We start from the raw sequence: 144,179 nt of genomic DNA on the forward strand, positions 1-144,179 counted from the left end.
TTTTGTTTTGTTTTTTCACAACAAATAATTTGGTCATTCTACATAATAGGTAGATGCTAAAATCATTGAATTCTCCAATCGCAAGATGTGTTGAAAAGCATACTAAATGTACAAAAATTATTGGTATTGTTGATGACGACCAGTTGGAACATGAACTATTATTATGATGTGGACAACATGTCATGTTGACATGTAACTTGTTAGTGGAAATTGGCTTAGTTAATGGTGCACTTGAATATATTCAAAGATATTTTCTATATGCTTGGTTATAAGCCCCCTCAACTTCCATTTGTCACTACTATTTTTTTTGTAAGCACAAAGGTATTCTATTTGACATAGCATCTCCTAACATTGTTCCTATAACACTTGTTATCGAAGGAAATTGTAAATAACTACAATTGAAGATGGCATGGGTGTTTACTATCAGAAATAACACGCGTTGACTTTAGAACGAGCCATTGTTCATATTGTTAATAGAGAGAGGCAATACTTGACCTTTACAACTATATCAAGAGTGAAATCCATAGATGGTTTACAAATTTCATGACCTTTCTCTTTTTAGTGTTATGCTAAAACAAAAATAAAAAAAATAGGGAAAGAAAAAAGAGCAATGATTAAGCTCTCTCTCTCTCTATATATATATAAGTTTGAACTTTCTTGCTTAGTGTTTTTTTCGATGAAATTATTGTATTCTAATGTATGTATTTATCATTAGATTTTACATGAATACAATTATATGATATCACACTTATCTTACAAATATTATTGTTAATAGTGTATTGCATTAATGTATTATTTCTTTACAACACTTAATACATTAATATATTAGCATGCATTTATATTAGTACATCAATACATTGATTGTAATAAATAATCTCACATTATTTCAAGTATCATAACACCATTCTCATTTTCTCTTTTGGTTCACAATTTCTTTGATGTTTTATTTTTTTCTTTAGATATTTTTCATTACATTCAATGATATATTTCTTTATTAATTTTTTTATTCCCTCGTAGACATTATAGATTCTTCAAAATTTATTTATTTTTATGTGATTTCATTGTGCAAGAAGAGTATGTTATACATTTAAAATTTGGTCTATAGGAAGAATAATTCATTTGCTAATTATTCAGATCAACCTCTCCCACAGTTGAACAAGGACATTCTTGGAGAAATACTAATTCTTCTTTTTTCTTTTCTTTCCAAGATTAAACAAACGGATTCACAAATAGAAGTGTTAAGGCTACAACTAGTTCATAAATTGTTAAAGCTACCATAAAAACTAAACTTAGCAGTAAGGTACCTCATATTTTACCTTCTACTTCTAGTTGTCTCACAATACCTTCTACAACTTGGCTCACAGCAGTGCCCTGGCCAACGCCAGGTCCAGTGTAAGTAAGCCCTACAAATAATTCAACAACAGTAACGAAAGCAACAAAAATGAAGGATCCATGTTAATCTCTTCTTATTACTGTTGATTTGTGGTAGCATCGGATGTGCTCTAGCCATGAAAATTGGCGGAGAGGCTATGGCACATAAGATCTCCAAGACCCAGAAATGGTTTGGGGAAATTTCACTCAGATGGAGAGATATTAAAATAATTATTATTTTTAATGGGGTTCCTAAGTCTAAACTTAGGAAAATTAAAATATTAATGGGTATTAATATAAAACTGGGTGAGAATGTTCTTAATGACATGGATTAAGCCAAATCTAATCTTAGTCGTTGATTAGAGACTTAATCTCGGCCGTTGCAGACTCAACAGGAAAAGTGTAAGAGGAGGCTTAAGGGTCAGTTGGAGATACACCAAGTTGATCAAGAATTCGATTTTCTGGGGCAGGGTTTTATGAGAAATCAAGTTAGTGATATGTTGCAGCGAGGGGCAGTTTGGCAAAAGGTCGAGAATACATATCAGAGGCAGAGAAAGTGTCAGAGCTACAACGCAGAGCCTTGGAAAACTGGCGCAGAGGCTGAGGAGGCTAGCGCATGTGACGCAGAGAGCCAAGAGGTTGACGCAGAAGACCAAGAGGTCGACGCAGAGGCAATAGAGGTTGCACAGAGGTTAGCAGTGTTGACGCTGGGCTGAAGAGGCAGCGCTGAGGGATTTTCGTGGGGCAGACTAGGAGTTGAGAGGCAGACACAGAGCAGAAAAGGGTGACGCAGTCCCTGGAGGGTCACACAGTTTCAAAGAGAAGCTTGGATCAACTTTCATTGTCCAGCTAAGGCATTGTCGAAGTCACTGTGGGGTTCATCATCCTATCGCTGATCAATCAGAATATCTGTGTCCAAGGAGAGGTACTTCTGCCAAGGAAATTCTCTGAAGGGTGAGCCATTTCTAGCACCCTAGTTTTATTCAAAAACTGCATAATATTAAAACCCTCATATCAGTTGCACCAGTTTTCCCGCATTGGGTTTTTCCGGGGACGATTGTCCAAAAATAACGATGTCCCTTGTGTGTTTGTCTCAGTGTTTCAGTTTCTGATCTGTATATGAGTTAATGTTGCATTTGTGTTTATTTCAGTATTTATATTTATAACTAACTTGTTAATGGAATAAATAAGTAGGAGAAATTAAACAAAATAATGCAGTAGGGATTTCTAACGACTTATAAATTTCAAAAATTACCCCATTGTCTGGATCTCACTGAGCCCTTCCCAATTCAGATTCGATTATAGAAATAATTCTCTTGGAATGGAACAAATTGACCAATGTGTTTCCACCTAGGTTCTAAACTTCCTATTTTTGATAATAAAATTGGGACAAAGACATTTTATCTAAAATATTTGTGGTAGACTAGAGAAAGTATCTACATGGCCTAATCAATAGTTCAAGTCACACACTCCCACAATCCATCTTCTCTATCTAAGAATCTATTCCAATTATTTGTTTGTATTGGATGAAGTCAATGCTCATCCCACCTTTTTTATTAAACATTTCAAATGTTATCCATGAAGACACTTGTGTGACAATTGCATCATATTTTTGAAAGGGATGCTAAAATGCAACTTAGGAGAGTATCACTCCACAGACAGTTTGATCGTTCCATAACAATTGACCCAGGAGAGAATCACTTCATAGACAATTTGGTCATTCTATAACAACTGGCCTTAATTGGTGTTGCATTTGTCACCAGTCTTATTGCATTTTCGAATAGGATATTATATCTTTACCATATAAGAGATCTGCAACACTTACATTGTTTGAATATTGAATTTCATATATTCATCACTTAAACTATTTGACTATCTAACATTTTAATATCTATTACTTCTATCTTTTAGTTATTAAAATTAATGGATTTATCACATTTTTTATTTGAATATTGCATTTAATGGGTTTAAAAGTTTTAATATCCATTTGATGACAATGTAATGTTCAGTTCAATTCAATCATTTTTTCCCTTTGTAATTTGCTTAATATCACATTAAATTTACAATTACCCTCTTAACTTTATTGAATTCTATCCACCTTTAACATAACATTTTGTTAAGTTCAATTCAATCATTTTTTCTCTTTGTTATTTTCTTAATATCACATTAAATTTACAATTTACCCTCTTAACTTTATTGAATTCTATCCACCTTTAACATAACATTTTCTACTATTTGGAATGTTGCCATGTTTCATAACATTAATGTGAACCATATGTTTGATTTGATATCTCATTATGTGACATTATTAAAGTCATCATCCTTTTTTTCATCTTAAAAATAAATCAATGTTTTATAGCATTTCACTCGTGCAATTCATAAGTCAAAAATTCATTTATCATTTATCTCTTTTGAATATCACATTTGAGTTTAAAATTCAAAATTTGCATTTAGTGATAATTTCATATTTATTTCAATTTAGTCATTTTCTTCTCTATTAATTGTTTTTTTACATCAATGTTATGTAATAGTTCACTCAAATCACTATATGAATGATGTTACTTTGAAACTTGTTACATATCATGAACCATTTTCCTTTCATCTCTTTTATTGTAATTCATCTTTTACAATGAATGATACACATAATTCACTCAAAAACTTCATGAACACATGTTTCTTCATTCCTTTTTATATATCTTATACCATATTCCTTATATATCTTTTATTATAATGCATTTGTTGCAAAGCGATGAACACAAATCTACACCTATATGACACCAACAAATAATTTGTCACATTGTGCTAAACAAAAGTAATTGTTGTGATGTAACATTACAAAACTAACCTCAGAATATGAGTTCGCAAAAAAAGTTCCATGAAACTGCTATGAAAACATGCCTGCACAATGAAAAAAAAAAACTATCGCGACATTGCAACAAACCAAAAATGTCGCATTATGATGAATGCCAATAATAGACATCACATTTTGATGAAAAATCGTCATTTGAAAATCATGTTAGGAAACTAACATTGCAATGTTAGTGTCCAAATAAAATTACAAAAACATATTATGGGGAAAAAAGACAAACACATCACAATATGATGAAAGACATCTAGTATCACATTGTGACAAAAATGTTGTTGGCAATGGATATAACAAATACTGTTGAAACTAGAATAAGAAAATAACACAAATTTGCATGAAATGAACAAAAATATCAACTACAAAATAACACTGAAAGGGCTTAACAAATATGATTGGAAATACAATTAGAAAAGAACAAGAAATGTCATGACATTAACAAAAATATCAAAAATAATGACAAACACCAAGGTTTACCTCGATCAACCATGGTGAACCTTATCAACCATTTTTAACCACCTGAACCCTCTTCAACCATTAATGTAACCATTATTGTAACATTAGCATTCACATTAATGCAACATCAACCCTAGTCAACCATCGTCAAAATTAATGTAACGTGAATGTAAGTGTAACATCATCAACATTAATGTAACATGTTTGATTAATGTAACATAAATACATTATTATATTAATGGTTGTTAACCTTGGTCAAGACTAATGAACTCTCTTCAACCTCAATTAAACTTGTCAACCATGTTCAACCTCATCGATCACTTTCAACTATGGTCAACCATATCATCAACCATCAATCCCCCTTCGAAACCATGGTCAATCATTGTCAACCGTGGTGGCCATGAACAACCATTTTTAACCATAATCACCCAATGTGATCCATAGTCAACCATGGTATACACATCCACCCCATACGTGTTGAGCGTCAACTAGCACAACCACATTAATAAATGTTCTTAATATACGTCGATCGATAACATTTTCCACCTTACCTTTTATACACCATTGGTGTATGAAAATGACATATTAAAAAAAAAATGAAAATAAAAATCAATTTCATAACTACAAACTTGATATACATATTGTATAAAGTAAATCCCATAAAGAAGAAATTCACTACCAAAATAACCCGCAATCAAAACCTACAATTAGAGATTTATCCTTTTGAAGATGAAGTCGTTGTGCCCTCCTACCCCCATCGAAGATTGTGCCTCCTCATTTCCTTATGTGAGAGCAACTAACCACCATTTCCATCCTCAGCGAAGAAGAACCAGGGATAGATGCAACGTTTTTTTGAAGGTTATATCACTGCTTCTAGGTCGAATTACTTGGTGTCAGTTTCTTGGACTTCCTAGTGAAATTGGGAAATAATTTCCCTCTTGCAATCTCAAGATTAAACTCTAGGTAAACCTCTTGTCCCCTCATTGTTAGATAAATCCTCCCCATCCTGTGTCGGCTTTCATATCACCCTCTTGAAATATTGTCGTGTGGCACCCCTCTCTACCAACAGAGATGGATTGCCAATGATTTCAATGCAGGGTGCGGTGGGGAATGAAAGAACTTCACCAAAAAAGAAGGCGTGGAGAGAGAGGCAAATGTTGTTCATGTGTTGGCTATTCAAGCGATACATATGATCATAGATAACAAAGTCTTCCTTTTGCGCATGGTGCCAGAACGATGCGACCCGCCAACTAAGCTCCACTAGATTCAAGCCTGTATTGGGAACTTGAAGTTCAAGTCTCACTAAGGAGTATCAAAGAAAAAATGGGAGAACATGAAACTGTAATGAACGCACTGGAAGAATTTGTAGTGAGCTTGTCCATGTGCATCCACTTTCCGGTTGATTCCTTGATCCCTTGACCTTGCCAAACACCTTGGGTCCTGGACCCTGTTAGCCCCAGCTGGACATTCAGGGTCAACGATTCAAAATTCAGGAATCTGTAACTACTTCCTAGGATGGGTAGTGTATCTTGCTTGAAACGTAACAAGTTAGTCTTTGATATGATCATTTCGTAAAGAAAATGAATTCCTGAAGTCTCTAAACGACTCTAGAAGTTGCCCTGAAATATGAACTATTTGCACCATGGGATTTGCTACTGCTTTTTGACTGAATATAAATTTATCGTTTTGACTTAACCCAAAAAAAAATCTAAATTAATTGTTAATAAGATTATTCGTGGGGTAAGTAAAAGAAAGTAATTTGAATAATGGTTGTGAGGACGAGTGGGTCAAGGTTCCCAAGTGAAGCAGAGGTATAGGAGAAGGGGGGTCTTCCATGGAGGATCTCGATCACTCCTTTCTCTGCTGCGAACGAAACGGGTTCCCATCCCGTCTATGGCACCGATAGAGACCTCCTCCCCTGCTGCAAGATATGCTGGGCCTACTTCAATGTCCTCTGCGAGATGGATCATTGGACATGGCTCTGTGCCCTTTGCAGCACCCTCAATGGCCTTTCCGCTCAGATGGTTGCTCGCTTTTCTCTTCCTCCTTTGACGATTTGGAACTCCAAGATGACAGATACGGATATCTTTTTTCTTGCAACAATTTGAGATTTATCAAGTTTTTTGAACCCCATGGTGGTTGTGGTATCGACTGCTCACAAGGAATAAAACATGCAGAGATGATCAAGGACGAGATAGGGCAGGGGAAGTTGATCTCCCAGGCAGAAACGTTTTGCAGCAAATGGAAGGGTTCTTCGTCTGTTTGTTACTCTGGAGGTCTAGATCTAGCAGATCTATCTATTGGGAGAAGGGGTAGCCACAAATCTATTGTTTTTTATGAAGAAATGAGCAATAATGATGGGTTCTATATAGATCCATCAATAAGCTGCGAGAAAACTTATGTTTCTGTTAAAGATGCAGATTTCCAAATTTGTGCACAAACCCCAACAACAAGGTCGTTCATCTTGTGGACTCGAATGGATTCACTGGTGAGAGACCTGAAATTGGCGATTAAAAAACAATTGGTATCCCAACGGAACTGCAAAACTTGATCATTGCGAGCAGATCCATATAGGACCAAAGGCGCTTACAAGACTATGGCATAGAACAAAATTCCTCGATCATCGTTAATCTAAGGCTCGACAGCATCTAATATCCCCACGGGCTCGATTTTAGCCAAAGGACAAACCAATGGATCTACGTCATTCAAAGATTCCCTCAAAGGAAAGGTTGCAACATCAAGTAAACTTGAACAAACCCTCAATATTCCTGGGCCCTATATTGTAGAGCAGATGAATGATATTCCAAAAATAACAGTAGATCTAGCAAAGATCAATAATATATGTACAACATATCAATCCCAGGCAATCATTTGCAGGTTCAACGGTTTCTGGCCAAAACTTGTGGATCTTTTTCAATGGATCTTTACGACCTGGATAGTAAACTGTGAGATTCACTTATGCTCAAAGGGTTTCTTCATAGTAAAATTTGAATCATCAGAGATTAGAGATCAGGTTTTACATGATGGTCCTTGGTTCTGGGGAAACACAAGATTATTTATCACCCCATGGTTCCCAGATTTTGATGCTAATACAATGACGATTTCCAAAATACCGGTATGGGTAAGATTGCATAACTTACCCCTCCACTTCTGGCATCCAAAAGTACTAGAAGGAATCGACAACAGGTTGGGGAGATACATCAAGATGGATACACAAAGAACTGAAGAAGCAATTTATACTTTTGCCAGGATATGTGTTGAGGTAGACCTCAGTAAAGGATTACCTGATCGTATCCTTTTGACGCACAACAACCAGTGTTGGACCTAGTTCTTAGATTATGAGAACAATGCATTTAGATGTCGTTCTTGTCTTCAAACCAAACATCTACAAACTGTTGGAAAATGTAACTAGGTTCGGTCTTCATTTAATGTATTTGAGTCACCTTGAAATGTACTTTGTCAAAAGAATAACAAAAAGAATTATTATTATTATTGTGACTTATTAAAGCATGGGTTTCATGCTTGTGTCACCATGTTTTAGGTCAAAGTCCCCATTGAGGACTTACAGGATTTATTCTGAGTCAATAGAGTCATTGTACTTTTAAGGAGACCTTTCTTGGGCTTTTGAATCATGTAAAAAAGTTAAGTATTGAGTCAAATGTAATTTATGTATCCTCCACATCAAGTCGGCCTAAGGACATCAATTCGACCTCCCTTGAAGCCTATAAATAGAAGCAAGTCGAATTCATTTGGAGCACACTCTCTCACAAGCAAGTTCAATACCTCTAAGGAAGATGGGTAGTGCAAAGTATGAAGTCGGGAAGCCAAAGGAAGTGTGAGTTGGGTGGAGTCTAAGGAGAAGAAGAAAAACAAAATTTTGGTGCATGTCTCTCTCTGTTTCGTGCCCTAGATTGGGAGATCTAAGTCTTCCAAGTTTCATTGATGTTGGAAATTGCTTGATGCCGAAAGCTGCTACATAGTCGAAGTTGTTGGAAGAGAGGTCAAAGATCCGGGAAGCTGACTTACTGTGGAGGGAAGGTCTGGTTTTTGTCTAGGGTGAAGAGTCTCAAAGAATACTATTGAAAGGAAGAGAATTTTCACTGGGTTTTCCCCTCGAGGGGGAATTTTTCCCTAGCATAGTGCCTATATCTAGTGTCTATTGTTTTATGTGCTTTTGCTTTGGTAATTGCTTGAATAACTAAAGAAAGAAGATATAAAGAAAACTTAATAAGAAGTCAAGAACATCACAAATAATTATCAAATATAAAAAAAATTCTACCTTTCTGATTTTCTAATATGGTACCAGAGCTTTGGTGAAAAATGAAGAAAAACGCAATCTCAAGCACTTGACCAAGGAACCATTCAAAATGGCTATTTCAGGCAAGAAGTCCACTATATTCAAGGAAGATGTCTAATACAATCAAGGGAGAGAACAAACTTGAAGGAGACTCAAACTATATATCTTGGAAGAAGAGGATTTACATCATCCTTGAAAAGAACAAGGTACTAGACTTGGTCAAAGGAAAAGTAAAGAAGCCTACAGATGACTCCAGTGATGCTGACAAAGTAAAATTCAGAGAATTAGAATTGGTGGCCATGACTTTAATGGTAGAAGGAATAAAGGACAATCTTGTCTCATTTATAGCCAATGTCAATCATGCTGAGGAAATGTATGAAGCCTTGTCAAAGTTATTCACTATTAAGAACGTTGGTCAAGTGGCAAGCTTGAAGAATGAACTAAGGACCACAAAGATGACTAAAGAAGATACATTGGCCTCCTTCTTCGTGAAAATAACAAGAATCAAAGATGATCTTTTGGCCATTAATGAAATTGTTCTAGACAAAGAACTCATGATCACTACTCTATTAGGATTTCCATCTACTTGGTGTGTGTTTACTACAAGACCTAATAGTTGGAAGGAAGCTCCCACTTTTGAAGAACTATGGACTACCTACAGTCAAGAAGAATTGAGGATCTCTCTAGTTTCCAATCCTGAAGGAGTATCAAATGCCTACATTGCTCAACACAAAGGAAAGAAATCAAAAGCACCAAGGAAAAAGTAGACATGTCCAAGGTAAAATGCTATTAATGTCATAAGAAGGGTCACTACAGAAGTGATTGTCCTGACAATCCAAGAAACAAGAAGAGAGAAAGAGATCAGGCCAACATTGTTGAAGAAGGAGACCCGAGAAAGTAAAACCCGAAGAATTTGATATAAGTGATTTACACTATTAAGTCCTTTGCTTTTAGTCTTATATATTCTATTTTGCATTTTTGAATTTATAGGTTTTAACATTTTCTTTGGAAAATACATTTTCTTTTGTTTTAAAAGTTTATAGGTATCCCTCAAGCTTTGGAGGGAGCCCCCAACAACTCCCAAAGATAAGTATTTATTTCCTTTCAGTGTTTCGTTTCATGTACTTATATAAGTTTTGATCATATTAATACTAATCACCATTCTCCCTCTATTGTCTTGATTATCAAAACATTTGCTATATCCTTAAGGAGTATGGAAGAGAGCCACCCAAGATAAGGTTTGTCAAGATACAAAGATAGGCCTTAAACTACAAAATATTGAATTATTTATTGTAAATGTTTATTTATTTGACAATCTTGTACTAACATTGTTGTGTCTAGCTATGTTGAATCATATTGATTCTTATTTTGGGTCACTCATCACTTGATAAATATACCCCACTCCTACTCTTAATTGATTTTATAGAACCCTAGATAGATTCTTTGGAAAACCTTAGCCTAAGGATATGCTATGTGAATATTTGAAACCCTAAGGTACTTGGGGATATTATGAAATGTTATTTGAAGTTATTGTTGATAATGTCATGATTGGGATTTTTGTATGATCATGAAATCTTAACTTGTTGGGGTTGAATGATGTTTGTTTGAGATCTCGAACCTTTGAAAATTTTGGAATAGTACAGTTTCCTTTGCTATGTTATGAAACCCTATATTTTTAGGGTTTGGTTGGGCCTATAAGCAAAACCTTTGTTATGAAAGCAAGACCTTAGGAATGAAACCTTAAGTATATATATATATGTGTCCTTTTGGTTGAAACCCTAGCATGGTCTAGGTCAATATATGTCTAATGTATTAATGTTGTCTGACATATGATATGCTTATGCATGAAAAAGAATTCCTAGATATGTGTGTTGACCTAGTCATTGATGGTCATAAGTCTTTGGATTTAATACAAGTCCTTGTCTGAGATTATCGGATGATGATATTTGGAAATATGGGGTTTTGCAGCTAAACCCTAGTATTAGTTAAAATCTCTAGTATGTGAACAATCTGAGATCTATTGATTGTTGAGATTGTGAAAATGAAATTCTAGGGTTTTTGGAGTTAAACCTTTTTTGAAGTAAAAATCTCTGATGTATGATGATAATGTGATAATTTGAGATTTGTATAAGATCGTTGAAATCTGAGTTTAGTCGTGGTTGATGATTGAAAATCTAGGGATTGCAACTAACCCTTGTGGAAGTTGGTCATGTTGATGACTAAGTTGTGATTGGTTTTGATTGATTCTCTTGTATGAAATCTAGGAAACCCTAGTGGAAAATCTAACTTATGAATTATGCAAGTTGTTAAATGCCTTGTAGATCTATATTTGTTTGAATTGTTTCTTAGGTTTTCTGTGTTGTAGTAAGGTATGTCATACCTCTGGAAGAAACATTGAAACCCTAGATATAATGAAAGTTGTTATGAAGTAGTCTAGGGTTTATGACAAAATCCCTAGCAAGATGTTGAAGAATGTGTGTTTCTTGTTTAAGTTTGGGTATCTGATATATGTAAGGTTGAAATGCTTTCGTAACTCTGATATGGATAACTTCATGCTTCTATAGTTTTGGTTGCACTTTCTATCTAAGTTGTGTAGGTACACAATCTTCAATATGGTGAAGATGTTCGTTGATAAGCATGATGGGGATGATAATAACTCTGATGAAATGGTTGGAAGCCACGAAAGGTTCTCTGATGACGAAAATAGAAGAGATCTCCCTTAGATTAAGAGGGAGTCTGAATAAAGAGACACTCCCTGGTTGAGAGGGAGGGCATAACTTGGTTTTGATTGAAGAATGAATTTCAGAGGATATGTTGTTGCATGGGAAGTAGGAAAGCAAATGTATGATTGAGGAATCTTCTGTCAAAGATTCATAGTCCCGCTATGAAAAGTTGAGAAGCAACATCAAGTTCTCTGAAAAACCTTGGAGGTTTGTTTTTTAATTATTGTACAGGTGAATCTCTCGAAGGTTTTTCATAGCATGATTGGTTACCAATCAATTTGATTGGGATAGATTGGTTATCCTTGATCTGCTGGATCTAGGAGTGTTGAGGCTTTGTGAGTGAAGCATTCCATGGGAGGACACCTGGCCGACATTTTGTGTCGATGTCTAGGTCCCGAAGTTGGAAAAGGTGGTGTTGATTATAGAGCTTTGTTTTTGGATACACACCTGGATCTTTGGGTTGGTGATTAGCAAGTAATCCTGATGGTACCTTGGGAGGCTGAAAGCTTGAGTCCATCTTAGTCGCACCCGGATAGATTGCCCTGGTCAGGAATCTAGACCATGTCATTGTGGTGCCTAGAGTTCTTCATGGTTCACATAGTTGAGATCTTCCTTGTACTTGTATATGATGAATACCTCCCTAGTTAAGAGGGGGTGTTGGAAAATGTAACTAGATTTGGTCTTCATTTAATTTTGAGTCATCTTGTAATGAACTTGTCAAAAGAATAAAGAAAATAATTATTATTATTATTATTGTGACTTATTAAAGCATGGGTTTCATGCTTGGATCACCATGTTCTAGGTCAAAGTCCCCATTGAGAATTTCTAGAATTTATTCCGAGTCAATAAAGTCATTGTACTTTTAAAGAGACCCTTCTTGGGATTTTGAATCACGTAAAAAGGTTAAGTCTTGAGTCAAATATAATTTATGTATCCTCCACATCAAGTCGGCCCAAGGACATCAATTCGGCCTCCCTTGAAGCCTATAAATAGAAGCAAGTTGAATTCGTTTGGAGCACACTCTCTCACAAGCAAGTTCGGTATCTCTAAGGAAGCTGGGAAGTGCGAAGTATGAAGTTGGGAAGCCAAAGGAAGTGCAAGTTGGGTGGAATCTAAGAAGAAGAAGAAAAACGAAATTTTGGTGCCTGTATCTCTCTGTTTCGTGCCCTAGATTGGGAGATCGAAGTCTTCCAAGTTTTGTTGATGCCGGACGCTACCATATAGTCGAAGTTGCTGGAAGAGAGGTCGAAGATCTAGGACGCTGACTTGGTGTGAAGTGAAGGTCTAGTCTTTGTATAGGGTGAAGACTCTCAAAGAATACCATTGAAAGGAAGAGAATTTTGACTGGGTTTTCCCCTTGAGGGGGGTTTTGCCCTGGCATAGTGCCTATATCTGGTGTCCATTGTTTTATGTGCTTTCGCTTTGGTAATTGCTTGATGAACTAAAGAAAGAAGATATAAAGAATATTTAATAAGAAGTCAAGAACATCACAAGTAATTATTAAGTCTAAGAAAATATTTCTGCCTTTACGATTTTCTAGCACAAACCACGTCCTTTGGCAAAGAAAGATCCCAGGAGCAAAAAGAAACTTGTCAAAAGTCAAAGGGATGGCACTTCCCAACACCACAACCTGACGAAGAAGAGGAAAAAGAGGACTTGGGATCCCCAATCACTGAGGAGATCCCAAATCCACAGACATCTTTAGCAAACGAAGATTTGTGTGAGCACGGAATAGGGGATCAGCTTCGCAAAATCCAAGAGCAGAAGATCACTCAAGCCAAGAAATGCTGAAGGAGAAGGAGATAACAGGATTCAAACGTCCTTATACATCTGGGAGTTCAGACTCAGATAAGGAACATTTGAGGCAGACAGAAGAGAACCAACTAATTATTGTAACAACCACTCTTGATCAAGGAGGATGGCGAAAAGTAAAAAAGAAGAAAAGGAGAAAAGGGTGACTAAGTTTTTCTGCTTAGCCCCAATTTTATTTCTTATTTTTTAGTTTTTAGGTTTTTTTGGCTGTGATTTATGGGCACTAGCTTTTTTAGTGGTGCAGCTTGGGAATGCACTATTTGCATCTACTTTGTCACTTTTTATACTTAATAGAAAGTTAACGATTTTTCTACGGACAAATAAAAATAAAAATAAAAATATTCGTTGAAATGATCTTGGCAAAAAAGAGTTGGGTTGTTTCAATTTGATCCTGCAACCTCTTGCATCAATATCAGTTGCTATAATACATATTCCACATGACTTTGATAACGGATACTTGAAACCTTTCTCAAATTTATATTCAAATTGAACCTAAATAAGAAATAAAATGATATTATGGGAAAAAATCAATCTAGGATACAAAATAGAGAACCTGTATCAATTAAATAATTACGTCGACACCAAATGGATATTGTATCAATTACACCATTATGTCCTCCACATCAATTAGGTATTGATCAGCGCCATATGAGCAAAAATGATTCTTCCATCCATTTGTTTTCTTTTCTTTTTCAGATGACGAAAACAACTAGTTATATTAAAGGATTCCATCCATTTGTTTTCACCACTTGTATGTAAGGCAATGCACATGACATGGCCATATCGAAAACTAATAGAAAGAAATTAACAATTCTCAAAAGAAATTACATGAAAGAAAATAATAATTCTCAAAAGAAATAGTACTAATCCCGTTATATCCTGAAATTGGGGCATCTCGTCCCTTCTAGTGACCGAAGTAGAACATTTGTCCCAACTCAGGATGCATGCGAAAAGTTTCTGAATTAGGTCTCATCGTGCTTGATAATTAGTTTGATTCGTAATCGTAATGAAATTCTAATTTCGATAACACGTGACTAGATTGCATTTATTTCTCCATCAGAAAGGAGACTAGGTCAGCATGTGCTGAAAAAGACATTCATAATCCTAGATGGCAAATAATTTACCCAAAACAGCAAACCAGAAACGGCAGAAAACTAACTTTCCATGCATCCCCCTAACTCACAACAAAAAGATCATGTCAATCATCGTCGGAAATTACCAGTCAACCAGGATCGTATCCTGCTTCTTGAGCTTAATCTGATCAGCATAAAAAGATTTCAGAGGAAAGGCAGTTGATGTAAAATTAAAGCATTTTATGTTCACCCTGCAACATATCAAAGCAGAATATATCAATCTAATCATGTCTGTATATACTATCTATAGAGCACACCCTTTACTGAGAAGACCATAGAATATCTCAAAGACTGCAAACAATGAGTAGGCACCTGTAATGTGGGAAATGTCACTGCTTTATGCAGGTCCGTTTATTCTCTGCTCCTTCACATAATTTTGAAGGATCTCCGCAGATAACTCACTTGCATCCCTACCTTGGGCTTCTGCAAGCTTTCTCAGGGCTTCATATGTTTCCTTCCCAGCGATAACTGTTAGGGTGTGTTTGGATGCCCTCATACCTTTCCATTTGCTCACCTTTTCTTCTAGCTTGTCAAAACCCTATGCAGCAAGCCAAATTAATGAGGCTCTCAAAAAACTTAAAACATATCCCAAGTCTCACATGACTGCGGTTGGTCTGAATATCAAGAAAATGAAAAGTAGATACATGAACCTTGTTCTGATAGGGTCAGAATTTAGAAATTGTCCTGAAAAGAAGCAAACAGGAAAAAGATACGAACCAATCTTTCTGTGAAGCTGCCAAAAGATTCTCCACTCTGACGCAGTCTCTTCCAAGAATAAAATAGAGGCTCCAGAACTTTTTCCAATTCTTGCACTTTGACCTTGTCTATGAAGGGTTTTGCAAGTTGTGTTTGGTTAGGTGTCCCACCAAGCCAAATCTAAGTAGTACAACAAATGACAATTCATCATTAATAACTACAGTAGGACATAACCAAAGTATGCAATCATAATTTTGCAATAACCATCAAAGAGTTTCCATAAAAAACAAATAGTTAAAAATACAGGGCAGCCTAATTAAAGGAACTTGATCATCTAAATCATTGGTATAGTTTGTCTTCGCTACCTAAGAGAGTTATTTTAAACGACACCTTGTGCAAACAAAGTTGAATGGAACGCATCTTCCATTAAACCAGGCAAAAGTCAGATGATTTTATCTTTTTCCTGGAATGCATTTGCACAAGAATATCTACAGTTATGGCCTGTAGATCAACTACATAAAATATATGTTTTCTGGTCCACTAATTGTTTAATCATAATCCCCAAACTCTATATATTTTGATAAACAATGGCAGACTTCCGTTATTAGCCAAACCTGATGCTTTTTATTTTGCAGAATCAGCTCATGCAGTTGCCAATTAGTTCTGTCTGCCATTTGAAAATATTTCTTGAAAAAAAAGCACATGACTATATTCATTGGCATTCCAGTTACTATTCTGTTCGGCCAGCAGCATGGCAAGTTCTCAAATAAAATGTCTAAGAAGTGACAAATCCCGGAACAATTTTTCAAAAGACAAATTTAATGGGTGACAAAAACAGGAAAATCATTCAGAGTCCAGATCGATAATGATGTAATGAGTGTTTTCCAGGACATAATTGGTGTGCACATTACATATATTTTCAAAGTTCTTAGATGTGCGCCTTGCATCTAACTTCAACTTCCTTCGATGCCTCCATCCCCGGCTATAGATCACAACTCGAGTATGCACATGATCAGTTTATACAGCTTCCATAACATTTCAGATCCCATCGACGTTCTGAATATTAAGACCTTCATCATGCATTACCATATCAAGGGATTCATATATCAGCATAGAATAGTTATCTCTTCTAGGTATGACTCACCAACTCTTCCTCTAATGAATGTAAAGAGAACAGAGTGAAACAATTCCTGTTTCAGTGTGGCCTCCCACAGGACTTCCAAAGTACATTGTTTTCAACCTGACACGCTATTTCAGTTTTCCTATCTTCATTGGCAATCCAGTTACTATTCTGTTTGGCCAGCATTATGGAAGGTTCCCATTGAAAGTCGTCTAAAAAAGAGAATTTCAAGAACAATTTTCCAAATAACAAAGCTAATGGGTGAGGAAAACAGGAAAAACATACAACTTGATAATGGTGTAACAAGTGCTTTACAGGACATAATTTGTGTGTGCATTGCACATATTTTCAAAGTAACTAGATTTGTGTCTTGCATCTAACTTCAACTTCCTTCGATGCCTCCATTCCCAAGCATATAGATCACAACTCGAGTGAGACATGGTCAGTTTATACATCTTTCATAACTTCTCAGATCCCATCAACAATTCTGATTATTAGCTTCATCATACATTTCCATATCAATGGATTCATATATCAGCCTAGAATAGATATCTCTTCTATGCTATGACCCACCAATTCTCTCTCTAGTGAATGTAAATAGAACAGGGTGAAACGATTATGGTTTCTGTGTGACTTCTCAGAGGAATTCCAAAGTATGTTTTTTTAAACCTGACATGCTATTTCATTTTTCCTATTTTCACTCATTATGTATCTCGACAAGTATTCTTCAAACATGCGGATGCCATCGACATTTTCCTTAATTTTACATGTCCTTGATAGATAGACATGGAGAGACTTACAATGGACATGCAAATTTCCACTTGTCCACACCCCCTCTCTCATGCACAAGCACAGGCACAGGTGGAAAAAATTTAAAAATAGGGTAAGAGTAAATAGTAAATACCATGAGGTTCTCAGGCATATTTAAGTATATACCTGATAGCTGTTCGGTCCATCTCCCACAAAGCCTAGCTCAGCCATGTACGGTCTTGCACAACCATTAGGGCATCCAGTGAACCTTATCACAACTGAATCCGTGTACTTTAACCCAACCTGTCAACACCACATAATATAGTTATTAGTTAGACTTACTCGGACCTGATACTGATATGAATCAGTAAAGTTTTTAAATTCACTATATAAGATTCTTCAACCTACGATGAATGGCAAGCTTGTGCTGGCATAAAATTACCAATATGCTTATAAGCAAGACAAACAGTACAAATGGGCAAAACAGAAAACATAAATGAAATTTTCCAGCAATACATTTTGAATATTACTCTGATACTAAGTTGCAGGAAATGCTTAGATTGGTCGCATATTGTTCCCCGAAACACTCAGAATTGCAGAAACCAGGATGATACGCCATCAGCCGTACTGTATAACATTTCCCAATTTGGAAATGCTATACAGTATGGCTGGCATTTTCTGAATCATTTCAGCTAATTCAAGCCGCATTTCAGGCAATTTTTTATTTGTTTGCAGGCCCATTGAAGCCCCAAGAGGCATGGGAACCTTAGATAGCATGAAAACACTTACTTAATGACTTATGAAGATACCTAATCACTTTATAAACTTAATTAATTGATTTTTAGTTTTTACATTCATTTGGGAAAAGCAAAACAAGAATTCTCTAGAAACCTTAACAGCCTCTTTTTTTCTATAATAGAACACTTTATGCCCCTCATTCCTCACACTTTCTTCAGCAAAAAGAACTCCGTACAGCAGAAGCAAGCATTTTTACTTACGTTTTGAAGCATTGGGAGCAAGCTTTGGTGCTTTTCAAACAAAAGGGTGATTGTTGGCAGCAAGTAGAAGAGTGTGAGCAGCCCTATATTTGGTAAGCAAATTTATTTACTTTTTTTGCAGGCATTCATGGCTTCTCAAATTGTCATTCATAAAGCTCCTATAGCCCCTCAGCCAAGTAAGCAGCAAGAATACAATCCTCTTTGGAAGTATGTTACCAAGCTCAAGCAAAAGGGTGATGGGGGTTCATGTGAACGGAAATGTAATTTATGTGATAATGGAAAGACATACAAGGGCTCTTACACAAGAGTCAAGGCTTACATTTTGCATGAAAAGGTAAAGGGTGTTGATGTCTGTGCACATACCAGAAATCCAGAGGTGAGGGCAAAATTTGACGAAGAGCATAATGATGCTCAAAAGTTGAGAGAGCAAAGAAACAATATTGGTATCGGTAGCAATACTCACTTGGATGCTAGCCGTAAGCCAAAAATTGTCCATGAAGCAAGGAACAGGAGAGAGGTACAGCTTGAAGAAAAAATATCATGACCTCCAACTGCTGGTAAAGATAGCAGATTGCTGGAAATGTTCCATAGTCAAGGGAGAGAAGAAGCCAAGACAGCAGTGGCAAGGGTCATTTATGCTTGCAGCATCCCTTTTAATGTGGTTCGGCCCACCTATTAGCAGAATTTGTTGAGGGAACTTTACACAGCCCCTCAAGGTCCAATCTATGAGAACTTAGAACACTCTTGCTCAAAACGAGAAGCAACTTCTTAACTATGTTCTACGACCAATTCAAAGCTCATGGAGTAGCTTGGGGGTTTCCATTATTTCAGGTGGATGGACTGATACAAGCATAGGTCATCAATCAATGTCATTGAATCATCACCAAAAGGAGCAATGCTCTTGATAGTATAAGATTTTTCAAGTGAGGTAAAAAATGGTAAATACATTGCTGAAATTTTAATTGCTGCTATTGAGCAAGTAGGACCAGAAAATGTGGTGCAAGTTATCACAGATAATGCACCTGGTTGCAAAGCTGAAGGTTTGATTGTTGAGGGTAGATATAATCATATTTTTTGGATTCTTAGCATTATCCATAATTTAAATACGATTTTAGAAGAGACCAGCGCTAAAACGGCATGAATTAAGGAGCTGATAGGGCAGGTTAGGGAGATCATAATAGTCATCACCAACCACCACTGGTCTCCACTCTCCAGCAATATATTGAAAATACTCCAAATTGGAGTTGATCAAGGCCACTAAAATGACATATGCCTCACACTTCATCAAGTTCTGCCACTTTGTTAAGGTCAAATCTGCATTAATGAGTATGGTGGAGAGTGTGAATTGGGATGGGTGAAGACAGGCAGATTCAAAGAGAGACAGTATGTTGATTTTTGTGTAGCATCAGGAGGTATTCCCGCATGCCAAGAGCGATCCTAAGTCGGCCTAGAAAAATTATGGAAATTAAAATAAAATAAATTTTATTTTTGGGTTTCATGTAGGTTCAAAATAGACAAGTCAGCCCAGTTCATGAAAGGTGTGTCCCTTGGGGTAAATGCACCCATTCAACTTGCATATATACACATGATATGACACTTCATTTGAAATTGACTCACTCACTCATTATCTCTTAATAGAAGACACTCATGGGAGCATAAAAAGAATGAAATGGCTAAAGTTTGGCCTTGGTTTTTGGCACAAATTTCTAGACATTTTATCGTAAACCTTGCTGAAGAAGAATTTCTCCTAGAAGAAGAGTTGTTGAGTTTTCTCCCAAGTTTGGGTTTCCTAAGGAAAATTTTGTTGTCTCTATTGTGCATGGCTATCTCTTTATCATTTTTATCATATGTATTGTTTCTGTGTATAATTGCTTAATGATATTGGTGACATAAAAAAAATTAAGGATAATTAGAAGTAATTATCAGATAAGAGAATAAATTTTCTACCATGCATTATTGTAGAAAATTCAACATTGTATCAGAGCAAAGGTTCATAGAGTATCTAGAGAGATTTTCCCTAGAGAGCCGCAGTTGTCCAAGAAAAGGTCAGGTTTAAGGATCTGTTTGTTGAAAAATGTAACTTGTGTCGGTCTTCATAATGTAATAAAATGTAATTTTTATCATTGATATATTTATTATATACATTATTATTATTTATTTCTTGGTCAAAGCATGTTCTTCATGCTTATAGAGTCAAGAGTCAAAGAAGAATTTATCACGAGTCAAAAGAAATGTATTTGAGTCAAGTCCCATTTTCACTTTTGAAAGAAAAAGAAAAAGAAATTTATTTTTGAGTGAAATTGTCAACACAAGACCAAGTCAGCCTGAGAGGCAGCTATTTGACCCTCATGGACATGCATATATAGAGTCATAGAGTCAACTCGACCTCTTAGAGACGCATTCACTCATCAACAAAACACATCGATTTCTGTGCCAAAGACAAGAAGATGAAGCAACTGAAGTCAAAGGAGGGAGAGCGAAGTCAAAAGAGAGAAAAATCATGATTGCTTCCCTAATTCTGCTCACACGTGCAAAATTTCCGTGGTTTCCTGAGGCTATTACAAAGTCGAATTCGGCCTTCACTGTGTGTTCGAGATTTTCTGTGATTTGACCAGATTTCATAAGGGTTTGACCAATGTTGACTTCTGTTGACTTTGACTTGTTGGAGGAGACTTGGAGGACGGCTGATTTGGGTTCTTTGTGGCAGTCTTGGTCTTGGTCTTGGTCTTGGTCTTGGATATCTCATTTTGATCTGATTCTATAAGAGAAGATTTGGGTTTTCCCCCTTGTGAGGTTTTGCCCTGGCTTGGAGCCTAACTTGTATTCTTTGTCTCTTTGTGATCTTCATGTTTTGTACATTTGTATAATTACTTGATGAAGAAGATAATATAAGTAATAAGAAGCCAACAAACATTCACAAGTAATTATCAAGTTAAGAGAAATCAATAATTTTCTTCTAGCACTTGGTTTCTCAACATGGTATCAGAGCTAAGGTGAAGGGAAGGCAGCTTGAAGATCACTACTTGTTGGCATATTTGAAGACACTATTGCAGCAGTCATCTCTTCAAAGAAAGAAGGTTTGAAGATTTTATTATTGAAGACATCCTCATAGCAACTATCTCTCTCTCAAGGACATTATTGAAGGCTCTTATCATCAAAGTTCTCGATCACTCATTTGCATTCTTGAAGACACTCTTACAACAACTTCTCCTTCTTTGACAAGTAAGTACTCTACTATACTCTATGCCTAATCCTCCCAGCCAAATGACATCTATTTGCAAGGAAAGTACCAAGTTTGATGGAGTTTCTAACTATAAGGCTTGGAAGAAAAGAATTGATTTAGTTCTCAAAGAAAATGAAGTCATCCAATTTGTTGAAGGCATTGTTCCAGTACCAGAGAAGAATGATGTTCAAAAAATGGCCAAATACAACAAGGGAGAAACCAGAGCTCAAAGAATTCTCTGAGTCTCTTAAAGGCCATCTTACCTCTTTTGTTTCAGGTCTGTCCACATCCAAAGAAGTTTATGATAATTTGGTCAAACTATATTCCATCAATACAACAGGTCAGAAGATATCTCTAAGGAATCAACTCTACGGAACAAGAATGTCAAAAGACGAAGATGTGGCTTCATATTTTGTGAAAGTATCAAAAATAAAGGATCAACTTCAAGAACTTGGAGAAGTCATATCTGATTCTGAATTAATCACTTTCGTGCTCAATGCTCCTCCAACTTGGAATGGTTTCGCTAGTGGAATCTATGCAAGAAAAGATACTCTATCTTTTGAGGAAATTTGGGCTCTATGTGTTCTACAAGAAACAGGGTTTAAGGCAAAAGATGATACCGAACCCCATAATGAAAATTCTCAAGCATTTGCTGCCAAATCAAAGAGGAAGTTTGGGAAATTTGGAAGATTTGGATCTCATCACAAGTACAACAACAACAAGTCCCATGGAAACAGGGATATGTCCAAGGTTAAATGTTTTGGTTGTCATGAATTTGGACACATAAAAAGAGATTGTCCTAAGTGTTGAAAAAAGTGTAACTAGGTTCGGTCTTCATAATGGTACTTTTGATATTTGTATTTATTCAAGAAAAGAAATATTATTTTTATATTATTTGTCAATGAATTTCTTGCTCATTGAAGTAGGTCAAGCACATGCTTAAGTGCTTCTAGGAAGTCAAAAGGTCAATGTATTTATATAAGACCCTTAGAGGGCATGTTACACTATGTATAAGGTCAAAGGAATACCTCCAAGACAACTGCAAGTCCTCTCCATGCAGCAACGTCCTCCAAAAGAAGCAAAACGATGAAAATAATGAAGATATTGTCAAGTCGGTCTAAAGACAGAATGTCGGCCTAGAGGAGGGACAGTCCTCTATATATAGAGGCTGTCCACTCCCTCATAAAGTGAATAAGGCAATCTCTGAAATATGTGAAGCAAGGAGGCAAGAAAGGGGTAGATGAAGGACGAAAGAAGAGTCTCCAAGGGCAGCGAAGAAGGACAAGTCAACACCGAAGGGTTAAGGACTGTTTCCTAGGGTAAATACAGTAAGACGTGCGAGAAAAGGGAAGGGCAGTCTGAGGCTATATCAGCAGTAAGGTCACAGTCACATGTTCATCATTGGTTGGGCTAGAAAGATAGGCCTCCTACTCAAGTGAAGGTAAGGCTCTCTCAAGCAAGGTTACCTGCCACACATGCGAGAATCTAGGGCTGCTGTACAGTCACTTCAGTCTACATCTACATCTCAAGAAGGATCTCATTTGGTTGAAAGAAGTAAGGTATCTACATAAGAAGGATATCTCTAAGTATAGAAGAGAAGCATCTCATCTAGAGCTCACATAAACAAGGTCTATTTACAGCTGGAAGGAGGAGGATGAAGTGTCGGGGAACGAAGTGTCGGAAGAAGAAAGACTAAGTGTCGGGAAACAAAGTGCAGAAAGGAAGGACTTGACTTGTGCTTGGAGGATATTCTTGTCAAGGGTCTAGGGTTTGGCATTGATCAATAAGAAGCTTCAATAAGAGAAACTTACTAAAGGGTTTTCCTCTCAAGAGAAGAGAGGTTTTGGCCATGGCAAAGAGCCAACATCTTGTGTTCTTGTTCTTATGTTTTTGGTAGCAGTTTGATGAAGTACACGCACATGCATTAATAAAAAGAAGAACAAGGTTAAGCTAACAAGAAAAAGTAAAAAGACTCCACAAATTTTTATCAAGTCAAGAAGAATCACACTACACCTAATTGCCTTTGATTCTTCAACACTAAGAACTCGAACTCCAAGGATAATAGAGGCAACAAAAGGAACAAAAGAGAAGAAGCACATGCAACAGAAGATGAAGAAGCCGAAAAGAAACCCAAGACTAAAGACAATAAGGACCTCTACTATTAAAGAATTTGGCACGTACCAAGATTACAAGCAAGTTTGATTTCATTCTTATCAGAAGATGGCAATTAGAGTAGCAATTGCAGTTACATTTGAAGGATAAAAGTTTCTTTTGAAATTCGCAAGTTTGAAATCATGAAGGTCTAAGTTTAAGGAACATATAGTTTAGAAGAGATTGGGTCATCAAAAGTTGTCTACACACTATCCTAGAGTCACCACAGCAGTTAAGGATGTTGATTTCATCTTGAAGATTTAGATGCAATCGTCATGTCATTTAGCAAGCAAGGACTACAAGCTGACATTAGTAGCAGAACATAGCTGAGAGGAGTCAAGGTCAATGTCCAGCATTATAAGAATTTCTCCAGCTTGATATTTGGTTCAAATACCAATGAAGTTAAGAATAACACAAGCAATATGACCAAGATCAAGCAAAGCTAGATTTTGACAAAATAGATGGAAGAATCAAAGGGACACAGTAAAGCTTATTTTACAAGAAGAGCAGGCAATGTGATAGGATACATTGAAGACAATCATTTAAAAGCAACATGGAAGCTTCAAGTTTCTCTTATCTCAAACAGAGGAGACTACTCCTATTATGCTAAGGGAGTCCCATGATCATAGAAGATCTTGCAATCAGTAGTCAAACCAAATTCAAGATGGACTTATGGACATTATCTTCAGAGGAATTTGGAGACAATTTACATGTTGGTCAGATATTTTACTTCTAGATAGTTGGGTAGAGAGTCAAAAGCTAAGTTGCACGAAACGCTAAAATGTTTTGGAGTTTCCGAAATGGGTATGTTTAGAAACGTCACCTCCCAAAAATGGAAACGTCGGTCGAAATGTCATATATATATATATATATATAAGTGAATAACACATTATCTTGCAAGAAAAAAGGGAATAAGACCCATAGATTACAATTTAGAAGGAAAAACAAGTATATATTAACTCTCATAGATGATTACATGATGGTCGAGTTTCCACTGAGTTTCGGCCAAATTTTGACCAAGTTTCGGGTACGGGTACAACCCGAAATGTCGGGTTCCTAGAAGTTACGTGCAACATAGGTCGAAAGATACTTATTCTCCAAAGAAGGTTGGTTGACAATCTACAAATATATGGCAACATAACTAAAAGGTTTTGATCCAACAGTTGATTGGTTTGAATATTCGATCACACCATTGACAAGAACTAATATTGATATTGTTGATGGATGTTTCCACTTGGAATTTAATGGAATTTCTTGAAAGAATGTGAAGCTACATAATGCGAAGGACATTATATCGACTTCAGAGGAAGCTAGAAGCAAAAATTGATAGTAGGGATCTTACAACTTGAGATTTGAGGACACATCAATTGATTTAGCAGTGTTGATAATAAAGAAGACATAATATTGATGATTGAGATATGGTATGGGTTCCTAGAAGGATACATAGCAGACTCCTGAGCACTATAAAGGCAGAGGTTGTGGCGGTTGGTACAATCAATTATGAACCAAAATGTTTGATGAACTACTTGATGACATGTTAGATTCGATTTTGATATTGATTAGGGCTACATGAAGATTGGTAGAGAACCAAGAAGGTCGAAGTGCTTTATGATTCATGACATGATGCAAGAAGTTGTGAAGCAACAATATTTCTCCATTGAAGAAGCTGACAGTCGATGCATTGATGATGTTTCTTTCTATGAAGAAGGATGGTTATGTTTGAGGCAAGCTTAGGCTTGAGGTTATTTCTCTCTATTTGAGAGGGAGTGAGGATCTCCTCCCTGGTTGAGAGGGAGTGAGGGTGGAAACTGTATTCTCCATGTGTCATGTATTATGGCTAGGACTAACAATTGTAAGATTAGTAAAGGCATTATCTTGGAGAATGGTGGATTGGATAAGCATCAGGGACGTACATTCTTGATTCATGTATTGTGATTGCCTAGGATTAACATCCTCAGTTGGATACATGGACTTGGTAAAGAATGGTCTGGAGGACGTACTTTTCCTTGGATTAAGAAATGGCCCTGTGAGGTCATACCTTAGGAACACCCGGGTGGGATATGTACTTGACAGGCAATGGTTTCCAAATTTATGCCTCCCAGAATTGTGCTATAATCTAACGGAGAGATAAAGCTTGTTAGTCAAGGCCTTGCAACTTTTGACAACGCTAGTTATGATGATGTAAATCATCATTGATGCTTACCAATCTAAATCCTTTCCTATATGAATATTTCTAATTGAGAGTATCTTGTTGTGTCATTATGAAAATCTCCCTAGTTAAAGAGGGAGTGTTGAGAAATGTAACTAGTGTCGATCTCCATAATGTAATAAAATGTATTTTTTATCATTGATATATTTATTATATTCATTATTATTATTTTATTTCTTGGTCAAAGCATGTTCTTCATGCTTGTAGAGTCAAATGAGTCAAAGAAGAATTCATTATGAGTCAAAACTTCTGACCCCTCAGACTTATAAATTGATCGATGTTGTTGATGGTGTACAACAATCCAATGAGGGAATCATACATCTCCTTAGAAGATTTCAGATCAACAATATAAGGAATCAAATGGTCCCTAATAGATTCCACAATGACGCCCATGGCCAAGATGTCATCCTCATGAAACTTGTTCTTTCTTGCTTGACGAGTTGATTTAATAAGTTTCCCAAAACAATACCCAAGACTTTATTCCTTGCAAGCACTAGGTCAATCCTAGTCTTCCATGCCCTATAATTTGTAGATCCTTCAAGCTTGTTCTTTGTCTTCATGAAGAAATTCATGATGAAGATGACCAATAAAAAACAAAAGATGTAGAATCCCAATGCTCTTCAAAGTGCTCTCAATGCTCTTCAAGGTTATCTTAATGCTCTTTCCCTTCACCAAAGCTTTGATACCATGTTGATTTTCTAGTGCAATCAAGACTAGTAAAATTTTTCAGCCTGATAACTACTTCCAATGATGCAATTAGATTTCTTTAGAGCATTCAATCATTAAGTTGTTATACATGAAAAATTTCAACCATTAACTTCTTCATTAGAGCAATAGATATCACAGTAAACAATAAGACAAGAGACACCAAAATTTAGGTCAGCAACTAGGGCAAAACCCTACAATTTTTCCTTATGAGCGTTCAATTCATCAAAATGTACATCAGAATATTCCAAACAAGATTCCAATCTTTGACCTCAATATTTCCAAAGTCAAGCTAGTCAAAGGAGAGATAAAATAGTTAACGTTGGTCCAAGTCAAAGTTTGCAACAAAAGGGGTCGAATTTCGGCCTGAGGTAGCTGAGCATAAAGGGCCAAAATCCGGTCAAATTAAAGTCAACAAACTATAGTCAGATTTTGGTCGAAGTGAAGATGTTGACTTGCGATCAACCCTCAGTCAACGAGCCAGAATAGGAGCAAAATTCTAGTCAAACAAAGTCCACAAACCACAGAAGATTTTCACATCCAAAATCAATCAAAGTCTCGGTCGAACAGAAGCAAGAATACTCAAGTGAACGTTGGACAAAGTCATAAACAAGAGAGCTATTCATCACAAAAAATATTCTTCTCCTTCACATGCGTGGACAATTCTTCTTCTATTTCAAATCAAATTGATGAGTTGATGTGTGTTCCAAATGAGGTCAACAAACTTCTATTTATATGTGAGTTAGGAGGAGGGTTTTGACCATAAGGTCAAACCCATTCAATGAGTGGGGCCGACTTGACCAAGTGAGGCTGACTTCGTGAACATGAAAAATATATAATTTCTCCTTTGCTTTGCCAGTGAAAATACCGACTGAAGCTACCAATTTTCAATAGTCATTGCCATAAAGCTTTTCTTGACAAGCTGCCAATGTTGTTGCTCTTTCCTATACCAAGCATCTGGCAGTAGAAAATGGGCTAGGCCAATCTCTCCTCTCTTCATCATTTCCAACTGTAGCATTGGGCTGGGACCTCTGTTGAGAAGATGACAATTCACCACTTTTAGGATTGGATTGAAATATGCAAAATGTGAAGCCCATCTTCGAGCTATTGAAAGAAACCTCTCTTTTGATGTAATTCTATTTTGATTCCGAGGAGCACCATTCTCTTCAATTACGTTTTGTTCAATGCCATTAGCACCTAAATTTACATCTTGTTGAACATCATCTCCAACAGGATTATTTTTAATGCTAAATGAAACTTCATTATTCTCTATTAAGTCCATTTGGTGAGAAGATGCTCCTACATCTACAGGCTCAACAATTGTAGTAATTCCTTCTTCTGCATGATTTTATTCCATGTGTTGTACTTTGGCTTCATCATCCTCGAAAGACTGAACCTTCTTCATATTGGACCTCATAAACCTTTTTTTATTGGGCCATCCCATCATTTAATTTTCACTTCCCTTTTCCTCTACTTGTCGGACCTCTAGCTCCACAATTCCCATCATCAATAGAATCAACTTCCTTTCTTTTTAACCATTGTCCTGGTAAATTAGGTAAACAACCACTTCTTGTAGTAGCAGTTGTTGTAGGATGCAAAACTTCTTCCCTCATCTTTTTCTTCCTTCGCTTCCTCTGCTGCTGAAAAGAAAAGTGTGTGGCCAATGATTTGGAAGATGCACCATCATCACATAGACAGGTTCTTTGTTCCAAATTGGCAAGATCTATTGCTACTTCTAAATCATAAAATGCCAAAGGAACGAAGAGCACCCAGATAGACCATTCAGGGAAATTGTAAACCACTACGATGTAAAGATACTCAATGTCACCAGATAAACTTGTTTGAAGACAATGGGCATCCCACATGCAAAAGTTGAAAGGACACCCAACACAATGAAATTGAGAAGAAATACAAAGGCATGAATTATATTACTTTAAATTAATCCTCTCATCAATGCCAGACTCTAGTGCAACAACTGCAACAGTACACACGCTTTCATAAACCTAATGCAACGTTAATAGTAAAGGAATGCAACCAAAAATGAACCTGGCTAGGAGGACGACAAATAACACGGCATTCATTAGAGCCCCTTCAAATTTTTGTACAATGGAATCTGAAGTCTTCTACATGAAAAGTATCGTGATTTATCTCCGCAAAACCTTCTTGGGTTTGTGCCCTCGGCCAGGCTTGCAACCGCCCTCTCCTCAGACTTTGCTCTCTTGACAGTGTTGAGAAACCAAGTGCTAGAAGAAAATGATTAATTTCTCTTAACTTTATAATTACTTGTGAATGTTTGTTGGCTTCTTATTACTTATAGTATCTTCTTCATCAAGTAATTATACAAATGTACAATACATGAAGACCACAAAGAGAAAAAGAACACAAGAAGTTAGACTTCAAGACAAGGCAAAACCCCGCAAGGGGGAAAACCCAAACCTTCGCTTATAGAATCAGATCAAAATGAGATATCCAATACCCAAGACCAAGACCAAGATTGCCACAAAGAACCCAAATGTACCCTCCTCCAAGTCTCCTCCAATAAGTCAAAGTCAACGTTGGTCAAACCCTTTTGAAATCTGGTCAAATCACAAAAAAATTTGGACCTGTAGTGAAGGCAAAATTTCGGCCCTGTAGTAGCCTTATAAAACCGTAGAATTTTCGCACGTGTGAGCAAAACTAGGGCAGAAATCACGATTTTTCTCTCCTTTGACTTAGCTCTCTCTCCTTTGACTTCGGTTGTCTTATGTTCTTATCTTTGGCACAAAAATCAATGTGTTTTGTTGATGAGCAAATGTGTCTCTAAGGGGTTGAGTTGACTCTATATATACATGTCCATGAGGGTCGACTCGCTGCCTCTCAGGTCGACTTGGTCTTATGTTGACACTTTGATTCAATTTTTATTTTATTTTCTCTTTCAAAAGTCCAAATGGGACTTGACTCAAATGTATTTCTTTTGACCTAAGTCACAGGACATGTCCCTCAAGTCTCATGTCCCGTATTTCATGTGTCGGACACAAAAACTGCCCTAAAACATGTCAAAAATGTGCCCTAATGTTTTTGGTTCTTAGGACACGTGTCCTATGAAAAGTGACATTTAAAACCTGCAACATGGTTTACTTTTGGGTTTTTTTTGTCATTGTTCACCATCGAAGTTGAGTTTGCTCATCGCTAGAATCTAATTTGTTGTGCAATGTGAGGAATTCCATCAGATTCGAGCGCAATGCTCACAACTTCACATCGACCTGGACCTAGAGATGTCGGAGACGAGTGTCTACATGCTTTGCTGAGAGTTTGGAGCACTTAAATTTCTAGTAAGTTGTGTTATAGGCTACGAAACTTAATTATACACGAGTGACCACATATAGATCGTGTGTTGAAATAAAAATCTCAACTCCCCGTCATGTGCTCATTGCTCACTACACCTTCGAGGTCTAAAGGGAGGGAAGGCTCGATTAATGCTCTGGTCAACAATGAAGTTTGAACACATAAATTTATGTGAAGTTTGAACATGATCAAACTTGTTTGAAGTTAATAACAAAAATTATAACATGAACAATGAACATTGAATTGTGAACATCATTGACGTAGTAAATTAATAAACTAAATAGTAAATAGTGTATGCTAAATACTAAATGGATATCATCATTATTCATATCTATATGGATCAAGTACTATATTTCAGTATTTATATATATATATATATATATATATATAAAATGTGTCCCTCGTGTCCTGTTTCCGGAGTCACTACGTCTCGTGTCAAATACTCGTATTTACGTGTCCTCCATGTCTCGTGTCCTTGTGTCATGTGACTTAGGTGACCATTGTGATGTCAAGATGACAAAGAATGATATTGTGGCATCATACTTCGTAAGAATATTTCAAATAAGAAATCAACTCAAAGCTATTGAGGAACAAGTATTTAACAAAGAATTAGTAGTTGTGGCAATGAGTGGACTACCTAAATCTTGGGATCCTTTTGCAGCATGCATTAGTGGAAGAGAAATTGCTCATACTTTTGATAAGATATGGGTTGCTTGCACTCAAGAAGAACCCATGCTCCTATCCAGAGGCAAGATTTCAAATCCAGGTGAAGAATCTCAAGCTTTTGCAACCCACTCAAAGAATAGCAAAGGTAGAAGAAATTTTGTGAGATTTCAAATAAATACAGGTAGAAGACCTAATTCAATACCTGCTCCAAGAAGGGGACCTAATCCACAAAGAAGACATCCTCCTCCCCCTCAAGATATGAGAGACATGACAAATGTTCAATGCTTATGTTGCCAAGCATATGGCCATTATCAAAACAAGTGTCAAAGGAATGATGATCGAAAGAGCAAAGGGAAGCACCATGCTTCTACAGCTGATCTTAGTGAACCCTCACATAAGAGGAGGCCTAGGAAGAAAGATTTTGATTTTGAATACTCATTTTATTTTGCGTTTACGGGTTCCATTGCAAGTCATGATGAAATTTGGTTGGTCGTTAGTGGTGCCTCTAGGCATATCACTGGAAGTCGTGAAAATCTCTCTGAATTGGTTGAAAAGATGATAGCTCAAAGGGCTAAGCTTGGAGACAATGGCAAGTATGAAATCAAAGGCATTGGCTCATCGTCCTTCCAATTGGAATGTATTAACAATATTTTATATGTTCCTGGTTAGAAGAAGAATTTGTTGTCCATTTCATCTCTTGAAGACAAAGGATATAGAATTCCATTCACTGATGGACAAATTCTAGTATGGAAGAAGGAATCCTCCGTTAAATCTGCCAAAGTCATTGGTGTACGAATTGGAGGCCCTCTATCGTCTCCTTGGTCACTCAATTCAAGCCTTGATACATAACACATCTGATCTTTGTGAACTACCGCATCGAAGGTACACTCATGTTCATTATAAAGCATTGTCTAGAATGAAAGATTTCGTTAAAGGTGTACCTGAAATCAAGGTTGAACATGATAGAGTTTTCAAGGTATGTACCCTTGTGAAAAATGTCAAAGGAAGATGTACTAGTATTGATAGTAGATCCAAAGGAATCTTGGATCTTGTGCACTCTGATGTCTGTGGACCCATGTCTAACAAGTCCTTGGGTGGTCATTTGTATTATATTACTTTTATTGATGATTACTCTCATAAAACATGGATTTATTTCTTGAAATCCAAGGATGAAGTATTCGATAAGTTTATAGAATTCAAGGCACATGTTGAAAATGTTACATGAAGAAGGATCAAGACCTTAAGGTCTGACAATGAAAGAGAGTATGTATCCAAGGAGTTGATTACTTTCTATAGGGGTGTTGTAATTAAGAGGGAGTTGATGGTTCTCTATTATGCCCAACAAAATGGAATTGTCGAAAGAAAGCGTAGAAATATTATTGAAGTTGTGAAGGCCATGCTTCATGATCAAGAGCTATCAATGTTACTATGGGGAGAAGCTTCAAAGGCAGTTGTTTATGTTCAAAATAGATGCCCACACCAAATATTGGATTACAAGACTCCTGAAGAAATCTTCACAGGTGAGAGACATAATGTGAACACTTGAGAATTTTTTGTTGTCTTGTTTATGTTCATGTGCCCAAGGAGAAAAGGACGAAGTTGGAACCTTCCGAAAAAAGGAACTTTTGTTGGCTACAGTGAAAATTCAAAGGCCTTCAAGATCTATGTACCAAGACAGCATTTTATTGAAACTTATAGGGATGCCATTGTTTATGAGGATGTTGCTTTCTAGAAGTCCAAGGGATCACACTTGGATTCTAATGATGAAATGAAGTGGCTCCTAAGATTGTGGAATCGAAATCTTAAGAACCTGAACCTTGGAACAAGATCCTCATGAAGAGTCTGATGATCCACATGAATTTGTTGACTCACCAAGTGTCGATGTACCTGAGACTAGAAAGAGACTGCTTAGATCGAAAGAACTTTGAAGGAATCTAAAGGACATGTAGCACCTCATGGGATCTTCAAGGAAATCAAGAGGCCAAAGAAGTATTCAAGCTATGCAACAATGATGTGTAAGATCATTGAGTCTGAGCCATCCACCTATGAATAAGTCGTTGAACATCAAGTTTGGAAAGATGTTATGATTGAAGAGTACCAGTCTATATTGAAGAACAATGTTCGAGAAGTTGTGCCTGTTGAGAAATGTGGAAGCAGCGAGTGTAGGTTATTTCACCTTTATTGATAGTTGCTTGTGATGTATTTTTACTTTTCTTGATTTACTTCTTCTTTCATTTATTATAATTAGTGTTCTCTATCATTAAATAGATACCAAAATATAAAGAACAATGAGACAATAGGACACAAGATGTAGGTGATCAGCCAGGGCCAAAACCCCTCCAACTCTGAGAGGAAAACCCACAAGAATTCTTCTTCTTGTAGAATCTTCAATTGAGGAATTCCAATACTTATGACCCTAGACCTAGACCTTCCAAGACCAAGTCAAACCTCTCTTGCTTCTCCGCCACTTCTACAATTTCGATGCCCAATAGATTCTTCTGTCCAGCAAATTCTTCTGCAACTTCGCCCTGCCCAGCAAATTCTTCTGCAACTTCGCCCTACCCAGCAAATTCTTCTGCAACTTCGCCCTACCCAGCAAGTTATTCTACAACTTCGACTTACCTAGCAAATTCTTCTACAACTTCGACTTGCCCAACAAATTCTTTTGGAACTTCGACCCAGCAATTTTCCAGCACTTTGACTTACCCAACAACTCTTTAGCACCTCAACTTGCGAAACAAATGTAGAAACCGTAACACTAGAGAGAGATAAAGAGACCCAAAAACTTCGATCTAGCTCTTCTTCTTCCTTTTCGTCCTTTTCTAACTTCTGTCTTTTGGAGATCGAACTTGTGTGAGTGACCAAATGAGGTCGAGTTCCTTCTTATTTATGGGCTTGTGAGGGGTATGAATTGCTATCTTCAGGAAGACTTGATCTTTGCACCATGACGAGGTCTTGGAGGGTCTTTTGACTCTATTTTGACTCAAATAAATTTTCTTTACAATATGTAACATGCCCAAATGGGTCTTTAATACATGACAATGAGTCAATTGAATTTATACAAAACTAGAAGCACTCAATGGGTGCTTGACCTAAAAATAAATCTCCCTTGAGCATGAAACCCATGCCTCAAGGGTAACAATAATAAATTTATTTTTCTCTTTTCATTGAATACATAAATTCGTGATTACATATGTCATTATCAAGACCGAACCTAGTTACATATTTCAACACTCCCTTTTAACTAGGGAGGTATTCATAATCCATACAAGGTACTTGGGCATTCTCAATCTGAAGAATTCTCATAAGAAGAGTCAGATTGGTAATTCATCTATTTAGCATCATATCATCCAGCATTGTCACATAGCAAGGCCTCGACTAATAGCTCTATCTCCCCACAAGATCAGAGCACAATGTTGGCGAGACAAATGATTTATAGACACCTTCATCATTGTCTCACAAGGAACTTACCCCACCCAAGTGTTCATAGGGTCTGTCCTTCCAAGACTATTCTTATTTTGGATTCCCAGTCCTCAAAGAATATCAGTCCTCTACAACTACTCTTATCTTGGATGCCCTATCACATCCTCAAAGAGTATTGGATGCCAAATGCTTACCCAATCCTCCATTCATTCTTCCAAAGTGAAGACAAGAATGATGTGCCCAATCTCTCCCTCTCAACTAGGGAGGATATACCATTTTTATGAAGGAATGTACCCATTCCCATAAAAGGAATGTACCCAAGCTCACTCTCAACCAAGGACTTGTCCAAGCTCCCTCTTAGCTATGGACTTACTTCCAAGTTTCTTCTTAATCGGAAACTTGCTTCCAAGCTCCCTCTTTCCTAGGGAATTGTTTCTAGCAACAATTATCTCTTCTTAGGTGTAGATAATGGGACCTTCAACTGCTTTTATAGCTCCTCCATTCAATATCATGAATTTCATCTTCATCTTTATGGAGCCTTCATCTTTTGGGACTTCTTCGTAGGGCATCAATGATCCATCACTTTTGTTCATGAGTCATGTCAGTTAGGTCATCTTTCTATTCATTGGAAAGTGATCTTCTGATCCACATCCGACTCTTCTTCATACAACTACCTCTTCTACGTCATGTTTCCTTTTGGATCTTCCATCCAATCACATGAGTGCTTAGTTGTAGGTCATATCCACAACTCCCTTTTGGTAGTCTTGTATTAGCCCATCCAGATATTGTTCAAAATAAAAATAAAAAAGAACATCGTATTAGAAATTACCTTTTGTGATGGCCCTTCATCATGACATCTACTTGTTGCAACATCAACATCCTGCATATATATTGACACATCTCTAAGATATTCAAATGTCGAGGGTCTTCTTTCTTTCCAGACTTTGCCAAAGTCTTCATATCTTTCCCATGGAGATATCATGGCCAATTCTTCAAATCATTAGACGTTGACTGCCTTTTCTAGGTGACCATAGTTGCATCTTTCACGATCTCTTCTTTTCTTTATTCACACATTGCTTCCAAGGAACTTCCAATCATGGTTCCTTCATCTTTGTCAACCACATCATATTTCATATGAGGACATATTATGTTGATTTCATCTAGTTAATATGTGAACTATGCCTTTATGCATTTCTAGAAGAGAACCCTTTCCTTTGATCATACTCATGAGATAGAGTATACATCCATGCTATCTGCAACTATATGATGACTTGACCTAATTCATTAAACAAATGCATACATACATATTTTCTTCTTTTGATCATCTAGACAAATATCAACAACTTCTTTTCCTTGATGAAAAGTACTTCAATCATCTTGACATGTTGCATTACTTTGCAATCATATCATCTTTCTTCCAAATGGTGAATCCCATCCAAGGTGGTATTCTTAGCGAGACACTTGTTTCTTCCAAGAGATGAACCTTCTAATGAAGATTCCAATGAGGATCTTGATTATCCTTATCTTGCAAATGCTCCTTTCCAATGATGTATGATAAGCTCTACACTAGATGACTTCATAAGTACTACTTATGCTTCTAATGAGGTTACCAAGAGCTACTTTCTTCTAATAAGGGTTGCCACAGTCTTCTATTTCAGCTATCTTCCAAGCTTCTTTTGATGTCATAAGCTCTTGCTTCCATCGTATACTATGATTCCATCTACTAAAAATGATGCATCCTATCATGCTTCTAATGCTTACTACCATTATATTTTACAAGAACTAAAGAACTTGGTGAAGAGGAATATCTCAATCATAGAAGAGATCTTTTACTTCCTCCTCCTTCGATTTCTTCTTTTCAGCTTCTTCCACTTCTTCAATGATATGGGCTTCCTCTTTTGTTGTTGTCCTTCTTGAGCTTGGGACAATCTCTCTTGTAGTGCCCATATTCTTGATAATCGTAGCATTGAACCTTCGCCATATTCTTCTTCCTTTTCTGAGGACCAAATTTTCCAAACTTTCATTTTCTCTTTGCCATGGCAGCAAATGCTTGTGTTTGCTCATTTGATCCTACATCACTTTTTGCCTTTAGCCTGGTTTCTTCAATTTTGCATAGTGACCACAGTTCATTGAACGGGGTAGCCTCTTTCTTTCCATAAATTCTTGATGTAAAGTTGCCCCATTCCTCTGGTAGTGCATTGAGTACTATAGTTGTCATTTCCTTATCAGACATTATTTCTCCCAACTCTTGTAGTTGGTCTCTAATTTCTAACACCCTCATAAAGTATGAGGCTATTCCTTCTTCTTTTGATATCTTCATCTTGTAGAGTTCTTGTATTAACAAGATCACTTCTCCTACAGTGCTTACACAAAATATTTCTACAAGTTTGTCATATATTTCTTTTGATGTTTCTAATTTGATACATAAGGTATGAGGGGATCTTTAATGGATTTTATGAGAATCCTCAAAGCCCTTACTTCCCCTTTGAGTTTCATAAACTCATTCGCGTTGATGTTCTTGGTGAACTTCCATCCGGACATATGTTTTGCAGTTAGCATGATGAGTTCATATATAATTGAGCCTCACAGGATTGGTGCCAAGAATCTTCTAAGTTATCTTCGGGGCACAATCTATCATGAATTGAGATACACTGTCGGAAATGTGATGATGCATGATTATTCGAACGCTGACTGGGTAGGCAATGTGGAGGATCGCAAGAGCACTTCTGAGTGCTGGTTCTCTTTGGATTTTGATTCAATATCATGGATAAGCAGGAAGCAGAAGTCAGTTGCTATAAGCACCGCTGAGACCGAATACATAGCTACGAGTATGATCTTGTGTGAAGCTGCCTGGTTGTGGAAGCTCTTCAGCGAGCTATTTGTACACATGATGGATACCACCGTAATCCTATGTCAACTAGGAGGGGATTCGATTGTTGAGGAATCTCGTATTCTATAATTGCTCCAGCATATAGACATCAGATACTACCTTATCTGGGATATGGTATGTCGATGAGCAAGGAGGCTCCATCGCATTGAGACTGATGTACAGGTCGCAGACATTCTGTCAAAGCCCCGGGGAAAGGTCAAATTTGTGACTTTCCCGAACGACTTGGAGTCGTTGAGAGACCTTCTTATAAGGGTCCTGCATGATGTATGATTGAGCTCTGGGAGCTCCAGGGGGGCGCAGGGTACTTCTTGGAGCGACATGCGACCACAGGGTGACTCACCCTCCCCTAGTGGTGCGCTATGTACAGGGTGAAAGGTTCAACCTTCCCCTGTGACACCCCTTGGGGACTATGGGGCAGGATGATTAGTTCTCCTGTGCGCTAGGATGATTAGTTCTCTTGTGGCGACTGTGGGACAAGATGGTTAGTTCTCCTGTGAGCCAGGATGATTAGTTCTCTTGTGGCAACTGTGGGACAGGATGAGTAGTTCTCTTGTGGGCCAGGATGATTAGTTCTCCTATGGCAACTGTTGGACAGGATGATTCGTTCTCCTGTGGACCAGGATGATTAGTTCTCTTGTGGCGACTGTTGGACAAGATGATTCATTCTCTTGTGGACAGGATGATTAGTTCTCCTGTCAAGGCATCCTACCCATGCAGTCTGGGACTCATGGGAAATACCTCTCATCTGATCAATGAGCAGGGAAATGGGGTTAGGGCCATAGTAGTATTATCGATGGACAAATCGTTGTATCTACCGCACTCTCTATGCTAGGATGACCTCCATTGATTTGGGATCAATGAAACTAATCTAGGATCAGTATGAGTGGTTTGAGACACTCTCTTGCGATATTGATCTGGGATCAATAAAACTGACTTCGGGTCAGTAGAAAATGGTATGAGACATTCTCGATCAATTCTTCTTCTTCATGGTTCAGCAGAGCAGAGTAGTGCAGGGCACTGATGGCAGAGATAGTACAGTCGGACATATGGATCAGTGGATGGAGTTTTCCCTAGTTGAGAGGGAGTGTTAAAATTGGCAACTGGGGCCAAACTCCATGTGGGTCATCTTATTTATGGCAGCTGACATTTCTCTTGGATCCCTCTCATCGAGAGGTGTAGGATTGTTCTAAAGATCATCCGATTCCGATAAGTATTCATGAAGTTATGAATTTATTTGCGTTATAAGACAATTCATCAAGGTCGGCCAACAACCAAATAAACCCCACATGTGCTCAACGTTTTAGTATAAAAGGAGATGACTTGAGAGTCATTTCTCACACACACTTCTTGTGTTCTCTTCCTCTCCACTTGTCTTTGGGTTTTTGGTGGGAGGAAGAGATCCTAAGAATCTACGCAGCCCTAAGGAGAGGATGCCCTAGCTCAACGTTGTCATAGAGAAGGCATGCCCTAGATCTAGATGCAGGCAATGAAGAGAAGGCTCTACGTCCTGATGTGGTAGCTTACATGGAGGGCAACTCTTATTGCGGACATAAGGCTATATGCTGTCCAGATCAAAGTTGCCCTAAATGTTGTTCAGCCACCCTAAACATTCTTTGTTTTAGCCGCAGCTAAGGCAGCATTCCAGCGAAGGTTTGAAGGGTTGTCTTAGGCCATCTCAGGTGACCAAATTATTGCAAGGAAGGGCAGCCGCATTAACTGTTTAGAGGACGGGAAAACCCTTAACCAGTTTGTTGCTAATCTATGGAAGCTTGCTGTGAGGCAAGGTCGTGGACCTTGTAAAGGCTAGAACCACCTAGGATTATTGTGAAGGGTCTCATCCCCACAAGGAAGGGCAGCCGCATCACCTTGGAGCAAATCTGGGTGGAAAAGAAGGCTGGCAAAGACACTGTGATATGCCCTAACCAGACCTAAGTTGCAACAAACAAATCAGACCTCAAAACAGTGAGCTAAGGTATGTTGTCTATGACATTTCTTGTAGGTGTTGAGGATCAGTTTGGACCAGATTGTTGGGCAGTCTGTGGGAGCCAAATTGGTGGTTGTACATAATAGTATGGTGCATGGGACAGCAAGACATAATGCTGCCAAGATGCATGGGACAGCAAGACATAATGCTGCCAATGTGCATGGGGCATCAAGGTGACATAATGCTGCCAAGATGCATGGGACAGTGAGACATAATGCTGCCAATATGCATGGGACAGCAAGACATAATGCTGCCAAGATGCATGGGACAGCGAAGGTAACATAATGCTGCCAAGATGCATAGGACAGCAAGACATAATGCTGCCAAGATGCATGGGACGGCAAGGTGACATAGTGCTGCCAAGATGCATGGGACAGCAGTATGGTACTTGGTGCAGCAAGTACACGAAGCAGCAATGGTGCAGCAAGCACATGGGTGACAGCATGGTGCAACAGTGGCACAAGGTACAGCAGTGCTAAACACTGGGACAGCAATGCAGCATAAGGTGCAGCAGTGTGATGTGTACAACATGGTCATAAAGTGCAGCAGTGTGATGTGTACAACATGGTCATAAGGTCCAGCATTGCGATGATGGGTGCAGCATGCAGCACAATGATAGGTGAAGGAGTCACCTTGGAGAATCAGTTGAAGCAGCATGTCTTCAACTGATCTCATGTATCATCTTTTTAGAGATGATCTATGCTCTTATCTAGATAAGTCAAAGTGTTGACTTATGTTGTAAATGCTATTTCTCTCTCTCTTTCTCTGCTGAACTATTGAAGAACATATAAGAAGAATTGATCAAGGGCTTCCCCACATTGGGGTTTGTCCCTGGCTAGCGCCACATCTTGTGTCCTCTTGTCTTGGCTTGTCTCTTGCGATTTATGTTTATGTTCTATTTGCAATTTACTTTAATGCTGACGTGAGCTAAGTATGAAAATTGAAATAAATTGCTCTAAGCATAAAACATACCTAAACTTAACAATATGCTTCCAAGGTGGACGAAGATCCTCAAAAAACGTTGACTTCTTAGCTGGAAAGCTGACTTGGTCTTGAAGGGTATTTTGATACTTTTAAATACAAAAATAATTCTTTTTACAAGTTACAATGTCCCTGATGGGGTCTTCAACATATGACAATGACTCTTTTGACTTCTTGACCTAAGACAAACCCTAGAAGCACTCAATGGGTGCTTGACCTCTAAAATAAGAGACCTTGAGCATGAAACACATGCTCCAAAAATAATAATAATAATAATTTTTCTTTCATTTTACAATATACAAAAATCAAAAGGTACATTTCATATTTATGAAGACTGAACCTAGTTACACATTTTTCAACAGGGAGAAAACCTACCTCGCTAAGAGGGAGTGTTGATTTTTGTGTAGCATTGGGAGATATTCCCACATGCCAAGAGGCCTCCTAAGACGACCTAGAAAAATTATGGAAATTAAATTAAAATAAATTTTATTTTTGGGTTTCATGTAGGCCCAAAATGGACAAGTCGGCCCAGATCATGAAAGGGTGTGTCCCTTGGGGCAAATGCACCCATTCGACATGTATATATACACATGGTGTGACACTTCATTTGACTCATTCATGCATCATCTCTGTTATAAAGAAGACACTCATGGGAGCAGATAAGAGATGAAATGGCTAAACAATGGACTTGGTTTTTGGCACAGATTTGTAGACATTTTGTTGTAAATCTTGCCAAAGAAGAATTTCTCCTAGAAGAAGAGTTGTTGGGTTTTCTCCCAAGTTTGGTTTTCCCAGGGAAAACTTTGTTGTCTCTATTGTGCATGGGTATCTCTTTATGATCTTTATTATTTCTACTATTTTCGCTGCTTTACTGTTGAGATTTTCTGTGCATAAATTGCTTAATGATATGAGTGACATAAGAAGAATTAATTAAGGAACATTAGAGGTAATTATCAAATCAGAAAATTATTTTTCTACTATTCATTATTGTAGAATTAATTAAGGAACATTAGAAGTAATTATCAAATCAGAAAAATAATTTTTTACTATTCATTATTGTAGAAAATTCAACTAAGTATGGTGCAAAGGTGCTGATTGATGAAAATTGGTGGTGCAAGATAGTTTTCTTGCTCAAATTCACCTTACTTGCATTTACACTCCTCCAATTGCAAACATAGACAGACCTTTCATGGGAGAGATTTATGATGGCATGGATACCATGGTTGAGAAAAGCATAGAAATTATTACATAGTGGGCTCTCACTCTTATTTTAGTTGATGTTGATTTTGGAGTAAGTGAGGCGCATCATTGTTGCTAGGTGAAACGGCTGATTATGGATGTATAGCCTCATTTATAAAGGCTAATTTCAGATTTTGCATCATGTATTCATCTATGGGAGCTAATAGAAAGATGGTTTTCCTTATAAAATGTCATTTATGTGTGTCATCCTTATTTTCTTGCAAGATAATGTGTTATTTAACAAGAAAAATCTCTCTCTCTCTCTCTCTCTCTCTCTCTCTCTATATATATATATATATATAGATAGACTTTGTTTCCCCCAACATACCCATTTTTGGGGGGTTCACATTTCCAGGCATTCCCATTTCAGAAACTTGTACACATTTCCACGTTTTGTGCAACTTAGCTCCAATAATGTGGGTAAAATGCAGAGCATGATGCAAAAGACAACAAACTAATTTTGTGGGTTCTATAAGAAGATTAAATAACATTTTAAGTCATAAATGCTTATTTCAGAAAAATGTGGGATTGGTGATGTACCTTTTCAAACACAGCGCGGACCCTTTTAATAATATCAGGACTTCCACGTTCTGCCTCTGTTATAGCAAGAGGACATAACGGTAAGGCAGGGCATGCCATGGCTGTCACATTTAGAGGATCAACATAACTTGAATCCTACAAACAGAAAATGAATCGATCAGTGAAATGTTAAAACAGAAAATTCCATGCTAAATCTTTGGCTGCCTATAAGTTGCAATGATTTGTTTGCACACTAGTGGAGGTGTGCTTACATATCTGAAATGATAATAAACCACAAGCAATCCCAGAAACTAAATTGATCAGTTAAAAGTTAAAACAGAAAATTCCATACCAAATTTTTGGCTGGACGTAAGTTGCAAAGATTTGCCTGTACACTAGTGGAAGTGTGCTAACATATGTGTTAAATGATAAAAAACCACAAGCAATCCCTGAGAATGTAGATATGCCCTTGTTGGTATGTAAGAGTGCAATCATTTTCTATCTTATGCATGCAGGCATAAAACAGCACAACTAGATGTTGACAACAAGAAAGAAATCAATCTCAGGAGAGAAATGGAATAAGAATCAAGATCAGTTTCAATCAGCAATGAAATTTGGTAAGGCTATTGTAACCAAAAGAAATTGAGAAACATTGGCTTTTTATTTTCATTTTCACAATTATCTCTACACTTATTCAAAATATTCCAATCAAAAAAAATTGTGCTCATTTCAAACTCAAATGCCTAGACACCCGGGAATACTCTACAGGGAAGAGGTGCCCTGACAGGCAGTGTAATTAGCCTCTCCACCCTTAATGGTCAGTATATATGATTCAAATGGCCCCACTCACACTACAGAGAGCAAAGATGGAGATGGCATCAGAGAAAGTCCGAATGTTTGTACCCAAAGCTAAGTTGCAGTAAACTCCCTTCCACCCCCCACACTGCATTGAACTGAGAAATGTTTCAGTACTGGAACATTTCCCAAATACAGCAGAAACAGCCTAAAATTTTTTAGATGCATCTCCCAATTTGGAAATGCAAGCTGAAATGTTTCAGTCTTCAGGCGATTTTTGCCACATTTGGGCCTTAACCTGTGCATTCCAGACCCTTGAAGGTTAGTATTAATTGAACGAAGATCCACTTAATTGCAGTGTATTAATTTTCTGACCAAGCTAGGATGGAACAATGTTTCTGTTATATTCATCGTAAATTTTTATTTCTAAATTTGGTGCAAATCTCTGCAATTCTTCACACTTCTTTCCTTGTTGTCTGTTTTTTCTTCCATATTCCTCAATAAAACTAGTTGGCAAAGCATCATTTTTTGTTAACAAGTGTTCACCAAGTATCCTCATAAAATTTTCATGCTCTTCCATTCTCTCACAGTTATTCATCTTGTTTATGACAAAATGTTGTTAGAGTTCTGTATTTCCCCTGTTTATTTGACCACTATCACTTTGAGTCTCCATCGAAGGGCCCTTTAGTTGGCACAAGAAATTGGATAGAGTCTTCCATCCATTGGCTTATCAGTTCACCAACCTACTATGAAATTGACCCGAAGGAAGGGCCCTTTAGTTGACACAAGAAATTGGATAGAGTCCTCCATCCACTGGCTTATCAGTTCACCGACCTACTATGAAATTGACCCACCAGGAATTGGAGGGAAGATGTGATAACTCGCATGTTTTATTGGATGCCTGCTCAAATGTGATAACTCCTCATGTTTGTGTTTTCCTCAGACATCTTTATTGAATATCACTTGAGCAGACATTGGATGATCATTTCCTTTTTTTATCCCCTTGGATAGAAAGAAGAGGTGTCAAAATTGCAATTGCAGCTCAAGAAAACAACTAAACAGACAATCCCGCATTATAGTTACCAATTCAACAAGTTTGTTGTTAATTTTCAAATTGGATGTACAGTAGCATACATGAGTTTAATAGACAATCCAGCATTACAGTTACCAATTCAACAAGTTTGCTGTTAAATTTGACATGTGGTATTATACATGAGTTTTATAGGAACAATCCCTATCAGGATGATCACGTCATTTTTTACTTCTATCCAGACAGAAGATGACACAAAACAACATGCAGATTCCCAGAAGACTTCAGATTTCTAGATCAGTGAGACCTCATACCTCTTCTCAACCAGCTGCTAGTAAAGTGTAAAGCTGTCCCCAACAGGTTCCATTCATAGCACAGTTCAGCTACCCACCCCTCCTTACACTTGGGCAACCAGAGTTCCATCACCAGCTTCTGTCCAATTCATTCAGATGTCCTGAACTTTTAGGTGAGATTTTGTAAACCGTCAGCACCTGCCAAGGAACACACACCCTGGCCCCCTCAGCATAGTATTCTCCAAAGGCCATTATCAGAAACACAGTATCTCAGTTCCTTCTCTGGGACTGATAATTATCTTAGGGCATTGACTTTCTCTTTCTCAACTCATTTCGTTTCTAGTGCTGAAACACCTGAAGATGCTCCTTTTATATGGAGACAGGCAACCGTTTTGTCATCATCATTTACCGTGCTTGACATTGAAATTGTATTTCTATTGATTCCAGTTACTATTGTTTAGTCATTTTGTTTCTTTGTAGATTAGTGATGAACGTTGTTTTTGCACTCCCTCTGTATTTGCACTGGATAATAATGAGTCCCACTGACCTAATTTTGCAATCATTGATTTGACATTAATAAAATTATCTCATATTATCTGATATTGTCTTATCTATTAAGTTGTCGTTTGTGTCCATCATTATAATATTTTTATCGTTTCATTCGAATTTTCCTAGTAGTTTTCTATTTAAAAAATATATAAAAGCTATTTTTGAAGTATGTATTTTTTTGTCTTTTTTATATTCCTTGTTTCTTAAAATTCTGGGGGGTCATCATTCCATGTCATCCCCATTTTGGAAACCTATATTCATTCCGAATTTATGGGAAAGTTAGGCTCAAGGTCTTCGATTAGGTTGTCCTTCAATTCCTAAATTTGAGTCTCTTGGATTTGACGATAGCCCTAACATTTACATAGCGAGAAGGAACATGGTGCAGCAATTGACAAGCAGTGTAAACTTTTTGTAAATTTGTAATGATACTTCACCCTTCAAATTGAATAAAAAACAATCTATCAGAAATTCTTCACACTTTCTTCAATATCAAAACCCTAGAGACAGGGAACACCATAGAATGATCATTTTATGGAAGGATCAACTCCTCTTCACTTGCCTCTTCAAGGGGTAATGTCCCAATGAGCTAAGATCCAATATAAGACTCATAAATGACTCCATCCTATTTATAGCTAGCTAGAAAACCCTAATGTTAACTACCTAGTGGACCTTCTTTAATGGGACCACATTACATTTATTCAATACTAACTACCTAGTGGAACTTATTTAATATAACATAGTGGAGCAGTCCACCTTACATTAAATGGCCACCATACCAACATTAGTATTAACTATAGTGGGCATGTCAACGCCCAATACACCCGAAGCGACGATCCCACCAATCCATCCCCTTGCAAAAAGTGTTTCCCTCAATGCCTACAATGATGATGTACAACCATAAACCATAGTCCCACACACAAATGTTGATTGCAACATTGGAGTAGTTCAAGAGACCAAGGTTCCATGTATAAGCCATGGCCTCAATGCTAAGGTAGTCTAAGAATCTCATCCATAAATCAAAGTCCCATATCCAAGTGCCCATGTGAACTACCAATTGATAACACTTGAGGTCAATGAATGTTTGAGTAGTGTGCTCCAGATGCCTTGCGAAAATTTCCTTGAAATGCAACAATTGGAAATTATTCTTCTAGTTGGTTAATTATTAAGAAGCTTATTTGCTAGGGCAAACAAGAATAATTCACACTACAATTTATTCACCATAAAAAATATTACGGAAGCAAAATAGGAACCGAGAGATATAGAGCACACCCACAATAAAAATTTGACACAATTATTTTGGATAATTTCCCCCGGAAAAACCCAACTTGGGAAAGCCAGTGCAGCAGATGAGGGTTTATTATCATGCATCAGTGAAATAATTTGAGTACAATCTACGGATGCCCAACTGGCTATCCAATCAACAAATATCTGACAAAAATTATTGGAAAGAAAATTCTCTCTCCCCACAAGCAATCCTAGCACTGGCTACCTCAGAAAAACTAGCCATCCAAACCCTTGCGCAGGCCTTCGAAGCTAACCCTCACACGTGTGGCTCTGTACAGCTTCTGATCAAGTCGTCATGTTTGTCTTTGTTGCTGGAAGTGACTCTTCGACCCTCTGGAAGCTGAATCGACCTCCCTCTCAACTAAATCAAATTTCTCACTGAAGTTATTGTGCATCCCATGCGCAGCTTCACTATGGAATACTTCTGTCACTTGTTGTTGCCTCTCCGGAATTGAAATCTCCTTCGGAATCACTGTCTCTACCCTTCGCTGACTCTACGTCCCCTCTGGCTCAAATTCCTATTCCCTGCTCAGTCGTTGTTGTTGTTGGATAGCTCAATATGCCAAGGAAATCGATCTCTCAAGTTTGCCTTGCTCCAACCCCATCGACCTCCTCTTATAATCTCTTAGTGGCTCATCAACAGCCATGATTAACTCCCCACCTACGACAAAGATCATCTCTAAGTCGATCCATGTGAGTTTCTAGAGAAATCTCACCTTTCTCAATTAATTCATGTTAATTAATCATTTTTCTTAAGTTAGACTTACAAAATATTTAATTATTGACTAATTAACTTAATTGAGCTATCTCTAGGTGTTTTCTCCTAGAACTTTTTTATGGGTTTTGAAGCTCCAGTGTTTCTTAGCCTCTTTGACCAAAGTCAAGACTAGAACACCTGTTTGATGCTACGAAAACTAACATGCCTACCATAAACATGTCGATCCGAATAAATAGAACCCTCCATATCCAAAACATCATCCATATAGCCACAAAAGCTTGGGTGTGGATCCAAAAGGAACACTACCATCGAAGAATATGCAAATTATAAAATTGTAGTCATAACAGGCCCCTTACTTCCCTCAATGATTGTTGTTTCAGATGGTTGAGGAGAGTCATCAAAGAGAAATTGGAAGTGGTTGTCTTCCCAAAAATGACAATTGTCCATATGTTATTCATAACAAGCCTCCTCTAAATCATACCCAGAATACATGTCTCTGGTATAATCTCCTATGATAAAAGTATACATGTCACCAAAGATATGGACCTCCTTATTTTTTTGATACACATATCTCTACACTTTTGGATCCTCGCCTGCAAGATTATGACCTCTTATTGCTTGCTCATGGTTCTCAACACTACCGTTCTTTGGTTCCATAAGTGCCTTAAGACTGCCAATTTTAAATAGCCCCAACTTCCTTAATATTGATCAAAATTGCAATTATGAACCCAATCTAGAAATGGCACCTCCACTTTGTGTCTAAGAGATAACTGCACAACAATAATTTCCCACAAGGTTTCTAAGGCCCCAATTTAAACCAGGTATAACTTTCGTGATATTTCTTTGATTCTCTATTATGACCCCAAATTCAGAAATGCCACAACCACTCTACTTCAACTAGCATTAGTCTCACTGCAAATTGGGTGTTTTGTCTAAAGATATCTACTCCACAATAATCATGGCTATAAAAAACCTTAGAAAAGTTTATTTAAATCAGCTATAACTTCACTTCCTAGACTCCAATTTCAATGATTTTTTTCTTTTTTAGAAAATGGGTATTTTTTCAAGAACTAAAATCTAAAAAAAATCTTCATATTATACATAGAATGTATAGAAATAGATATAAGTGGTGCAACCTATTTTTCTTTTGAAACAATTGGAAAAAGAAAAGAAGAATTCTTCCACTTCTTGCCCAGGAAAGAGCTCTGAGACCATTGTTATGAACCTTAACACTTAAAATTGAATCACAAACAATATATCAAAAAATGCTCAACACTTTGTTCAATCAAAACCCTTGAGGTAGGGCAATACCATACAATGACCCTTTTAATGAAGTATCCACTCATGTTCACTTGCTTCTTGAGGGGTCAACTTCCCAAATGAGTTAAGCTCCAACACATGATTCATAAGGAGGACTCTTTCCTTATTTATAGCTAAGTAGAAAACCATAATGTTAACTACTTATTAGACCTTCTTTGATGATGACATTTATAGTGGGCCTCAATTAATAATAACAAAGATAGTGGATAGTGGACTCAATCCACCTTATTTTAAACGGCCACCATACCTAGGTGATACTGATTACACCCCTATGGAGGATCCCACCACTTATCCCTTGTCAAGTAATTTCTAAAGAGAATCACTAAGCTATCCTTAGGACCTAAATTAGAGAAAACTTTCAAAATCGGTATGTTAAAGGGTCATAGGCATTAGAGTCCTAAAGAAGGGATCCTTCCTTGTTCAATTTGTAGAAGCATCTCACTGCTCATGCAACCCATGGGTATGCTACAACACCCTAGTCATCTTATAGAGTGAGAAGAATTCTTGCCTATACAATCAACCAAAATCCATTGCCCCACATAGATCGAATTTCCAAGTCTCCCCTTGCCTCTTTACAATGATCACTCCTTGCCCTACCTCCCAAGCCATGAAAAGAATGTGGGTATCTAATAAGCACGGAGTTACATTTGTTCCTCAAGCTCTATCAATGCCTAAAAATTAAAAATATAACTTTAAAATAGAAAAAATAAAAACAAAAAAAAACTACTAGGCCCACAAGTGTGGGATTGCCTTGACCATGGACCTAAAGAAATCAATCGACTTAGGGGACCAAAGGTTCCCTCAATAGATAGCATAACTCAACCTACTTCATTGTTGCTTCCAATGACAATGTTCAAAGCATAAGACCAAAAGTTTCCCACAATGGGCCCAATGGCTCTGGAGCAATCACAACTAAAATCGTCCACATGGCCCAACCTGAAAGGGAGACTAGACCAAGGTGGTAAATAGAAAGTTCATTGATCATTGTAAGCAAAATCAGTATCACCTAGAGCTTGTGGCCCTAAGAGATGTTAAAGAAAAAAGAAAACCTTGCCTAAGCGGACTATGCCAAGCTCACCCCACGTTGAATCTACTTAAGGAAATAAGGATACCATGTAAGTGAATCTCTCAAACAAAGAAGTGTGGACCATGAGGGAAACAATTTTTGCTTAGGGAAATTTTGTAACAAAAGACGCAGACCAAGAATCCCAGCCAATACTCAGTGTTCTCAGGAATTTAAAGATGATAGTCAACATTTCTAACCCACAATCTACAAAATCAACTTTGGAATGGTTGACCAATGACATCTTATAAACCCTTGCAAAAATAGCAGTCAAAAAGAATTAAAAAAATATGATGACTAAAGAGCAACATTATTAGTTCCATGTCTTAGTAAGAGCATCTCTATTAGGGCATAAATTGTATATTGAGGAACCTTTGGATTATTCTTTGCCTAGAATTGGGTGGCCAACCTTTTTATACACATCAATAAGGGATCCTAAAGAGCATACCTTTGGTTTGGGGAAGACTCAACATACTTAAGTCTCGGGAAAACAAACAATGCCTATTATACATTATGAAATGGTATGTGACTTGTTGAGAAAAGGGATGTTGACTTTCACATGAAGGCTAGACCCAAGGTTTATGACCTCAATATGTATAGAAGGAATGAGCCCTATAAATGATCAATTTTTTTCCAAAAATAAGAATACGTATATCATAAATTGGACGAAGCCATGCTAGCTTATCAAATATTTTTTCTTTGGACTGCTCAAGTTCTCACCCCATTCAAGTGGTTGAGACACACCAAACTGTTTGAATCATGTTTTGTTTGGTCTAAAATGGATCATTATATATGTTGCTCATCGTTCTAAGTACTTTATGGTGTGGGAAAACAAAGCTAAGGACTTGTCTATCCATTTCAAAGGTTGATCCTAATTTGGTGAATTTGGGATCTTAAACTTTCGGAGCCTATTTCAAGCATTGAACACACGTTTTGGGGATCAAAACTTTGAAAATGTATTTCCCAACCCCCTCGACATCATTCTACTCATTGAGATTGATAGGCACCCAATTTGGCATCAATTTAGCACCTACCTAAAACCTTTTTGCACATCTTTTTCCCATTTTCATGTCATCCCAACACCCTTTTTGCCCCTAAGGATGCATTTTGGTCAAGGTACAATTATCTTCCTAATATGTTATTTTAATGTTCATTCTTATGCATTTAGGGAGATACTTACCTTTCTATGTTGACCAATGGTATTCAAGAGGCAGAGCTACACATGTACCATCAAGGAGGAGTAGAACATAGGTGTTGCATCTCACCATGGATAGTTGTTGCAACTCACAACTCGAATACACAAGTGTCGCAACTCTCTGTTGTTTGTTGTTGCAACTCGTCGAAGATGTTGCAACTAGTGTTACAACTCCTCGTTGTTGCAATTCACACAACACCATTGTTGCAACTCACTTTAGAATTGTTGCTTCACCTCACTCCATAACCATTGTTGCAACTCTCAAACAATGGGCCGTTGGGGAAAGGGTGTCGCAACTCTAGGACAATTGGTACAGCGCATCATCTCAACCGCACATTTGTCGCCAATAGATCACCCAAATCAGTCAACCGATCAATCTCCTAACAAAGAAAGTGACAAAGGCAATTGTCGCTCAATGAGAAAAGAACCAACTAACTTGTCACACAACAGAACGAGTCAACACTTGCTCGATTTTTCTATCTTCTGAAGAAATCATTGTAACTATATGGAACAGCGAGATTCTCATGGTTGTCCATCAAATCCTTGATTTAGTTTATGTATTTGTTATCATGTATAAAAGACCATCCTAATAGAGCTAAAAGTTAAAAAGAAAGAATCACCTAAGTCTACAAGACTGTAATTGTAATTTGAGCTCCTGCAATATAAATTTTTGTTTTGTTCCAATTTGACTTGATGGTGTGGTGATTCACTAGCACTTTGTTGTTTCCTTAACTAGTGCCTCGCATAAGGAGGCAGGGCCCCCTCCTTAGCCAAGTATTGTCTATGACTTTATAGTGTAGTTGTAGTTTCATTTATAGTCTTTTATTTCCAGCAATTCCTTTGTTTATTCTCTTGTTGCAAATTTGATATTTAATTTTGTTATTTACGCAGTTCTACAACTCTCTATTGTATGCATTGTTGCAACTCATATGCTTCTAATTTGTGACTTGACCATTACTGCAATTCACATGCAATCATAGTTGTAACTCATAGTTTAAGTTATCGCTGCAACTCACCTTGTTGCAACCAATGCTATCAGAACCGAGCTGGTGAATGAACCAAAAAACCTTGTGGACCGGGAACCAGTTGGAATTGGAACGAAACCGGTGAAAACCAGATAAAAAGAAATACGATAACAAAAAAAAAACTCGGTTTACCACAAACACATAAAATATTCATATTTTAAAGAAAAACTATATATTCATGTGCATCCATATGAATCCAAACCATTTAGACACAAATATGAAAAAGTTTTCATTTACATAGTATGTAAAGGTGCACATAACCAAAATAGCATCGAATGCAATCCATCTATGAACTGAAAAATTGAAAATACATCTACAAATAGGCTCTAGATGGCCTCTAGCATCCAAAAAAATCATGCTACAACAAATGCCTACATATCATCAAAATCATTGCCTATATTGGGGTCTTCGCCATCAATATAACCATTTAGGAATTAAAATAAGATAGAAAAACGTAGCATGTCATGTCAAGATTTTGTTTGAGTGATGGGTACATTTTTAGTAGAGTCATGATAGAGGAGTTCGACAACCAATGCCACTAACATCAAAGTACATAGAGGGCTTGGTGCTCTTTATTAAATACTAGTTCCATACCCTCGTACATGACAAAATCCAATGGAAACGTTGCAATCCCCCCAATGCAGAAATCCTGAAAAACTATTAAGTTGCTAGATTTTGAGTGAAATCTAAAATTCTACTTTCTCCATATGAAATCCAATGAGGTTGGAACCACTCTCAAACATCTTGATTCATTTCATGGTAATGTTAAAAAATTTAAGTAAAAGGAAGAAAATGAAAATTTAAGGAAAATGTCACTTTAAGAATTTAACACTATCATGAATTGCATAGCAATATTAGGACCATAGGCTTGATCATTAGGTTGAAGGAAATGTAACTACGTTCAATGTTCATACATGTACTTTTGATATTTGTATTTATTCAAGAAAAGAAATATTATTTTTATAATATATGTCAATGAGTTTCTTGCTCATTGAAGTAGGTCTAGCACATGTTAAAGTGCTATATGTGAGTCAAAGAGTCAAAAGAATTATGTTGAAGACCTTAAAGGTATGTCACATTATGTATATTTATGTATAAGAGTCAAAGAAGACACCTCCAAGCAAAGTCAAAAATCCTAGCAAAGACACCATCAAAAGAAGCAATGGCACCATTAAAAGCACCCATCGAAGCAAAGGAAGTCAAGTCGGCCTAAAGGAGGGATAGTCCTCTATATATAGAGGTTGTCCACTCCCTCAAACGACAAGCAAATCACTCTGAAATCAGTGAAGATAGAGGACCGAAAAAGAAGTCAAAAAAGGGACGAAGAAGGAGCCTCTAGCGCAACGAAGAAGCAAGAAGGAAGAGAGAAGGTTTTGGGACTGTTTTAGGGCCAATACCAACCACAGGCTATCTGCGGTTAGGACAACAGCAAGTCACCTCCCATCATACCTCATCGTTTGGGCTACAAACTAGGCCTACTAGGCCTCTTATCCAAGCGAAGAAGGAAGGACCTCAAGCGAAGGAAAGAGGAGCCATATAACATCAACAAAACCTCTAACACGTGCGAGAATTAGGACTGCAATGTTGTCACACAAAGCCTACAACTATACATCAAGAAGGAAATTTGTTGGTCAGGAGAAGGAAGGAGTATCCTTAGGTGAAGGATCTCACTAAGTACAAAAGATAAGTGTCTCTTCTAGAAGGACTACTAACAGTGGAAGGAAGAAAGAAGTGTCAAAAAGAGGACAAAGTGCCAGGGAACGAAGTGTCGAAAGAAGGTGGAAAAAGTGTCGGGGAGACATAGTGCAGAGAAAAGGAAGAACTTGACTTGTGCTTGGAGGATCTTATAGTCAAGGGTCTAGGGTTTGGCATTGATCAAGAAAGAAGCTTCAATAATAGAAAACTTACCGAAGGGTTTTCCTCTCAAGGGAAGAGAGGTTTTGGCCTTGGCAGAGAGCCAATATCTTGTGTTCTTGTTTTATGTTTTTTATGGCAGTTTGATGAAGTACACACACATGCATTAATAAGAGAAGAAGAAGATTAAGCTAACAAAGACAAATTGTAAAAAGACCTCACAAATTGTTATCTAGTCCCGAAGAATCACTCTACACCTAATTGCCCTAGATTCTTCAACATGAGGGACATAGGCTTGAATATTAGGCTAGCCTAGGAGAGAGTACGAAGTGGGTCAACCAACTAAAAAATCAAAAAATAAAAATAGAAAAGGCAATTTTTTTCTGCACGAAACCGGTCATGAACCGGCCTATTCCAATTCGGAACCCTAGTTCAGACCGGTTTTGGGCCAAAAACGGTCGGACCAGCCAGTTCCACCAGTTCCAGTCTGGTTCTAATACCAATGGTAACTTGCAACTTTGTATTTAACATTACAATGCTCTGTTTTACATATTCAACCAATTACTTTGTTTTTTAATTTATTTATACTTGGCCTCGTCTTCTAGAAATTGCAACTATTTTCATGGTGTACTTCTTTGTAGCACAATGTGGTTTGAATCTTTTACAGTGTGTTGTTTATGGTAGATTCATTAGCCATTGCATTTCATGTGAATTCTTGTTATAGAATTCAAGATCATCTAAATACTTGAACAAGTCACCCTTTAATGTCAATGTGTTTATTTCCCTACAATTATGTTTACTTTGCAAATGTGTTTAATTTCATGCAAGCGTGCTTACTTTCCTACAAGTGTGGTTTTGACTACAAGCGTGGTATGGTTTTCCTGGTGATTTGTTTAAACAACTTAAAACATTTCCTTGTGAACACATAACAAATTGTACTAACATATATATTACGCGACAATTCGCAAGTTCCATACAAGCCCCGGGTTGACAATTAAATACACAAACTTTTGGTTGTCATTTTGAACAATTAGAAAGGTAATTAAAAGGCCCATCAAAGATCTCTCCAACAATCCAAAGAGCACCTCGGCTTCATATGGGTGAGTTATACATTCGATAAGTTGACCTATGCTTTGACCACCACGGTACCAAGTAGATGCCACTTTACCTCCCATTACTCACACATGTGGAGCTAGTCATGTGTGGACTTTCAATAAGATTCAAGAGAATCTAGATCTGTATCCCTAAAGGGAAGTTGGGGAATGAAAAAACCCTATCTCTAAGCCTAACAACTATCAAGAATTGTTAAGAATTGGGTCGTGGGGGGAGAAAAGGATTATGTTCCTATTGCATTGAGGAGCAAGGAAAAGAAGCTAGATAGTAAAGCAAAGCAGAAGAATAAGGTGATTATGGAGAACCTATTCAGTCCACATAGTCCATCCACTCTATAGTAAGTAAATATCTTTCTTTGTAAATTGCACTATAAATATGAGAATAAAGGAGCAATGAACAATCCTTATTTCTTGTTGAAATTTTTCACAAAACTAGTTTCTCCAAGGTACACTGAGTGTTCAATGTGTTAATGGTGTGCCCTTTTATCTATTGTAACTTTTATCTTATTTTTTCAATTACTATCCTAAAGAAAATTACATGCATCTAATGTTACATCTTAACGATCAATAGCCACTACGCAATAGATGATAACCTCACTTGTAATTGCAGTATCTATTATAACAAACTATCCAATGATCTATCCACCACAATTTACAAATCATATTGGTTTGAAAGTGGTTTTTGTGGAATAGCTATTGGATCCACAGATCATCAAAAGGGAAGCAAGAAAGCAACTTTAACCTACAAACATGAAAAATCATCAAGGAAACATTCCAGAAAATGAACTATTGACTTTCTAGTGCTAATTAGACAAGCACAATTTTTTGTAGTTGATAATTACTTCCAATGATCTATGATATTGCGTTAACACACTCTAGAACATCATTAAGTAATGATACTCAAAAAATTCAACTGGTCAAACATTGACTATGTCAAAATGTTGACTCCTTAGAAACTTTGGTCTCTTCCTTAGATTACTTCCAACGTGTGAGAGAGAGAAAAATGTAAGTGACGAGTGAGTAAATGAGAAGTTCAAGTGTCATTTTAAAAGTGATATTAGGGTGCCCATGAGGCACATCTCTTTGCAAATTAAATTTAATTTTCTTTCATCTAAATAGCTGGGGAATACCTCCCATAATTACCCAAAAATAAACATGAATTAGGCTACAATCCACCCACAAAATGTTTGACTTTGTTAAATTGTTCCTCCATAATTTATGTGATTCTTTGCATAAATTTAAGTATAAGTAAACAGTAAATATGCAGTGCATTCTTTATATTTCGATAATTAAACATAATTACCAAGAATCACTGCCCACCATAATTTATGCAATTCTTTGCATAAATTTAGGTAGGAGTAAAAGTAAATATGTTGTACATAAAGATAGTAACAACCCCAAAAATTTAACACTCCCTCTTAGCTAGGGAGGTATTCACCTTGACTTCCTCAAATGTCCACTTCACTGAAAATTTCTCCATCCCAGGAAAAGATTGAATGAACTTGCTATGTTAATGTATCCATCCACTTCGTATTCTATTCTTGAACCATGTGGAAAGCATCATGCAAAAGATCTAGTCACCCACTAGCTAAATACCCTTTGGCAATATGGTTAGGTACCCCTAATCTAGGGTAAACACAAAACTAGTCTTGGGTCACCAACTAACCAAGTCTTCACTTAGACCTAGGTCAATTTTCCGTGACCAATGGTGAAACCCTGGGCCCATTTACCATTCCCCCATGTCGTCACATTGCACTTGAATGGTAAAAATACTTGCCCGATGCTTTAAAGTACTCACTCTACCCACTAGCCAAGTATCCCTTGGCAATATGGTCGAAACCAACGTTGCACGAAGCAGGGATGAAGCGGGAACGCGAAAGCGTCATTTCCCAAAATTCTAGGAAGCGAAGCGTCTCAGAAGCATCTACTATATATATTTGCATTTATATTAAAAAAAATCCAAAATACCAAATTAGTTGTAAAAGACATGAAAACATGCATATTTTTACATAAATCAAGATAGATATGGCATCCATTATACATCAATGATTAATTATTCCAGCATCAACAATCTAGAATCTACATTTTTCTTCTTTTGTCTAGCCTTTGCCTCAACTTCAATTCTATAGAGATATTAGTCAACATTGCCTAATTTTGATCAAACAGCTTAATCCAAGCCTTATAATATGGTAGAGAAAGCTTAACATGCATGATCAATGATTTTGACTTGAGTGTAGGGTACATAATTGCTAAGGCCATGACAAAGGAGTTCAACAATCAACAACACCAACATTGGGGTACATATAGGGCTTGGTGCTCTTGATTAAATGCCAATCGCATGCCATCATACATGATATAATCCAATGAAACACCACAATCCCATTGATCCTGAAAACTGTTAAGTCTGTTGAATTTTGAATGGGATATGAAATTCTATTTCCTCCATATGAAGTCTAATGAGGTTGGAACCACTCTCAAACATCACAAGTCATTTCATGGTAATATTGAAAATTTAAGTAAAAGGATGGAAATGAAATATAAAGGAGAATGTCACTTTTACTTTAAGAATTTAACATTACCATTAAGGAGCATCTAGGAAGCGTCTAGGGAGCATTAAGGGGCGCCTTGGGAGTATTCAGAAAGTGTAGTTTCTCACATAACAATTCGAAATTTCCAAAAAACAAAAAAAGCCCCGCGGAACAGTGTGAACCGTCCACCTTCACTCAGATCCGCGCACAATATGGGGTGGATACGCACCCGAACCTCCACATATTTGCACCCGATCCTTTCTGAATCCACGGACCGGGCAACAGGAACCACAGATCATGCCCCCACAGATCCAATTTGCTAGGAATCACCAAAAAGAGGTGAAACCACGGATCTGATTTCGAATCCGCGATTGCACTGAAGGACCAGTGGTGATTCCGTACGGGACGTGATTCTGCCTCCACATCCTGGGGGCGGGGGTGGCGATTCTTGAAACACTGGTCGAAACCTTCTAACTGGGGGAGCACTCTAGGCCCTGGTGCTATCTAGGACATTCTCATTAGCCACATTACATGGCACCCAATCAATACCCTTGACCTAGGGAGAATGTTTGCCCTAATGCTACAACATCAACACTCCCTCTCAATGAGGGAGGCATTCTCAACCACTCCAAGCTTGTCCCTAAAGTATACAAACTTTATCTGGGACAGAGGCTTTGTGAGAATGTCATCAACCTGCCCATCCGTAGAATTGTATTGAAGCCTCATTGCTCCCTTTTGTACCATGTCTCAGATGTACTTGTACTTGATCTCAATGTGCTTCAACCTCTCATGGCAAACTAGATTTTCTGAAAGCTTCACATAGCTCTAATTGTCACAATGTATCATAGTTGTCTCCAACACCTAATCAAACAATTTTGCGAGCAGCTTCCAAAGCCACATTGCTTCACAACTTGCCAAACTAGTTGCAATGTACTCAACCTTTGCAGTGTTGAGTGCGCCAGATGTATGCTTCCTGTTGATCCAGGATATCATAACGAAACTAAGGAAACAGCCTGATGTAATCTTCCTATCTTCGACACTTCCGGCCCAATCAGAATTTGTGTATCCCAACTTTTGTACTTCACCATTTGAGACATATCTCAATCCATAATTGATTGTGCCATGTGGCTCAGATTGTTCACTGCAAAGCAAATATCAAATCTAGTATTAACCAAATACATCAAGGATCCAATCAACTATCAATACATAGAGGGACAGCATCTTCAAATTGGGCACCATGTGAGTGGCCACAGACTTGCAGCCCATCTTCCCAAATCTCTGAAGGATCGTAATAATAAACTTCCCTTGACCAAGGAAGATCTCAACTGACTTCTGCGACACTTCTAATCCCACAAAGTAATGCATCAAACCTAGATCCTTCATCTCGAACTCAAAGGTCAACTCCCTCTTACACTGATCAATGATATTTTTTGCTCCTGTCAAAAACAAGTCATCAACATATAACAATAAGATCACAAGCTCACCTGTAACAACCTTGTAGCAATGATTGGGATCGACATCACTCTTGGTAAAACCAAAACTCATCAAGTATAAATTAATCTGAGAATACCAAGCCCGAGGTGCCTTCATGAGTCCATACAAAGCCTTCTTCAATGTGTAGACATGTGACTCCTTCTCATGTACCTCAAAGCACTGAGGTTGCTCTATGTACACTTCTTCCTCAGTCACCCCATTGGGGAAAGCAATTTTCACATCCATTTGATGCAATTTACAACCCATAATAGAAGCAATAGAAATAATAGTTTTAATATAAGTGTATCTAGCGACTGGAGCAAATGTCTCTTCATAGTCCTCTCCCTCTTTATGGGATAACCCTCTTGCCACAAATCACGCTTTGTACTTCTCTATGTTGCCATCTACTGCATGCTTTATATTGCCGATCCACTTGGAAATCACCATTGTCTTCCCCTCAGGTCTCAGCACAATTTTCCACACATCATTCTTCATGATGGACTGATATTCCTCCATCATGGCATCCTTCCAAGCTTGTTGGCCTGCTACCTCCTTATAGTTGGATGGCTCAGAATCAATGATGTGATTCATCAGTGATGCATATCCTGAGTACTTCTTAATACTTTTGCTTTCCCTGAAGGTGTCATGGGGAGTTGCATGCCCTTCTGCATCCTCCAATGTACTTTGAAGCCATGTTGACCTCTTTTTGGGTTCTAGAACAACAACCATAAGTGGGTCCATTGGCTCAATTGACCCTTTTGGGTCTTCCTGATGATATAAAGGATGTTCTACATGTATAGAAGACCATGAACCCAAATATCCTTGGGAACCTCTTGTTCTTCATCATCAATATCCATGTGCGATCCTTTGAATCTCCAATAGGTTGCATCCTCATCATAGGTAACGTCATGGTTGACCTCAACTTGCAACTATCCTGGAACATAAATCATGTAAGCCTTTGATGTCTCACTATATCCAACAAATGTTCCCTTCTTCCCAAAAGGCTCCAGCTTCATCCTCTTCTCCTTGGGTATATGAATGTAGACTAGACAACCAAAGATCCTCAAATTCCTGACCTCTGGTTTCTCACCTATGCAAGCCTCTTTAGGAGTCTTATTCCCCCAGATACGGTGCAGACATTTGTTATGATACCATGTTGATTTTCTAGTGCTAATTAGACAAGCACAATTTTTTGTAACTGATAATTACTTCCAATGATATATGATATTACTTTAACACACTTTAGAACATCATTAAGTAATTACACCCAGAAAATTCAACTGGTTAAACATTTAATGTCTCATAAATTTGACTCCTTAGAAACTTTGGCCTCTTCCTCTGATTACTTCCCACGTGAGAGAGAGAGAGAGAGAGAGAGAGAGAGAGAGAAATGTGAGTGATGAGTGAGTAAATGAGAAGTTCAAGTGTCTTTTTACTGTGATATTAGAGTGCCCAAGAGGCACGTCTCTTTGCAAATTAAATTTAATTTTCTTCCCACTAAATAGTTGGGAGGTACCTCCCGCAGCTACCCAAATATCAACATGAATTAGGTTATAATCCACCCACATAGTGTTTGACTTTGTTAAATTATTCCTCCACAATTTAAGCAATTCTTTGCATAAATTTAGGTATCAGTAAAAAGTAAACATGCAGTACATTCTTTATATTTCGGTAATTAAACATATTTACCGGGAATTACTGCCCACCATAATTTATGCAATTCTTTGCATAAATTTAGATAGGAGTAAAAGTAAATATGTTGTACATAAAGATTGTAATAACCCCAAAAATTTAACATGAATACGAGACAAGATTCACAAGTCTAGAAGTGCAATTTGGCAACAACCTTAGGGGTATGGTAGCTTTAATGTCAAGCTTAAGGGGCAAGTTCAAATCCTTTAAGGAGTAATCTAGCTCTTATGGAGATTTTGGCTCTCATGACAACCCTAAAGTTAAGGAAGAATCTCAAAAATACCCAAAGAACGAAAGGCTAAGTTTAGCAACACATCTTCCTAGCCATTGTTCGAAGTGGAAGCCAAAGTAGATGACATGAGGCCCCTCAATGTGGGACAGATGGATGTCATGAAGTTGAATGATTGGTTATAGCAATTAGAATAAGTTTATTTTACTCTGCAAAACACAACATAAAATTACACAACATCATTAGCCTACTAAAACTAGAAGTCTACCCAAACTTGGTGGGAAAACTATAGGAACACTTACATTATAGGGTGATCCACCAAGTAAGTGAGAGTTGTTCAAATCCCTCATTAAGTCCCATTTCTACCCTATAGAGTATGAAGATTGGTTGGCACTACTATTAGCAGGATAAGGGCAAAGTGTTCAAGACAACACTTCTGAGTTTAAAAGGCAAGTCGTCTAGTTGGAAATATCTCGAAAGAACCCATATTATTCAACAAGTATTTAGGTGGTATACAAACAGATTCAAGAAGGAAAGTGCTCTTTAAACCTAAGACAATTGATGAACCCTGTGTGCAAGCACATTGTCTAGAATGGACAAGAAGGGGGGAAACCTTGTGTGCAAGCAAATTCTCTTGAAAGGACAAGAAGAAAGAATAACCATGTGGTTCCAAGCAAAGAAATCAACAAAGTGTTTCTAATGAGGGAAAGAAGAAGTAGAAAGGAAAGGGAAAGAACATTGCCACCACTGTACACTAGTGCGAGGATGCAAACAACCATTATGACGACTATAACATAGATGGTCATACCAAAGACAAGTGTTATAAGTTATACACCATGAGTTAAATCCAAGGAACCATAATGAGCACAAGAATAAGAATTATAGGCATGGATTTGAGGAACCAAGTTGAGAGTAGCTTGCTACTTAGATGTGGACAATAGGATTGTTCATACTACAATGCAAAGTGAGGTGAACGATAATAAGGAGCCCAAGAATAAGAATATTATAGGCATGGATTTGAAGAACCAAGTTGAGCGCAGCATGCTACTTAGATGTGGACAATGGTAATGTTTGTACTACAGTGCAAAGTGAGGTGCACCGTGAGCACAAGCAGCCTCTGCTAAATGCTCTCACGAAAAGAGAAATTAATGAATTTTTTTACTTTTATCATAAAGATTGGACCTAGGTAAGGTTTAGGATTTAAGGAAAACTCAAGGAAGAAACAAAAGCACTTCTACGCCACTTTTTCAGTCATTACATTCATCTTTGTATACTTGAGCTTGGAGTGGGCAGCGTCAACATCTTGTTGGTTTTTAAGGAAAGAAAATTTGTGAGAGCTTCCAAGAGAGAACAAAGGTTGCTATCTATCACTACAACTAGTTAGAGAGTTGAAGAGGTAAACCCAAATCCCATTCTTTGTAGTTATTGTATATCCTTGTGTTGTTTGCTTGTGTTTTTTTCCTCTTCTCCTACTCTTTCTCGTTCCTTCTCCCTCATTTTATTATAATTTGTTCATCTAAAACTTGAGGAGAATGATCTTGTTGTAGTTTATAGTTCCATTTTTTAGTCTCATAGTGCTAGTGTGGAATAGGGATGAGAGGGAAGAAGAGTAAGGTGAAGATTGTGGATTTGGAGATTGAAGGATCTATGCTGAAGCAACTCCCCTTGAGGAAAATGTGGACAAAAACTGAACTATGTACTTTGATGGCGCTGGTTCCAAATCTGGTTTTGGGGTCGGGATCGCCTTGATCTCGCCCTCTAACAAGTATATTACGTTTTCTTATAGACTTGCTTTCCAATGCACTAATAACATCGTTGAATATGAATCCCTCACTTTAGGGCTCAATATTGCCCTCAATAAAAGAATAAAACATCTAAAAGTTATAGGAGACCTTGATCTAATTGTATCTCAGCTAGAAGGGACTTTTAACATTAAAAATTTTCTAATTGTATCTGAAATAGAAGGGACTTTTAATGCTAAGAATGAAAGGCTTAGTAAATACAAAGATGTATGCCACACCACAGAGTGCTTTGAAACTTTCCATATAGACGTGGTCCTTATATAAAGGAATACTTTCGTCGATTCCTTAGTTGTTGTTTCCACTACTTTACAACCACTTGATGAGGCCACCTTTAATTTAGGGGAGTTTACCATGGAAGTTATCTTTAGACCATCAATACCCATGTTTCATGTAGAATAATGATCAATTTGATCATCAAAGTACTCAGGACAACACTACAGAGGATGTGCACGAGGTACATGAGCTCAAAAAGATAATTTCCTTAAAAAATTCCTTTGATAGAGATGATCATTGTAAAGTTGGAAGGATAACTAATGAGCCACATGATACCATTGAAATAAACATTAGACAATCAAAACAAGAAAACGGTGTTGAGGGAGAAGCTCAAGAGCACCAAGATGTCCAAATCAGATATAGTAGCATATTATCTAACCAAGATTACACAGGTTTGTGATGAGTTGGCTACACTTGAGGAGGCCATGTCGGAAGAGATTTGGTGAGGACATCCCTAAATAGCTTCACAAACCCATGGGCTCCCTTTGTCAAGTGTATTGTGGCACGAGAGAAACTTCCAAACTGGGAGAGGTTGTGGGATGACTTCATCCAAGAGGAGATTCGAGAGGAGCCTCTACATGGTGGCTAGCATAAGGGTGATGATGAGAACCTTGCCCTTGCTAGTCAGACAAGGAAGGGTAAAAAAGACCAAGAATAATTCAAGAGGAGAGGCCACCTCAGAAGCTGAGAAGAAGGACATGAAAAAAGTAAAATGCTTTGCATGTCATAAATTTGGCCATTATGAAAGTCAATGTTCGAACAAGAAGGGTAAGGGGAAGGCATGGGTTGTAGCTTCAGTAAATTCATAGATCAGCGAGTTTGTCACCATGCTTAAGAAGAAGTTCTCATTGGTGTCTTGTCTTTCTAGCACCATAGTCAAAGGTGTGTGGTTTTTGGACAGTGGTGCTTCTCGTCATATGATGGGATCACGAGAGTTGTTCACTAGTATTTCAAGGTGACTCAAAGCTACATGTGGAGCTTGGAAATAATGCCAAGTGTGCTATAGAGGGATTTGGGAGTATTCAATTTCAGCTACAGTCAAGAGAGCCTTTGGAGGTGACAAAGGTACTATATGTTCTAGGGTTGACTAGGAACCTGCAAGCGTTCTCAACCATGGAGGCTTAGGGGTATGAGGGTTACTCCAAGATGGGCAGATACTTGTCCAGCCGAGAGCTTCTAGTTCGAGCACGGGACAAGTGATTGGGAGTAGAGAAGAGAACTTGTACATATTGAAGGGTCAGCATATATGTTCCTTGGTTCATGACAGTAATAGTTTGTGTGAGCTATGGCACAGGAGGATAAGTCACTTGCACCGTAGAGCCTCACTTATACTGAGGTAGATTGTCAATTTTTTGGAGATCAGTGTAAAGCGAGGTATGTGCATGGGTTACGCACTTGGCAAGTATGTCAAGCCAACCTTTCCTGGCAGTGACAATAGGTCCAAGGGCATATTGGATCTAGTACATTCATATGTGTGTGGTCCTATGTCAATTTCATCTTTGAGTGGCTACAATTACTACGTGACCTTCATAGACGATTTCTCCAAGAAGACGTGGATCTACTTCATGAAGACCAAGGATAAGGTCTTTAGTCGATTTTGGGGTTTAAAGCTCTCATGAAGAACCAAACAAGAAGGATGGTCAAAATTTTGTTGTCAGACAATGGGGGCAAGTAGGCATCCAATGACTTTCAAAATTTTCTACAAGGACCATACAACCCACATCAGAATGGGGTTGCAGAGAAGAAGAATGGGGCCATCATCAGAGTTGCCAAGGCAATGATCTATGATCAAGATTTGCCTAAGTTTCTTTGGGCAAAAATGTATATTCAAAACAAGAGTCCTCATAAGGTCTTGGGGGACAAGACTATTAAGGAGGCATTCACTGGGGTGAAACCAAAGGTTGGGCAAAAACCAAAGGTTGGGCATTTTCATATCTTCCAATGCTTAATATATATGCACCTACCTTTAGAGAAAAGGTTAAAGTTGGAGCCCTCATCACAAAAGGTCATCTTTGTGGTTTATAGTGAGGCTTCAAAGGCATACAAGGTGTACAGTCCATCACAGGGGAAGGTTGTGGGGAGTAGGGATGTTAAGTTTGAGGAGAGTTAAGCCTTTAGAAAGTCACATGAACCCTTTCCAGTAGTGGCAAAGGATAGGAAGCAAGAAGTACCAAAGATTTAGGAGAGATCAAAAGCACTAGCAACAAGGTCTCATTCCTTAGATCAGGATGAGGAGTTGGCAGGTCCTTCCAGTTTTGTCAAGAGGAGGCAAAGATGGCTTGAGAAAACATTAAGAGATGCTCAGGAGCATGTGAAGGCTCCTAGAAGTACATTTAGGAAGAGCGTACGCTCAAGACAATTTCCCAGTTATATGGTGCTCATGAGTGAAATCATTGACTCTAAGCCTAGTAGTTATGAGGAGGCAGCAAGCTAGCAAGTTTGGAGGGATGCCATGGTGGAATAATATGCTTCCATCATGAAGAATGATGTATGGGATATTGTGCCAACAATAGAGGGGAAATCAATGGTTAGTTCGAAATGGATCTTCAAGATGAAGCATGATGTAGATGGGAAGTATTGAGAAGCATAAGTCTAGGTTCATGATAAGAGGGTTCTCCCCGAAGGAGGGAGTAGACTACGAGGAGAGATTTGCTCCATTTGCCATGTATACTTTTATCAGGGCTATTATATATATATTGCTTTAGGGATGCGATGGAGGATACATCAAATGGATGTGTAGACAACCTTCCTCAATGGGGTAATTGAGAAGGACGTATATTTTGAGCAGTCGCATGGTTTTGAGGTGCATGTGAGAGATTCCCATGTATGCAGATTGAAGAAGGCACTATACACACTCATGCAAGCACCGAGAGCATGGTACTCGAAGATTGATGGGCATCTACTAGGTATGGGCTTCACCGAGAGTGAGGTGGATCCCAACATGAATTACACGCTCATTGGAGATGATCCATTCATCTTGGTGTTGTATGTTGATGATCTATTTCTCACAAGGTCGAAAAAGCTCAAAAAGATGTGCAAGTGAGATCTTGCCACAGAGTTCGAGATGTACATTGGCACAATGCACTATTGTTTAGGATTAGAGGTGTGATAGTAGACAAGTGAGATTTTCGTGGGACAAAGAAAATATGTAGTTGATATCTTAAGGAAATTCGGGAAGGTAGATTGCAGGCCTATGTCTACACCCATGATTATCAAGTTGAAGAGGGTCTCTCCATGACTCCAAGTCGTTCTCGAAAGGCCAAAAACTTGACCTTCCCCAGGGGCCTTGTCAGAATATCGGCGACCTCCTCATCAATCCCAATGTGATGGAGCCTTATTGCTCCTCATTGTACCATATCCCGGATAAAGTAGTACCTAATATCTATATGCTTGGAGCGATCATGTAACACGAGATTGTCTGATAATCGGATCCCACTCTGGTTGTCGCAGAGGATCACGGTGGTATCCAGCACATGTCCAAACAACTCACTGAAGAGCTTCCTCAACCAAACAACTTCACAGGAGGCCATACTAGCAGCTCTGTATTCAGCCTCGACGGTGCTCAAGGCAACCGATTTCTGCTTCCTGCTCATCCAGGATATCAAAGCAAAACCCAAAGAAAAACAACATCCAGAAGTGCTCTTGTGATCCACCACACTGTAGGCCCAATCACCATCAGAAGAACCATACAGCCTCACATTTCCGACACTGTATCTCAGTCCATGAGTGATTGTGCCCCGAAGATATCTCGGAAGATTCTTGGCATCAATCCAATGTATATGATGAGGCTCAACCATGTATTAGCTTAATGTGTTAATTGCAAAACATATGTCCAAACGGGAGTTCACCAAGAACATCAGTGCTACTATGAGTTGACGACACTCAGAAGCATTTCCCAATTCAGGTCTAGCAGCACTACCACATAACTTCTTAAAGTTAAGTTCCATCGGAGTAGTCACAGGCTTGCAGTCCACCATCCCAAATCTTTCCAATATCTTCACAACATATTTTCCTTGAGAGAGGAAATTACACCTGGCTTTTGCCAGACCTCCAACCCTAGGAAATAGTGCATTGGTTCTAGGTCCTCAATCTCAAATTCAGAAGCCAACTCCCTCTTACATTTGTGAATGAGAGGGTTTGCACCCGTCAGAAAGAGGTCGTCCACATAAAGTATCAGAATGAGAGGTTTATCATTTTCAACCTTAAAGTAAAGGTCTAGATCGGCTTCACTTCTAGTGAATTCCAGCTTCATCAGATAGCTATCGATCCTCTCATACCAAGCCCGGGATGCTTGCTTCAATCCATAGAGAGCTTTCTTCAACCTACATACATGAGATTCCCGATCATGAACTTCAAACCCCTCGAGTTGTTCTACATCGACTTCCTCTTTGATTGAACCATGCAAGAAGGCGGTCTTGACATCCATCTGATGTAGGTTCCATCCTTGCAAGGCAGCAAGGGCTATGATCGATTGGATGGTGGTGTATCGAGCAACAAGTGCAAATATCTCATCACAATTTACACCTTCCTTTTGAGAGAGACCTCAAGCAACAAAGCGAGCCTTGAACTTTTCTGCACTTTGATCAACGCCATGCTTGATTTTGTAGAGCCACTTAGAAGTGACAACTGATTTGTCCTGGGGTCTAGGGACCACATCCTAAACATCATTCTTCATAATTGACTCGTATTCTTCATTCACAACATCCTTCCATACTTGTTGCTTCACGACTTCTTCAAATGATGAAGGCTCATTTTGAATGATAGTGCTCCTAGCGGTCAAATATCCTTGGTACCTATTCAGCTTCTTGCTTTCAAGGAAAGTCCCCCTTGGTGCAATGTGCCTCTCAGCATCTTTGAGAGTCTCCCTAAGCCATGAGGGTCTCCTCTTGGAGGAGGAAGGCTCATGGGGGAGTGGATCAATAGGATCCATAGGTTCATCAACATCAGCATCGTTTCGTCCTCTTTTTAACCCTGATTTCCTATGTCAGCTTCTTTGTCCTTCCTTAGGATAGGAAGGTTGTTGATCTTCCTGAGGGCCATATCTTCATCGAAGGTGACATCATGACTTATCTCAACTTCCTTTTGACCAGCCACATAAATTCTATATCCCTTGAAATTTTCACTATAGCCCGCAGATTCCTTTCTTCCCAGATGCACCCAATTTTGTTTCTTTTCTCTTTCGGCACATGAAAATATACGGGGCTTCCAAAAATTCTAAAATGAGGGACATCGAGTTTCTTACCAGTGAACATTTCTTCAGGAGTCTTGGAGTCCAATGCTTGATGAGGGCATCAATTTTGAACATTCACGGTGGTATTTGCAGCTTCACCCGATAGAACTTCGGAAGGCCTTAATCATGAAGCATGGCACGGACAGCGTCTACAATAGAGCGATTCTTCCTTTCAGCCACACTATTCTGCTCAGGAGTGTATGGCATTGTAGTCTCCCTCTTAATACCAACTTCTCTGCAATAATCTTGGAATTCATTGGATTCATACTCGGTCCCATTATCAGTCCTCAATATCTTGATTTTCTTCCCGAATTGGTTTTCGATCAAGGCTTTGAAATGTCAGAACCAGGTGAACAATTCATCCTTCTTCAAGAAGTAGATCCAGGTCTTGCGAGAATAATCATCCACAAAGGTGAGATAATATACGTATCCTCCCAAGGAGTTTACGGGCATCATACCAGATATGTCGGAGTGGATCAATTGCAACATGTTTGTGACCTTGCTATTACTTGAGGGGAATGGTTCCCTTGTAAGTTTTCCTTCGACACATCCCGGACATACACCTTCATGGTCTACTTTGAACTTAGGCATACCTGTCACCATCTATCTCACATCGGCTAGGGCCTTATAATGAATATGGGCGAACCTCCGGTGCCATAGTTCAGATTGTAGAGATGTGTCGCAAGACATGGCTCCTAATGGACTTCCTCCAACTTGATATAAACTGTCAACCCTGAACCCAAGAGTAAAAGCATCCTTGAAATTTATTTTCCAAACACGTATCTTTCCATCGATAAAAGCCACCTTGAACCCTGAACCCAAGAGTAAAAGCATCCTTGAAATTTATTTTCCAAACACGTATCTTTCCATCGATAAAAGCCACCTTGAATCCTTTATCTTCCATTTCTAAAATGGACACCAAGTTCTTGAGATTGGGTACATATAGTACTTCTTGCAAATGAATAGTGTTACCTTGATTCAATTGAAGGGTAACATTCCCTACTCCCTTCACAGGATAGGTGGCATCGTCTCCAAGGATGATCACCAAGTTTGTCTCCTTTTCTATCAGATTAGAGAGGGCTTCCTTGTATCCGGTGAAGTGCCTTGAGGCACCACTATCAATTAGCCAATTTCCCAAAAGTGTCCAGAGGAGAGGCAGTGGAGAGGATCGATATAAGATAGTACTACTACTCCTTTTGCTTATTGTTAACAACATTGGATTCATCATACCTGGAGTTCTTTGATTTCTTGGAGGGTCGACCATTTCCTTGATGTCCTGCATTCCTTTTTCCCTTTCCATTGGACCTGCCATTCCTTTGATCGTTGTTGTTGTTGTTGAAGTTGCCCCTGGAGTTGTTATGATAGTCATCATCTTGAGGTGTATCCCTTTTATTAGGACACTCCCTTGCATAGTGGCCAAACTTATTGCAAACAAAGCACTTGCCCTTCCTTCCTCCCTTAGATCCAAGCTTTATATGGAAATGACCTTTCGACCCTACATTACTCCTCCTTTTGGCATGAGCAGAAAATGCAATGGGTTGCTTCTATTAGAAGGCATTTCTTGCTCCACCATTCTTGTTTCTTCTTCATTGCATCTCAACATCAATTCTTCAAACCTTTGAATTTGATCATTGTTGAGTATAGTGGTTCTAAATGCATACCACTCAGTTGAGAGTCCTCCAAGGGTGGTGAGAGTAAGTTCCCTGTCAGGAATGACTTCTCCAATCGAGAGTAGATCATTCTTGATCTCAATAATCCTCAAGAAATAGGATTGAATGTCCTCGTCCTTGCCCTTCTTAATATCCTTCAACTTATTCTTGACAAAGAGAATTTGATAGCATTACTAACCTTGAACATGTCAACCAAGCTTTCGTATATCTCCTTGGAGGTCTTCAATTCGGAGATATAGGCCACCAAATGCTTGTCAATGGAATCCCTGATAATATTCTTCGCTTTGACTTCATCCTTATTGTACTTGGCCTTCGCAGCAGTCGGTGCATTTGAAGGAGGCTCAAGGATTTTACCCTGCACATAATCCATCACTTCCTTCTCTTCCAAGGTCAAATCAAGAGACATCTTCCATCCATGATCGTCAAATTTATCATGGAGCTTGTCTTCAGCCGTGAAGTAGGATGAGGAATCCATTGAGTCTTTTGTCATTGTCCAACTGTCTTTGGTGATTACTCTTTCACTCTTTCTTGGGCTTTGTCTTCACCCCAGCTCTGATACCATGTTAATTTTAGGTAACAATGGTATGTTCTATGCCTTAGTGCAATTTTACTTCAATTTCTTTATGAGCCCAATATCAATTTCAGTTTAGCAATCACATAAACATGTAAGTAAAATGTTGATAAAACATAAACATAAACAGTATAAGACAAGCCAAGACAAGAGGACACAAGATGTGGCACCAGCCAGGGACAAACCCCAACGTGGGGAAACCCTTGATCAAATCTTCTTTTAGTCTTCAACAGTGTTACAGAGAGAGATAGTACATTTTACAAATTCTGATAATTTATAACAGCAGCAAAAGAGCCCTAACCAAAAAAGTCAATGCCGGTCAACAGGGCAAATTTCTTCCTCAATTCAACTCAGTCAAACCCAGTCAACTTCAACCTCCAACAACAAGTCTAATCAGCCCAAAACAATCTCATAAAAGTCCAATCAAAATTGGTCAAAAAAAGTCAAGCCTGCGGCCAGCCCTAAGGAAGTCAAACAGGAAGTGTGTGCAAATGAGGAGGCATCATGTATTTCTAGGCAAACGTTGAGGATGAACAGACATGATTGTTGGAATTCTAAGCCTAAATGAGTTTGTTGGCCAACCTTGACAGTTTGTCCACAATGAAAATAAATTCATAACTTCATTTGTACATGTCAGAATGGGATGACCTTTAGATCAATCCTACACCTCTCCGAGAGAGGAATCTAATAAAAATATCAGTTGTCATAAATAAGATGACCCATGTGGAGTTTGGCCCTAATAGCCAATTTTAACAATTATCAAAACCCACTTTGTCTTATTACAATTACGATTGTTGCTCTATTGAATTGGGTATGCTCAATCCTTTTTTTTAACTTTATCATCTTTCTCCATTACCCCATGCTTAGATTATGGGGAGGTATTGAAATCATGGTAATCTTCACCTATACTTGGCATTATGGCTAAACACCCTCGCTATCGTATTACTAGGATATGGTTTAAAAGCCAACCTAGTCAACATTATTTTATGGTATTCTAGGTTGCTAAGTATGAACTAAGCATTTGTGTGGGCCCATAAACACCTTGGGGGAAAGGACACACCTCATAAATTGTGTATAAGGACACACCTTGTGAGTTTTTTTGTACAATCACCTTAAATTCATTAGTGATTGGTTCTTTTGCCTAAGGGCACTATATCTCTCGTTCTCTTGTTCAAGGGATCACTAATATTTATGTGATATTTTTGTTCAAGGTTTATGTGAGATTATGGTTTTTCCGAAGTGTTCACCATAGATCCACAATCTCTTTATCATCCCATCATAGTCTAACTAGCCATTACTTCAGTGTACTATGTATGTTAATTTTAGGTATGTTCTATGCTAGAGCAATTTATTTCAATTTTCAGAGTTAGCTCAATATCTTTTCCAAATCAGCAATCACATAAGCATTAAAGTAAACTGCAGATGGAACATAAATATAAGTCGTAGAAGACAAGCCAAGACAAGAGGACACAAGATGTGGCGCTAGCCAAGGACAAACCCCAATGTGGGGAAACCCTTGATCAATTCTTCTTATATGTTCTTCAATAGTTCAGCAAAGAGAGAGAGACAGATATAGTACATTTACAACAGAAGTCAACGCTTCGACTTTCAAGATAAGAGAATAGATCATCTCTACAAGAGATCAGTTGAAGACATGTTGCTTCAACTGATTCTCCAAGGTGACTCCTTCACCTATCATTGTCTTGCATCTCGTCCATACGCTACACCTCACCGTGTAGCACCATGCTGCACTCATCATCACAGTGCTGGACTTAATGACCATGCTAGGCACTTCATGTTGCTGCTCCTGTCCCTGTGTTGCTCCAATTACTGAGTTGCTCTCATCACGGATCTGCACTCAATGCTACACTCATCACAGATCTGCACTCAATGACTACTATGTTGAACTTCATTATTGTCTCTAATACCATGCTGCATCCAATTGCTACATCTAACCAAGCTGTCTAAGATGTTGACCACACAAGCAGTCACATCAACCTTCAGCCCTTATCCTTGTGCAACCTTGACACAATATGCTGCTAGCTATGGCCTGCGGGCTAGCCCAGCAGCAAGCAAGGTTATCATACACTACCCAACTATTACCCTTGAAAAACAATGTCTACCAATCAACCTTATTGCTGCACAGAATGACCAGAACAGATCTCAAATGTGTCACGTTGTCACCTACAGCAATGTGACTTTAATGCTAATGAAATACTTCCTTTAGCTACAACATAAGACCACTTCTTCTTGCTACGTCTTAGGTATTTGTATGCCGCTGATTAGGGCCTCTTCTATTGCGGCTGATAGAGCTGCGTATAAGACCTTTTTTCATGATGGCAAATAGGAGTTAGATGAGGGCTGCCAATTAGGTCTCTAGATTGACAGCGTAATACATCTTCCTTTCAGATCTGCTCACTGCTACTAGGGCTTCATCACCTTCCACTAGACAACATATAGAACTCTTCTCAATACAGTGGCTAGAGTCTCCATTATGACAGCGGATTAGGATCTTTATGGACAACGGTTTTGGAGCTACTCAGACAACAGATCAAGGTTCTCTTTTGTTGCGTTTTGAGGGTTACTTGTGACAGCGAATCATGACCTGCAACTAGGGTATTCAGGACAACGTATGAGGGCTTATCCTTCAGTTGTGTGTAGGCTTCTTTTCACTGCGGCTAGTACTCCTTGAGTCCTTAGATCTGCGTTGAAGCTCCTTAGACTAGAGAGCCTTTTCTTGACAGCGTTGAGAGCTTATACTTTACTTCCTTCCTTGACTGCAACTAGGGCATGTATACCTGCGGCTAGGGCTCCTCCAAGATTCCTCCTTTAGGGCTGCGTAGAAGGCATCTTGACTAGCTGCATAGAACCTTTTCTTCACTGTGTTAAAATCTCCTCCATGATAGCGTTAGGATCTAAGGCATCCTCTAGGGCAGCATATCCTCTTTAGATTTCTCTTCCCACCAAAACCCAAAGACAAGTGGAGAGGAAGAGATCACCAAGAGGATGTGTGTCCAAATGACTTTCAAGGCACCTCTATTTATACTAAAACGTTGAGCACAAGAGGGGTTTATTTGGTTGTTGGCCGACCTTGACGAATTGTCCCATAACACAAATAAATTCATATCTCCATGAATACATATCGGAATTGGATGATCTTTAGATCAATCCTACACCTCTCGATGAGAGGGATACAAGAAAAATATCAGCGGCCATTAATAAGATGGCCCACATGGAGTTTGGCCCTAGTTGCCAATTTTAACAATGTACTATTAAGTTTTAACTAGGTCCCAGTTGTAAGAGGGAACTTCCATAGAAGCATGAACATAACCCAATCTAGGATGGGTAGTGGAGAAGCTCATTCTATAGCCCTTATTCTCCCAAGGTCAATCCAAGTCAACCAAAATGAATTGCCAACCAATGCTTAGATTGTAGTATTGTACATACACCCCACACAAAATCTTGACATATTGGAAATCAGTTCAAAGTGATGGAAACAATTGGGATGTGCCTCAAAGCTTGAGCCATCATATGGCTAAATTATGATGGGCATGATCATGTTTGAGGGTCGATCTCCACAACATGAATCATTTGTTGTGTCCTTATTACACCTATATGTACTAGAACTTTTACTTTCGTGCTGTTGGATATTATTTTATCTATCTAATGTAGTGATTTTTGGAATGTAGTGGTCACCAAGGGATTAATAGCTATGTAATTAATACTCATAGTAGGTGGAGTTCTTCAATCAACCCACCAATGTTTGGGATATGAATGGCCTAAAGGCCAAACGACTTCTTTACAGTAACCATGATATTTTACAATAAAAAGCTTTGTGCTTTAATGCTGAGTTTCATATAAAAAACTATTTTCAAGAATAAAGGAAAAACCTCCCATACAAGTGGTGACTACCAATTTAAATTTTACAACAGAGGACCACCAGGAATAGTTGATCCTAACTTTAGCTTATGTGCTTGTAATTAGAAGAAGATTGACTAGAGATTGTCTTTGTAAAAGAACCAATAGAGCATAGGTTTAGCATGAAGTTAATGTCTTATATTCTCAACATCTCCATGATAATCTCTCTCCTCAATCAGTTCCAATAACAAAGTCATTCTATTTTTACCAGATTAGAAGAAAAAAAGTACCTCTGCAAAGGTTCAACTATTTGGAGGAAATGTTCAAACATCATATCTCATTGGGTGCCTACTTAGCCAGCAAAAACCTAAATTTAGCCTTTTAATGGCATTTCTCCTCCTCTCAAAGTAATCATCTGAATTTGCCAGGATAACATCCTTTCTTCTAAAGCAAAGATCCTGGATATCTATAAACATATATCAGTTTTGTCTGCTAGAGAAAGAAAGATCGGCATATATATGTCACAGATACAGTTCCGAAAGAAGAGTAAGCACCTTCACAAATGTTCATCTATTTGGGGGAAATGTTCAAACATCATATCTCATCAGGGGCCTACTTAGCCAGCAGAATCTGAATATAGCCTTCCCATGGCATTTCTCCTCCTTACAAAGTAGCCATTCTCGCATTTTGCAAGGATAACATCCTTTCTTCAAAAGCAATGATCATGAATATCTATCCTATATATCAATTTTGTCTACAAGAGAAAGAAGGATTGGCATATATACATCACAGATACAGTTCTGAAAGAATATTTCTAGTGCATGATACAGTGCATTGTTTAACAAAATGGGAACACATACAACTGTAGATATGATATAACCCTAGGCTCCAAAGGCACATCATATGCCTACACCACTTCACAACCAAGAAGAAATGAAATAAAGGGAGTTCTAAGACCACTATCCATTAAATTGTGTCCTTCATAAGCTAAACAAAAGATTGCACAATCAAAAGTAAAACTCTCTCTCTCTCTCTCTCTCTCTCTCTCTCTCTCTCTCACACACACACACACACGTGCGCAAGATAACATACCAGTAAGCCAGCTTGAGAAAGAACACTAGTGATATGTCTTTTCCAGTAATTGCGAATATCACACAAGATGAGGTTCTGGTTTGGGGTAAGGCGGACACTTAAGCCGTACTTCTCAATCAAGTTTCGCAATGCTTTTTTGGTAGCACCTTTAATCCGGCCATTATCAACATGGACACCATAAAAATATTTGCCATCTCCCTACCATCAACCCAATCAATTTATAATTAGTTAAAAATGAAAAACCTACAATTAGAAATGACTAGAGCCAAATAATAGAATTTTCACCTGTGCATGCCAACCCAAGTAGCTCTTGAACTCCCACTGTGGGAGCTCCTTGAAAGGCTCAAATTTTTTTCCATAGTACTGCTCAACAACAGACCGAAACTTCTCAATTCCCCACTCATGTATCAAGTATTTCATACGACTGTATTTTCTATCATCTCGCCTTCCATTATCCCGTTGTGTCGCAACAATAGCTTTCACAGCATAGAGAATATCTTCCTTGGGCACATAACCAAGAGGCTCTCCCAACCGTGGGAATGTGGTCTCAACACGAAGAGTTCTTCCCATGCCTCCTCCTACCTATCATGCCAATATATCAATAGCAGATAAATAAGTTTTCTTACAATTTATGCAGACCAACCCAATCCTTTACCCAAAAAGATTTCAGTTGTTTATTTTCACATACATGTTATTTGCACTACCGCTCACACCTCTCTTTTGTGTGTTGCAACATGGGAGATGGATAACAAGAAAATATTATCATGGTTTCTGCACAATTGTGCATGTGCATCATCAAACAAAACTGACAACAAGAGAAAATTTTGAATGCCAAAAAAAAACTCCGGGAAGAATGGGACTTACATAAATGTTAAAGCCTTGAGGCTCCCCTGCTTCATCCGAAACAACCACAAGCCCCACATCATTGGTAAGGATGTCAACAGAGTTATCTGTGGGTACAGTAACAGCGACCTTGAACTTACGAGGCAGGAATTGAGTCCCATAAATTGGCTCTGGTGAATCTTCAAAATTTGTGCCATGAGAGTTATCGCTGCGAGCCTCTACAACATCTGGTGGATCTGCTGACATTATTTTCTCTCCATCTACCCATAAATCATAATAAGAACCTGACTGAGGGGCAAGAAGAGCAGCAACTTTTTCTGCAGTTTCCTGAGCAAATAAATAATCTTTTCTCGTCAAATATGGTGCTGCAGGAGCTAGAACATTTCTATTCAAGTCACCACATGCTCCAAGTGTGGATCCCATATTTCTGATGATGGTACTCATAACTGTCTTCAGATCCTTCTTAAGCACGCCATGAAGTTGAAATGTCTGTCTTGTCGTAAGTCGAAGAGTTCCAATCCCAAACTCATCTGCAAGATCATCCATTACCAAGTAGAGTTTATATGGAACTTTCCCTGCCGGGTTCTTCGTTCGAAGCATGAACTGATAAGACTTGCCTCCTTTAAAGCGCTCATCTCTGTTGTCTTGCTGATAGCTTCCATGAAATTTAATCAGCTGTGTTGCAGCCTCATTGATATTTGGTGCTTCTGTCTGTAACTCTTCATTCAAAGGATACCGTAAATAGTTACTCTGTTCCTTAATAATTTCAACCTTGCTGCGCTTAGTCTGTGGTGTTGCAGGAGGCTTGACTGGCTAAAAAACAATTTGAAATGTCAAAAGATTAATTAGAATGCAGAAATTTTGAAAACAAAACAAAACTGAACTGGAAGATCTGCTCATTCATATTTGATAAACATTATATAATCCAGAATCCATATTCATAAAAATCAATCAAACAGATATCCCAACATGCAATTACCATATACCCCTCAATTTGGTCTTTATAATATATATTGAAATAACATAGCCATTTACATCTACATAACCACAATATTACATTGTTTCACACTCTCTTCTTTATAGTCTGTAAACAAGAAATGATGCATACAAGCACAATAACCTGATTGAAGGTAACAGATCTCTTAAGCTTCTGGGTGAATATATATTTTAGAAGAATTTCCATGCATGATATCACAGCATGATTGGGCCCTTGGGGTACATAAAAGATGCATTTGCATATGAAATAGCAGCCTTTTTGAGAAGGTAAAAAACTCTAGAACTAGTGCAATATTTTCCTAGAAAATCCTAAAATTTTATGGAAAGAAATCACTTGCATTTTACTGCTCCCAAAAAAGTGAGACTTTACATTGATCACTGAAGCTAGTACAATTTTTTGCCAACTGATGTCAAAGTTCTGCAGGGAAGCATCATATTTCTGATGTGTTATTTTACAGCAAAAAAGGTCACACTGACAGATTTCATAACCAGATGACACTTTCTGAATAGAATTACCACAATCGCATGTTCAAGTAGAACCAAGTTTAGTACAAATCAGTGCATTTTTTATCAAAAGAACTTAAGGGTTTCCTCAGATTCATTAAGACATTTTCTACCATATCATTAAGCAGTGTGTAATCCTTCTCTCAATCTGGAGAGTAAATAGAATCCTGTTGGGCAGCCTAACTGATTCAAAATGGATCCCCATATATTTTCTCATCATTTTTTATGCTGTATGGAGTGGAAAATCAGAGTTGCGGACATGCAGGGGCCATTGCATCCCACTGCCAGACAGTTTCAAACTGTAATTTCCACGTTTGAAGGCTTAAACAGTTTTTTTTGGGGTCAAAACTCGGCCAAAACAGCATAGAAGCTTTGCAATGCTGTTCTGTACATCAGGGGCTTTCCATTGGTCCAAACAGAATCTTAATCAGGATATGCATGAGAAAGTTATTCCCCCAACAAATTGCCCTGTGTTTTGCCCATCATAGTACCTAGTGAATGCCACATCAGTTCTCGTTCCTCACATATGCGGATCTAGTAATGTGTGGAATTTCAAGAAGATTTTTGAGAGTCCTGTTGCTGCACAAACTAGCAGGCCTTGTAGAGAGGCTAGAGCTAGAAGGCACAACAACAGCTTGGGACAAAGGCCCACTGTCACCACAGCCTTAGTCCCCTTCTCTTCTCGGATTTTCACCAACGGAAGGAGTCCCAGTATACCTCACTTGTAATAGACATGCTTAGGATAGGCTTGAAGTGAGACAAGGTGGCTCATTTAATGGAAAGGTTCAATAAATATGTGAGCTTTGGGAGAAGCTGGTAAAACTTTCCGCGAAAAAACTCCTTGAAAGAAAAGCTACATGAGACCTAGGGTTGATATATTTAGCAATACACGAGTTCATCCAAGGTTAGGGTAGATAAGGGAAAAGGCTATAACTGATATACTTCAACAAGTAGTAAAGCACAAGCCTTTAAACAATCCCCAAGTTGAAGGATTAGCACCTAGGGTTCCCTCTTGATGCAATGGCAAGGGCATCAAATTTTGTGAACAATCCACAGTGAGAATTGCCTCAAATCTGGAGGAGAGCTAGATGAAACACTAGCACAAAATGTTAGAAAATCAGAAAGGAAGAAAGGTTTTCTTATTCTTGATAGTTACTTGTGATGTTCTTGATTTGTTATTACAGTTCTTTATATCTTATTTCTTTTAGTTCATCAAGCAATTACCAAAGCAATAGCACTTAAACAATGGACACCAAATGTAGGCTCACAGCCAAGGGAAAACACCTCTCTAGGGGAAAACCCAGTCAGTAATTCTTCATTCAATAGTTTTCCAGAGATATTCCAAGACTCTTAACCTTGACACATACTTTCCTCCACACCAAGTCAGCCTTCTTCCTTACTTGTAGATGATCCTTCTTGACCTAGCAGTAGCAGCAGTAGTGGCAGCACTTTCTTTGACCCAACAACTTCAACCTTGCCTTAAAGACTTCAATCTTCACTTAGAACCTTCGACTTGGCCCAATACAGCTTCTTGAGGTATCATCACACGGCAACTGGCCACGGCATCAACACAGCAACTCGCTACAGCATCAATAATAGAACTTCGATCTTCCAAAATAGGGCATGAGAGACAGAGATAGTTGCACCAAAGTTTCAATTTTCCATTTCTCCTTCTCCTAGACCAAACTCACACTTCCTTCTCTTCCTTCTTCTATTTTGCACTTCTTCCGACTTCAAGAGAGATCAAACTTGCTTGTGAGAGAGTGCTTCAAATGGAATTCAAACTGCTATATTTATAGTCCTTTAGTGAGGTCAAATAGCCCTCCTTGAGGCTAACTTGATCATCTTATGGTCGACTTCGTGTGGAGACAACATAATTCATATTTGACTCAATACTTAACCTTTTTACATGATTCAAAAGCCCAAGAAGGGTCTCTTTAAAAGTACAATGACTCTATTGACTCTCCTAGAAGTCCTCAAAGGGGAATTTGACCTAAAACATGATGCCCCAAGCATGAAACCCATGCTTTAATAAGTCATAATAATAAAAATAAAATAAAAATCTTTATTCTTTTGACAAGTACATTACAAAATGACACAAATACATTTAATGAAGACCGAATCTAGTTACATTTTCCAACACTCCCTATTAACTAGGGAGGTATTCATCATATACAAGTACAAGGAAGATCTCAACTATATGAACCATGAAGAACTTTAGGCACTAAAATGCCATGGACTAGATTCCTGTCCAGGGCAATCTATCCATTGGTCTCTCAACAATTTAGGCACCACAATGCCACTGACTAGATTCCTAACTAGGGCAATCTATCCAAGTGGGAATAAGATGGACTCAAGCTTTCAGCCTCTCTAGGTACCATCAAGCGTACTTGCTAACTACCAACCCAAAGATCGAAGTGTGTATCCAAAAACAGAGCTCTATAATCAACACCACCTTTCCAACTTTGGGGCCTAGACATCAACACAAAGTGTCGGCCAGATGTCCTCCCAGGCAATGCTTCACTCACAAAGCCTGTCCTTGATCCAGCAGATCAAGGACAACAAATCTCTCCTGATCAAACTGATCGGTAACCATCATGCTATCAAAACCTTCGAGAGATTTAAACACAACCCCAATCCATAATATATTTTCACATATTCACAGATAAACACAAACCTTCGGGGTTTTCCTAATGTTGCTTCTCAACACGGTAGGGCCTATCAATCGAATTTTTCAACTTCACATACAGCAACATATCCTTCAAACTTCATTCTCCAATCAAAACTAACTATGCCCTCCCTCTCAATCAAGGAGCTTCCCAGGTTCCCTCTTAATCTAAGGGGATCTACTTCTTTACTTCGACAACGAAGAATCTTTTGTGGCTTCCAATCATTTCATCAGAGTTATCATCATGCTTATCATATCAACGAACATCTTCACCATTTTGAAGATTGTGTACCTGCACAACTTAGATAGCAAGAACAACCAAAACTATAAATGCATGAAGTTAGCCATATAAAAATTATGGAAGCATTTCAACCTTACATATATCAAATATCCAAACTTAAACAAGGGACACATACTCTTCAACATCTTGCTAGGGACTTTGTCATAAACAACTTTCATTATAACTAGGGTTTCAATGTGTCTTCCAAAGGTATGGCATACCTTACTATAACACATAGCAAACCTCAACAAAGAGTCTAACTTTCAGAATTCATATGTTAGACTTCCACTAGGGTTTCATACAAATCCTAGATTTCATACGAAAGAATATATCAAAATCAATCACAGCTTAGTCATTTAACATGACCAGCTTCTACTAGGCTTAGTTGCAAACCCTAGATTTTTAATCAAACATCAATCCCAACTAAAACTTAGGTTTTAACAATCTTACACAAATCTCAAATCATCATATTGTCATCATACATCAGATATTTTTACTTCTATTAAGGTTCAACTCCAAAACCCTAGAATTTCACAAATAATATCATCCTAGAAAGACAAATTTTGACTAGGGCTTAGTTCCAAACGCTAGGATTCATGACCACCAACAAATAGGTAAACTCATACACCTAGGACTTCATCATCATGCATAAGCATTTCATATCATGTGTTAGTCAAACCCAACTTCACAAAGATCAATAAGAGTTAGACATACAACAAACTTGATTAGACTAGGGTTTGATCAGACAAACACACACATACCAAGGAAATCATTTCTAAGACATTATAAGGGTCTTGCTTACACATTCCACCAAACCCTAATGAGTTAGGGCTTTTATGTAGAAACATAGAAAACCAAAATTACCAATGGCATTATCAAAGAAATCTTCAAATAGCATTTCTCAATCTTTTAGACATTCACATTAGCATACCCTTAGGTTAGGGTTTTTCACAGAACCTGTCTAGGGTTCTATAAAATCATTAAGAATAGGAGTGGGGTAGATTTATCAAGTGATGAATCTCCCAAGATGAGAATCAATATGATTCAATGTGGCTAGTCACAACAATGTTAGTAATAGATTGTTGAATGAATAAACCTTTATTATAAAGAAATCAATGTTTTAAAGCATACCTTTGTTCTTTGATACCTATAAACTTATAAAACAAAAGAAAATATCTTTTCCAAAAACATGTTAAAACCTATAAATTCTAAAACATCAAAAATATAAAATAAGATATCTAGGACTAGAAGTAACGGACTTAATAGTGTAAGTCACTTATATCAAATTCTTTGGGTTTGAGTTTCTTTAGATCTTCTTCTTCAGCAATGTTAGCATGATCGCTTTCCTTCTTCTTGTTTCTTGGATTGTCGGGACAGTCACTCCTGTAGTGACCCTTCTTATGACATTGATAGCATTCTACTTTGGACATGTCTACGTTCTTCCTTGGTCCTTTCGGTTTATTTCCTTTGTATTGAGCAGTGTAGGCATTTGAAACTTCTTCAGGATTAGCAACTAATGAGATCCTTAATTCTTCTTTACTGAAGGCAATCCACAGTGCTTCAAAAATGGAGGCTTCCTTCCCACTATTAAGACTTGCAGCAAATGCACTCCAAGTAGGTGGAAATCCTAATAGAGTGGTGATCATGAGTTCTTTGTCTGGAACAGTTTCATCAATGGCCAAAAGATCATCTCCGATTCATGCTATCTTCACAAAAGAAAGAGGCCACTGTATCTTCTTTAGTCATCTTTGTGGTCCTTAGTTCATTCTTCAAGCTTGCCACTTGACCAATGTTCTTGATAGTGAATAACTTTGACAAGGCTTCATACATTTCCTGAGCATGATTGATGTTGGCTATAAATGGGACAAGGTTGTCCTTTATTCCTTCTACTATTAGAGTCATGGCCACCAATTCCAATTCTTTGAACGTTACTTTGTCAGCATCACTAGAGTCATTTGTAGGCTTCTTTACTTTTCCTTTGACCAAGTCAAGTACTTTGTTCTTTTCAAGGATGAGGTCAATCCTCTTCTTCCAAGATCTATAATTTGAGGCTCCTTCAAGTTTGTTCTTTCCCTTGATTGTGTTAGACATCTTCCTTGAAATAATCCTTTTTAATGGTTCCTTGAACAAGTGCTTGAGACTGTCTTTATCTTCTTTCTTCACCAAAGCTCTGATACCATGTTAGAAAATCAGAAAGGAAGAAAGGTTTTCTTATTCTTGATAATTACTTGTGATGTTCTTGATTTGTTATTACATTTCTTTATATCTTCTTTCTTTTAGTTCATCAAGAATTTACCAAAGCAATAGCACATAAACAATGGAGAACAGATGTAGGCTCACAGCCAGGGGAAAACCCCTCTGTAGGGTAAAACCCAGTGAGTAATTCTTCCTTCAATAGTTTTCCAAAGATATTCCAAGACTATTAACCTTGACACAAACTTTCCTCCATATCAAGTCAACCTTCTTCCTTACTTGCAGATGATCCTTCTTGACCTCGCAGTAGCAGCACTTTCTTCAACCCAACAACTTCGACCTTGCCTTAGAGACTTCGACCTTCACTGAAAGACTTCGATCTTCACTTAGAACCTTCGATCTTGGCCCAATACAGCTTCTTGAGGTGACAGCATCACACGACAACTGGCTACAACATCAATAAGAGAACTTCGATCTTCCAAACTAGGTTATCAGAGAGAGAGATAGTTGCACCAAACGTTCGATTTTCTCTTTCTCCTTCTCCTAGACTAGCAGCGATAGGTATTATATAAGCCTTCTATCCAAGCCATTCGGGTCCTGGGATCCATGAGATATCCAAAGTAGGGAACCACTCATGAAGCTTTTTGGTAGCCATTGATAAATTGATGATATGGGAGTCATCAAGGTGAACTCAAAGATTTCCTTGAGAGATGCTTGATTCACCCTACATGCATTGACATTATGGTTCAATGAAGAAGGGCTCATTCTTTCAATGGAGTCGCCAAAAGGATATATCAATGATGTCTTATAGGAACAAGATACATGTCTTGTGTCCCCAGCAACGACGCCAAAAATGTTGATACACAAACTAGCAAGCCTTATAGAGAGGTTGAAACTATAGGGCACAACAACACCTTGGGACAAAGGCCCATAGTCACCACAGCCTAAGTCACCTTCACTTCTCGGATTTTCACCGACGGCACGAGTCCCAATATCCATTACTTATAATAGCTATGCTTAAGATAGGCTTGAAGTAAGGCAAGGTGACTCATTTAATGGAAAGGTTCAATAAATGTGTGAGCTTCGGGAAAAGCTAGTAAAACTTTCCACTAAAAACATGTTGGGAGGAAATCTACACAAGACTTAGGGTTCAAATATTTAGCAATATACGAGCTCATCCAAGGTCAAGGTAAATAAGAGAAAAGGCTATAATTGATATACTTCAACAAGTAGTAAAGCACAAGCCTTCAAAGAATCCTCGCGTTGAAGGACTAGCACCTAGGGTTCCCTCTTGATGTAATGGCTAAGGCATCAAATTTTGTGGACAATCCACCATGAGAATTGCCCCAAATTTGGAGGAGAGCTAGAGGAAACACCAACGCAAAAGGTTGTCCAAATGGTTTTGCAAAAGCTCCACTCTAATGCAATTTGCATCAAGCCCTAAGGAGGCCTCCTAATCCTTAAAGGGACAAGGAAAGAAACAAGATAGAGGTGAAAAGAAAGATGATTCGTTGAGTTAATAGTGATCACCAAGGATTTAGGACCAGTGCTTGGCCATTGGGAAGTCAGGAGTCATGAAAAATCTCAATATGGACATTTCACTCTTCAAGGAGACCTAAAGAAGCTTCACTAGCCCTAATGGAGGCAACTACATAACTACTCTAGAATTTTACACTTCGATGGCAATTGTTAATGGATTTTCGAGGATGCAAAATGCAATATGACCTCTAGGAACATTCATTCATTCATTATCCAAGAATAACACACACAAAACTTCCCATAGCTTCAATGTTCTAACAAAATTTCATTAATTAGGGCACATTAAAGACCATAAGACAATATTCCATGCATTAGACATTCATTTTTTTGTCAAGTTGTTTGTGATCCAATCCTCCAAGCTTGACTTGTGGCTTGAGGAGTCGCAACCCAGGGGCATCTAATCCGTTAAAGTCACCTGGGGATCACACCAGCCCTTAGTTGACTCGGTTTTTTAGCACGTCTCCTCCCCCTAGCACAGGGCACGACCACCCCAGGTGAGGTTTGATCCTCGATCCCCTTGCTAATGAAGCCCATCCTCAACTGGTTGTGCTAGTGGGACTTGACCATGCATTAGACATTCTATAAATCAGAAATATAGCATTAAATAGCACTTACAAGACAATGAAGAATATATCCATCCATCAAAATGCCAAAAAGAAGCCCCAAGAGAGATGGTGAAATATCCAAACATCAAAATTCATTCATAGAACTCCAAAACATTCCACAAATTGCAAGTGTTAAATGTCTTCTTAGGCCAAAAATCCTAGTGTGTGATAATTCAAATGAGAGGGAAACTTTAAACATCATAAATGACATATAAGATCCTTGGTTACAAGCCAACCAAGATAGCTTAAACATTAATTATTATTTAATTTCTCCTTTAGCCCACATCATCCATGCGAAGTGCTCCCCAAAGCTAGCGTTGAGGCCTCATGTGGTCAAAGTGTGGGAGAAGGCCTCAAGAATGATGATAAAGAGGGTCATGCCCTCTACATGCTGCAAAACATCTCCAAACCACAATTTGGGCTCTGTGGGCTCCAAATGGATCTCATGGCTCTCCAGATGGCTCAAGATCAAGTCAATGCTCCATTAATAAGGGTTAAAGATGACAAATGCCCTCCCATGTCTCCCCGGGAAAGACAAAACCTCCTTTGGGCCCTGGATGACCTCCCAAGTGTCGGGTGCAATATGTATCATGCTAGGAAATGTGGTCCAAGTGCATCATCATCATTGATTAACCGAGGCATGAACAAGCAATCAATGGTGTTGAGGAAGCCCATGGTGTGACAACCAATGTTCTGCATGGTTGGAGGCCCATGGCTCTCAACACTGACCCTACAAATGCCATTGTGATCCTTTGGAGGGCTTGGATCCCGTATAGGGAAGCCAAGTCCAAGATAAAAAACAGGCCTACAATCTTGTATAAGATCCAATGCATCTCCTCACCATCTAATACAATAATTCATTAGTGCAATTGAGAAAATTAGCTTGTTAAAGCGCAGAAATGGACACTTCATAGTGACATGCCCTTCCAAATGGGGCTTTAGACATGGCTTTAAACATATGATCATGACAAGATGAGCAAGCGCACACAATGACCCACTCAGGTGCTGGAGAATAGTAGCACATCGAGTTATCAGGTCGCTGCAAGGGGCTATTGGTTGTCGGCTGAGGACAAATCTAGGAGAAAAATTCTCCTATAGGGGTCACCCACTAGTGGTGGGTAACATCTGGCTCCAACTGAGACATGAGCTCTCAATAGAGTGCACGAACCATGTACTCAAACAGGGAGGTCATGACAACACCAACAATCTCCTAGGACCATAGACCTGCTACTTGCACATCACAAACAAAGCAAACGAGGCAACATGTTTTGATGGCGTCCTTTGATCGCCCATGCTTTTGTTAGTCCATAAAAACAAACAAGAAATAAAATCTACTCTAAAATGCAAATCTAATCTAAATGTACCTATTTTAGCATGAGAACACAACACAATATTAGATTCGAATGCAAAAAACAATATGCAATGCATCCTACTCTAACATGCATGGCTACATTATGTGAATGCTAAGTGTAATCATATAGCCAATGCAACCAACATATCAGTAGATCAATATAAGAACACCTATCACTTGATAATCCAAAGGTAAAGATAGAAAGAATCATATGCAGGATCACAAGGGCAAGAGGTGGGAAAAAAGGAGACCCATACACTATAGAAAGGAACCTTAGAGGAAGGTAAATACACCAATCTACAAAATTGTATGTGTCTTCTAACCAAAATATGGAGATGTCAATAATCAAGCTCATGAACCTTCTATGAAGAGATATCTCAAGCATATCTTCCTCAAGGGATGAGTAAGCAAGTGGCTCAAACACGTCTAAAATGATACATCTTGATTACTGGAAAAGTAAGGCATGAAACGATCATTACACCTAGTGCAAAACCACAATTCCCCACTTTCAAGAGGGGAAATTAACTCCTCTTCAAACTAAGCAAATGAACCTCATCACAAACATCTGCCTCAAGTCCATCACACAAGGGGAGGATTGCTCAAACATGAAGAAAAACCCTTTGTCAGTGACATGGTTGGGAGAAGAATCCTTCTTAATCCCTTCCACACTAGGTTTATTAGAATCATCCACAATGACGGAAAGATCCTCTTTGGCAAGATTATCATCATTTTGAAACATAAAGAAGAGACATTTCCAATCATTAGGATGGGCTTCATAGGAAGCTTCATATTGACCTATATTATCTATCAGAGGGAGGAGAATATTTTCTTCTTCTTCAAATTCAATCCCCCATCCTACAAACCAAAACTCATCCATATGTTCCTCATTACCTTGATTGTCATGATTTTCCTCAGAATCATCCCACTCTTCATTGTTAGGCAGGGAGAGCTCCTCCTCTTTCTCCTTTTCTTGAAGAATATCACCCAAAGTGTTTACTACATAATTTTGGTAATAAACTTCTAGGAGAAGGGAATCTGTAGGATTCTTTTCATATTCACATCGCATATCATAGAGCTTTCCTCCTTGCTCACAAAAATGAAAGTGGAGATCTTTGCATTCATATTTTTCCGCTAACTCCATGCAAGATTTGTTATATTCATCCATCCTTTCTTGCAACATTTGGAGGCTTTTAAGACCAAGATCCTCATCTTCATTCGCAGATGAGGTGCTTTAAAGTTCAGGATCTTCTTCTTCAGCATAATCCTCGAGGTCGTCGTGAATGCTTTCAAGAAGGGTATCCCATTCCTCCTCATGACTTTCTTCATGTTTACTGTAGGCTTCCTCAAATGATCAGTCCAAGACTTGAAGTGCTTCTTCAACAGATTGAGAACTTGGCCCTTTAAATATGAGGAAACATAAAACTAAGGTAGAGAAAAAGAAATGTGTTTAGGTTCACCCAGCCCGTATGTTCATATCCAATAGAGATTATAAAAAACTCGATGATGTTATCGAGATGAATCACATTCACCTCAAAAGCATACTTGATGAACTTTTCTATGCCTTCATTTGTTGAACATCAGTCACCATCAAAGCGTGGCAAAGTTTGCATAAGCCTCTTCTATCCAAGCCATTCGGGTATCCTGGGATCCGTGAGATATCCAAAGTAGGGAACCACTCATGAAGCTTTTTGGTAGCCATTGATAAATTGATGATATGGGAGTCATCAAGGTGACTCAAAAATTGCCTTGAGAGATGCTTGCTTCACCCTACATGCATTGACATTAGGGTTCAATGAAAGAGGGCTCATTCTTCCACTGGAGTCGCCAAAAGGATATATCAATGATGTTGTATAGGAACAAGACACATGTCTCATGTCCCCAACAACGACGCCAAAAATGTTGATGCACAAACTAGCAGGCCTTATAGAGAGGCTAGAGCTATAGGGCACAACAACACCTTGGGACAAAGGCCCACTATCACCACAGCCTAAGTTACCTTCATTTCTCGGATTTTCACCGACGGCAGGAATCCCAGTATCCCTCACTTATAATAGATATGCTTAAGATAGGCTTTAAGTGAGGCAAGGTGGCTCATTTAATGGAAAGGTTCAGTAAATGTGCAAGCTTCAGGAGAAGCTAGTAAAATTTCCACGAAAAACATGTTGGAAGGAAAGCTACATGAGACCTAGGGTTGAGATATTTAGCAATATACAAGTTCATCCAAGGTCAAGGTAGATAAGAGAAAAGGCTATAACTGATACACTTCAACAAGTAGTAAAGCACAAGCCTTCAAAGAATCCCCAAGTTGAAGGATTAACACCTAGGGTTCCCTCTTGATGCAATGGCTAAGGCATCAAATTTTGTGGACAATCCACCATGAGAATTGCCCCAAATCTGGAGCAGAGCTAGAGGAAACACCAACGCAAAAGGTTGTCCAAACGGTTTTGCAAAAGTTCCACTCTAATGCAATTTGCATCAAGCCCTAGGTAGGCCTCCTTATCCTTAAAGGGACAAGGAAAAGAAACAAGAAAGAGGTGAAAAGAAAGATGATTCGTTGGGTTAATAGTGATCACCAAGGATTTAGGACCAGTGCTTGGCCATTAGGAAGTCGGGAGTCATGAAAAATCTCAATGGGCATTTCGCTCTTCAAGAAGACCTAAAGCAGTGTCACTAGCCCTAATGGAGGCAGCTACATAACTACTCTAGAATTTTACACTTCGATGGCAATTGTTAATGGATTTTCGAGGATGCAAAATGCAATATGACCTTTAGGAACATTCATTCATTCATTATCCATGAATAACACATACAAAACTTCCCATAGCTTCAATGTTCTAACAAAATTTCATTAATTAGGGCACATTAAAGACCATAAGACAATATTCCATGCATTAGACATTCATTTTTTTGTCAAGTTGTTTCTGATCCTCCAAGCTTGACTTGTGGGTTGAGAAGTCGCAACCCAGGGACATCTAATCCATCAAAGTCACCAGAGGATCACACCAGCCCTAAGTTGACTCGATTTTTTTAGCACGTCTCCTCCCCCTAGCACAGGGCACAACCACCCCCGATGAAGTTTGATCCTGGGTCGCCTTGCTACTGAAGCCCATCCTCAAACGGTTGTGCTAATGGGGCTTGACCATGCATTAGACATTCATTAAATCAGAAATATAGCATTAAATACAAATTACAAGACAATGAAGAATATGTCCATCCTTCAAAATACCAAAAAGAAGCCCCAAGAGAGATGGTAAAATATCCAAACATCAAAATTCATTCATAGAACTCCAAAACATTCCACAAATTGCAGTTATTAATTGTCTTCTTAGGTCGAAAATCCTAGTGTGTGATAATTCAAATGAGAGGGAGCCTTTAAACATCATAAATGACATACAAGATACTTGGCTACAAGCCAACCAAGATAGCTTAAACATCAATTATTATTTAATTTCTCCTTTAGCCCACATCATCCATGCAAAGTGCTCTCCAAAGCTAGCGTTGAGGCCTCATGTGGTCAAACTGTGGGAGAAGGCCTCAAGAATGATGATAAAGAGGGTCATGCCCTCTACATGTTGCAAAACATCTCCAAACCACAATTTGGGCTCTATGGGCTCCAAATGGGTCTCATGGCTCTCCAGATGGCTCAATATCAAGTCAATGCTCCATTAATGAGGGCTAGAAGATGACACATGCCCTCCCATGTCTCCCCAAGAAAGACAAAACCTCCTTTGGGCCCTGGATGACCTCCCAAGTGTCGAGTGCAATGTGTAGCCTACTAGGAAACGTAGTCCAAGTGCATCATCATCACTGATTAACTGGGGCACGAACAAGCAATCAGTGGTGTTGAGGAAGCCCATGGTGTGTCAATCAATGTTTTGCATAGTTAAAGGCCCATGGCTCTCAACGCTGACCCTACAAATGCCATTGTGATCCTCTAGAGGGCTTGGATCCTGTATTGGGAAGCCAAGTCCAAGATGAAAAACTCACCTACAATCTTGTATAAGATCCAATGCGTCTCCTCACCCTCCAATACAATAATTCATTAGTGCAATTGGGTAAATTAGCTTGCTAAAGGGCAGAAATGAACGCTTCATAGTGACATGCCCTTCCAAATGGGGCTTTAGACATGTACTGTTATTACCTCACTCAACAAGAGAGGTTAATGGAGGACCCTACTAGGTGAGTTCAACATCTAAGGGAGTGACAGGTCCATGGTACACCCATCAAGTGGCAGGTGTCATGTGAAATAGTGATGGAACGGAGTGGGGGCAACAAGGGAGGCTCCAAGTCACATGCAATGGTACAAGGGTAGCTATGATAAGAGAAGCCCATACCTTGGGTGTATGAATGTAGGAGTTAGCAATCATGGTACATGAGTTACCCCGACCTTTGTTTTTCCACCCTTCTTCACATGCCTTTTGCCTTTTTATTGATTTTCTTCATTTTACTGCTCGGGGCTTCAGGGGATGAGAGCATGATGTGTAAGATGTAATAGTGATTACCCCCTTAAGGTGGAGCAGTTCATTGCCCACCAAGGGTTGCGACAATCATGGGTTCCTTAATGATGAGAGGAAGATGAAAGGGGCACTCATAGGGGCCCTAGGAGTCAAGGTGATGGCCATAATGATAAGGGGTGGAGCTCATGTTTGGTTTTTTCCCACATGCTAAATTTTATTGTCCTGACCATCTTTTGCATTTTGTGGTACATTTCCTGTTGTATGTGGCCATATTATGCTTCTATCTTTCTTTTTAGCTGCATCAACCTCTAAGGCATCGTTCCAGGCCCGACCCAAGGTGTGGACAAGGGGAAGGGAAGGCTAACGCCTTGTGGACCCAATGGACAAATGTGGACCCAAATAGAGAAAATATGAAAAGGGCTTGTAATGAGCAGAGGGGAATGAAATATATGGTATTGGGAAGAAGGACCACGCAACCCACGGGACTAGGATTCAGGATTAGCCCTCCAATTGAGGTAAGGGAACAAGTGTACAGTTAAAGCCCTTTCTTTCCACAGAATCCCCCCACTAATCCATGCCCAAATGTGACCAAGAAAAGCAAGCATAAACATCCAATTACATAATGAAAAATCATACCTTCGAGGTTGGAAATCCCACCTTCAAACATACAATCATTGCAGATGAGCGAGGGCACACAACGGTTGCCTCAGGTGGCAGAGAAGAGTAGCACATAAAGCTATCAGGTGGGGCTGCAAGGGGTCATTGGCTGCCAACTAATGACAAATCTAGGAGAAAATTTCTCCTATAGGGGTCACCCACTGGTGGTGGGTAACAAGTCCCAAATCCTAAACCCTAATCAGGAGTTGGGGAACCTTAACCCTAACCCTGAGAGTTACCAAAAGGTGTTAAAATCTTCTCCCACCACCAGGAGAGAAAGGGGTTCTATTTCTATTGTAATAATTTTATGTTCAATAGTTGAACAGTGCAAAGGGGTAAGATATCAAAGTAGAGCACAGGAAGAAGGCACCTTTGTAGCGACCTATAATATGCCACAGTGTCTAGCTACTCTACAGAGAGTCAATCTTTGTGTGCACTTTGCATTGTAAATCTGAAAAATAAAAAGAGCAACCCACAACCTCATTTCTAGTTGGAGTTTCTACCTCACAACTTTCTCTAAGGTAAATCTTGGTGTTAATGGTGTGTTCTTTCCATCACTGCAATCTGTTATTATTTTCTCAGTAGTCACTACACAGTAGAATATAATCTCCCTGTATTTGCAGTAGCATTTAAAGATCTGTTGTAAAAAGCTGTCAATTGGAATATCCAAGGCAATCTACAGATCAGTAATCACAGCAGGCAACAGGATGGTTTGACTAAACATTCTCAAAAGAACTCAACAAAGAAAATCCAAAACCTGAAAAATTAATTCAAGAAAAGAAGAGGGAACTGATTAAATGGTTGATGGGCACAATAAATTCTAAATGAAGCTGCAATGTGAAAATACTTGTTGGGAATAAAATGGTGACTAGAGGTTTGACCAATCACTAAGCGGGCTAGTTAGGGCTTGAGAATAACTTGTGAATATGCCTCTTTGGCCTCATTGGATTTGCACTTAGCAATTAGAATACAACCCATTAGGGTTGCATCGTCCTTTATTCTGTTATAAGCTTGTTCCTCCTCATCTATTCTTGTGGTTAATGGTCTGCAGCCTGCATGCTATATTTAAATTCCTGATCATTCACGTCATTGCCTAGTCTACTGTTTAGATCTCTTTAACCTACATTGGTTTGATATTTGACCAACCGTTGGAGGTCATTCAGTGACTGGAACTCACCTTGTCAATGTTGTTAAGGTCTAGCATTTGACATTTCTTTGCAGAAATGGCAATACAACCCCAGAACCAGTTTGTGCTGGAGAAAGCAAGCTGTAAGAGATAGCTGACCAAATTTTGTGAAGAAAAGCAAGCTAACTAAACTTGCTATATGCTACAGCAACATGTGAAGATTGAGAATGAACAATAACGGCTTGTTATGTAGACATAGCAGGACATGGGAGAAACATTATAGAAGCTTCTGGCATCAGATTGTGAGCATACAAAGCACAACCTAGCGTATCTTCAACAGTGTACGAGAATTCCAGCAGCACAAAGTTTGCTATAACAAATTATAGACTCCATTGAGAAGTACGTATCAGCTGAAGGAGAAAATTCACTGCAAAATGCACTTAACAGCACTAAGAAGAAAACCTCTGATGTGGGCCAAGCCACGTGCAAAAATTGGCATGGCAGATGGACTCGGTTGAAAAGTGCATACCAACTCAAGAAGAGAGAACTCACTGCAAAAAGAACTCAGCTGCACTGAGAGGAAAACCACTGGAGTGAGCCAAGCAATGTGCAAACATCAGCATAGCAGATGGACATGAGCCACTGTCAAAGGCTTATGAGACACAATGTTGTGAATCTTTCTCGCCAGCATTAAGATAAGATAGGATAAGATAATTATATTAAAGTCCAACAAATGACCACAAAAGTAGGTCAATGTGACTGCTGAATACAATGATGTTGATACAAGCAAGAGTACCAAAAGGTCTCCTATATAAAGAACAAGAAATAAAGTAGAAACATAACGCCTATATCAATTTTGCTATAATCGCAATCTGGATTGAATCAGTGAGGGTCCGGGAAAAAAGAAAAAACCATAAAAATAGGATAAAATCAATAAAAAATAGGCAAAAAAAATTAGAAAAATTACTATGCTAAAACATAGAAAACCCTTGGTGAAAGTAGGTCAATGTGACTGTTGAGTAGAATGATGATGATACAAGCAAGAGTATCAAAAGGTGTCCTATATAAAGAACAAGAAATAAAGTAGAAACATAATGTCTATACGCTAAAAAATAGAAAACCCTTGACTCCAAGTGTGGGCTGCTGCAGAAAGAAGCCAGGGACTAGGTCATGATCCACTAGATCTGCATCTATCTTTCGTAACACTCGAGACCAAATGAAGAAAACTCAAAATAAAATGGTGCCAGGAAGTAGTAACCCACCGCTGGTGTCTAGCTGACCTCAGCTGCCTGCTAGTAAGAGCTCTGGTTTGGCGATGTCTCTGAGGTCTCTGGAGAAGGGGAATGGTTCAAACCAATCTGGAGTCCAAGGCAGTCTGTTTCTTGGTGCCCCTAGCTGATGGGAGCACCCGAAAGGATGACGTAATCCGCTGAACAGAATCTGGTCGAGGAGAATGTGGGTACGAAGTTGGAGGGACTCCTGAAGTGTGCACAAAGGTAAGAGAAATAAATGGTAATAGCAGACAAATGACTGAAGCGTGTCAGAGCAACAGCACAAGGCTCCACCGTGAGATAATAAATCAGGCAACCTATGCAAGGCACTGCCACATTTCAAGGAAGAGACATCCTTTGAACTTAACCTCTCTGGAGTCCAAAGGCTGCTAGCAGGAAACCCACTGACATACAAGAGTTGTTCAAATCCCCGAATACAAGAGCAGTCACATCTCACAAATGATGAAATCTACGGGTGTAACATAATCCATTGCATCAATGGAGGCTCCACATAGCTGGGAGAGTGCGACAGTATTGCCATTGTCCATGCTGTTGCAATGTTGCATCAGTGATAGTGTTCCACCCATGACCTCATTCTCTCTCAATGGGTGACCACAACCTCCCCGACATTGCAGAAGTGTGCAGAAAGGTAAAACAACCTGTGCAGATAATCTTTAGCTAGGGAAGCCAACCTGCAGACCACTCGTGCAGCATTCAGTTTCACTCCAAGTAGAAAAACGAGTGTCTCACAGGACTCTTAATACTATCTCCTAAACAATGATTCCAAGTCTGACTATCACTAGAAATCACTTTGGCTGTTGCATTAAGTGCATTCAAAGTTCAAATCATCCTTCACAGATCCAACATGCAAAATCAGGTGCATCGTCTAAGTGATGCCAGATTCCTTTGGTTCATTGCCTTGGCAGGTAGCTGCCTGTGCACACTTTTAATCTTTCAGTTGAGAGCTATCCTTCTTGCTAATAGTAAGTCGGTACCAAAGCATAAGTGGAACCATATAACAGATGAGAACTACACTTATCTGAAAGATTGAGGAAGAAAACTGCTTTCAGATATTTATGCACCTTGAGAATTGGAGACAGATCCTGTGACCTAATGTTTGTCAGGGCAAAAGCATTTGGATCCATTGGCCTGGTAATGTAAAGCATTTCCATGAGAGGGAAAAACAGGGTCCCACAGGCAGGTATCCCCCATGCTCTCAAGCATGGGACTGTCATCAAGTATATCCCCTGCTGAATCTAGGCACACCCAATACCTGGAAGTAACAACCCCGAGTATGGGAATGTCCAATATTACCACGATACCATGGGGTACTCATGGACACCTCCTACTAGGGCATCCCTCTGAAAATAACTGGCAGCAAAAAGTCAAAATATATAAGCAATAAAATCCTTGAATTTTATTTTTTTCTCATAAAGCTAAAAAAGGCGCTAGGTCCTTCAAAATCCTATTTCTTCAATATTTAAGCTGCCCAAACCCTGGCTTCAATTTTCAGATACAACCCACCAGTGTCAACACCCCAAGGAAATTGAAGACTGATTTCTGTGGACAGCAAGCTCTAAAAGGAAGAAAAGTGTGGATAATAATTTTATACCATATTCCAGGTGCATTTGCAATATAACATGCATCCTTTTGGAGTATCGTAGGGCACTCCTACAGCCTTGTAGCACTGATCATTTGTAGGATATAAAAAATTATCTTAACTTAGATTTGGCAGGAAAAATTTATACAAGAGTACATTTGAGCTCAGGACAAGCTCTCCTCACATTCCAGCTAGAAATTGCCATTAGACAGTGAGAATTTCATAAGATACGTCTGCTTTCTTTGAGGTATCATAACAAAATTCTCCTTTGCATCTACAGTTTAAATAATTAAAACAAGAAGAAGAAAAAAAGAGAACACAACGATACAGACCCTTGCAGACTTGCACCAAAATTACATGAACCCTTGAACCAAACACCAAAAAAATAGTAATTCAAACAAAAGCAACAATGATAGTGACTTCGTAATGGAAAGCCATGTGAAAGAAGTAAAGAATGGGTCTATACCAACAGGGGGGAGTAGGCCTGCCAATGAATGTGGAAGTGGAACCAATTTGTGTCCATCTCAATGCTGTTGACTGAATATTCAAAATCTGGAATTGGAGCCAATTTATAACCATCAATGACATTGGGTGACTATGCAAAGGAAACCCTTTTGCTAGCTGGATTCTGAAACCTTATGATATCTGCAACAAACTCCCTTGAAACAAACCCAAGAGAATTGGTGGATCACCTAGTTGGGAGTGCAATATTTGCAGTCATCCTTGGGTCAGAAATGGGGAGTTATAACCAAGAAAAGCAACATCTTTTGAAAATTCCTGACAATGAAGCTAATATAAGTGAAAAGCTGACTATGTTTCAGAATTATGAACCCTTGAGATTGCACATGGAAGCGGAAGCAAAGAGAATGTTTTCAAGTAGAAATGTCACTTCCTAAACTCAAGCCAATGTGAAAACAAGTGCCCAAATGCCAGAGGAACCCCCCTTTGTTAATGACTCCACTGGCACCAGTGGATGTGGGAATTCTAATTCATAAAGAAGGCTCCTACAATAGCAGCCACATTCACAGAGACATATGATCCATGAAACATTACCATTGTTGTGGCAGTTCAACTGAACGGAATTACTTCTGATCATTGGTTCAGCCCTTGAGGGTCATCTGGCAACTTGCCTACACGAGGAGGTCGCATGTGGTGTCCAAGTTGTAATGCCTTTGGGCTTGTTGTAATTCTTTTCAGTTTTAAAGGTGGCACTTTCAGAAAAATATGAAGGTTATTTTTTTCCTACAAAGTGCAGGGTTTGGTTTAATTGCCACCTTCTTTTATTTGGTCAAGCACTAAGACTTTTGCTATAGCTCAAGAAGAGGGCAGAGGATTGGTAACCATCCTTCTCTACACAAGATTTCCCCTTCAGTTACTTAGCAAGCAGGGTGGCCATGCACATAAAGAACCTATTATTTATTCATTACTCTCAATTGCATTAACCCGTGCTACATCAGCAATATTAAAATGGTGTCAAATTTAATTCACAATTCCGTGCTGCTGTTGGGAATTATCCACACAAATTAATGTGTGGAGGATAAGTCATAAAAGTAATTAGGGTGTCATAGGGCAGGACGTTATTATTTGTGTGGATGATAAATATTTAATTAATTAGGGTGTGGATGTGGTGAGATGTATGAGTGTTACGTGCAGGACAAATGTCAAATTAACAAGGACATGTATCATATGAAAGGTGAAGAGTTGTGGGATATGAAATGTCATGGGTTAAGGTAAAGAGACAATAAATAGAGTGTATGATTTGTTGAGATGATAGAGAAAGAAAGAAGAAATAAATTCAAATAGCATTGACTAATGGCCAAAGAAAGATCAATGGGACTCGATATTATGGTTGGTATAAAAAGTAAAATGAGTGTTTATCACATCTCGTAAGAGAAAGGAATCCGCTTGTACAATGTATCTGTTAGCTTTTGGTAGCATTGAAAGTGCTCTAGCCTTGAAAATTGGTGGAGAGGCTAAAGCACATGAGTTCTAAAGAACCCAGAAACCGTTTGGTGAAATTCCACCCGGATTGTATTTTATTAAAATAATTAATATTTTTAATGGAGTTCCTAAGTCTAAACTTAGGGAAATTAAAATATTAATGGGTATTAATCAAAATATGGGTGAGAATGATCTAGAAGGCGGATCAAGTCAAGTTTTAATCTTAGCCGTTGATTAGACTTAATCTCGGTCGTTGAAGACTCACGGGAAAAGTATAAAATGGAGGCTTGGGGTATATTTGGAAACACACAGAGAGATTGAGGAAATCGATTTTCTGAGGTGAAGTTCTCGGGAGGAAAATCGATTGGGGAGATCTTGCAGCTGAAGGGCTGAGAGAATCCGGGAGAAGGACTTTCCGAAGAATACAGAACAGAGAGGCGGAGAGAGCTTGCAGTGGCAGCGCAGTAGCTGGGAAAGCTAATGCTGGGCCAGTCTGGGCCCAAGCAGCATTGACGCAAAGCCAGAAAGGCCAGTGCAGAGGAGAAAGTTGCATGTCACACAAAAGTCGGAACTGTCGGAACAACAGAGATAGATGACACATAGGGCAGAAGAGGTGACGCAAAGCCTGAAAGGCTGACGCAGGGCCATCGCAGAAGTAGCCAGGGTTAGCCAGTCTTGCACCGAATCAGTTGGAAATCTGCCGGGTTAAGTGAGGTAAAACTCACTCGGATTTTCCTCCAAAATTTTCTTTGTAAAGGATTGCTAGATGAGCATCCTAGATTTGTATTTAGATATTTCTCTTGCATAATAATAAACCCTCAGAACTGCTGCACCAGTTTTCCCACATTGGGTTTTTCCAGGGACTATTGTGTCCTATGTATCTTGTTCTTTGCTCAGTTTTCTGTTTCATGAGATCAAATATTTAATTAGTGTAGGTTGCAGAAGTAATTTGCTTCAGTATTCAAAAGAATAACTTGATAATGTATGTTAAAAATCAAGTAGGTGAAGCAGATTCAGATCTGTTACAGTAGGGGTTCCTTCAGTGTAGGAATTTTCACAGTATCAACAAGGATTTTAGAATCTATTACTTTTCTCACCATATTTTTGTTCTTGATATTTTTTGTGTATGTATAGTTTCATGACTTGCATCCAGTTTCAAAACACTAATTTAGCATGTTATCAAAGCTTAGGGTCTTGTGCCAAGAGATCTATGCCCTTGAAACCAAGAGTCATGATGGAAGCCCAATAAAGATTTTTGAGTTTATTGTGTGGTTCAATGAATATATTATATATGCAAAACTATTAATGGCTTTTAATGAGTTTGCTTCTGTTGGAAACATAGTCTTTTTGGGTTATGTAAACTTGGCTTTTCACTTGAGAGGAAGATGAAAAGCCTCAAGTGAAGGCCAACAATCATGAGAAGTCCAAGAGACCTCTTGGAAGATGAAAACCAAGGGTCAGTGAAATTGTATTAATATGTATCATATGAATGAGAAAGGCATCTCATGTTCATCTAATTTCTGTATATTTTCTTGAGTGTTTCCTAACAGTGGTATTAGAGCAGCCCTGAGGGTTAGCTCAATTGGTTGAGTCCCCGTCATTAAAGCACCTTTGCTATTGAGAGGTTGTGTATCATATAAATGAGAAAGGCATCTCACGTTCATCTAATTTCTGTATATTTTCTTGAGTGTTTCCTAACAGTGGTATTAGAGCAGCCCCGAGGGTTAGCTCAATTGGTTGAGTCCCCGTCATTAAAGCACCTTTGCTATTGAGAGGTTACAGGTTCAATTTTCTCGACACCCTCGGGGTCAAGCTCCATGGTCGAGACAGCAGGGAGTGATCCCTTTGGGTGGATCTACCTAGTACAAATATTACATGGATGTAGCAGTCACCGATCTCCAGGGATCGTGAACCACATATAAGAAAACAGTAGTAACAGAGTATGCATATACCTGCCCTACTGAATAGCTTGAGCCACTAGTTTTGTGGCATGTACTTGGGTGCCCTCTCAACAGAATCATGCCCTTTCTCTGCATGCATGTTTTGCATGTTAGATCCACCAATTCTCTACTCTACCATTTCTCTACCTATCTTTGCTAGTACCTACCCATATGACCTCCTTTCAGCAAAATTTGTGTTGGTTTCTTGTCTTGCACCTATTGTTTGTTACCAGTCTTCTCGTGCCCGAGACGTGTCTAGCATTCTCCTATATCTTAGTCATAACTCCTCACTATTCACTCTCAGGTCATCAGAACCTCATTTGTGTGGTTCTTTCCTCGTTGTGTAAGACCCATTTCTCAAAAATCATGTGGTTTCTCAAAACAACGTGAACCTCCTCCAAAGAAATTACCTCATTTCTATCCCAATCAAATACTTCAAAAGTGTCTCTTAGATCCTTCAAGCTGGAAGCGGAATTGATGCCTTGTGTATTCAAATCGATGGACTCTTGCAAATAAATGAAACCATCTCCATTAGCGTCAAATTTTTTGAACACATCTTCTGGACCTTTGACATGTTGAGCGAATGCAAGGCTCGAGTTGATGTGATTCGTTTTATCAATTCTATAGAAAGAATCCCTTGGAGATCTAGGAGTTTCAAGCTTGGAGGAGGAAGGATGCTTTTGTTGTGCGAAGATCTTCTTGCTTAAAGACTTGATTGATGATGATTGCAAACTTGATTGATGCTGAGAACCTAATATGAAATTGTCAACAACTCTAAGAACGACTTGTCCCCTTAATTTTAAATCTGCAAATCAATAAACAACAAAACCGGATTTAAAATTTGAGGTTTTGTGGCTGAACATTTATAACAGTGAATCAAATTGTGGTTTTTTTTATAATTTTTCTATAAATTGAGATATGGATAGTTGTGGGTAAGTCTTGTGTGGTTTTATAGTGAAAATGAGCAGTGACTCAAGCTGTAGAGTTTGAGGTCTTCAAATGCATCCTCCTTTGAGAGTTTACATTCTTCTCCAAAGATATGTGAGTAATCTGCCTTTAGTACCTAAACAGTCAATTCCCTTTAAGTTGTCATATCTGAGACCACGATGAAGAAGATGCAAAGCACGGCTGCAGACTGCAGCCATAAGAGGCGATGCAACGACATGGTGCCCTTTATGAGCAGATTGAAACCCGAGAAGATTGGGAGATTGTATGAGATGGTTGAGGATGCCCACCAATTGGCAGTACTTATAGCATCTGGAGGAGAGGGGGTGCCATAACCTTGTTGTGCATTCTCTCGGGTTTTGAGGTGGACCTTGAAGGAGGAGATGAGGTTCCAAAGCCCCAAAGTGAAGATGAATAGGGAGCTATGTGGATGGCGAGGTTAGCCATTTCCGGTGGTGGAATGGTGGGTTTCAGGCATTGCAGAGAAAAGCTTAATATGGGCTAGAGGTCATCTGACGAGCCAGAGGTGGAGTTGAAGCATTGTTTTTTAAGTTCTCCGCACATATGCAAATAAAAAAACTCTATCGATGCCACTGTCAGGACAAGCTGACCGAATTGAGCTCAGTTGCTCAAGTCAAGCTGACACATTGGAGGGAAGTTTACCTAGCTCACCGAAGCTCCAATTCCAAGCACTACACTGCGATTTTTAGGATCAAAGGGATTCTGCTTGCCAAGGCGAAACTGTATGACACGCCGAACCTTCTGCATCCATATCAGATATCAACACAACTGAATAGACAAGAGCAAAAGATGGTTCAGATTAAGAAGAAGCTTAAACCCAAGAGTTACATCATAGTAGCATTATGGATTGCCAAAGTCTGTAGCTCCAAAACCTACTCCAACAATCATTTGGACAACATCAACAACATTTGGACAGCATCTACTTCATTCGAACAATAGAAGGCTCCAAGCATTTTGATGATACCCTTCATTTGTTGAGTTTGCGCTGTTATGAAAATGGCCAGAATTGATGGATTATTAGAGCTACTAAATACTCTAATACTCTCCACAGTTGACAATACAGTTACAATTGACAAATCCATTCTCACAGATATTCAAACCTGTTTACAAGATGCACACGAGAAGATTGAGTTTCTTTAGCTTGAGTCACAGCTCCAAAAAGATGGAACACAACAAAGGAGTCAGCATTTTGAACTAGTTTTTGTTTAGAACAATTCTCTTTTTGAGTTTGAGAAAGACTCTTATCAACAGTCAACATATGATTAGAATAATGATGTCATTTTAGGAGCATATTTACATGGAAATGCAGAGGTTTTGCTTGCACTTCCCAAGCCCATCATCAGACCTTGGGAAGTAGTCATCAACAATAAGCACAAAACCAGTCTTGGATACAAAAAGATATAAGAAAAGGAAGTGACCTTCGCGTCCGAGACTACTCCAAACCAATCCAATTTCGGAGTGTTGGGTTTCTTAAAGACAATTCATCTTCACCTGCTCCACATCCACTTCAGATTTGCAAATTGTCATTGGATTGGCTGTGTGAAAGATCAATGTTTTGATCATAACTCTTGTGAGCATTGTGAAAAACATACTTATCATTCAAACAGATGTTCCAAACACAAAACCCCTACAAGAGCAAAGGTTCACCTCGGATGTATTGCTTCTTGGCAATGGTCTTCAACAACCATGAAGATATATCAGTCATACATCAGAGTTCATTCTCAATTATTGACATGTCTTGTTGTGGATAGATCTTCATCTTCTCACCTTGTATCTAACATGGAGGGGGGAAATTGATGGTTAGATACTAGTTGCAAAGTTATATCAAGCAAACCTGGGCCATAGCCTAAACCAGAGCCAGAGTCAACCAAAGTCAAAGTTGAAGTCAAAGAGAGACTCATGTTCCATGAGCATGATTTGGTTGGTGGCCTGCCTTAAACCATCATCAGTAGAAGACTTTGGCTTTTGCTACCCATTTAATCAGTTTGTGATCATCTTCAAACCATCATCGGGGAGCACTTCCATTTCGCAGAAGATTTGAACTTCTAGCCAGATTCAAAATTGTTCCAGGAACTGCTTTGAGCCAAGTTCCAAAATTGGTGGTCATGTTGATGTTTTGGGTAGCATCACGAGTATTCTCACATGTGGGACAAGTAAGCTAGGTGATGGGGCTCTACAACCATAAACCCATGGTACTCTGATGACCCATGGCATAGACCCATGGTATTTTGATGACCTGTGGTATTGCACCCTTTGGAAAAGTATAAGTGCAAGGGTGAGTGATTCATTCTTGTGGTTTGCAAGCGAGCTTCTTGTGGAGGAGACGGCTGAATAGGCCTCAGACTTGTGGTTGGGCCGAGAGGGCCAAGAGGGCCTATGGAGGGTCGAGAGGGCCTATTGACAGCAAAGATGGTGAAGAGGGCCTATTGACAGCAAATATGGTGAAGAGGGCCTATTGACAGCAAAGAGGGCCAAGAGGGCATATTAATAGCAAAGGGGTACGAGAACCTGTTGTTGGCAAAGAGGGCCTATCATTGACAAGATAGCATCTTATGGAGGAGAAGGTCGAGTAGGCCTCAAACCCCTTGAGGGTCGAGAGGGCCTGTGGACGTTGGTCAGGAAGAGAGTGTCGTGTGGAGGAGAAGGCTGAGTAGGCCTCAAAAGGCCAAGTAAGCATCAAATCAATGGAGGACCAAGGGGGCCAAGCAGGCCTGACAGAGCCGAGGAGGGCCAAGAGGGCTTGTGGAGGGCTGAGAAGGCCTGCTGACAGTAAATAAGGCTACGAGGGCCCGTTGTCGACAAGAGGGCACAAAGACGTGCAGGGACACGAGACATTGAGAGAGAGATTCTCTCAATAAAGCAAGAAATATACATGAGTATTGCAGGTTTGTTGTGAATGAGGTACTCAATTGTGCCAAGTTCGAGAAAAGAGCACAGAGCAACAAAGGATATCTAGATCAACCAAATCGAGGATGGATATAGGGTTTGATCCGCTGGATCAAATCCAAGGTAATTGTTGTATATGTAATTTGCTCGAGGGACATTATCCCAGTAAAGGAGCCTAAGTAGGTTCTGAGAAGAATTTAATGAACAACTATTGATTGGGCAAAACTTGTATGTAATATGTTACTGTGCAGGATCTAATTGTTTTTATAAATTTTGTTGTACTAAATTTGTTTCTAGTTAGACACATTAGTGTGTTTCAAGTTCATTAGTTGTGTAAAGTTAATAGGAAGTTGTTACCAAATCCGATGTGTGTGCATTGAGTCTAGTGCTCAAAATTTAACATGGTATCGGAGCAAGGTCTCTGAGAAGGGCAATTGGATTTGATATTTGCACAGGTGACAATTCTAAGAGGGAGTTGTAGGAACTGTTGTAGGTAGCAACAATGTTTTGAAGACCCGTGACAAGAGGGTTGGCTAAGTATGGAAAACTACTTGTATGGGCCATGAATGGCAAGATCAGTAGGCCTAATGAGACATGGAGCAAATCGTTCATGCAAGGAGTTGTGGATAGTTGTAGCCTTGGTGCGTAGACAGGGAGAAAAGAATGAGAGATTCATTATGATAAAATTGTAAAGATCTTGTGAAGAGATATGAGCTTGGAGGGGCTGAGTAAGGGCAAGATATGTTCCTGTGAAGAGAGGGGCCGAGAAATTAGGACCAAGATGGTTAGAGGGTTAAGATAGCCATTAGAGATCTACGTGAGAAACTTAAAGTGAAGGTCAAGCAAAAGACCTTGAGTTCCGACAAGGACTGCGATCTAGAGATAGAGGGAATTAGGCATCAGAGGAAGTGAGCATGCTTAGGAGGGAGTCAGTCTTCAAAGGGAATCAACAGCTCAAAGGAAGACAACCTTTAGGTTCAAGAAGTCATGGTATGAGATGGCCATGCAGGATGTCGAGGAGTGGGAGGCTTCTAGGAGCAGGGTGTCTTCAAAGAAGGGTACAACGAGAATTGCTTCTATGTGAAATGAAGCAGCAGTGGTAGCGAATCAACAATGGAAATGTGTTCCAAGTTCGAAGGTAGAGGCAATTCCAGGGGGTATTGTGAGAATAAATCCCTCGCTTAGAGGGAGTGTTGATGTTTGGTGTAACATTGCAAGTATTCTCACATGTGGGGCAAGTGGGCTAAGTGATGGGACTTTGCACCCATAGACCCATGGTATTGCACCCTTTGGAAAAGTATAAGTACAAGGGTGTGTTGAGACATCAGTATGCTCATGTATTAGGGTTAATTTCTTTGTCATGATAATTAATTGTGAATTTGTTGGCTTTATTATTATTATTATTATGTTCTTCTTATTTCATCAAGCAATTACCAAAATATAAATCAAGAAGATCACAAGAAACAAAGAACACAAGATCAAAGTGAAAAATCCAAGACCCAAATCCAACCTCCAAGAAGCCAAGTCAAGCCCTCCAAATTCTGCTTCATCATGATAGAATCCATCAATTTCAGTCATAGAAGAGATCACACCAATATCAGCTGCAAAGACTCACAAAAAACTTGCATATGTTTCAAATCTTCTATAGCCCAAGAAACTCGCACTTGTTTCAGATCTTCTATACCCCAGGAAGCTCACATTTCACTTCAAAACTTCACATATTTTCTACCTTAAAACACATCACAGAAAGCCCAAATTGCTTGCAAAATTGGAGGAGGATATATGCCAATATATAGTTGTTCCAACATGTGAAAAGACACATCTATTGGGTGAGCCGACTTGTCATCTAGGAGGCCCAACTTAGCTTCTTGAGGTGGATTAACCCAAAATACATTTTAAAAATTATTTTTCTCTTTTTCTTTACAAGAAGTCCAAATAGGACTTTGACTTGACAAATCCTAGAAGCATGAAGAACACGCTTAACTAATGAAACAAAAAGTAAAAAAAAAAAAACAGTTTTCCTCTTTTTCCTTTTTTTGCATTTTACATGAAATATATAATGACATAAGCACAATGATAATTATGAAGACCGAACCTAGTTACATTTTCCAACACTCCCTCTTAACTAGGGAGGTATTCATAATTACATAACCAGTACAAGGATACTCTCAAATTGAAATATTCTCATAAAAAGAGTTGGATTGATAAGCCATCTTCAAGCATCAACATCATGACCAGCATTATCGAATTGCAATATAGCAAGACCAGTTCTAAGTCTCCACAAGATTAAAGCACAATGTTGGGAGGCATACATATGGACACCACCACAACCACCTCTCAAGGCACATACTCTATCCAAAAGTTCACCAGGTATGTCCTTCCAAGACTATTCTTATATTGGATTCCCAATCCTCCAAGAATATTGATCCTCTTCAACTACTCTTATCTTGGATACCTTGTCAAATCCTCAAAGAGTATCGATCCACGGGACTACTACCCATCTTGGATTCCAAATCCTCAAGGAGTACCAATCCTAGATGCTTATCCAATCCTCCATTCTCCCTACCAGTGCCTTCACTAGACTTACAGCTAATTAGAGTGATTCCTCTTGAACTCAATAATTGCTTGTGATGTATTTTAACTTTTTCTTGATTATTAGCTTCTTCTTATTATTATTATGTTGTTCTTATCATCAAACAACTACCAAAAAACATGCATATCAATAATACACAAGGACAAGATATAGGTTGCAAGCCAGGGCCAAAACCTCTCCGTTTGAGAGGAAAACCCACAAATCTCTTCTCTTCTTATAGATTCTTCAAATGACGAATTCCAAGACCTCTAGACTAACACCAATACCCTTCCAAGACCAAGCCATAACTTCTTGACGACGTGCTTCTTCTATCCAAGTCAAACCAAGTCAAATCTCTTCCAACTGCACAATTTCGACCCCCCAGCTACAAAATTTCAGCCTCCACTGCAGGTCTGAAATTTTCAGCCCTACAATAGTTGCTTCCACACGTGTGAGAGAAATTAGGGCTTTCAAGGCTTCCTTGCTCCTTCGCTTGGCTTGCTTCCTCTTCTAGGGCTAGTAGGTGACTTAATAGACCTTTCTTCAACCAATTTCAACCTTCTTTCTGCAACTTGAAAACTTCAACCTTGTAGCTGCAAAACCCTAGCCTTACCTTCACACGTGTGAGAGAGATAGAGATAGAAACAACCCAAAAACTTTCGACTTCCTTCTTCTTCCTTCACTAGCCTTCTTCTTTGTCTTCTTCGCTTCGTAGATGAGTGAATGAGTGAGTGAGTCCATAGGAGGTTGAATGCTCTCTTATATATAGCCTTCCAAGAAGGACAACATGCTTTAATGAGCCCAACTTCTTAGCTACCAGGCCGACTTGGTCTTGGAGGGGTATTTTGACACTTTGACTCAAAAAAAATTCTTTTGACATGATACAAAATTCCCAATGGGGGCTTATATACTTGACAATGACTCTTTGACTTCTTGACTCAATAATAAAAACCTAGAAGCAGTCAATGGGTGCTTTGACCTAAAATAAATGACATTGAGCATGAAACCCATGCTACAAAAATATTGATAATAATTTTCCTTTTTCATTTTACAATATACAAGAATCAAGAATACATATGAAGATTGAACCTAGCTACACTTTTCAACACTCCCTCTTAACTAGGGAGGTATTCATAATGGTACATTCACATTCTCATAGTGAAGAGATCTCATACGAGTCGGATTGGTAAGCCATCTCATAACCTATTATTTCATCTTATCTCATTGCATCTCATCAACCAACTTTGTCATATAGCAAATACTTGACTAGCAACTCTATCTTTCCAAATAATAGAGCACAATGTTGGGGAGACAATGACTTATAGACACCATCATCATTGTCTCTCAAGGCACATACCCCATCCGGATGTTCACAAGGTATGTCCTTTTGAGAACATTCTTGTCTTGGATTAACACATCCTTAAAGAATCTCCTCTTCGACTACTCTTACCTATTAGATGCCCTACCTCATCCTCAAAGAGTATCGGAAACTAGATGCTTACCCAATCCTCCATTCTTTCTTCACAAAGTGAAGACAAGAACGATGTGTCTATCTCTCCCTCTCAACTAGGGAGGAGATATCAACCAATCCAAGCTTGTCTCTCAAATACACAAGCTTCTTATTAGGAAGAGATTTTGTCAAAATATCAGCTACTTGCTCATCAGTGGAGATATACTGTAGCTGCAACACCCCATCTTGCACCAGCTTTCATATGTAATGATACTTGTTGTTTATATGCTTCGTCTTTCCATGAAATATAGGGTCTTCAGACAATCTGATGCAACTGGTGTTTTCACAATGTACAACAGTACCATCCATCGGTCCTTCAAACAAGTCGGATAATAGCTTCCTCAACCAGATAGCTTCTTTACTAACTTTACATGCTAAAATGTATTCCGTTTCAGCACTACTCAAATAAATTGATTCTTGTTTTCTACTCATCCATGAGATCATAGAGGATCCCAAGTTAAAAGAGTGTATTACATGTTATACATGGTTTCAAGGATGAAGCTCTTATGGAAAGAGGGTATGTCGTACCTTGAGCAAGACATAAACCATGTATAACATGTAATACACTCTTTTATTAGGTTCTATACATCCTCGAGGGTTAGTTGAGCCATATAAGTCAAAATAAGGGGTTACAAAGATCATTTTTATATGGTCAAGGCATTTTGTTCAATGCCCCACAAGTATATTTATTATTTACGTAGGCACACTCCCCATGTTCTAGAGTAAGGAAGAGGACTAGTCAATTTGTTAAACAGTAAATAGATAACTTTTCTCTCGGCATAAGGCGCTATCAGACAATCATTCAACGAATATATCTCTTAAATTTCTGGGGGTTCAAATGCAAGGTAACTTCAGGACTACATCAAAGGATTGTATGAACTACAAAACTTAGAATCCCATGCCAATTCTGCTAAAAATTTAACCCATAAGGCTAGAAATCTCCTCTTTCCAAACAACTCCAGCCGCACATAATTCAGATCTTTTTATAGGAAATTATAACTGTAGGAAGATAAGGTACTTCTCCGACCATCAGTCCAGGATCAACCCTGCTTCCATTCCCTTGTGGTACTGTAAATTGCCCTTAAAAAAAGGAAAAAAACAGACAAAGAGAGAACACGATCTGCTAAAAAATTAACAAAAGCAGGACATATTCAAAAAAAAACACAATATTTAGAAAATTGCCCAAAATATCATGATTTTTAGCAAATACATAAAAATAAGAGGAAGCGTATCAGTTCCAGCCTCCAGGCGATGGGCTATTGAGTTGCACAAGGTCTGCATGATGTTTGCCCGAAATATATGGACACTCTGCAGCGATAGAGAAGATATAACACTTCAACATGAAAAAGCCGTGCATATAAGAGGTATATTTATTTGGCATTATTTAACTATTAGACTTTTTGGAATTTTTTATGGCAATCTGGCCAAAAAAAATTGTTCAGATCTTCCTAAATTGGTCAAATTTTCAACTTCGCTGTCTACACTGGGTTTTTGACTGTCTATATGAATTTAGCATCCTGAAAAACCTGGTGCACTTGAATTGTGGAGACTTCACAACTCAAACTTTTGATGCCAGCAAATTCCCGCCAGATTCTGAGCCATTTTGATCAGAGAAGGTGTAAAAAAACCCTCCGAAAAGTCTAACAGATAGCCTACGGCTATTTTTCAATTATGGTTCAATGATGTCTTTCTTTGCGAGAAAAGGTTAATAAATTGACCATTCGTCATCCTAACCCTAGATGTGCCTGCACCCATGATAAGTAGACTAGTAGCTAAATGGCCCACCACAAAAAAAATGACAGTTGTGACTGATGATGTTGTAAGTTATATATACTCATAAGTTGCGCCGGACAGTTTCAGCTTTGAGTTTTGCCAGCTGAAAATGAAAACACACTTATGTACCATATTCTTAAATGAATACTTGGCAGTACATGTAGGCATATGTTCTTTACGTTGATTATAGATATTCCCTTATCCGTAAACACTGAAACAAAAAGACTTAAAAACTCATAGCCATCATATACCAGAATATAATCTATCCATACAAACAAAAAATCAGATCGTTCTCGGATCAAATGACAAGGCAATGGAGCAATCGCAATTGTCTGACTACAATTTTGCAACACATTCGTCTCTGCCTAATCTACATATTTAAACCACATTCAGTGCTATTTGGAACTTTATGCAATGTCAAACTGAAATCCGGTAAATAAGCAAATCCTAAAAGCTTTCGATTCCTATTGCTTGGACATTAACAGACAATCAAAGCAAATGGCATTGAACTGCCCGCAAAATTGGGTTTCATTATTTTCATTCATCACAATAAGGGAAAATAAACGGAAGTGCAAGGCAACTCACAGCGGCAACAGCCCTCGTAAGAATGTTGGCAGCAGAAATTGGGTTCGCATGGAAACGTGCGTTAAGAGGAACTGCTACTGTCCCAGTGGGTTTGAGTCCCTGGTAAGTAAGGAAGCGTATCTCAGGACTTCTTGCGCTGTGTGCACCTCTCATTCTCATGGCTGAAGAAGCAGTAACTTCCATTTGGCCGCCTTTTCCTATCAACAGACGCAGAATTTCAGACGGCTTGGTTTGTACAGCCGTTGTTGCCCCGTTTAGTTTTTCAGCGTCTAGGAGCTTTCCAGGAAACCTTCTTATTTTTCTGGTGGCTCGAGCTTCATTCCTTGAATCAATCCCTGGCCTGCTGAATCCAACATTTGGTAATATAGCTATCCCGTTTTATGGTGGGGAGAGAGATATTCATTGGATGTGGCCGTGATATTGACATGAATGACCCTTTCCCATGGTCAAAGATCACTTATTCCCCCTACCCCACACCTGATATTATAAAACTATGATCGAACAGTGCACGGCCAGAGAAATTATATAATTTTCTCCACCCCTACTCTTTGATATTACAAGATTATTCTCCTTCCATGAGTGACATAGGGGACCCGGAATTAATGGTTTAGAGCACAGCCCTCACACAAGATTCAATCCCTGTAAAGGAGCACAAAGCACGGAGAAATTTTATATGCTCAAGTGTCCATTGGATTAAGGTCACGAGGAGTGTGTTTGTTTCGCATTATAACTCTCAGCGCATATTGAAAGGTCATATTCTCAAGTGTCCATTGGATTAAGGTCACGAGGAGTGTGTTTGTTTCGCATTATAACTCTCAGCGCATATTGAAAGGTCACATGTCAAATACGAGTCCAAGAGTTCAAGGAAAAACACGCTTCTTATGGTTGAAATTGAAAAGCAAAGTTTATTTGAACTTTGTTTATCGTTGATAGAGAAATATAAAATTTAATACGACAGATAAATATTTTCAAAATTTTAAAATTCATTGTGTTAATTCTGCTGACATATTTTCAACGAAGGTGGCAAATTCTATTATAATGTAATTGTTAATGGACATTGAAAAAAGTCAATACTAGTTGTTATTCATGAATGTGGTTTGACTTATTATTGTTATTTAATGAAAATCACATGTTTGAAATGACTTATTACAAATTAATAAGGGGATAGATTTTGACCTATGCTTTGTTTGGATCTCGAGTGAGTCATTGACTTGTTATTTCCTTGTGTGAAGAAAATAAGAACACTAGTTGTTATCCATGAATGTGGTTTGACTCATTATTGTTATTTAATGAAAATCACACTCTTTAAAATGACCCATTACAAATTAATAAGGGGATAGATTTTGACTCTTGCCATATGCTTTGTTTCGGTCTCGAGCCATTGACTTGTTGTTTCTTTGTGTGAAGAAAATGAGCCCCTCGCCAATCAAAAGTAGTTTTTAACAAACAAGTGGTTTTAGTGAAAATTTTCAAGCCTAAGTGATGAAATTCCTCATGGTCTCAATTAACAAGTAATTGTTGAATTTAATTAATGCATAAATAAATTTCATAAACAACCTCAAACACACAATAGGTATAAATTAAATAACAAAAGTATAAAATCAATTTTATACCTATAAAAGTAATTACACCTCCAAATCAGCGTTTCATTCCTTCAAAAGACTTACAAGAAAATCTCCACACTTTGTCCACAAAAAATAGCACTGCACAATTATCAAAATCACCCTAACCTAAGCTTGTAAAGCTTGCTAGAAAAAACCAAAAACAACATAAAATTAGTGTATGCCATGTTGAATAGCTTGTATGGTCTCTCAGTGCAACTATATAGACGTTTGTGTGATCATGCAAAATTGTTTCATTCAGCAATATAAAATTGTCTAACGCTTATATGGATTATTGCCTATTGTCCATATTCACCTCTCTCTCTCTCTCAACTGCTCAAGTGTGTGTGAAAACCCCTACCTTGACGTGTCTTTATAGTTTTAGCTTAGACCAAAATCCTAATCTATTTTTGACTCCACTCCGAGCCTAAGTCATTCACACATGAGATGCATCTTTTTAGAATTAATAGTCACACATGAGATGCATCTTTTTAGAATTAATAGTCACACATGAGATGCATCTTTTTAGAATTAATAGTGGAATATAAGACTTTCACTTTTTAACTAAAGTGAATTACAAAATATAATTACTTTTTTTAAATTATCTTGAACTACTTCTTGCAAGTTCACACTGAACCTGTGTAGAAGTTCCTATCTAAGCTATAATTCTAGGAAGGAATTCTACACCAACCTAAGTCTCTCTATGAATGCCTTAGACTTCCCTTTTGCTAGGGGCTAGAGCTTCATTGATCTAATCTGTATCTGATCTCGTATGAAGTGCTCTCTACTCTTTGTTGAACTAAGTACCACAAAATTTACTTCCTACTGAACTAGGATGCCATCATTGATCCCAAGCTAAAGTAACTCCCTAAGGTGTTTTTCTTGTATATTGCATTGCTTATCCAATATGAGTTATAATGGCCCTACATCTTCAGTTCACCATCTCCAAGATATCTTAGACCATATTCCCTTGTGCCCCTTAAATACCTTAGCACGTGTTTTGTTGCTACCCGATGTTCATGCCTTAACTCTACCATGAACTAATTCAAAACATTCATTACAAAACAAGCATGGGGCTCCTTCCCACTTACTTCAAATCCCTAGGGCTATTATATCTACATTTTTCCTCAAAGATCCTATTAAGGAAAACTATATTCACATCCATTTTATGTGTCTTCCATCCCATTAAAAAAACTAAGAATATAACTACTCTAATGGAACATAACTTCTCAGTGTTGTCATCTACTACATGCTTCATCTTGTGTAACCAACTTGAACTTAAAACGGGTTTCCCCTCTAGTCTTTTCGTTATGTCCCAAACACCATTCTTCGGGATGAGGTGTAATCCTCCATGATAACATATTGCCATGGATGTCGATCTATAGCTTTTTGAACACTAGAAGGCTCAAATCCAAAGTGTTTCTCATCAGTGTCATATCGTTTAGACACATATTCATAGGTATACCCTCTCTAAATGTGCTCCTAAGAGTCTCAACATACTCGTGAGCATCCCTTTATGTCTGAGTGAACCATCAAAGTCTCCTAACAAAAGTGGAAGGAGTTCAAGTCTCCCTCTCTACACTTGAAGGTTAATACCTTGGAAATCACCAATGACCTCGACTCAACCTTCGAAGATTCTTATTCCTCATTCTTTGTTGCTAGGTTTAGGATCTCCTTAGATGTATTCTCATTGCTTGGGAAAATAGTCTTGGCATGCTTACCAAGCATGCACCCTTTGCATACACCATGTTGCTCAATAATTGACTATGGAAGACCTATGAATATCTCTTTCATAATAGGCAACACCCTTTAATGTTGGTGCCCCGCCACAAGTTGAACAAGTCATCCTTATTGTGCACCAAGACTCAAATTAGTTCATTCTACAACTTGTATAATTACCTTCTCTAACCCCCATTATCGAAATTGTATTTGGGCTACATTCCTCCAGTATAACAAGGATGGATTAGTTCTTAAACTCCACTACGAAGTCCTTATCTTCCATAACTGTAATTAAAAGCAAATTCCTCCCAAGACTTAGAACAAACAATATGTAATATCCCTTTTCTAATCCCAAATTTTTTAAATGTAATTAAAGGATGATAATGCTAGAGGACCAAAATGGATGCCATTCCAAGAATATTTGATGTAATATACTATTTAATTAATTTATAAATTGCTAAAGCTAAAGAAGAAGGACCAATATCCCAATGTTTGAAAGGAAGTTGCTTGAGGAAGTCACTGAGGGAGATTGGAGAGTTTCCTATCTTCCGTAAATTTAATGTTTTTGACCCTTGATGATCTAGTTAAACCAGCAAACTGCCAATAAGTTATGAGGGAGATGGGGGAGGGGATACCAAACTACCAAAGCATGGGCTATGTACTATGTGACAACCTTGGTAGACTTTGTGGCCCAAGGAGGGACCTGAAACCTCTCATACATGAGGCAACACTCGAGGATGGAGGTTGTTGTTGTCACGTGGATGTGAATGGTAGCCATTGGAGACAAAGATACATTGTGTGGGGAAAGAACCTAGAACCATCGGTAAACGAATGACCCATAAACCTATGTGTGTATTAGGGACTGTAGAGGTTGTGAGAGAGTGATTATGGAAGGGGAGATGAAACTATCCTTAGAGTTGTGGAAAACCTGTGAAGTAGTCCTTATTTGAATCATGATTGAAGCCCTCACACTAAGTTGGGAAAATCTAAATAATATGGTTGTATGGTTGTATCATGCACGAGAAGCACTAAAAAAAGGGAGGATTGTCTAAGGCACCATAGGAAGTGACGAAGAGTTCTCCCTTTGTGCTATGTAGGCCCTAGTGGACATACTTTGTTATATGAATGACCTAGAACCAATGCTTGAGAGACAACACTCCTGATTCTTATTTTCTATAAGTGAATGAGAATGGATTTCAACTCTATACCATGAATTGAATCTTGGCTAAAATTCCACAAGTAAAGCATACTTTGAGCATTGGATCTAGTTTGGGGGTGGCCAACTACAAGAAAATTGCAATGTAGTTATGCCTACAATTGAGTGGAGAGTGTTTGTCCCTTCTTTAGTTTCCAACAAGTTAAGTAGAACATATAAGTATGTTTTATTCTTTGTAAATGAGATGTGGATGTTATTTAATGCTTCGTGTTGGAATGTTATACTAGTACATTATGTAGATATGATATGGAAAATTTGAGTTGTTGTGATGTTGAATGAGCCTAAATAGTGAGTTGAGAACTAACATAGTTGCTTGAATGTTGTTTTACATTCCTTTAATGAATATGGATGTTGTATGCAAAAGAAGCCTATATATGTTACTTGTGATCATTATATGTTGTATGTTCATAAAATGAGAATTTAGCCTTGGGCTATAATGGTTACACAATGTAATGTTTCATGAATGTTGGCATGATAATTTGTTGTACATTTGTAATGGTATAGTAAATATATGTGTTGGAAGGAGATTAAGGCTCTATGTGTCCCTAGAGAGAAGCCAACTTGTGAGCTTCTTTGATTTGAAAATGCCAAAAGAGAGAACTTTGATGTTACCTGGTTAAAGGGAGTTCTTTGTTCCATTTGAGAGTTATTGAGGAGTTTGGGCTATCATAAGGATATTGGGAAAATTCTCAAATTTCTTTAGAAATTTGGAGTTTCTTGGCCCTATCCCCTTATTGCATAAGCAAACAAGAGCCTTGATTATGAGCCAACAAACAAGGGGGCTTACCAAAATACGAGACGTAAAAGAATAGGATAAATGCCCTTTGGGGGATTCCTTGACATGGCATGGCTCCAATCAATGAACCGTCTCCTAACAGTTGAATCCTTGTTAAATAGGCATGTCAGTAGACAACACCAAAGTATTAGAACCTGGGACTTCTTAAGAGTGATGCAAGAAAATGAGCACGGTGATGCCACATGTACGACACATGCAACTAGATTTAGTGTGGTTGGCATGCCAACTAGTAGAAGTGAGTGACATGTGGCATGTGTCGGCAATGCCATATGGCATGGAACACATCAATAGTTGCCACTTATCAGGTGGTGATTGGATGTTGTGGAGTGACATGGCAGGCTAACTTGTCATATTAGCATATCGAGATTTTGTGAGGAACTATTCCTTGGAAAAGTTCGATATCTTGATATTGACGTCAATAGTGCCACATGGTAGTGGACGTCTCAACACCCTATATGTGTCAAATTGCAATTGGACGTTAGAGGTATGAGGTGCTATGTTGAGTTGGCCTTTGACCTCTTGACATTGTGGGAGTTGTAAGAGTTTGTAGTTATAGAAGATTTTCCAAGGTCGCATTACCCTAGTTATATCGGTGTATCAGAAGATATCCTCGTATTGCCATATCAGCAATATTCGACACATCGATACATTCGATATCCATTTTTCCATTGTGGGTATATCAATTATTGAAATATATAGGAGAATAAATAATGTAGTTATATGGAATCATTGAGATGGTGAGGTCTTGATACGATATGTAAGCCATGGATGTGGACTAGTGTAAGAGTGGCACGTGGCCAAGGACAACCATGTGTCAACGACATGGCCTGTATGGAGCACGACATGGCCCTTATGAGGTGAACCTTCAAATGGGCATAACTATGTGCCTTGAGGTGATGGAAAAATAGGAAATTGGATAAACCCATCTTCATAATTGACCTTAAAAGTTGGGTCTAGTTACACCCCACAACCCTAGTATGACATTAAGGGGTTGGTGTGCTACAAAATGGTATCAAAGATGTGGTTCAAACACTAGGCTTGGAGGGCCAAAAATACACCGCAAGAATAAATTTTGGAGCTCTACTCTCAAGAGCAAGGTGATAAGCCCCATAAATGGGTAATTATATGGGCTCATTTTGCCTCTTAATTTGACTTAATCCACCATTCTCATTAGTTTATTGCATGTTTTTGAATATATTTATGCTAATAGAGTGAATTGGGTTAGTCATTATGCCAAAAAGTCTAATGTGTGCTTTATGCAGATTTTTGGTCAATTTTGAGACAAAATCAAAGGTTTAATGAGCATTTGGCAGCCAAATTCGAGGAAGAACAAGGGAGAGGATTTGTAGGAGGGTATCCCCTTCATTTATGAACCCTTACCTCGAATTTTCCATCAGAAACTCGGAGCACAAAGGTCCACTTTCCAAGGGGCAGCCGAGAAAGTAAAGAAGGACTGTTGTTTATCTCCAGTTCTAGGAAGGCAAGCTCCTTGATTTTAGGAGGGCTGTTGGGGGAATCCATTTGTATAAATAGGGGGGCTTAGGGCCTCAATTTTTTTTAGTTAGATGTTAGCCAGTTCTTAGTATATTTTCGCACTTTTGTGCAGCATTGTGCTCAGCTCATTTTCGAGCTCTTTTTGAGAACAGTTTATGTGATGTAACTGTTATTTTTGATAATGAAGATGAAACAGGTTTTGAACCAACACTGATCTCTTTCAGAGGGCTGAAGCTCTTGGGTTAGGGCCCAACCCAAGCTGCCTAACACCTCTTTTGTGTACTTATATGTTTTTGTTTCCATTCCTGAGTTAATTTCTGTTGCATATACTCATTTTACTTCATTAGATTAGGTTGCTTTTGATGGTTAGAATAGTTGCTTTTGTTTCAAGTTGCTTAAGTAAGTTTCCGTAGTGACAGAAAAAGATCAAAAAAGGCCAACAATAGGTCTTGATCTCCTTTCTTCCTTCTTGGGACTATGATTTGAGGTCAAGGCACTATTGCCGCCACCAAAAACACAGTTTTTGCTCTTCCACGCAACTGCTAGTGTGATACTTTGATTTGGAAAAGTTGATATTGGTTCAGATTCAATTGCTTAGATCATTACATGTCCTTTTACCATAGTTCTCTCGCATGCTTTTATGTGCATAAGATATTGTTCAGCATTTTCTGGTTGTAGGCCAGAAATTAGGTCAATCTAGACAAAACTTTGTTTTTTAGTTCTTGATTTGGTCAGTTTTGAGAAGTAAATTTGCAAATCTCTTGCAGGACATCCCAGCTCATCATTCCTCCATAAAACAGCCAGCACCAGCTCACTTCTCATAGATCTCCCAACTCATTCGCCACATTTTGCCAATCTGCCCTAATTTTTGCGTTGTTTTTACATAAAGCTGTTTTCTTGCCATTTGAACAAATCCAACCATCTCCTTCATCCTTGATCTTCCTTGACAAGTTCTAGACCCCTCAACACTTTTCATCCAGCCTTCATTTCCCCTTTCCCATCATTTTTCCACCTTCAAACCTCCAAAAACCACTTTCGTCCTCCTCCTGTAAATCCCTTGCAACCTCCTATAGAATTTCCTGTGAGTGATTTTTCGAAGTATGATCGCAATGGAAGTCTTCAGAAGGGTACTAGGGGCTTCTTAGGACCTCTCCACACCTTCCTCACCTTCTACAAAAGCCAACTTCGTCTTCCTTTGCCACCAAACCTCTGCATAGTCACAACCAGTCAAATCACAAGCATAATAATTCCTCATAAAAATAGATGAGTTCTTCTCATTTTTCTTCAGAAGTAGCTTGAATAAATGCAATTTACCTTTTCAGTAGTCAATGGCACTCACTTCATTAGTTTCCATCTATTTTCTTGCAAAAGCAGGGTTAGTGGGTAAACTAAGGTTTGCTAGGGTTTACTAGGGTTTGTGTTCCATTCCAGTTTTCCTTCTCTTTTTGCAAGTAGAATAGCCCCTGTAGAGTTAGCATTCTTCCATCACAGTAAAAGCTTCTTCTGAGAACTCATAGAAGTTGGTTTAAGCTCCTAGCGAACTTGCGTCAACTGATCAAGTGATAGCCTGCAGTAAGAGCTAGTATTGTGCATACAGCACTGTCGCTTCCAAGTTTGTTACGAACTATCGGGTTGATAAAAGTAAAGAAGGAAGCCCAGGAGTTGCAGCATTATTGTTGCAATACTGGAGACCACCATTCTTTTTGGCGTCGTTTCCAGGGAAGCGTCAGAGTATTTTGTGATTACTGTTTTTCTTCTATTTTCTACTGCAACATTCTGCGAAGTAGTTTATTTCAGCGAAAGTAGAGTAGTTGTTTCATTTCAATTCTGCAATTTCCATTTCAGCAAGAGTAGATTAGTCATTTCCTGCTTTCATTTCAATTCTGCAAATTCCATTCCAGCAAAGTAGATTAGTCATTTCCTTGCTTTCATTTCAATTCTGCAATTTCATTTCAATTAGTTGCAACTTGTTGTTCAATCCATTTCAGTATTGCAGGTATAAGTCAAAAAAAAAAAAAAACAACAACAACAACAACAACAAACAAACAAACAAACAAACAAAACAAAACAAAAAACAAAAACAAAAACAAACAAAAAAACAAACAAACAAAATACAAAAAAAAACGAACAAACAAACAAAAACAAAAATCACCCAAAAAAGAGATTTCATTTCATGCCTCGTAGGAGTAGAGATAATTCAGAAAAATGTTTGCCCAACACCCCCACTGCTTCACACAGCCAACCTTCTCTCTTCTTCAGTGGCTGCAATCAAGAAACACCCTTAGGTAACAGCTAGACATATTTGAAGAACCTATAAGGGAAGAAGAAGAAGAAACCCATTCCTTTGGAGCCAATGGCTGAAAACAGAAATGTTGGGAGCAGTACCTTGTCTTCCAACTCATCTCTTAGAAGTGAATTTGAGAATCGGCTGGAAGATTTCAAGAGCGAGATGAGGCAGATTCTTGCCATGCATATCAAAATAAAACAAGAGGAAGCAGAGAGGGCTTTGGCCATTTTTTGCCCTAGATGCACCAGGAGGCATCCTAGGAATGAATGCCCATTGAAATCTATAGAGGTTTGTTCAATCTGTGAAGAAAATCATTCCACAGACAAGTGCCCATCCTTGCCCAGACTTAAAGCTATGTACCAAGGGGTTGAAGTAGTCACTGAACAGACCTATTACATAGACCAAAGGAGGCCGCATGGACCTAGACAATATCAGTAGGGGATGCAAGGGACATCTCAGGCATACTACAACCCCAACCAAGTCATTTATGTACCTTCTTAGGGCCCCCTTGCTCATCCTTCCTAGTCCATGCCTCCTCCTTGGTCCTTCACATCTCCATATTATGCCCAACCAGCTGCTCATCCATTTCACCCCTATGCTCAGCCACAGCCTCAGTGGAATGCACCTCATCACAGGTGGAGGCCCTAGTACAACTCTCCTCCTGCTCTTTTGCCTCCACCACTTGCTCAACTGCAACCATTGCCTCCTGCTCCACCACGACAACCCCAAATGCCTTCTCAACCGAACCTGAACCCGAATAACAAATAGGCCCAGCAAGTATATAGTGGGGAACCACCATTTCCAAACCCGCACATTAGAGTAGCTCAACCCAATTGCAAAGCTGAGGTACAACACTTCCAAACAACTCCTCTTGAGCTCAATGATATTCACCATAGCTCAGGAAGAGTATTGCAAAAAAGAGATTATATTGATATCATTGAAGGACCACATCCAACAGAAGAAGATGCAAAAGAGAAGATCAAAGAACCATGGGCTGCACTTGATGAAGAGAAGACATCAGAATCAGAGATTGAGAGAGCTCCCTCATGGTTACCATCAAATCCTCCATGTATTCAAGAGAAAAATCAGCAAAAAGAGGAAGATGTGAAGGTCATGATAGAAGAAGACATGAAGAATGATACAGATCAGCAAAAGGACCAAGGACATCACAACTATATTCAAATATGGTTCTAGACAGTCACTAAGTTGCAACATCACTCTCTTCCTCAACTATGCTTGATCCCTTCAAAGTCAAATCATTTGGTCTCTGAAATCCGGATACCTGTCAAAGCATGCATTTCAAGCCTCCACATCATTTTGTCTATCATCTCGATGTGCACATGGCTCCATTAGAAGTATTCTTATACTTGAAAATGATTTTGTCTTTCAAGTAGGGTAGGGTAGGGTAAAAATAAAAATAAAATAAAAAATCAATCTAGGGCGAAAACCTCCTCGGAGGCGCCTCAGATTGGCTCATTGATTGAAAACCTCCATGAGGTGTTCAACGGGTTGGAAAGAAGAGAAAAGGAAAGGAGAATAAGATCCCTAGGTGAAAACCTCCCTTGGAGGTGCCTAGGGCAAGCAATTAGGGTGAAAACCTCCTTGAGGTGCCCTAGTTGTTTCCAAAAAAAAAAAAAAAAAAACAAATTTCCAGTTGTATTGCAGGGCTGCAGGAGAACTTTAGGAAGCAGCAGCATGTGCCAAGAAAGATCTGAAACCAATAACAACACCTATCCTACCTTCCCTCACCCTTCTCCATCATTCTTGACATTCTTTCCACCTCACTGTGCTTCTTTTCTGAAAACTGTGTTTTCTACAGGAGACTCTTGTAGAAATTACAGAGAGTTAGAAATGGATTTTAAAAGTAGTTTGGGGAATAGGGAAGCTTCATAAAGGGTTTATAAATCCTCCTGCAGTCTTCAAACCTCTCTTCCATCATTTCCAAGCTTGCATCACACCCCAAGCTCATTTTTCTTACTGTCCAAAAACTACAGAATGCTCTGATACAAAAATACATAGAGCAGAAATTTGTTTTTTTCCCTAACTTGAAAACGTGCATCCATTTAAAAAATTGTTTCATGGGGAGTTGTATAGGGATGATGCCAACATGCCGAAGCAATTTCAGCCAATTCCAGTGCACGGTTTCCAAGAAATCAACCTCCATCACCTTCAGCCATTTTTGCATTTTCTCCATATCCATGCATCCATTTAAAAACCTGTTTCATGGGGAGATGCATATGGGTGATAGTAACATGCCCAAGCAATTTCAGCCAATTCTAGTGCACGGTTTCCAAGAAATTGACCTCCATCACCTTCAGCCATTTTCAGTTTTTCTCGAAATCCGTGCATCCATTGACCACAATTTTTCTATGGGAGGTGCATAATGATGATGGAAACATGCTTAAAAAATTTCAGGTCAATCCAGTCTACCGTTTGGGAGATATGGACAAAACAAGTCACTGTCCCATTAAAATCTAGCATCAGCAGCATGAGCATGCAAATATGAAGGTTGAAGCAGACTCCTGCAGCTTAGATCCAGCCAGAGGATGCCTGCACAAGAAAAAACAGTCACACATCAAACAACAACAAAGCATAGCAACTGATACCCTTAAAAATCAAGCTCCAGAAGCAGAATCGGTGCAGCCACAGATGTGTAGAACGCGCAAGGAGCAGGATCCTAATTGAAGATCACCTGTACAAGGAAGCTGAGCCACCAATCCAAAAGCCACGGGCGCCAGTAGCAGAAATCCATGAACAGAACGCCAAAGTCTGAGCATGCAACAACACGGTAGTGACTAACAGGTAAGTGACGAAACCCGTTCCTCTATTGCATGAGTATAATTTAGAAACTGCATGGACAAGTGAGATGGTTGTGATTAAACGAGATCGGTGGCCAGCTAACTGGCCACCCTCGTCCAGTTCAGATAGCGCCTCGTCCAGTTCAAACAACGCTCAGTGGGTGCAATCGGCACGTGTGTTCAGCCAACTCGGGAAGAAAACTAAAAACAGGTAGTGGTGGCTGTTTAAACTCCAACGCAATTGATGGGAGGTGATTGCGGACAGAAAGCATAAGGTTTCATGATGACACTGCAGTAGGGACCAACAGTCCAAATAATGCCAACGCACATTTTTGCTAGCTCACCATCAGCAGAAATATCTCAAAGAAAACATAAGTATGTCTCCTCGAAACTCCTTCACCACCTTTTCTTCCATTTCATCCTCGTCCACTTAGCTGTAGTAAGCTCTATACCACCACCATAACCTCGAAATCATCATCCGCTATCGTTTTCAGCCATTTTTCTGCTATCGGCATTCTACAGGAAGCTGTAACAGTTCTACAGGAGGACCAGTGAGCAGTCTTGCAGAAGAAAAAAATGGGATTCTCATCCAAATTTGGGCTCGAAGAGGTAGGCTCGGTGCAAACCCACTTTGCATTTTCATATATACAAGGGGTGATGTGGTTGTAAGATAGAATGGAGCCTAAAAAGGGAAAGGAATTGCATTCAAAGAATTCTACCTGCTTCTTAAGAAAAACACAGTTTTCATCTATTCTTTGTTTCTGAAGTATTATCTCTTCTTCACCCTGGTTTTCACATATACAAGGAGTGATGCAATTTTAAGGAAGGATTAAGCCTGAAAAAGGAGAGGAATTGCATTCAAAAGTCTGCCTGTGTATTTTTTTTTAAATATATACAGTTTCTCCATTTGCTCTTTGCACTGAAAAACTGTCTCTTTCTCCTCCATGGTATTCTCCTGTGTAAAGAGATGATGCAACCCTGGAAAATTAAGCCTGTAAAAAAGTGAATTTGCATTGGGTAGTCTGCTTATTTTGTGAAAGGAAAAAAACATTGTTCTGTATACTCTCTGTTTTTAAGATATTGTTTCCCTCAAACAGACTGAGAAGTAAATTAAGTTTAAGAACAGAGTTTGAAGGGAAGGAAAGTTGCAATTTGTTAAAAAGGAAGAACACAAAAAAAACTCTCTCTCTTTGGTTCCAGAAAGAAAACCTCAGTTGTTCCTCTATTTCTGGGTTTGAAATTTGTTGCCTTCCTCCTCACCTGATATATTCCAGCAGTCTTTGAACATCATCACTTACACAATCCCCATAGCCTGGGAGATTTTCAGGAACATGACTAAAGAGGATGATATAAAAACTCTCACTGATGACCTTAGTCCATCTGGAAGTGAAGAGGAGGAACAAAAAGGGGAAGCTGAGAAGGAAATCCATGAAGAAGAACAGAACATTCAATTGGAAGAAGAGGAACCCCACACAGAAAAAGAAGAAAAACAAAGAGGAGAAGAGAAACATGACACCACCAAAGATGAGCCTAAAGCAGAGAAGAAGATAGAGTCAAAAGCAGAAAAAGGGAGAACCACAACAGAGAAAAAGAAGAGGACAAGAACTGAAAAGAAGAAGCCTAAGACAGTTCAGAAAAAGGTTGCCACAGGAAAGGCAGAAACTAAACAAGCAGAGGAGAAAACAAAATCAGAGACAACAGACACAAAACCAGCAAAAACAGGAAAAACAACAAATGAAGAAGAAGAAAAACAGCAGTGGGAAAAGTTGGATGCAAAAGCTGGATTCCATGATAGGGAAGAGGATCTCATATCTGAGCCATGGAATGTCAGGGAGGCCATCAAGGCCATCAAGGATGAGGAGATGGATTAGTTGCTCAGAGGATGAGCAACACCTTCAGTAGGGGGGTAATGATGAGCCCCAAAAATGGGTAATTATATGGGCTCATTTTGCCTCTTAATTCGACTTAATCCACCATTCTCATTAGTTTATTGCATGTTTTTGAATATATTTATACTAATAGATTGAATTGGGTTCGTCATTATGCCAAAAAGTCTAATTTGTGCTTTATGCAAATTTTTGGTCAATTTTGAGACAAAATCAAAGGTTTAATGAGCATTTGGCAGCCAAATTCAAGGAAGAACAAGGGAGAGGATTTGTAGGAGGGTGTCCCCTTCATTTATGAACCCTTACCTCAAATTATCCATCAGAAACTCAGAGCACAAAGGTCCACTTTCCAAGGGGCAGCCGAGCAAGTAAACAAGGACTGTTGTTTATCTCCAGTTCTGGGAAGCTGAGCTCCTTGATTTTAGGAGGGTTGTTGGGGGACTCCATTTGTATAAACAAGGGGGCTTAGGGCCTCAATTTTTTTAGTTAGATGTTAGCCAGTTCTTAGTATATTTTCGCACTTTTGTGCAGCATTGTGCTCAGCTCATTTTCGAGCTCTTTTTTAGAATAGTTTATGTGATGTCACTGCTATTTTTGATAATGAAGATGAAATAGGTTTTGAGCCAGAACTGATCTCTTTCAGAGGGTTGAAGCTCTTGGGTTAGGGCCCAACCCAAGCTACATAGCACCTCCTTTGTGTACTTATATGTTTTTGTTTCCATTCCTGAGTTCATTTCTATTGCATATACTCATTTTACTTCATTAGATTAGGTTGTTTTTTATGGTTAGAATAGTTGTTTTTGTTTCAAGTTGCTTAAGTAAGTTGTTACAGTGACAGAAAAAGATCCAAAAAGGCCAACAATAGGTCTTGATCTCCTTTCTCCCTTCTTGGGACTATGATTTGAGGTCAAGGCACTACTGCCGCCACCAAAAACACAGTTTTTGCTCTTCCATGCAACTACTAGTGTGATACTTTGATTTGGAAAAGTTGATATTGGTTCAGATTCAATTGCTTAGATAATTTCATGTCCTTTTACCATAGTTCTCTCACATGATTTTCTGTTCATAAGGTATTGTTCAACATTTTCTGGTTGTAGGTTAGAAATTAGGTCAAGCTAGACAAAACTTTGTTTTTTAGTTCTTGCTTTGGTCAGTTTTGAGAAGTAAATGTGCAGATCTCTTGCAGGACATCCCAGCTCATCATTCCTCCATAAAACAGCCAGCACCAACTCACTTCTCATAGATCCCCTAACTCATTCGCCACATTTCGCCAATCTGCCCTAATTTCTGCGTTGTTTTTCCATAAAGCTGCTTTCTTGCCATTTGAACAAATCCAACCATCTCCTTCGTCCCTGATCTTCCTTGACAAGTTCTAGACCCCTCAACACCTTCATCCAACCTTCATTTCCCCTTTCCCATCATTTTTCCACCTTCAAACCTCCAAAAACCACTTTCAGCCTCCTCTTGTAGAACCTCCTGTAGATCCCCTACAGCCTCCTATAGAATTTCCTGTGAGTGATTTTTCGAAGTCTAATCGCAATGGAAGTCTTTAGAAGGGTACTAGGGGCTTCTTAGGACCTCTCCACACCTTCCTCACCTTCTGCAAAAGCCAACTCCATCTTCCTTTGCCACCAAACCTCTGCACAGTCACAACCAGTCAAATCACAAGCATAATAATTCCACATAAAAATACTCAAAAGTACAAAAATATGATTTCTTCTCATTTCTCTTCAGAAGTAGCTTGAATAAATGCAATTTACCTTTTCAGTAGTCAATGGCACTCACTTCATTAGTTTCCATCTCTTTTCTTGCAAAAATAGGGTTAGTGGGTAAACTAGGGTTTGCGTTTCATTCCAGTTTTCCTTCTCTTTCTGCAAGTAGAATAGCCCCTGTAGAGTTAGCTTTCTTCCATCACAATAAAAGCTTCTTCTGAGAACTCATAGAAGTTGGCTTAAGCTCCTAGCGAACTTGCGCCAGCTGATCAAGTGACAGCTTGCAGTAAGAGCTAGTACTTGTGCATACAACACCATCGCTTCCAAGTTTGTTACGAACTACCGGGTTGATAAAAGTAAAGAAGGAAGCCCAGGAGTTGCAGCATTATTGCTGCAATACTGGAGACCACCACAAGGGTTCAACATTTAGGTTGAATGGCCTTGGAGTAGAGAAAGTTAATTTACATCTCTATTTCAGTGACTTTGTTGACTCTAAACAATGTTAATTCGTTTAACATGTGTATAAATGTGTTAGACAACAATTTCATGCCAACTCGACCTAGTGTTGGTACATCCAAGGTAACTTGATATGTTTATTATTTTTATGATTGTTTTAAACTAACAATTGTGTGTGTTATTCCAAGACATTCCAAGACATAAGGAGATGCATTTTCCAACTGAAAGACAAAAAGAATGTCAACTAAATGGTTTAATAAAGCTTGGGCAAAACTTCTCATAATAGAGAAATGGATTTAAATGAGAGGAGGCCATTAGAGACACTTAGAAGCCTGAGCAATGAGCTCAAAATTTGTAAGGTTGATAGTGAGAAAATTATCAGGGCCCAATAAAAGCAGGAAGAAGTAAACATTGTGATATTGCAAAGTTTGTTAGACTTACAACAACAAAAGTAAGAAAAAGTAAATGTTGTGATATTAAAAAGTCCATTAGACTCACAACAATAAAAGCAACATGAAGTAGATGTCAATAATTTGGATAGACATAGGTTCAAACAAGTTCGCAATCCATCAAGAATCCAGAAGTATGGATCAATGACTAGTAAGGTAGAAGGGAAAATTAAGAAAGAGACACAAAAGTGCAAGAGATGACACTTCAATAAACACGTATGAGGATGGGATTAACATTTATGATCAGTTGTCTATCACAACAACAAAATCAAGGTGGCATAAGGCAAAGAAGAAGGGTTGTGAAGAGTGTACTTCCTAAAGAATTTAAGAAAGCAAAAAATTGTACCTTTGATGGGGAAGTTAGAAAGAACGAAGAGGTTGAAGCATGCTTTCTAGGCCTAAAGAAATACTTTAGAGTGCATGATTACTCTAAAAACATGAAGGCACTAGTATCAATGTTTAATCTAAGTGGAAAGGTTGGTATATGGTGGGAAGATCTTAAGAGTGGGAAGTGAATTCGAGAGAAGAAGTTGACTTGGAGCAAATTTGAGAGGAACTTCAAGGATAAATACATGTCTAAAAGATATTATGATGGAATAATCAAAGAATTCCATGAGCATACATATATACTAGATAAGATGATAAGATAAAAATCCAGTGCTTCCTCCATGAATTGTCGCAGTCTTATCAAGACCAGATATAATTCAATGAGTCCAAGGCACTAGAGGAGATTATTCATAAAGTTATATACTATCATGCCTAGTTGAAGCATATGACTAAATTCCAAATAGATTGGAAGAAGGAAAATATCATCGTCTGGAAGAAAGGATCACGATCCTCACACTGCAAGTAGACTAAGAATAGTGTCAAGTTCAACCTATTATCTAAGAGTGAATTCCAACAGAACTTTCCTACTCCAAGTGGGAATAAGTCAACTCGAACAACAAAGGAAGAGGCCAAAGAACCAAGGAAAAATATATTGAAGTGTTGGAGTTGCGAGGAAGAGCACTTGTTAAGAGACTTCCATGGCAACAACATGACAACACAAGGGTGTATAATGTCCAAGAGGCTACTATTGTCAACAATGTGGCTAGCTTTGTGCCACAATTTTTTGCAACTATGGAAAATAGGAAAGCAGACCACCAACCCTTGGTGATGAAGATGGAATATATAGTTGCCAACCACCTTGTTTCAATTTTAATCAACCCTGGTTCTACTCTTAGTTATATTACTCCACAAGTTGTCAAAGCCTTTGTTTTACAAGAGGAAACAACATGCCAAGTTGTGGCTACTTCAATTAGCCATTGGGACCAAAAGGAACGTGGCAGATTCTATTGAATCGTGCTAGTTTGAGATGCATGGCATGCTTATGCAAGCCACTTTAAATGCACTACCTTTGGGGTCGTATGGCCTACTAATTGACATGGATTGATTGACAATGCATAAGGAAAAATTAGATTGCAATGATAAATCTTTGGAATGCATGGATGATGAAGGAGAATAAAGGCTACTACAGGGAGTGCAAAATCCTATGTCTGAGAGACAAATTTAAGCTCTGCAATTGAATAAGTGTTGCAGAAAGGGATGCCCCATGTATGCCATACAAGTGACAAGTTTAGCAGAGGATAGTAAAATGAAGATTGAATATCACCCCATCCTATAGGAATACATTAATGTATTTCCTAAAGAGATACTAGGATTTCCACTTAAGAGGGACATTGATTTCCCTATAGAGCTCACTCTAAGGATAGTGCATGTATCCAATAGAACCTACAAAACAAGAAAACCTAAGTTGGTGGAGTTGAAGATATAGCTGAAAGAAATGTTGGACAAAAGCCAATGTGTCACCCTAGGGGGATCCAACATCGTTTATGAAGAAAAAGGATGGTACCTTTAGGTCATGTACTCATTGCATATAAATAAATAAAGAAAATATTAGAAACAAGTATCCATTGCCCAAAATTGATGATATGTTTGACTGATTGAGAGAAGCCATAATGTTCTTGAAGATAGATTTGAGGTTTGGACATCATCAAGTACATATCAAGGATGAGGATGTCCACAAGACTAGGTTCAAAACCGAATATGGACACTGTGAGTTTGTTATGGTGCCATTTGGGTTAGCCAATGCACCAACCACATTTTTTTGTCTAATGAGTATTATTCTCAACAAATACTTGGATAAGTTTATGTTGGTTTTTATTGATGATGTTTTAGCATATTAGAAAACTAAATAAGAGCATGAAAAGCACCTCAAGTTTGTGTTACAAGTGTTACAAGAGCATCAACTATATACTAAGTTTAGTAAATATGACTTCTTCCAATCGTAAATGCATTACTTGGGTCATCTTGTCCCAAGAGAAGTAGTAGCAGTTGATGCTAAAATGATCAAAGGCCATGGTAGATTGGTATTTTCCCCATAATGGGACAAAATTAAGATCATTTATGCAACAAATAGGATATTGTAGGAGATTTATTCAAGGATTTAAAATATTGGGCACTCGATCATAGCATTGCAAGAAAGGAACAAAGTTTCATTGGACATCAGAGTGTGTAATGAGTTTTGACTAGTTGAAGCACCTTCTCATGCATGCACCTATTATGAAGATTATAGACTCCGATAAATATTTCTTAGATTGCACCTATGCTTGCAAGGAGAGACTCAATGGAGTTTTCATGCGGGATGGAAATGTCATCAGTTATGAGTCAAGGAAGTTAAAAGAGCACAAGAGAAATTATGTGACTTGTGATTTGGAGCTTGCAGTCATAATGCTCACCTTAAAGATGTGGAGGAACTACTTCCTCGCAAGGAAAATCATTATAAGGATAGATCCCAATGGAGTGAAGTATTTGTTTGATCAACCTCGATTAAATGTCAAGTAAGCCAGGTGGATGGAACTTATTAGTGAGTTTGCCTTTGAAATAAAACTCATAAAGGGCAAAGAAAATTGAGTGGTTGATGCACTGAACAAAAGCACGCAAGTGATACACATGGTAGGCATTAATACATGTGAGACAAACATTGAGGAAAAAATTAAAGAAGCATTATAAGAAGATGAGCATTTCCAACATATAAGTAAATGCTTGCAGCAAGAACCCAAGGGACCAATACAAGAGAATTATCAACTAACTAGGTATGGATTATTAATGTTTAAGTTATTAAAAATTTGTATTATTGGCCAAGAATGAAGAAAGAAGTTGTTGAATATATTGTTAGATGTTTAGAATGCCAATAGATCAAAGTGGAATATAGACACCCAATTGGAATTTTGCAGCCCGTAACAATTTCAAAATGGAAGGGGTAAGTCATGTCAATGGACTTTATCACTGGTATACCAAGAACTCACAAGGAGCATGACATAATCATGGTGGTGATGGATAACTTGAGCAAGGCAACCCACTTTATACCGGTGAATTATACCTATAAGGAAATTGATATTGCCCATATTTTCATGAAGGAGATTTTTAGATTGCATTGTATTACCAGTAAGATCATATTTTATTGGGATCGAAAGTTTACTTCAAAAATTTTAAGCCTTATTTACAAGTTTTGGAATCTGGTTAACATTTAACATAGCCTATCACCCTCAAACTGATGGACACACAGAGAGGGTGAATAGTATATTGGAAGACATATTGAGGATGTATGTTATACACCAGCCAAAGAAATGTGAAGATTTCATGCCTTTGGTAGAGTTTGCTTACAATAATGGCTATCAAGAGTCATTAAAGATGAGCCCTTTTGAAGTTTTTTATGGCAGAAAGTGCAATGTCCCAATTGGTTGGAATAATATAGAGGATAGAGTCACACATGGGCCAAATATGTTGAAGGAAATGGAACAAGAAGCAAAAAACATAAAGTAGAAATTGAAGGTAGCTCAAGACTGATATAAGAGTTATACGTATCAAAACATAACTCATAAGGGATTTCGAGTAGGAAAGCATGTATCTCTTCGAATCAAGCAAAAGATAAGTTCCTTAAAAGTAGGATCATGTGCTAATTTAGCACTAAGGTACTATGGACCCTTCTAGATTTTGGAGAGAGTAGGGCCAGTGGCATACAAACTTTTCTTGCATCTCACGATGAAGGCACATGATGTGTTTCATATATCCTTGCTTAAAAGATATATACTTGATGCCAATCATATTATTTATTGGGATGCCATACGAGTGGAACCAAAAGGATAATTCTAGCCAAAACCTTAGTCCATACTCGACAGCAAGGAGTCTACACTCTAAAATTAATCATCATGCAGGCCAAGGTGTAATGGAGGCACTATGGACCAAATGAAGCAACATGGGAACTAGAGGATGCTATGAGAATAAGATACCCATTTTTCTTCTTTGTATAAACATAGATCCACAGATAGTAGAACATTGAGGACAATTTTCATTTGAAGGGGTGGGGATTATAACATCCCTTTTCCAATACCCGAATTTTGTAAATATAATTAAAGGATCATAATGTTGGAAATCTAGCATGAATATCTTGCTAAGACTATTTGATGTAAATATCCTATTTAATTCAATTATAAATTACAAAAGGTGAAGAAGGAGGATTAGCCTATACATATGCCAATGTCTGAAAGGAAATTTTGATTGAGGAAGTCAACAAGGGAGATTTGGAAGTTTCCTATCTTCCCTGAATTTAATGTTTCTAATCTTTGATGTTCTAGTTAAACCACCTCACAGTTAGGCAGTTATGAGGGAGACAAGGGAGGAGGTACCAACTACCCAAGCATGGGTTATGTACCATGTGGTACCCCTAGTTGACATCATAGCATAAGGAGGGACACTAGACCTTTCATATGTGAGGCAAGGCTCGTGGGCGGAGGTGGTTGTTGTTGTTGTGTGGATGTGAATAGTAGCCATTGGACACAAAGAGACACTATGTAGGAAAAGAATTGATGAGCCCCAATTTTTGGTATAATTTGGGCTCATTTGGCCTACTTGCTTTGCTCAAACCATTCACTTTTTATTGCTTATGCATGCATTTCTTAGTTTATTCGTGTTGTTTGTAGGAAGAAGGGTAGACATTTTATCTACGTGACTAATGCATTATGATTTCAGGTTTTTGCATTAAAAGGGAGAAAAGACCACGTGAAAAGGAGACAAGGGGACAATGAGGTGGCACTGCTGGTTTTTAGGAGAGGATGTCCACAGTCTTGGGACCCTCCTCGTGATTCCCACCATAGCTCCGAGCTCCAATCCATCTCCCCACCGAGCTTAGAAGCAGCCAGCTGTTCTACAGGAACAACAGTTATAACTGTTCTACAGGAACAGCAATTATGACTGTCCTACAGGATCAGCAGTTTAAACTTCAGTTGGGCAGCCGAGCTCCTAAAATCAAGGACACCTGTTGGATGATCGTTTTTGCATAAGTATGGAGGCTGTAGCCTTTGATAGGTTGTTGAAACTTTCGCATTACTATTGTAATTTTTGAGCACAGCTCGGTCTTTGTTCCTTTTTGTAAGCCAATTTGGCATGACATCAGATTATGAATAAAGAAGGCAGATTTTGATCTAGTTCTGAGTTTTCTCAAGGAGCTATAGCTCTCAGGTTAGGGCCCAACCTGAGAGCAGTAGATCTCCTCAGTGTTGTAATGTGTTTGCATTTCGTTCCAGCACTTTGAGTTTGTTTATTTTCACATGCAATTCGAATTCACAATTTGGTAATTTAGTCGTTTTTCATGAGCATAGATAGGACTAGTTTATGGTGATTTGCTTTCAGTTGCTTAAGTTTGATAGGAGGATAGATATAATCTCTTGGAGCTCCAGCAAAAAGGTTGAGGAAGTCTCCACTGCCATCTCTGTTTGGAGATTGGAGTGCAGCCTATACCAGCCACAAAAATACGCAGTTCTTCACTTTATACATGCTGCAACATAGTCTCGTTTATGATAGATCTTTCCATGCACTTCACTCTTGCACCATACACCTTCATCACCGCTTCATGCACATTCCTCTACACGCTTTATATTGCTGTTCATTGAGTTTAGGTAGCTCAGGTTAATGAATTTTCATCTTGGTGACAGTCATAAGCCATTTGTTTCATTTACACTGCTTTTCATCATTCTATTACCTCCTTCTTCGTCTTGATCACGCATACAACCACATCCTTGACCTCTGCTCCGCTCTGTTATCTCCCAAACTCCTCCACTCCTCACGTAACTTCATTCTTTAGACATTTCGTTGTTATAACCTTCCATCCATCAACCCACTTCATACACTCGTTCTCCATCCTACTTCTCCACTCCTGAGCCATCACCAGCTTTATTCCTACCTTGCACATCTCCCCTACCATTCCATCACTCCACCATCACTTCAAACACCCACGGTAGGTCATCCTGTAGCAATTTGTAGACTTCCTGTAGAAACCCCTGCGGTTCCTGTAGAATCCCCTGCAGACATCCTGTAGGAGGCCACTCACTCGGTTGCTGAGCCTCTGAACGTGAGGAACCTCTGTGGACTGATGCTAAGGATCTCTGGGGACCTCTCCTAGCCTCCCCAACCTTTCCCAAGCTTTCCTTCCTTCCGCATCACATCTGCACAACCAAACCCTAATAAGCACAAAATCACAATCACTCCATCCACTTAAAGAAAAAATACAAAAACATGTCTTTTAAGATGCAAGTAGATTAGATTCATGCATTTTCACTTATTAGAAGTAATGGCACCATTGGTAGAAGTTTCCTTCACATTCTTTGCATCATAGAGGTTAGACTAGTTAAATTAGGGTTTCCTAGGGTTTCCATGTTTTGATTTGCTTTCAGTTCATTTTCGCCAAGTAGATTAGTCTTCTTTGAGCTAGCTTTCGTCCATCATTTACCAAGCTTCTTCTGAGAGCCTATAGAAGTTGGCTTGAGCCCTAGCGGACTTGTGCCAGCTGACCAAGTGACAGCTGCGACAAGAGCTAGTACTTGTGCATACAACACCGTCGCTTCCAAGTTTGTACGAACTACCGGGTTGATAAAATTAAGAGACAGGAAGCCCCAGGAGTTGAAGCGTTATTGCTACAATACTGGAGCTCACCATCTTTTTGGCGTCGTTGCCGGGGAAGCGTCAGAGTATTAGTAATTGTTGCTTTTCTTCTACTTTCTTACTCTTGCCTTCTGCTAGTAGTTTACTTCATTTCCATTCTGCAAAAGTAGCATAGACATTTCCTACTTTCATAGCTTAGCATTTCCTGCTTTCATAGACTAGCATTTCCTGCTTTCATAGCTTAGCATTTCCTGCTTTCATAGATTAGCATTTCCTGCTTTCATAGACTAGCATTTCCTTTCTGCAATTTCATTTGAGCAAAGTAGATTAGTTCTTTCCTTCTTTCAGTTAATTTTGCATCTTTCATAGTTAGTTGTAGATCAATCTGTCTCAGTTTTGCAGGTACCAAAAGAAAAGAAAAGCAAAAGCAAGCAAAAAGAAAAAAGAAAGTCTTTTCCATTTCATGCCTCGTAGGAACCGAGATAGATCAGGCAAATTCCTACCAAACACCCCCACCACATCACTGAGTCACCCTTCTCTCTTCTTTGGTGACAGTGACCCAGAGGAACCTATAGGTGAACAACCTGAGATATCCAAAGACCCTATAGTAGAAGAAGAGTTAGAGACCAATCCATCTGAAGCTATGGCTGACAATAGAAGAGAAGATGAGAGAATAGAAGGTGCCTTCCCCATCCGAGAGACTAATGGAGAGATGAAAATGAAAAACATTAGCCCCTCCGCCTTACCTCACTTCCATGGGTTGACCACTGAAGATCCAGATACCTTCCTGTTTGAGTTTGCTGTCCTTTGTAGAACCTATGACTATACTGAAGATGAGCAAAAGTTGAAACTTTTCCCTTCCACTCTCAAGGATGCAGCACTATGCTGGTTCATGGGTTTACCTGGGAATAGTATCACTACTTGGGCTCAGATGCAGCAAGCTTTCAACACCAAGTACCGGGATTACTGTAGGTCCAAGGAAACAAAGGGGGAAATCTTTCGGATGTCCATGGGAAATGATGAGTCCTTAGAGGATTATGAGGAGAGGTTCCAACTAAGCTATAAGCGGGCCAGGTGCACACTTGACCCTGAATCCCTCAAGTTGGTCCTACTCCGAGGAGTCCCTGAAGACCTCTTAGATACCCTTCACATGTTAGCTGGGGGGGATATTTACCAACTGCCTTATGAGGACATCAAGACTGTATTTAGAAACCACTCCAGGGCAGCTCGGAAACGAGGTAGAGGAAACCACCTCTCAACTAGTGTCCCTTTCTCCAAACATGAGCTTGCAAACCAATTAGAAGATCTTAAGAGTGAGGTGAGACAAACCATTGCCATGCAACTTGATACATTCAGGATTCAGCAAAAGAAAGAAGAGGCTGAGAGAGCCTTGGCTGTCTTCTGTCCTAGGTGCACAAGGAGGCACCCTAAGAACGAATGTCCATTGCATTCGGTTGAAGTGTGTTTCGTTTGTGAGGAGGACCATCCCACAAATCAGTGTCCAACCTTACCTGGGTTTAAAGCCATGTACCAAGGGACCGAAGCTCCCACAGAGCCTCTCTATTACCTCAACCAAAGGAGGCCACAAGGATCTAGACCTTATCAGCAGGGGATGCAAGGGGCATCTCAAGCTTATTACAACCCCAACCAGTCAACTCCTATGCCTTCCTGGGGTCCCCCTGCTCATCCTTCATGGTCCATGCCTCCTCCATGGTCTTATCCACCTCAGTACCCCACTCAATCTACTTCTCATCCATATCACTCACATACCCAGCCACAACCTCAGTGGAATGCACCTCAGTCGGGGTGGAGGCCCCAATACAACACTCCTCCTGCCATTTTGCCTCCACCACCAGTTCAACCTCAACCATTACCTCCTGCTCCTCCAAGGCAACCTCAAATGCCTGCTCAACCGAACCCGAACCCCAACAATAGACAGGCCCAGCAGGTATACACTAGGGAAACCTCATGCCCTACCTATGCTGTGGAGATCCAGGAGATCAACCTTTGATCTGGAAAGACTCTACCAGATCGCCAACCTCCTCCCCCAGAGGATGAGGAAGATAAACAGGAAAGTGGACCAAAGGCTATTCCACCCTTTCCTGAGAGACTAACAGCCACCACACAACCTAACCCAGAGGAAGATGAGCTTGTGGGTGAGCTCAAGCAGTTGTGTGTAAAAATCCCACTTCTCCAAGCCATCAAGGATGTGCCAATATATAACAAGTTGGTTAAGGAGAAGTGTTTCAAACACCCAGGCAGACGGAAGAAAGATGCTTCAACTATCAATGTCATAGGACAACTGTCTGACCTTATGCTAGGACAAGTCATCTGCCCAAAGTACCTAGATCCTGGAAGTCCTGTAGTAGATGTTCACATCAATGGCACCATCATACCTCACACCTTGATTGATCTGGGGGCGGCCATTAATGTGATGACCAGGGATACCATGCTTAAACTCAATCTTCAGGGTTCCTTGAGGAAGACCTCGACAGTACTGCAATTAGCAGATCGCTCCACCGTGACTCCCGAAGGGATTGTGGAGGATGTCTTGGTCTCCATTGATTCTTGGGAGTACCCTGCAGACTTCCTGGTTCTGCAACCAAAGGCCAAGCTTACTGGATATCCTCTCATTCTGGGAAGGCCTTGGTTAGCTACTGCAGATGCTTACATAAGTTGTCGGGCAGGAAACATGACCATCAAAAATGGTCCCATGTCCAAGCAGCTAGTCCTATACCCTCCTGCCCAACCTTCTTTAGAGCATGATTTACCACTCTGGTTGGAGGAAGGAGAAGAAGACGAGGTGTATTCAGCACCTCTGTGTACCCTAGATACCACTAGAAGAAACCCCCCAACCGAGGATGACTTGATCGAGAACTTGATCCAAAACCCACCTACCAGTGCACTACCCTTAGAAAAATTGGTGGAGGATGCCCAAGCTAGCACCTTAGTGGATCTTTGTACAACCAACCCTGTCACTCCCAGAGTTAAGAATGTGGAGTTCGGCCCTGAGAGAGCATTGAAAATCAGCTCCTCCCTATCTCCTTCTCAGGAAAAGGAGCTGTGTAGCCTGTTGGCCAGCCACCTAGATGCTTTTGCTTGGAGCTATAAGGAGATGAAAGGAGTCCATCCTTCGGTCTGTACCCATCATATATACATCAAAGAGGATTGTAAACCAGTTAGGCAACCTCAGAGGAGAATGAATCCAGCCCTTAAAGACATTGTCAAGGAAGAATTGCAAAAACTGTTGGATGCCGGATTCATCTACCCCATCTCAGATAGTGAATGGGTGTCCACTCTAGTGTTGGTTCCCAAGAAGAATGGGAAGTGGAGAATCTGTGTGGATTACCGTGAGCTGAACAAAGCTACCAAGAAAGACCATTTCCATCTACCTTTCATAGATCAAGTGTTGGATGGACTGGTAGGAAAGAAGTTCTTCTCTTTCCTGGATGGGTTTAGCGGGTACAATCAAATCCAAATCAGCCCGGAAGACCAAGATAAGACCACCTTCACTTGTCCTTGGGGTACCTTTGCCTACCGAGTCCTTCCCTTTGGGCTATGCAATGCTCCTGCTACTTTCCAGAGAGCTGTCTTAAGCATCTTCTCGGAGCTGGTCCATGATGCAGTGGAAATCTATATGGATGACTTTACTCCTTATGGGGCCAACTTCCAGGAAGCATTGTCCAATCTGGGAAAAGTCCTAGCCAAATGCATTGAGATGAACCTGTCCCTCAGTCCTGAAAAATGTGAATTCCTGATGACTGAAGGGACCGTGCTAGGCCATACCATTTCTTCCCAAGGATTGCAGGTGGATCCTAACAAAATTGCTCTCATCAAGAGGGTTCCACCTCCTCAAAAGGTAAGGGATGTCCGGAGTTTCTTGGGATTAGCAGGATACTACAAGAGATTCATTAAGGACTTCAGCAAGTTAGCCTCGCCATTGTTTGGTCTGTTGGCAAAAGATGTGGAGTTTAAATGGACTGACGATTGTCAGAAAGCTTTAAATGAGTTGAAGGACAAGTTGGTGTCAGCCCCAATCCTGAGAGGTCCAAACTGGGCCCTACCTTTCCACATCCACACCGATGCCTCGAATAAAGCCATAGGTGCAGCTTTAGGACAAGTTGAGCAGAAACTTCCATATGCCATTTACTTTGTTAGCAAAAACTTGTCCAAAGCTGAGCTGAATTACACTGTAACCGAGAAGGAATTCTTGGCTGTGGTCCATGCATTGAACAAGTTCCGTCATTATATCACTGGATATCAAACATTTGTACATACTGACCATGCTGCAATTAGATATTTAATGAATAAACTAGATGTGAATGCTCGTATCATTAGATGGTTACTTTTGTTGCAGCAGTTTGATTTAACCATTGTTGATAAACCAGGTCGAGAAAATGTTGTTGCTGATTTTTTGTCTAGATTGGATTTGTCTGCAGATGAAGATGGGACGGTGGATGACCAGATGCCTCATGAGCATCTGTTTGCTATCTCAGTACTCTCTCCATGGTTTGCTGATATAGCAAACTACCTTGTTTCGGCTCAGTTCCCTCCGCACCTCCCTTCAAAAGAGAAGAGCAGAATCATCAGAAAAAGTGCCTCATTTACTTGGATCGGGGGCAACCTGTTCAAGCTCGGCCCCGATCATATCTTAAGGCGTTGTGTAAGGGAGGAGGAAGTCTTTGATATCCTCCTCACTTGTCATGATGGACCTTGTGGAGGGCATTTTGCAACAAAGAGAACTGCCTTCAAGATCCTGCAGGCAGGCTACTATTGGCCCACACTTCATCAAGATGTCAGAAGATATGTCAGTCAGTGTGACCAATGCCAAAGAATGGGGAAACCGACCCAAAGGGATGAGATGCCTCTCCAACCTCAAGTGACTCTTGAGCCATTTGAGAAGTGGAGCATGGACTTTGTGGGCCCAATCAACCCCTCTTCGAGGCAAAGGACTTACATCATTGTGTGTACTGACTATTTGACAAAGTGGGCAGAGACCAAAGCAATCAAAGCAGCAACAGAAGAAAAGGTGGCCGAGTTCCTAAGAGAGAACATCTTCTATAAGTTTGGCTATCCAAGAGAGCTGGTCACCGATCAAGGGAGCCAGTTCACATCCAACTTGGTTGAAGACTTACTGGCTCATCACAAGATCAAGCATAGGACTTCCACTCCCTATCATCCTCAAGCAAATGGGCAGGTGGAAGTCACCAATAGAGCATTAGAAGGGATCTTGACCAAAGTGGTGAGCAGCAGCAGAAAAGATTGGGCAGATCGCCTGGTTGAGGCCACATGGGCCTACAACACCACTTGGAAGACCACCACCGGTTTCACACCATATGAGCTGGTCTATGGGAAGAAAGCTTTGCTGTCCATTGAGTTTGAATACAACACCTTGAGGATGGCAGCTCAGCTGGACCTAGATCTCAGCCATGCACAACAAGAAAGGCTGCTACAGCTGAATGGCCTGGACGAGCACCGCATGCAGGCCCTCCTTCACTCAGAAGTGGTTCAACTTCAGAGGAAGGTGTGGCATGACCAACATCTCCATGACAAGCAATTTCAGCCGGGAGATTGGGCTTTGTTGTATGATTCCAGATACAAAGATTTCAAGGGGAAGTTGAGAACCAGATGGCTAGGACCATATACAGTGGAGAAATGCCATGACAATGGATCTGTCCTCATTCGAACCATTGATGAGGAAGCCATTCCCATGCTTGTCAATGGGCATCGATTGAAGATCTACAGGAGACCTCTCTCAAGACAAGAGTTTATCAAAACTATGGAGAAATCTGTATTGGTCATAGAGAAGAGTTCTGCCTCTGCCTCTGGCACACCCTGAAAGAAGATCTGAAAAAAAAAAAAAAAAAAAAAAAAAAAAAAAAAAAAGAAGAAGATCCTTGGGTGAAAACCTCTCTGAGGCGCCCAAGGCAGGTAGTAGGGGTGAAAACCTCATTGAGGCGCTCCTATTGCTTTTTCAAAAAAAAAAAGAAAGAGAAAAGGTTGAAAAAGATCCTTGAGTGAAAACCTCTCTGAGGCGCTCAGGGCAGATGGCACGGGTGAAAACCTCCTTGAGGCGCCCCTGTTATCTTTCAAAAAAAAAAGAAAAAGAAAACACAATAAGCAAAATATGGTAAAAATTGCAGGTGTTTTTCAAGGTATGTGCAATTTTATCATGGTTTGAATCTTCTACAGGAAGCTGCTGTCTTTCTACAGGAAGGCGCAGTCTTTCTACAGGAAGGCGCGGATTTTCTACAGGAAAGTGCAGACTTTCTACAGGAAGGCCGAACTTTCTACAGGAAGCTCTGTGTCTACAGGAAACTTCCTGTAGAAGTTTGGGACGGCCAAAAATTTGTTTCAAACGGAGATCTAGCGACTAAGGAATGGGTTGGATGCATGCATGCCACTGTTGGCACCCCTGAACATTGCTGTTACCTTGCTCCACCATCCTCGTCGCCATGCAACCAAGATCCCTGCACCAGTAAACCAGATCGATGAGTTCTCGTGGTAAAGCCATTTGTCAAAGAAAAACAAGCATCGAGAGCTCATACCACATCCATGTCGAGCATCAGAAGCTCCGGGAGCGTGATCAGAAGATTCTATCCATCGTCGTGCAGCATGCACCCAAGGAGGCGAGACTGTTACAAGGCACCCCGCGAGAATCCTGTAACAGTCAAACCTGCATGAGTGGATACCATTCACAGCACCGCCCTCTGCAAGCAACACACGGGCGCAGGCAACCAGAGCATCCACTCCATCGCCAGCATCCTGTAACCATGAGCCTCCGGGACTGTGTAAGCCGCATGCAGCAGGTAGATCCGCCCCCCGTCGTCCAAAAACCAAAAAATCGTGTGCAGCCGCGCGCAGGTAAGTGTCTCAACCCTTCCTTCCACCAAATCGCATGAGTATTACTTTGATTTGTTTGCATGGCGTAGAAATGAATGGTTGAGCGGCCGTATGGCCAGTTGATTGGCCACGTCGACTAGTTATGGTATAGTCGGATGCTTGGGTGGCAGCCACGACAAAGAAAATACGCAGCACGCACATGAGGATAGTCCCGTCAACCGAGAAACGAGTTTAACCGAAAAGGGCGGCGGCAGATCTGTGGGAATGAATGCGGCAGCGAGTGAATATGCAGGCGAATGATGGGTGACGTCGCCCAACGGTCCGGCGGGGACAGCTCACCGCCCGCGCCACGAGCTGCGCCGATTCAAAATCTAATCGGCTAGATTATGTGCATGTATTCATCAACCTCCACTTCAAAACTCGAGTGGCTCTTCTGATTTCCTTTGCACGTTGATCCGCTGAGCTTTCGGCTACCAAAACGCCGGTGAACCACATCTCGACCGCTGGCCAACTACAGTCCTCCCCGAAGTTTGCACACTGCTCCTACAGGAACAGTTTCTACAGGAACGCAGTCCTACAGGAAGCAGTCTCTACAGGAACACAGTCCTACAGGAAGCAGTCTCTACAGGAACGCAGTTCTACAGGAAGGTGAATTCCTCACGTAAGAAAAGGTGGCAGAAAAAAAGGTAACCCTGAAACTCCTTCCGCAATTGGCTTTCAAAGGTGGCAAGATCATTTTTCACAGTCTGGTCATAAAAATATCGGATTGTTGTGCCTATACTATCGCTTCTACAGGATAGCAGTATAATTAGACTGTGTTTTGTGAATTGTATGCATGCTCTGCCCAAAATAGACCGAATCTCCTTTGCATTTGTCACCTTTAGTCAAAACCCCCGTGTTCATCATGCCGGGTGGGTTTATAAGACGAGAGCCCACTGATTCAATTAACTTAAGGAGAAACCCAGCAGTGGTAGAGCTCTTTACCAGAGCACAATGGATGCCTTTTTGTGATAAGCTGCAGGGCTACGATGATGAAGTAGCCGAGGAATTCTTGCAGGCTTTGAAGCCTAAATCCCAGACACTGGCTACAGTAAACTTCAGAGGTCTAAGCCTCAAACTCACCCCAGAACATATCAGTCGGATCACAGAACTTCCTATGGGTCTGTCGTGGGATAAAGAAGAGAGAAAGCTGAGTCAGCAGGCAAAGAAGGAATTCTTTCCACCTGAGGAAGAATTCTCGGAGGATAAAAACGGGGTGAGAAGAACGAGTTTATCACCACCTTGGAATGAAGTCAGTTTGCAAATCATGAAATATATTACTTGTGAAGGCCGGTTCAGCATCGTGTATGCATATCACTTTCGGCTACTCACTGAGTTGAGGCACCGAATTGACCTTCCTGTAGAGCAAAAACTGAGCATCCCTTATTATCTCCTGCAATCCCTAATGGAGTGTGCTACAAAGCTAAGAGAGGGCATACCTGATCAGATAGCCCACCATGGGTTAATAAAGCTGCTTGTGGAAGATGCATTGCACTCATATAAGGTCCCCCTCTCATGGGAATCCTTCCGCAATTTGACCAAAGATGGGGATATTAAAATGTTAAGTCGAAGATAGTGGCTCCTCCAGCAGTGAAGACAAGGAAGCAGTGGCTGAGGAAACGAAGGACAAAGGAAAGGGTGGCACACCTATCCTGTCAGCAAGGGAAAAGAGGATGAAGAGCAGAATGGACAAAGCAGAGGTGGCCCACGTCAACCCAAGTACCTCAACAGCACCTGCACCCAAAGCAAAAAGCAAAACTCAAGCAGGCAAGCAAGCGGAAGTGGAGACACCTGTGTCTACAGGAAAGCAAAAACAGGCTTCTACAGGAAGCCCGAAAACACAAACTCAGGCTTCTACAGGAAGCCCAAAAATCATTGAAAAACAGGCTTCTACAGGAAGCCCAAAAACAAAGACAAAGGCTTCTACAGGAAGCCCGAAGATTAGTGAGGAGCAGGCTTCTACAGGAAGCCCAAGAGCAAAGACCAAGGCTTCTACAGGAAGCGCGAAAATCGTTGGAGAACAGGTTCTACAGGAAGCCCAAAAACAGAGACAAGGGCTTCTACAGGAAGCCCGAAATTGGAAAAAGGGGCCTCTACGAGAGGCCCGAAAGTCATTGAGAAACAGCCTCTTACAGAGAGTCTGAAGGCAGAGAGAGGGCCTTCTTCAGGAAGCCCAACGGCGGGAAAGAAAGAATCTTCTACCGGAGGCCCGGAAGTGGGCAAAGCAGGGTCTTCCACAGGAAACCCGAAATCTGAAAAGGAGGGGCCCTCTACAAGGAGCTCTGAGAGAGCAAAACGCAAGAAAGAGAAGGCTGGCATTCTCGAAAAGGAGGCAACAGCGGCACTGGCTGCCCTAAGGACACCTCCAAAACCGAAGGAGAAAAGGGAGAGGGAGACCCCTCTACCATCTGAAGCCAAGAGAAGCAAGAGGATGACCACGGGCAAGCCACAACCTCCACCCAGCAGCCAAACCACTTCAGGGGACGTCCCTACTTCACCCAGTGCAAGAACCCCCTCTAAAACATCAGCCACCCCCGAAAAGGGGAGCCCAAAAATAACTTCCTGGACACGAAAGATAGGCCAGTCGCCTTCCGAAGCCCGACTTAAGGAGATAGGAAAGGGGAAGGAAGCATCACCTTCGTCACCACTAGGGGCAGCAAAGGCAGGGCCGCCAAAAACGGGAAAGGAAGAAGCGCCACCCTCGGCAGAAAAGGCAGAACCACCAAAATCAGGGGAGGAAAAGCATGTTCTGGGCTCTAGTTCTCGGCCAAAGACGAGGAGCCAGGGCAAACTTGCTCAAGGATGAGCAAATAGTTTAGCTGGGGGGTGATGATGAGCCCCAATTTTTGGTATAATTTGGGCTCATTTGGCCTACTTGCTTTGCTCAAACCATTCACTTTTTATTGCTTATGCATGCATTTCTTAGTTTATTCGTGTTGTTTGTAGGAAGAAGGGTATACATTTTATCTACGTGACTAATGCATTATGATTTCAGGTTTTTGCATTAAAAGGGAGAAAAGACCACGAGAAAAGGAGACAAGGAGACAATGAGGTGGCACTGCTGGTTTTTAGGAGAGGATGTCCACAGTCTTGGGACCCTCCTCGTGATTCCTACCATAGCTCCGAGCTCCAATCCATCTCCCCACCGAGCTTAGAAGCAGCCAGCTGTTCTACAGGAATAGCAGTTATAACTGTTCTACAGGAACAGCAATTATGACTGTCCTACAGGATCAGCAGTTTAAACTTCAGTTGGGCAGCCGAGCTCCTAAAATCAAGGACACCTGTTGGATGATCGTTTTTGCATAAGTATGGAGGCCGTAGCCTTTGATAGGTTGTTGAAACTTTCGCATTACTATTGTAATTTTTGAGCACAACTCGGTCTTTGTTCCTTTTTGTAAGCCAATTTGGCATGACATCAGATTATGAATAAAGAAGGCAGATTTTGATCTAGTTCTGAGTTTTCTCAAGGAGCTATAGCTCTCAGGTTAGGGCCCAACCTGAGAGCAGTAGATCTCCTCAGTGTTGTAATGTGTTTGCATTTCGTTCCAGCACTTTGAGTTTGTTTATTTTCACATGCAATTCGAATTCACAGTTTGGTAATTTAGTCGTTTTTCATGAGCATAGATAGGACTAGTTTATGGTGATTTGCTTTCATTTGCTTAAGTTTGATAGGAGGATAGATATAATCTCTTGGAGCTCCAGCAAAAAGGTTGAGGAAGTCTCCACTGCCATCTCTGTTTGGAGATTGGAGTGCAGCCTATACCAGCCACAAAAATACGCAGTTCTTCACTTTATACATGCTGCAGCATAGTCTCGTTTATGATAGATCTTTCCATGCACTTCACTCTTGCACCATACACCTTCATCACCGCTTCATGCACATTCCTCTACACGCTTTATATTGCTGTTCATTGAGTTTAGGTAGCTCAGGTTAATGAATTTTCATCTTGGTGACAGTCATAAGCCATTTGTTTCATTTACACTGCTTTTCATCATTCTATTACCTCCTTCTTCGTCTTGACCACGCATACAACCACATCCTTGACCTCTGCTCCGCTCTGTTATCTCCCAAACTCCTCCACTCCTCACGTAACTTCCTTCTTTAGACATTTCGTTGTTATAACCTTCCATCCATCAACCCACTTCATACACTCGTTCTCCATCCTACTTCTCCACTCCTTAGCCATCACCAGCTTTATTCCTACCTTGCACATCTCCCCCTACCATTCCATCACTCCACCATCACTTCAAACACCCACGGTAGGTCATCCTGTAGCAATTTGTAGACTTCCTGTAGAAACCCCTGCGGTTCCTGTAGAATCCCCTGCAGACATCCTGTAGGAGGCCACTCACTCGGTTGCTGAGCCTCTGAACGTGAGGAACCTCTATGGACTGATGCTAAGGATCTCTGGGGACCTCTCCTAGCCTCCCCAACCTTTCCCAAGCTTTCCTTCCTTCCGCATCACATCTGCACAACCAAACCCTAATAAGCACAAAATCACAATCACTCCATCCACTTAAAGAAAAAATACAAAAACATGTCTTTTAAGATGCAAGTATATTAGATTCATGCATTTTCACTTATTAGAAGTAATGGCACCATTGGTAGAAGTTTCCTTCACATTCTTTGCATCATAGAGGTTAGACTAGTTAAATTAGGGTTTCCTAGGGTTTTCATGTTTTGATTTGCTTTCAGTTCATTTTCGCCAAGTAGATTAGTCTTCTTTGAGCTAGCTTTCGTCCATCATTTACCAAGCTTCTTCTGAGAGCCTATAGAAGTTGGCTTGAGCCCTAGCGGACTTGTGCCAGCTGACCAAGTGACAGCTGCGACAAGAGCTAGTACTTGTGCATACAGCACCGTCGCTTCCAAGTTTGTACGAACTACCGGGTTGATAAAATTAAGAGACAGGAAGCCCCAGGAGTTGTAGCGTTATTGCTACAATACTGGAGCTCACCAAGAACCTATAACCATTAGTAAACTACTTACCTATAAACCCATGTGTGTATTAAAGACCGCAGAGGTTATGAGAGAGTGACTATGGAATGGGAGACCAAATCACTCCTTAAGTCGTGGCAAACCTATGAGGGAGTCCCTATTTCATTATGTTTGAAAACTAGTGAGAAGAAGCCCTCAAATTAATTTGGGTAGATCGAACGAATTTGGTTATCTGGTTATATCATGCACGAGAAGCACTAGAAAGAGGGGGGGTCACCAAGGGGACCATAGGATGTGGTGAAATGGTCTCCCTTTGCATTGTGTAGACCATAGTGGACATACTTTGTTGTATGAATAACCCAGACCTGATGCCTGAGAAGTAGCTTTCTTGTTTCCTATAAGTGAAGGGGAGTGGCCACCACACTTTATAACCCGAATTAAATCTTGGTTGAATTTCCCTAAGTAAAGTATCCTTTAAACATTAGATCTAGGTTGGGGGTGGCCAATGATTTTTTTA

The 144,179-nt window shown here is 39.2% G+C and overlaps 1 protein-coding gene across 2 annotated transcripts; it reads right to left on the reverse strand.

The window, feature by feature from the left end:
- Positions 1-14,305: 14,305 nt before the first annotated feature.
- Positions 14,306-109,062, reverse strand: SIR (sulfite reductase). Of its 2 annotated transcripts, none has more exons than XM_089445759.1 (9): positions 108,453-109,062; positions 75,054-75,845; positions 74,475-74,771; positions 74,190-74,387; positions 41,555-41,689; positions 17,408-17,524; positions 15,373-15,531; positions 14,968-15,193; positions 14,306-14,779 (listed from the first exon to the last, which is right to left on the reverse strand). In XM_089445759.1, the coding sequence occupies exons 1-8, from the start codon at positions 108,633-108,635 to the stop codon at positions 14,993-14,995; spliced, it is 2,082 nt and encodes a 693-aa protein (XP_089301885.1). In that variant the 5' UTR covers positions 108,636-109,062; the 3' UTR covers positions 14,306-14,779; positions 14,968-14,992. The 2 variants fall into 2 exon arrangements, with proteins under 2 accessions (XP_089301885.1, XP_089301884.1); XM_089445758.1 differs by having other exon boundaries at positions 14,306-14,846; positions 108,453-109,060.
- Positions 109,063-144,179: the final 35,117 nt, after the last annotated feature.

This window comes from Pinus tabuliformis, chromosome 9 (genome assembly GCF_031772625.1).
Source record: "Pinus tabuliformis cultivar Carrire ecotype Pingquan chromosome 9, CPIR1, whole genome shotgun sequence".
NCBI classification, from domain to species: domain Eukaryota; kingdom Viridiplantae; phylum Streptophyta; class Pinopsida; order Pinales; family Pinaceae; genus Pinus; species Pinus tabuliformis.

Excerpts from the sequence above, each read along its gene's own strand:
- SIR (XM_089445759.1), bottom strand. The coding sequence starts at position 108,635 with ATGGAAGTTACTGCTTCTTCAGCCATGAGAATGAGAGGTGCACACAGC. Across the intron at positions 74,772-75,053 it reads CTCAAGGCTTTAACATTTAT|GTAGGAGGAGGCATGGGAAG; the intron begins GTAAGTCCCATT and ends TTGGCATGATAG. Across the intron at positions 74,388-74,474 it reads ACTTGGGTTGGCATGCACAG|GGAGATGGCAAATATTTTTA; the intron begins GTGAAAATTCTA and ends GGTTGATGGTAG.